The sequence below is a fragment of the Choloepus didactylus genome, chromosome Y, assembly GCF_015220235.1.
Source record: "Choloepus didactylus isolate mChoDid1 chromosome Y, mChoDid1.pri, whole genome shotgun sequence".
Taxonomy (NCBI): domain Eukaryota; kingdom Metazoa; phylum Chordata; class Mammalia; order Pilosa; family Megalonychidae; genus Choloepus; species Choloepus didactylus.
In genome coordinates, this window is record NC_051335.1 from 3,460,972 (window position 1) to 3,605,150 (window position 144,179).

General features: G+C 39.9%; 2 protein-coding genes across 2 annotated transcripts; one reads left to right on the forward strand and one right to left on the reverse strand.

Annotated features, from left to right (window-relative positions):
• Positions 1-15,699: 15,699 nt before the first annotated feature.
• LOC119524172 (26S proteasome regulatory subunit 10B-like) lies at positions 15,700-16,939 on the forward strand. Its single transcript, XM_037822815.1, has one exon. The coding sequence runs from the start codon at positions 15,700-15,702 to the stop codon at positions 16,867-16,869; it is 1,170 nt and encodes a 389-aa protein (XP_037678743.1). The 3' UTR covers positions 16,870-16,939.
• An 8,508-nt stretch (positions 16,940-25,447) lies between these two features.
• On the reverse strand, positions 25,448-74,807 carry SLC25A14 (solute carrier family 25 member 14). Its single transcript, XM_037822801.1, is given in 10 exon segments — positions 25,448-26,028; positions 26,977-27,057; positions 42,482-42,617; positions 43,387-43,511; positions 50,300-50,395; positions 59,984-60,069; positions 61,539-61,633; positions 67,430-67,577; positions 69,313-69,409; positions 74,676-74,807. Coding segments are annotated over 10 exon segments (1,038 nt in total). The 3' UTR covers positions 25,448-25,986.
• Positions 74,808-144,179: the final 69,372 nt, after the last annotated feature.

Genomic DNA, 144,179 nt, shown 5'->3' on the forward strand with positions numbered 1-144,179 from the left:
TCTGCTTACTTACAGTGAGAAATGACTACTGAAAAGATGCTTATAAATCACATCCTATGTTTGAAAACACCAGAGCAACACTGTCCAATAGAAATATAATGCAAGCCACATACAATTTTAAATCTTCTAGTAGCCATGTTAAAAAGGTATTTTTAAAAAATGGGTGAAATTAATTTTAATGCTTTATTTAACCCAGTATGTCCCAAATATCATTTCAACATGCTATAAACTATTTTTTAAAAGACATACTTTTTTCATACTAAGTCTTATAAATTCAGTGTGTATTTTACCCTTACAGAACATCTCAATTGAGACCAGCCACATTTCACATACTCAAAAGCCTCATGTGGCTAGTGGCTACCATACTGGACAGTACAGTACTAGAGAAATGAAGTTCTGCTCTTTTTGACTGTTTACTATAGTGATTGCTTTGGTAAAGTGAAGAATCCCTGTACCTGTCCCCCTCCCCCCGCCCCCACCACCACTTATCTGTGGTGTGAATCAGGGATTTTATATAGTGAGTTTGCATAAAATGTAGGAACCCAAATCAGATTTCAAAGCTTGTCTCTGCCCATACTTCATGATGTTCGAAACAGTGTTTCTTTGGGAAATAGCCTATCTTGCAATGATTTCTGCTGTTACCCCTCCCAATCAACCACTGTTTGAACTTTGTGACTCCCCTTCCCCTCAGTCAGCCTAAGATGGCACTCATAGCCCCTTGCTAATGACAATGATGAACCACAAATCAAGAGACACCGGGAGGGAAGGAAGAGGGTAGAGGAGGGGTCCCAATGCAGATGCTGCCATGCTCTCCACACTGGGCCCACTTTGCTCCTCAGAGCTAGACCTTCCATTTACTCCCAAATTTTCATTTCCCTAAAAAACTCTGTCATACCTGGAGATGCCACCAGAATGGCACAGGAGACCAGCCGAGGAGCAAGTGCCACATCCTGCTTTCTGTGGAATACATAAAATGACTATGTTGGCAGTGGGAAATTATGCTCAGGCAACCTCTGGGCAACCCTGGCAGGAGACACTCAAGAACAGAATGGAGAGGACACCCAGGAACCATGCTCAGCCTTCCTGAGCTTCCCTGGAACCCTTTCCCCAATCCCTTGGTCTCCACAGCAGATTCCTAGAGAGCTTGATTCTCAAGGCCCTGAACTGGATTATCTCTCTAGAAAGCTGCTGAGTTGACAACAAAAGAGGGCAAGAAGAAAAAGAAACAGTATAGATTGATTTGTCTGGAATTTGGTGGCAAAACAACCTTGGTAGGGGAAGGTCAAGCTAAGAGATGTTAACAGGAACCTGGCGATTGACTCCAAGGAAAGCCAGGCCCTAGGGTCTCAGGGCTACTGTGACAGGCCAAGGAAAAGCAGAACACAGGGTTAATCCCTCCAGATCTCTAAAGTGATGGCCTGAAGATACTTTTTAGTCCTATGTGTAATGGCTAATTCCAAGAGGCCCTTGAAAAAATTTCATTCAAATCTCAAAACTCTCCTCAGCAGTCATCCTCCCCTCTAAGGGATGCTTTGCACTTGAGTTTTCTTAATTCCTTTTTAGTCTTAACTGCCAGCTTTCTTTCATCAGTGGCTCAGAGCATAATGATGATCCCTTTCAATTTCTTGAAAATTCCCTTCTCCCTATCCATCACCCTCTCCCTCCAGCCCCAAATGACCTGTTTCACACTGATCTATTCTAATACACATCAACTCTCCTTTGATAGATCTTTTTGCAGCTGCTCTGCTCACCATTACCACTATGGCCCAGAGGAGGAATGTACTTGCTTCACAACAGTATGCTTTGTTCCTACAACAGAAGAACTTCTTGGGTCTCAAGTGGATAATGGAACCCAATATGCCTTGAAGTGCTGAGCATCCAGCAAGTAACAGTTATAGCAGAAATATGGCACATTCTTAGGTTGGATTATGAGTCACTGGGAATTTGGTAAAATACAAACAGTAACTAGGTATTTGGACAGAATTGAAAGCAGGCTCATACCAATGCCCTCCTTAATGGTAGTTCAAAAGTGGCTTCATTTCCTGATCTTGCTGCAAAGGACTGACCCTGCCAAGGAAACATAAGCGGAATGAAAATTACTTAAGTTACAGGAGAAAGGCAGGAGCTGAGGGGAAGCTAGGTGATCAGCGTATTAGGTTCAGTCTGCCTAAGAAACCCTGCTATCCCTGGGAGTCAGTATGTGTAGTAGAAAATCCCAGGCTTTGAAGTCCAGCAGACCAGTGTTCAGAATTATGATTTAGTTAAGTTCTCAAAGCTATAGTTTCCTCATCTGTAAAACCGGAGTATTAACACTTACCTTATAAAGTTATAGTGAAAATTAACCCAGATAATGGATGTAAAAATGCCTGGTAAAAGTACAGCACATTGTAAGTGCTCAAAAAAATGTTAGTTCTTTTTCTTTTCCTTGAAAATCCTGAGGAATAAAACAGCCTGCTGACCAATTTAAGGGAGTCTATCATATTCAGATATTATGACCTCCAAGGCAAGGACAATTAAGCTCAAAACTCTGAGTTCCTCAACTCCTCACTGTTTTAAAAAATGAGGATAACAGGTGACAAATTGAAAAAGACAACAGTAAATCTAATGCCTTAACAATATCAAGCAGAGCAGCTGCAAACAAGTCACCAATATCATTATCATACTCTTGTCTTTAAGAGTAATCTCAAATATGAACACTGTGTTTAATAAACCACGAAGAGCAGAGAAACGGAATGCTAGGCAAAAGTCTAATGGCTTTCTTTGACACAGGCTCCTTCACAGATAAGAGAATGCACTGGAGGGGAAACATTTCACTTTCCTTCACACATTCAATGTTGTCTCTAAATGGACAAAGAAGCCAGATTCTGTCCAGCAATTTGATCAAACTATCCAAAAGATAGTAAGACCTTGTAGGATAGGATATATGTCAATCAGTCTGATTTATAGTTTCCATGAACAGCTTAGAGTGAAGCTTGTTATAAAAGTTGTGACATGATTAAGCTTTGTATTAATTCCTTGAGGAGTTAAAACTATGTATATTTCACCTCCATTTCAGAGGACTAGTTTTAAGAATATAAGAACACACAGCCAGGGGTATTTTGAGTCATTTCACAAGTATTACAGGTAAGTTGCCCTGACCTACCCACACTCTGCTTATTCACATGACCAATAAGCCATATCTCTGACAGTGAGCCAGCCAGACATAGTCTCAGAATATCTTCTTTCTAAATGGATAAGTGTTAAGTGGTTACAATGGAAATTAAAGTCATGACTTCGATTTCATTCTCATGCTCCATCAGTGGCCAAACTAGAGACCAGGGTGAAAACAGCAGGCACAAGAGAAACTTCAAGGATACTCATAGAGCAAGAGGAAACATGGTGTCAGTAGCTGGTAACAAGAGCAGCCAGGGACCCAGGGCCAGACCAAAACTTCCTGGCTACCATTAGCCACTCATTTATTTTGTGACATGCCCCCCCCACCCCACATACACACTCAGTACCTTCCATGCCTCCCTCCAAACTGCTGAGTGGTCTGGAATTTTCTCCTTTTAACTAAGAAATCTCCATTTGTTATCTCTGCAGTCTTATAAATTCAATGGTGGTGCCTACAACTGTTAACTATCATTCATTCATTTATCCACCCATCCATCCATCCATCCATCCATCCGTCCACCCACCCACCCAAAAAACATTCATTGAGAGCTAGGTGCTAAAACTGTCCCAAGTTTTGATGGGATTTTGTTTAGAGATAAACATAGTTGCATATGTACTGTTTATTATTCTTTTCTGATTATAAAAGTAATTTTTGTTCATTGTACAATTTTTTGAAAATATGAAAAATCAATAGCATCCATAGGTGACCACCTTTATTCTCCTTTGTCTAATTTAGTATTATATTGTACACATCTTCCCATGTCATTAAGTCTTCTTCAAAAACATGAATTGTAATGGTTGCATGTTTTTTCAACATATGAGTTTATAAAATTTTAACCATTTCCCTATAGTTGTGCATTGGGGTCATTTTCAATTTTCACTGTTATAACACCACTATAAACACCCTTGTGTATAAATCTTTGACACATCTCTGTTGAATTCCTTAGAATAAATTCTCCAATGCAGTAGTAATAGGTCAAAGAGTATCAACATATATTAGAATTTTTATTATTTTTTTGGCCAGCATTTCTTGAGATGTAATGTTTCCCTAAGATATCTGCTAAGAGAAATCATAAATGTGCCATAAATGAACAGACCACACTGATATAAATATTTCAGAGACATAAAAGTGCTGCCACAGTACACATGCATGGCTTCCTGTAAGCATAAATCACATCGAGGGGGTTTACGGTATTTTTGTTTGTTCGTTTTACAAAAGGAAACTTGATATGTCCTATGGCTAGAGTTCATCTGCCTCCTGCAAATGGAAAAAATCTGGATAAATGGGACCACAGCAGTTTAAGAACACCCCACACTGAGCCACTCCATCATCTGTACAGCACAGTGATAACCAGATAGCAATTCCAGTGTGTTTTTACCCATGAAGTAGTTTCTTTGTTCAATACCCCAAAATGCTAAGGAGGAATGAGAAGATGAAAACATTTTCACATGGAGCTAGGAGGCAGGCCTTGATACACTCGAAGCCTGGAAGCCCTAGTCTTACAGCCTTGCGGAAAGGGAAAGATGGGCTCCACCTGATGGATCAACCATGGCAGGGTAAAGTGGATGAAAGCTTAACATGCTACTACCCAGCCTTATGTTCACTGGATTTACAAGCTGTTGGAACCATAATCGGCCACTGGGCTCAAAGAGCCCTCTCATGAGGAGTCCTAGAAACGAACAACACAGCTGCCAAGGGTCTCAGAGTCTGTTTTAATAGGCAAAGCAGTTCCTGTTTCTTTCCAAATCCCGTTTACCCAATGGAGCAGGCAGGATTCATCTACTCCAGAGCACTGGAAAGACTAATATCCTGCAGGGCTGAGAGCCTGAGCTAGTCTCCCTATCTAACTGTTCTGGGTTATTCTTATGCAGTGTTTGTTGCCCAACAATCCCATGATTTCATCATATTTCCCATTTACTATAATAAGCCCCAAACCGTTTCAGTTCTGTCTCAATTGTGTTGACATTAAGCACTAAAAAGCTGAAAAAACTCACTGATATAACACAGTCACAGGCCCAGGAAAATGCCATGTTGTCTAACAAAACTGTTCAATGTGTTTTTAACCATCTGTAATATTTTTTTGCAGATTTGTCCACTGAGCAAACAAATAGGAAAGCACTTGCTAGGGAAAAGGGAGCTGGTATCATGTCATCTTGCAGGCGCTTAAAAAAAAGTGATTAAAAACTGAGCAGAAATTGGAGCTGAATGGCTATTAGGTTATTCAAATGTGAAAAGCTGACTCATAATTCAAACATTTCTTATTCCAAATTCCAACCATCTCTTTAAGAGTATCAGGTCTCTTAGGAATCTTATTCAATGAATAATTTGTTTTTCTTATTTACTAAGTAAATGGGAGAGATAAGGATGCATGAAGAATGTTTACAGTGGGTAAGGCACAGCTGAAAAAAATATAACTGAATTCTGATGCTGAGACACTGAATAGAAAAAATATCCTTACAGTGAAACTTCATGGATTACAATTAATGTTGCCACTCAGACTGAGATGTTGGTAAAAAAAAATTTAAGCAATATTATTACTTTAACTTATATGCAATATCCTGACTGTGGCCAGGCTAACAACAATACTATCCTTTAAGTGATATGCTTTAGAGACTAGAGAATTATTATTTACAATCAGTTTCTTAGTAGTTTAATCACTCCTATAAATTTGTTTACAAACATAAGAAAATACTCCTTTGCATTGGAGGAAAGAGGATGGGAATAAGTCACCACAAGTCTGGCTCTATGTCCAAACTATTAGAATTTCACACTAAGTGGTAACTGTGCCAGTATTTCAAGTTATTCAATAAATGGTATAATGTACACAGGAATAAGTTCAAGTTGTTCTGGTGAGCCATCTCCTACAGCAAGACTATCTTTCTGAACCCCACCATGCCATATCTAGTCAGCTATGCTCACTTATACTAGAGGAAGAAGGGTGGAGGAATGAGGGAGGAAGTCACAGAGAAGAAAAGGCCAACAAAGGGAAGAAGGGAAGCAGTAGAAAGTGGAGACAAAATGACAGCCTCACAGGAAAATAATCTAAATCCAGTATTACGGGCAAGTGTCAAAGAGTGACCAACCACAAAAACCACTGACCTTCCTTCTCCCAGAGTGCTATAAAGATAGGGGAATTAATGAAATCAATATTCTTTACTGCTCCCCTGCCATAAACTTTAAGTGAGACTGGGCCAGGCTAAGTCATTACACCTCTGGTGTAGCGACTGTAAGCATGGGCTTGTGAGTCAGATTACCTGGGTTAGAATCCTGGTTCTGCCACCCTCTAGTTGCAAGATACTTCACCTCTCTGTGCCTCAGTTTTGCATCTGAATACTCACAGGGTGTTTGCAAGGATGTTAAACAGAGTTTTATAAATACAACACACTTAGAACACTATCTGGCATGTAATAAAAACCATATAATTGTTAGCTATTATTATCTATGTTGTTTCCATCCTCTCAAGAAAAAAATAAAGAAAAGAAAAAGGTTGAAAATATTTTTTTATCTTATGTCCTACAGACTTTGATCATGATATCCCTTCAAACCTGGAACAATACTCAAGTATCTCTTGTTCAGAAATGTCAGTTGTTTGAGCTTCAGGAAGCTGATTACATGATGGATTTGCTCATTCCAAAGGAACGTATCATCTGGAATTAATATGAACCTGACTATATTTTGTTACCAAGCAGCTTCACTGAAATCCCTCACCAGCTGTTCTGGTTTGCTAAAGCTACTTTTTGCAAAACACCAGAAATGGATTGGCTTTTATAAAAGGGGGTTTATTTGGTTACACAGTTACAGTCTTAAAGTGTCCAAGGTAACACATCAGCAATTGGGTACTTTCACTGGAGAATGGCCAATGGTGTCTGGAGAACCTCTGTTAGCTGGGAGGGCATGTGGCTGGTGTCTGCTCCAAAGTTCTGGTTTCAAAATGGCTTTCTCCCAGGATGTTCCTCTCTAGGCCACAGCTCCTCTTCAAAATGTCACTCTCAGTTGCTCTTGGGGCATTTTTTCCTCTCTTAGATTCTCCAGAACAAGGATCTGCTTTCAACAGCCGTCTTCAAACTGTCTCATCTGCAGCTACTCTCTCAGCTTCTGTGCATTCTTCAAAGTGCCCCTCTTGGCTGTAGCAAGCTTGCTCCTTCTATCTGAGCTTATATAGTGCTCTAGTAAACCAATCAAGGCCCATGCTGAATGGGTGGGGCCACACCTCCATGGAAACCATCCAACCAGAGTTATCACCCACAGATGGGTGGGGTGCATCTCCACGGAAACAACCCAACCCAAACGTTCCAACCTAATAAACACCAGTACGTCTGCCCCCACAAGACTGCACCAAAGAACATGGCTTTTTCTGGGGGACACAATACATACAAACCAGCACACCGGCCATACAAATGTAGCAGGTTAATCAAGCCAAACCACATGCTGGGGTTTTTTTAAACAGCTTTATTGAGATATAATTTTCATACCATAAAGTTCACCTGCTTAAAACATATAACTCAATGGTTTTTAATATACTTACAAAGTTGTGCAACCATCACCATAGTCTAATTTTAGAGTATTTTCAGCATCTCAAAAAGGAAGCTTATACCTATTAGCAGTCCCTTCCCACCTTCCCCTAGCTCCTGGCAACCACGAATCTACTTTCTGTCTGTATAGATTTACATATTCTGAATATTTCATAAAAATGCAATCATACAATATGTGGCTGTCTGACTTCTTTAAACCAGCATAATATTTTCAAGGTACATCCATATTGTAGCATCAATCAGTACTTCATCCCTTTTTATGGCTGAATAATATATCATTGTATGGCTATACCACATTTTGTTTATTCATTCATCAGGTGATGGACATTTGGGTTGTTTCTATCTTTTCGCTATTATGAATAATGCTGCCATCATGTACAAGGTTTTGTGTAGACATATAATTTCAATTCTCTTGGGTAAATACCTAGAAGTAGAATGGTAGTTTTATTTGCAGTTTCATAGGGGGACTCCCAGTGTGTTTCCCACAGCGACTGCACCATTTCACATTTCCACCAGCAATGTTTGAGCATTCCAAATTCTCCACATCCTCACCAACATTTGTTATTGTCTGTCTTGTTAATATGCTGGGCATTTTGACTGGGAAAAATTTTATCTTCCAAATCAGCAGTGCCTGCTCATCTTTGTGTTACCTTTCATTCTGAGCAGTTTTCTTTTTAATTAATAGATTTTTGAGAACCGTTTTACGTTTACAGATTGAGCAGATGGTTCAGAAAGTTTGTGTTTTTATTGGGCAAACAAGAGCTCAACCAAGGTCCTTAGTCCCTTTAAATATTATTTCCTTGTACTCACTGATTTTGAAAGATGTCTTCCCAATCTACCTTCAAAAGACAGTGGTGGGGGTGATATCATCAACTTGGTGATGTAAATAGCTACTGAGATTCAATTTAAAAAAAAGACAATTCTGAATCGTCTGAAACTCTGGAGGAGGATATAGATTGGAGAAGGACCCTGCAGATGCCAAACTGACAAAAGAGAAGAAATATCAGGTAGGAATCTTACATTCCAGACCTCCCCCTCACTTGTCTCTGTGTGGGAAAGGCACAAAATCAGCATATGGGAACCCTCCCACCAGGGACACAGATTTTAAAATCTCTCACAGCAGTGAGACATACCCCCACTGTCTGAAGACCCAGGGGACAGGGGAGGACATTTCAAGGGCCAAGTCAGTGAGGGACCAAGAGACTGAGAAAATGTGGACAGAGACTGCATTTCCAGCCCTGGGTCTGAAAATCCTTCCCCCACCCTTGAGGGCAGCAGCAGCCAGCAGCCATTTCCTTGCCTTGGGGACATCTGGAGTACTGGGTCAGATGAGGGAGTACTTTGCCATGGGTGGAGTCCCACATCAAGCCAAATTTTGGCTGGCAAAGTGAGAGCATAGGAATCCCACAGTTTCAGCTCACCTGTGTACATGGAGCCTCTGCTCCAAGGCAAAGCAGCCTGAGGATGATTAAGTTACTGAACAGCACTGCGGTCGCAGTTGATTTATCTGGGGGGGGGGGCGGCCGGTTGCTGAACCCTCGGCTCTCGGCGTTGCTCGGAGGGTACCGGCGGCGGGGACTCTTTCCCGGAGGCGAGGGCGAGGCGGGGGACTGGGCCCGGTCCCCGGCGGAGGCGTGCAAGGTGTGGAGGGAGGCGAGAAGGAACAGGCAGGACACGGTTCTTTGAGGGTTAAGAAGCCAAGAGAGTTTATTAGGGGTGAGCACAGGTTATATAGGCTGGCATAGAGGGCGGGGGTTGTTACAAGTCAATGCTGAGGGGATAAAGGATAGGATTGGTTCTGAGAGGGTGCGGAGGTTAGGATTGGTTCTAAGAGAGCACGGAGGTTGTTTGAAAAGGGGCGGGAGTTGCTCTGGCAACGGTGTCTGGCAACAATGTATGCGCACTGGTGGTGATGGGAGTTGCACTGGCAACTGGGAGTGTCCGGGCAAGATAAGGGGGTGGGGAAAAGGCGGTTCCCTCCGGCAAGCCTCCCCTAACGGTGGTATTTTGGGTGAGGAAATGGGGCCTGCCTCCGGCTCCACTTTCCCAGGCCTGGGGGGCTGTGGAGGGCGCTGTCGCCCGTGCCCACCACCCTCCCCAGGGGCTGATCAGGTCCCCCAGCCCAGGCCCGCCAAGTCGAAGCACGTGATCAGTATCCCGCATTTCCCCCTTTTTTCTAATTAAAGGAAGAAGCTTACCGGAGAGGTCCGCTAAAGGATGAGGGAAGGGGAAGGTTGGGGAGGGGAAAAAGGGTTGACGGTGGTTTAGCAAGGCTGGAGCTCAGCGTTGGTGTGGCGCCCGGGCGCTCGACAAGGGCCTTGCTGCTAGCGGGATGGGCGAAGGTGGGAGGTTTAACTGGAGCTCGAGGTTGGTACGAGGTTCAGGCGATTGAGAAGGGCCTCGCGGTCGGCGGGTTGACCGGTGGCGGTGAGGTTGCGGAGGGTTGGTTGTCATCTTGGAGTAGGGAGCGTCAGAGGAGGCGAGTCGTTGGTACCGGATTTGCACGAACGAGTTAAAAATAGCATCCGTTTGTTTCCTTACAAGCTGGACAATTCTGCGGATAATGCAGGGTCCTAAAGTGAGAGCTAGAATGATCATTAGTAGGGGGCCGAGGAGAGGGAGGAGGTAAGGGAGGAGGGGGGTAAAGATGTGGGACCAATAGCTGGTGGCTTCACGGTCTCTTCTACGTCGTTCTAGTCCCTCTCGGACCTTGTTTAGGCTGTCCTCGGCGAGACCTGTGGAATTGGCATATACACAGCACTCTTCTCCTAGGGCGGCGCAAAGGCCTCCTTCTTTGAGGAGGAGAAGGTCGAGACCTCGGCGGTTTTGGAGCACTACCTCAGAGAGGGAATTGACAGAATTTTTAAGATGGGAAATAGCGTCTTGTAGGTGACGAATGTCCTCGTCAACAGCCGCCCGGAGGTGAGTTAGGGCGGAGCTTTGACTGGCTAATGCAGCGATTCCGGTGCCAGCGCCTGCAAGACCTAGGAGGGAGGCAATCGTGAGGACGGTGATGGGCTCTCGCTTTTGCAGAAGGGCGGGATCTGCAGTTCTTTCCAGGCGGAGGAAGAAGTCTTCCTCGCTGTGGTATAAGACCCTAGGGATAAGGACAATTAGGAGGCAAGTTTCATTAGTGGTATTGAGGGTTTGCACATTAAGGCAGGGGGTAAGTCCTGTAGAGGAGCAGAGCCATTGGGAGGAGTTGTGGGGGATAAGAAACTTGGCAGAGCTGCTGGGAGAGGAGTAGTTGGCACAAGCTGTGAGGCTGGGAGAGTTACTTGAGCGAGGGCGGATGCACTTTCCTGTAAAGGAGACTGAATGAAAGGTTAGGGGGACGGCAGAGGTATTTCAATTGCATTCCGAGGGGCTGTCCTCTGTGTTTTCTGAAAAGGAGAGGTTGGAGGCAATTGGCTCATACAGGGGGGAGGAAGTGGAGAGGCAAAGCCAACAAGAGGAGGTAAGATTGGGGTTGGAGGAATTCACTCAGACTGGGGTCTAGGCCCAGGTGTACTGTTGTCATCTGGTAGACCAGGTTGCGGAGACGACGGCGTTCTCGTCTCGTTAGACACGTGGTTGCTGGTGGCGGGCCGGATTGCTCTTCCTGGGATCCAGATTGGTTGTGCTGCATCATCTGGGAAAACACAAGCAAACCCACGCCCCTGGGCGAGGAGTGGGGAGGGACCCTTCCAGGCATTATTCTCTGGGTCCTTCCAGTAAACCATCGGGGCCTGGGTGGGCCTATACGAGGGCCCCCAATGTTTATGTAGGGGCGAAAGCCCATCCTTATTGAATGTGAGTAGATTAAGGTGAATAAGGGCTGCTATGATAAGGTCCCCTGGAGTTGCCTGGGGGAGCATTGCCCTTTCTTTTTCATTTTGTGTTTTTAAGCGGCGATGGACGGCTTCCACAATGGCTTGACCCTGAGGATTATAGGGGATGCCGAAATGATGGGTGATGTTATATAACTGAAGGAAGGCCGCAAAGGAGGCACTGCGATAGGCAGGCCCATTGTCTGTTTTTAGGTCCCAGGGAACTCCCATGAAGAGAATTCCTTGTCTTAGGGCCTTGATACAGTGTTTTGCCGTTTCCCCGGCAAGGGGGACTGCATAACACATGGCCGAGAAGGTGTCAATTATTACATGCACATATTTGAGGCGTCCAAAGGACGGAACGTGAGTTACATCCATTTGCCATCTAGAATTGGGTTTTAGGCCTCGTGGGTTGACTCCCTGAGGTTGCAGGGGGCCAAGCGGCGCAAAGGGCGCACAAGTTGCACAATTGCGGACAAGATGTTTACAGGTATCTAGGGGGAGGCCACATAGATGATGTAACGACGTAGCCGAAAAGTGAAACCTGGAATGCAATAACTTGGCCTGGTTAACAGCATCCCCCGGAGGGGCTGCTGTGTGGGTCAGCATAGCTTGGATATTTTGAGCTGAGACCGCTTGGTCTACTATACTGTTGCCATTAGCCAAGGGCCCCGGAAGGCCTGAGTGACTACGAATGTGGCTAACGAACCAAGGATCCTGTCTATGCTCTAAGATGCTTCTGAGGTCAGAAAGTGCTTTATCGATGGCCGAGTTCCCGGGGAAAAAGGTGGAAAATGCGAGGACTCGGCAGACCTGATATGTGTAGAGGCTGTCAGTGAAAATGTTTACTGGGTGGCTGCAGTGGGCGTTTAGCGCGTATGACACTGCCAGAATTTCCCCCACTTGGACTGAATGAAGGTTGACATAACTGAATAGGCGGGGTTCCGGGTGGTCCTGAGAATAAGAGAGGAAGGCGAAACGGGTTTTGGAGGCGTCAGTGAAGACGGTAGTGGCACCCGGGATGGGTACAGAGGAAGGGAAAGGATGGAAGGGGCTGCGGAAGGGAAGCTTGGCGAGCCCCTGTAACAGTCGATGGCTAGGATAATGGCAGCTGAATTCCCCCTGAAATCCTTCCAAGAGGATTTGCATGTCCGGGTTGTCACGTATAAGCAGGCAGGTTTGGCCTGTGTCTAGGGGCCAAACAATTTTTTCTGGCGGCTGTCCGAATACATGAACAGCTAAGGTGACTAGATCTGAAGCTAGGCTGATCCAGAGCCGCACTGCAGGGCAAATTTTCCTAAGCCGGCTTTTAGCAGGGTGCACCCAAAGCAGAGGGCCTGGCACGGGAGTGGGGGTAGGGGCAGCGCTGTCCCAAGGGTTGCCCTGAGGTGTAGAAGGCAGCCAGGGGTTGTTAGTCGGCAGGGTGGGAGGAGTAGCGGCAACTGCCGGTAGCGGCTCCGAGGGGGAGCTTGTCGAAGGGGGAGGCGGAAGTGGGAGGCCCCAAGCGTCGCAAGATGGCGGCGTGGTGGGCGTGGCTAAGACACAAGATGGCGGACTAGCTCCGCCCTGTGAAAGGGCGGGGTCTAAGGCACAAGATGGCGGACTAGCTCCGCCCTGTGAAAGGGCGGGGTCTAAGGCACAAGATGGCGGACTAACTCCGCCCTGTGAAAGGGCAGGGCCTAAGGCATAAGATGGCGGACCAGCTCCACCCTGTGAAAGGGCGGGGTAAAGCACATGTGGTTTCCGGCCCGGCTTAGGGCTGACGTCATCACTAGAGCACTTCCTCCCCTCAGTAGAAGAAGGAGGAAGTTCGCCATTTTGGAGCAGTCTGGGGGGGCGGTTGCAAAGAGGCACAGGGTGCCAAACAAAGAGAGAAAGACACAAAGGAGGACAGCAAAGTAATGGAGGGGAAGAGGGAGAGCGTTAGGAAGAATGGGGGTCATAGAAGAAAAGAAGGAGAGGCAGCCGGGATAATTGGGGAAGGGAGGAGCGGCTCCGGAGCGGCGAGGGAGAGGCGGCCCCTAACGCGGAGCGGCGAGGGAGAGGCGGCCCCTAACGCGGAGCGGCGAGGGAGAAGCGGCTCCGGGAGCGGCGAAGGAGAGGCGGCCCTTACCCTGCAGGCGAGGAGAAGGGGAGCTGGAGAGGCGTCCTGGCGAGCGGGTGGTGTACTGGATCGCTGCGTGGAGAGGTCGCGCCCCACGTTGGGCGCCAGTTGCGGTCGCAGTTGATTTATCTGGGGGGGGGCGGCCGGTTGCTGAACCCTCGGCTCTCGGCGTTGCTCGGAGGGTACCGGCGGCGGGGGCTCTTTCCCGGAGGCGAGGGCGAGGCGGGGGACTGGGCCCGGTCCCCGGCGGAGGCGTGCAAGGTGTGGAGGGCGGCGAGAAGGAACAGGCAGGACACGGTTCTTTGAGGGATGAGAAGCCAAGAGAGTTTATTAGGGGTGAGCACAGGTTATATAGGCTGGCATAGAGGGCGGGGGTTGTTACAAGTCAATGCTGAGGGGATAAAGGATAGGATTGGTTCTGAGAGGGTGCGGAGGTTAGGATTGGTTCTAAGAGAACACGGAGGTTGTTTGAAAAGGGGCGGGAGTTGCTCTGGCAACGGTGTCTGGCAACAATGTATGCGCACTGGTGGTGATGGGAGTTGCACTGGCAACTGGGAGTGTCCGGGCAAGATAAGGGGGTGGGGAAAAGGCGGTTCCCTCCGGCAAGCCTCCCCTAACGGTGGTATTTTGGGTGAGGAAATGGGGCCTGCCTCCGGCTCCACTTTCCCAGGCCTGGGGGGCTGTGGAGGGCGCTGTCGCCCGTGCCCACCACCCTCCCCAGGGGCTGATCAGGTCCCCCAGCCCAGGCCCGCCAAGTCGAAGCACGTGATCAGTATCCCGCAAGCACCATCTGCTAGACAATCTGGAAAGTGCAAGGGAATGGAAACCCTCTTAAGAAGATGCTTCAGACCCTTTATTAGGACCACAGTGACTGATCTACATGCCATACACAGAAACCCAGCCCAGTTTTGGCTAAGAAATACAGACAACCCAACTGCCAAAGCAGGGCTTTAAAATAAACCCAGGTCTTGCCGACTGGTGGAAAACAGAGAACCACTGGAAGCCAGCAGATCTCTATTACCACACACACAGTGAACTTGCTGGGGTGCCCAGTGCTTACCTCCCATCTCTGTAGCAGGCCATGGTGGATGCCTGATTTGGAGGGAATACTGGAGGACAGATTCAATCTGACAACTGGCCAGTGAGAGAAACAATGAAATAAAGAGATCAAAGAAAACCCAAGGCAAAAGAGAGAAAACAATCTCCAGAATAAACTAATCAAGAAAATCACATGCCCAGACAGCAAAAAATCATGAGCCACACCAGGAAACATGAAGATATGGCCCAGTCAAAGGAACAAACTAACACCTCAACTGAGATTCAAGAGTGGAAACAACTAATTAAAGGTGTTCAAACAAATCTAAATCAAATCAATGAGTTGAAAGAAAATGTGACAAGAGAGACGAAGGATATAAAGGAGACACTGGGTGACCATAAGGAATTCATAGGCTTCAAAAAACAAATATCAGAACTTATGGGAATGAAAAGCACAATAGAAGAGATGAAAAACACAATGGAGACAGACAACAGCAGACTTGGAGAGGCAGAAGAAAGGATTACCGAACTAGAAGACAGGACATCTGAAATCCTACACACTAAAGAACAGATAGGGAAAAGTATGGAAAAAATATGAGCAGGGACTCAGGGAATTGAACGACAACATAAAGCACATGAATATACATGTTAGAGGTGTCCCAGAAGGAGAAGAGAAGGGAAAAAGGTTAGAAAGTATAATAGAAGAAATAATCAATGAAAGTTTCCCAACTCTTATGAAAGACATCAAATTACAAGTCCAAGAAGCACAGCATATTCCAAACAGAACTGATCCAAATAGATCTACTCCAAGACATTTGCTAATCAGATTTTCAAATGTCAAAGACAAAGAGAGAATTCTGAAAGCAGCAAGAGAAAAGCAATCCATCACATACAAGGGAAGCTTGGTAAGACTAAGTGTGGATCTCTCAGCAGAAACCACGGAGGTGAGAAGGCAGTGGTTTGATATATTCAAGATACTGAAAGAGAAAAACTGCCAATCAAGAATCCTATATCCAGCAAAACCCGTCCTTCAAAAATGAAGAGGATGAGCGACGGCTTCTCATCATGGCGGACCCTAGAGATAAGGCGCTTCAGGACTACCGCAAGAAATTGCTAGAGCACAAGGAGATCGACGGCCGCCTCAAGGAGTTAAGGGAACAATTAAAGGAACTTACCAAGCAGTATGAAAAGCCTGAAAATGATCTGAAGGCCCTACAAAGTGTTGGTCAGATTGTGGGTGAAGTACTTAAGCAATTAACTGAAGAAAAATTTATTGTTAAAGCTACAAACGGACCAAGATATGTTGTGGGTTGTCGTCGACAGCTTGACAAAAGTAAGCTGAAGCCAGGAACAAGAGTTGCTTTGGATATGACTACACTAACTATCATGAGATATTTGCCAAGAGAGGTGGATCCACTGGTTTACAACATGTCTCATGAGGACCCTGGGAATGTTTCCTATTCTGAGATTGGAGGGCTATCAGAACAGATCCGGGAATTAAGAGAGGTAATAGAACTACCTCTTACAAACCCAGAATTATTCCAGCGTGTAGGAATAATACCTCCAAAAGGCTGTTTGTTATATGGACCACCAGGTACAGGAAAAACGCTCTTGGCACGAGCTGTTGCTAGCCAGCTAGACTGCAATTTCTTAAAGGTTGTATCTAGTTCTATTGTAGACAAGTACATTGGTGAAAGCGCTCGTTTGATCAGAGAAATGTTTAATTATGCCAGGGACCATCAGCCATGCATCATTTTTATGGATGAAATAGATGCTATTGGTGGTCGTCGGTTTTCAGAGGGTACTTCAGCTGATAGAGAGATTCAGAGAACTTTAATGGAGTTACTGAATCAAATGGATGGATTTGATACTCTGCATAGAGTTAAAATGATCATGGCTACAAACAGACCAGATACTCTGGATCCTGCTTTACTGCGTCCTGGAAGATTAGATAGAAAAATACATATTGATTTACCAAATGAACAAGCAAGATTAGATATATTGAAAATACATGCAGGTCCCATTACAAAGCATGGTGAAATAGATTATGAAGCAATTGTGAAGCTTTCAGATGGCTTTAATGGAGCAGACCTTAGAAATGTTTGCACTGAAGCAGGTATGTTTGCAATTCGTGCTGATCATGATTTTGTAGTACAGGAAGACTTCATGAAAGCAGTCAGAAAAGTGGCTGATTCTAAGAAGCTAGAGTCTAAATTGGACTACAAACCTGTGTAATTTTACTGTAAGGTTTTTGATGGCTGCATGACAGACATTTGCTTAATGTAAAAATAAAGTTAAGGAAAATAATGTAAAAAAAAAAAAAAATGAAGAGGAGAGGCAGCAAGATGGTGGCATAGAGAGGAGTGGAAGTTAGTTAGTCCCCCGGAACAACTAACAAACAACCAGGAACGACTAGTAAATAATCTGGAATTACTGCTGGGGGACAACCATGACTGTCCACACATCGCACACCAACCTGGATTGGGAGGAATGCCTGAGATCGCAGCATAAAATGTGTAGGTAAAAGCTGCAGAAATACGCTGGGACCCCCCTGCCCCCAGGGCAAGCCGAACAGTGAAACTTTGCTGCGGTAGAAACCAGCACTCTCTGAACAAGCAAATATACCTCGGTCCAGCTCCAACTGGGGTCTTAATTAACAAATGTGGACTACTCAATACAAGCTACAAATCCCCAGCAGACAGAGGCTTTTAGTGATGACTGACCTTAAAGAACCAGAAGATTCATCTCTCCCGGGAGAGGGAACCCAGAAGACCAGGTGTATCTCTGGCCAATGAGTGAAACTGGGGTTCCATAAACTAGTTCTGAAAGGGGGCTTTCTGTCCCTTTTCCTCCCTCTCAACCTGAGCAGCTCAGTGGAGAGAGCCTTAGCCATTTTCAGTTTGCAATACTCTGACCCAGACAAGGGTGGAGATAGCAGAGTCAGAGAGACAAATAACCCATTTAAATGCAGATGATAACTCCCTAGGGGATGTATCTTTCCTAAGAGGAAGGAGGTGGTGCCCAGTTCTACTGCGAGCCTTCCAATCAGAACCAGACCCCAGAGCCAGGGGGAAAACAGCCAAAACACAAACTAAGGGGCCACACCTCCTTACACCAGTCAGGAGTGACAGGCTGACAGGCACCACCTGCTGGGCAGGTTAGGAAAAGCATAAGAGGCCTCACAGGGTGTGTCAGTCTTCTAAACCACACCCTCAGGGAAACCTGATACTGAATAGTGCCCCCTTCTGAGACCTAAGCCCATTCTTGTCTGGGAAAACCTGATCAGGGTAATCAAAGAAACCAGATGCCAAGACAACAGAAAACTACAACCGACACTAAGAAAAATGAAGATATGGCCCAAAGGAATAAACTTACACTTCAAATGAGAAAAAGGAATTGAAACAACTAATACTAAATCAATTTGTGCTGGTTTGGATGTATTATGTCCCCCAAAATGCCATTATCTTTGATGAAGTCTTGTGTGGGCAAGAAATGTATTGGTGTTGATTGGGTTGGAGACTTTTGATTGGATGTTTCTGTGGAGATGTGATCACTCAACTGTGGGCGAGATCTTTCATTGCATAATTTCCATGGAGGTATGGCCCACCCATACCTTGATTAGGTTACTGGAGCACTATATAAGCTCAGATAGAAGGAGCAAGCTTGAAGCAGCAAAGAGGGACAATTTGAAGAATGCACAGGAGCTGAGACAGGAACTGCAGTTTACAGAGTCATTTTGGAGATGGCCTTTGGAAGCAGACTTTTGCTCCAGAGAAGCTAAGGAGGACAAATGCTGCAAGAACAACTGAGAGTGATATTTTGGAAAGAAGCTGAAGCCTAGAGGAACGTCCTGGGAGAAATCCATTTTGAAACCAGAACTTGGAGCAGATGCCAGCCATATGCCTTCCCAGCTAACAGAGGTTTTCTGGATGCCATTGGCTATCCTCCAGTGAAGGTACCCGATTGTTAACACATTACCTTGGACACTTTATGGCCTTAAGACTGTAACTGTGTAACCAAATAAACCCCCTTTATAAAAGCTAATCCATTTCTGGTATTTTGCAAAAAGGCAGCATTAGCAAACCAGAACAGATTTGGGTACCAGAGAAGTGGGGTACTGGTGCTTCTGAGTTTGCAAATACCAAACATGTTGGAGTAGCTTTTTAAATGGATAAGGGTAAGTTTCTGGAAGAATTGTGAGGATCTTGATAAAAAAGGCCTAGACTGCTTTGAAGAGACTGTTGGTAGAAATATGGACTCTAAAGATACTTCTGATAAGGCCTTGAGAAGAAATGATGAATGTGTTGTTGCAAACTGGAAGGAAGGTGATCCTTGTTTTAAAGTGGCAGCAAATTTGGCAAAATTGAGTCCTGGTGTTGGATGGAAGGCAGAATTTGAAAGCAACAACCCAGAATATTTAACTGAGATCTCAAAGCAAAATATAGAAGTAGCCTGTCTTCTACTTGAAGCTTATAGTAAAATGCGAGTGGAAAGAGATAAACTTAGAACTGAACTCTTGGGTTCAAAGAAACCAGAAACTGATGCTTTGGAAAATTCCAGGCTTCCAGGGGGTGGAACCTCAGAAGCTATAGCCCAATGTGAGGATTTAACCAAACGTGGAACCCAGCCACCATTTCAGTACAAGACAGGATTGGAGATGGAATTATCCGGAAAGGATTTGTCCTATTGTCTGACGGCTTTGACCCGGGTGTGCTTCATGCGAAGCCAACAGAATTTTTGTGAAATCTTTATAGACAGAGCTGCTGCCGGTATGGACTAGAGGGAACAGACAAGGGAAAAAATGAAAGAAAAATTTCTTCAAAGACAGAGCCATGGAAGTTGAGGTCTGGAGTCAAGAGGTCTCAGGCTGGGAGAGCAGAGTGGCCCATCGCATGGAAAGGGTGAGTTTGCCCCAGAGGTTGAAGGTGGGCCTTCTGCCTCAATGCGCCAGAAGAGTTTTGCCACCCCAGGCCCCAGAGAGAGTGGAACACATTCCCAGGGAATTGGGGAGAGCCTGGCCACCACTCCACTGTTCAGAGATGGTAGAGCCTTTGCCTCAGAGAGGCAGAGTCCAGGTGGCAACCCAATGTTTGAGGAGGATGGGGCCAAAAAGTTGGTCACCCCAATATGTGGATAAGTTGGAGTACTCACCCAAGTGTTTGGAGAGAAAAGGGCTGCCATGAAAGCCTTTGGAAAGGGTTGGACTCCCACTCTCTCAAGCCCCAAGGATAAATGACTCCCAGACTTTGAAATCTAATGGAGTTTGCCCTGTGGGTTTTAGGAACTGTTTTGTTCCCTTAAACACTGTTTTTCTTTCAGTTTCTCCTTATGGCAATGGGAATGTTATCCTATGACTATCCCTCCTTTGTATACTGGAAGCAGATAACTTGTTCTAAGTTTCAAAGTCCACAGCCAGAGGGGAATTTTGCTTTTGGATAAACCATACCTGTAACTGATTTAATAGGATCTTGTACTTAACTATTGTTACTGAAATAATTTAAGTTTTTGTGATATTGTGATGGGATGAATGTATTTTGTATATGGAAAGATATGACATTTTGGGGTCCAGGGGGTGGACACAATTCAACAAGTTAGGGAAGATATGTCAAAAGAGATGAAGAATATAATGAAAACACTGGGCAAACATAAGGTAGAAATCAAGTGTGAAGAAACAACTGGCAGAATCTACGGAAATGAAAGGCATAACACAAGAGACGAAAGACACAGTGGAGACATGCAACAGCAGATCTCAAGAGGCAGAAGAAAACACTCAGGAACTGGAGAACAAGACACCTGAAATCCTATAGACAAAAGAACAGATAGGGAAAAGAATGGAAAAATATGAGCAACGGCTCAGGGAATTGAATGACAACATGAAATGCATGAATGTACATGTCATGGGTATCCCAGAAGGAGAAGAGAAGGAAAAGGGGGCAGAAGCAATAATAGAGGAAATAATCAATGAAAATTTCCCATCTCTTATGAAAGACATAAAATGACAGATCTGAGAAGTGCAGTGTACCCCAAACAGAATAGATCTGAATAGGCCTACGCCAAGACACTTACTAATCAGATTATCAAACATCAAAGACAAAGAGAGAATCCTGAAAGCAGCAAGAGAAAAGTGATCCTTCACATACAAAGGAAGCTTGATAAGACTATGTGCAGATTTCTTAGTAGAAACCACGGAGGCAAGAAGGAAGTGGTGTGAGATATTTAAGATACTGAAAGAGAAATACCACCAACCAAGAATCCTATATCCAGCAAAACTGTCCTTCAAATATGAAGGACAGTTTAAAATATTGTCAGGCAAACAGATAATGACAGAATTTGTGAACAAGATACCTGCTCTACAGGAAATACTAAAGGTAGCACTACAGACAGATAGGAAAAGACCGGAGTGAGAGGTTTCGAACACAATTTTGGGAGATAGTAGCACAGAAATATAAGTATACTGAACAAAGATGACTGTGAGTATGGTTGAAAGAGGAAGGTTAGGAGCATGTGGCACACCAGAAGGAAAGAGGAAAGATAAAAACTGGGACTGTGTAACTCAGTGAAACCTAGAGTGCTCAACAATTGTGATAAAACATACAAATATGTTTTTACAAGAGGGAGAAGAAATGAATATCAACCCTGCAAGGTGTTAAAAATAGGGTGGTATTCGGGGGAAAATACAATCAATGCAAACTAGAGACTGTAGTTAACAGAAACATTGTATTATGCTTCCTTTAATGCAACAAAGGCAATATACCAAATCTAAATGCATATGGGGAGAGGGGACATAGGGGAAGGGTATGGGACTTCTTGCACTGGTGATGTTGTCTGACTCTGTATTCTACTTTAGTTTAATGCTATCTTTCCTTTTGTTGCTTTCTAAATTGTTTTTTTTTTCTTTTGTCCCTCTACCTTCTTTGACTCTTCCTCCTTCTTTGTGGAATAAATGGAGATGTCCTTATACAGATACTGGTGTTGGTGGTGAAGACATAAATACGTGACTATACAGGGAACGTATGGCGTGTGAACAAACCATCTTAAAAACTGAGTTGATGAAGAAAACCTGAGGGCACTATACTGAGTGAAATAAAACACATAAGGACAAATATTGCAGGTTCTCACTGATATGAACTAATTATAATATGTAAACTCATAGACAAGAAATATAAGTTATCAGGATATAGAACAAGTCTAAAGAACGGGGAGTGGTTGCTTATTATGAGCAGAATGTTCAACTAGGTTGAACTTAAGTATTTGGAAATGGACAGAAGTGATGGTAGCACATTGTGAGAATAACAGTGCTGAATGGTGTGTGAATGTGGTGGAAAGGGGAAGCTCAGAGTCACGTACATCACCAGAAGGAAAGCTGGAGGTTAAAAGATAGGAATGTATAAAACAACGAATCTTGTGGTGGGCAATGTCCATGATTAACTGTACAAATATTAGAAATCTCTTTCATGAACTAGAACAAATGTATGACACTATAACTAGAAGTCAATAATAGAGGGGCATATAGGAAAAAATACATACCTGTTACAAACTATATACTACAGTTACTAGTATTTTAACATTCTTTCATCAACAGTAACAAATGTACTATATCAATACTATGAGTCAATAATGGAGGGGGGTGGTTAGGGGTATGGGAAGATTTGAGTTTCTTTTTTTGTCTTTATTTCTTTTCTGGAGTAATGAAAATGCTCTAAAAATTGAAAAAAGTTGTGGTGTTGGATGCACAGCTGTATGACGGTACTGCAGGCAATTGATTGTACACTTTGGATCTTTGTATAATCGTATGGTGTGTGAACAATCTCAATAAAATTAAATTTAAAAAAAATGAGGAAGAGTTTAAAATATTTACAGATAAACAGGCACTGAAAGAGCCTGTGAACAGGAGACCTCCTCCACAAGAAATACTAAAAGGAGTGCTACAGACAGATAGGAAAAGATAGGAGAGAGAGGTTTGGAGAAGAGTGTAGAAATGAAGATACCAGGAGATTCAAAGAGGGTAAAGATCAGGAATTTGAGCTGAAGGAGTACAGAATATTCAACAGGATTGACAGTATAGATCCAGAAATGGATAGCACAATATTGTAAGTACACTGAACAAAGATGACTGTGAGTCTGGTTGAAAGAGGAAGGTTAGGGGCATGTAGGTCACCAGAAGGAAAGACAGAAGATGAAGACTGGGCCTGAATAACTTAGTGAAATCTAGAATGGTCATGATTGTGATTAAATGTACAAATATAAGAAAGTTTTTACATAAAGGAGAAAAAATGAATGTCAACTTTGCAAGGTGTTAAAAATGGGATGGTATTGGGGAAGAAATACAATCAATGCAAACTAGAGTCTATAGTTAACAGTAACATTGTAATATGTTTCCATTAATTGTAATAAAGGCAATATACCAAAGCTAAATGTCTATAAGAGGAGGATATAAGGGAGCGGTATGGGATTATTGGTGTTGGTGGTGGTGTCTGACTTTCTTTTGTATTTTATTTCTTTTGCTGCTCTTTAGTTGCCTTATTTTTTTCTTTTTCTTTCTTCGCCTCTTCCTGTTCGTGGAAGAAATGGAAATGTCCTCATATAGATAGTGGATAGTGAATGCATAACTATGTGATTATACAGGGAACCACTGATTGTTTACTTAAGATGGAATGTATGGTTGTGAATACAACCATCTAAAAATAAACAGAGGGATACAAATGCTGGAGAAAATGTGGAGAAAGGGATGTACCTAATCACTGTTGATAAGGAAGTTGAATGGTGCAGCCCATCTGGAGGGGAGTGTAGTCTTTCCAAAAGAAGCTAAGCATGCGGTTGCCATATGGTCTTGCAACCTTATTATTGTGTATATAATTGGAAAAACTGACAGCAGGGGCACAAATAGACATTTTCACCGTGGGGTTTATGGTGGCAGTATTCATGATTTGTAGAGGATGGACATGGCCTAAGGGTACATCGACTGATTAACTGAATGGTGAACTGTGGTGTATACATACAATGGAATATTGAGCTGCTACAAGGGGTGAAGCTGTGAGGTGAATGGACATTGAGGATAGTATATTGAGTGAAATAAACCAGAAATGAAAAGCATTATAATGCCTCACTAATATGGACTAACTATACTATGGAAACTGAGAATTCAATCTCAGAGCACAGGTTATCAGGGGAAGGCTTATTGTAAAGGTTCCTAGACTGTAAGCTCTGACAGCAGTTACATCTATTCCTGAGTTGTAATGGCTATTTCTAAATTCTGAGATGCTGAACTCTTTGTGTATAACCTGGTCATTCCCTGGAACTTTGGGTATCTGTGTGACATCTGAGACTCAGAGCCAGAGTCTGGCAGCTATGAATGTCAGTATTACCCCATACAGCAAATGTTAAAGAGTCTGAAAAAGAGATCAGACTTCAATTAGAGATATGAACAAAATGGACTTGGTTACGACTAAGGTAAATCTGACTAAAGTATAACGGACAGTATTGACAGTGTTTTAAAAGTTCAACTTCTTTGTGAGACCAAAGGAAAAGATGTTTATTAGGTGCCAAATCTATATTTTTTGTAACACACTATATAATTTAATTTGTATTGTCGGTTTATTCCGTATTTCCTTTCATCCTAGCCCAACTTCCTTACCAGTACTTCTCAAAGTACGGTTTAAGGACCACCTGCATCAGAAGCTTGTGACAAAAGCAAATGCCTTTGCCCCAAATAGGGTCAGAATCTCAAGGAATGGGTTCCAAGAATCTACATTTTCACAAGATCCCCAGGTGATTCTGATGCACTTAGTGTTTGAAAACCACTGCCCTGCATTTCAGCCACAATGAACTCCCCACCCCCACCTCCCAACATGCCTTGCCCTCTTACACCTCTGAGACTTTGCATGTGCAGTTCCCTGGCCTGGAATGTCTTTCCCTGCTATGAAGCCTTTCCCAAATACCCTAGGTAACTGGCTGCCCTCTCCTCTGGGCTTGTACAGCACTTTGTTCGTCTCTCATGCAGTACTTGGTATCTATCATAATTACTTATTTACATATCTGTTTCTCCCACTTATAAGGTGAGATTAAAAACAGATTATGCCGTACTCATTTCTATAGTCCCAGCATCCAGGACACAATAGACACACAATAAATGTTTGTTGAACAAATGAATGAATGGATAAAGATGAAGAACCAAACTATTAATTCCACAAATACTTGAGTGCCTAAGCCGTGCCAGGCACTGCTCTAGTACAAGAAAATAGCCAGAACTTTTTAATTATAAGATACTTAGAAGCCTAGGCATGAGATTCTATTGTAAGCCTCTTTTAGAATTTCATTTGCAGAAACTTCCAAATAAACTTCCCTGTTTATTCACGTTTAGGAAAGAGCCACATGCCTGATGTTTAGAAGTGAATGGCATTATGACAATGAATGGCCATGGTAAAGCACAATGCACTTATTCTGTTCTCATAAATGCATGTTTTAAGAGTCTAGGTACATGAGTGTATAACTGTATAGCTTTTATGGTGTGATGGTGTGACTGGAGAAAACCTTGTGGCTCACACTCCCTTTATCCAGTGTATGGACAGATGAGTAGAAAAATGGGGACAATAAAGTAAATGAATAATAGAGGAGGATGGGGGGATTGGTTGTTTTGGGTGTTCTTTTTACTTTTATTTTTTTTTTATTTTTTGGAGTAATGAAAATGTTCAAAAATTGTGGTGATGAATGTACAACTATATGATGATACTGTGAACAACCGATTGTACATTTTGGATGACTGTATGGTATGTGACTATATCTCAATAAAATTGAAGGGGGAAAAATTCTAGGTATGAAGCCCCTAACTCTGCCTTGTGCCTGTTTCTCAATTTCACAGCCACCTTCTCTTTATCACTTTCTGGAGAATGTAACTTACACAGTTGGCAAAGGAGCAGAGAATAAATGAAGACAAAGCCAAAGTGGTTCTGCCAATAAATACTTTAATAAGAACTGACGTCTGTAACATATATAGCTGTAACTGCCCTGGCCTATGCCTTCTGCTCTAGCCCAAGGTTGGGGCTAACCAACTATATTTTAACCCACATTTGGAAAGAAGGCCGTTCGAAAAATCATTCATCTGTGTCCATCTTCACAGAAGATACCAATCTGGGGCCAGAGTCTCAATCTTAACACTTCCTTTCAGGGAAAAGTTAACATGGTAACACAAACACAGATAAACATTTCTGAACCATCCTATTGTTCTTGGGGACCACTGGTTCAGCAAATACTTAAAACAATGTCAAAATACATTAGAGCACAGAGGAAAAAAAAGAAAAGAAAAAGAGAAAAGTAGAAAGGTTAGCAGGGCTGGGCTCACACTTAACTCAGTCCTTAGATTTGAAGCCTCTTGAGCTGCTCATATGTAATAAAAAACTGAGGAGTAAGTCATGGAAGATCACTGGATTGATAGCAAAAGCCAAACCCCTATCTAAAATTGTACTTTCTATTCTCTTAAATTGGGGTACTCAGTCTGTGCTTTCCTAAGCTGCTCTTGCTTAAAAGTTTTTTTCAAAACTTCATCTGTCAAATCAATCCTGCATTGAATACCCATCATGGCCCACTATGATTGTTGGCATTTAGCAATATAAACAGATTAGAACAGTAATATATTTAGAGTCTTCAGGGGCAAACAGGACACATACACACAAAAATAAGCAAGAACACCAACAACAAACAATATGTGATTAAAGCAGTTTTAAGGAGGGAGGGAGAGAGAGAGAGAAAGAGAGACTCTCTCTCAGCCTATAAAGACTACACAAGGGCAAGGAATGTGTCTCATTACTTTTCAACTCTGCAATGCTCACACCACAGTATGCAGTACCCAATGCAAGCCTCTACACATAGGAGGCGCTCAAATACAGCTAAAGGGAGGAGATTCTCCGATGAGTAAGAGCCCTATTCTGCTCTGGATTCCTTTGCCCTATGGTGTTTCCTTTCCTGTTATTATTTCCCAGCTCTTCTGGTCCTATAGCTAGAAGTAGGAAATAAAGATCACCTCAGCACAGACTTTCCTGTGGGCATGTACCACAATGCCTTCCAAACACTTCATAGCCCCTTCCAGATTGGCTGTTTGTTGTTGCTCTGTTTTGTTTTAAAGAGGATAGAAGGAAAGTCTGGTACATCTTTTCTACTCCCTTTAGTTTAGATCAGCCTACAACTGAAAGCTGTTTCTCTACTTAATTCCATCCTCAACGGTCACCATTAGGATACTAAGTTTCTCACTCGCCTGAAGGTCTCAATAATCAAATTTTCCTTCCTATGGCCTAGAATCACCTGGAAGCTTAAAGCATTTGCTTTCATTCTCATGTTCAAAAAGGATACAATGATGTTCCAAGGTCCGAGTCGAAGCCAGTTTGGCCAAAATCCTTTATAGAGTGCAAAGAAGCCCTCATGATTCCACATCTGGGGGAAAGATATTAAAGAAAAACATGGTGAGCTCCCCTTTCTCTTTACAACTGTCACATATATTTCTGTAGTCATCTTCTACCCCCTCCTCAACCCACCATCATCACTCCTACACCCACCCCAGCCATTTATGGCTCCATAAATGGCCTTTTTTCTAAAGACACAAATTCTGAATGTATGTAGTCTAAATCCATCCACCCATTCATTCCACAAATACTTACTGAGCATCTGCCAAACACAAGGCATTCTTTTTCTTTAAACATGAAATGCTTTATTGTTATGATTTAAAATCATAGACTTAAGTCTATGATTTAAAATCAAAGACTTAAAGCATTCCTCTTGATGCTGAGAATGAACTAATGAATAAGGCAGAGAAAGTGTCTATGATAACCAGCCTCCAAGACTGTCCCAATGAGCCCTGCTTCCAGTTATTCATTCCCTTGGGTAGCCTCTCCCACAGTGTTTCAGCACTGGTCTGCGTGGCCAATAGAAAAATCCTGTGTGGCCAACAGAATACGACAGTATTACATGCATATCATCTCCAGTGATAGGTTATAAAGGACACTTTATACATAATATGGCTTCTGCCTTGTTCTCTTTCGGATCGTCCGCTCTGAGGAAGCCAGATGTCATGTCATGAGGAGAGGCTCATGTGGTAAGAAACTGATGCACATGGCCCTGCCTTCATGGAACCCAGAGTCTACTGGGGGAGACAGACATTAAAAGCAATTACAATAAAATGAAACAAATGCAAATAAAATATAGTCTATCCATATAATGGAGTAGTATTCAGCAATAAAAAGGAATGAAGTACTGATAAACGTTTATTTATCACATGAATGAACCTTGAAAACATGAGGCTAAGTCAAAGAAGCCAGTCATGAAAGGCCACATATTGAATGATTCCATTTATAGGAAATGTACAGAACAGGAAGATCCATAGAGACAGAAAGTAAACTAGTGGTTGTCTACGGCTGTGGGGTGGGGATGGAGTCACTGTTAATGGATACAGGTTTCTTTTTGGGGGTGATAAAAATGTTCTAAACTTGGTGGTGATGACTGTACATCTCTATGAATATACTAAAACCACTGAACTGTGCACTCTGAGTGAATTTATGATACATGAATTACTCCTCAATAAAGATGTCTGCTATGACAGAGTAAGTACAAGGAACTATGCACATATAATCTAGTCCAGTGGTCAGGGAAGGAAGGCCTCTGTGAAAAAATCATGTTCAATCTGAGATCTGGAGTTAACCAAGTGAAAGGTACACTAGGGACAGTAAGGGAATAAGGCTGGCAGAGATAAGACTGTAGAAATACATCGGGCTCAAATCATACAGAGCCTTGGGGCAAGGAGAAGTGGTAAAAGGTTTTAAGATGGGAATGACAGGATGAGATTTACACTTAAATTTTTGTCTATGTCAGAGATGAATGCATGATCCCCATTCACCAAAGAATTTGGGGACTCTTAAAGATGAAATGCAAATAAAAAAGATGCTATTATATGACAATATAGGGCAAACTTTTTTTAAAGAACATTACCAGTCAGTAACCGAATGAGTAAATCAGGGCTGCAGAAGACGTTGTATTTAGTGTGATAAGAATAGGCATCTGATTATTTATTTGAAAATTTCATAAATGAAGAGAATATAAATGACTCATACACATCCTGAATGTTTTATTTTAACTTAAAACATCTAAGTCACATTAATTTGAAAATCTCTTGATAAAGGGCTAAAGACTTCTGGGTAAATAGGTCTGCTGATTTTTCCTGTATAAACCACATACCTATATGTAACCTCTATAATCTTCAGTTTATTGTAAAGATGAGAGAGAACCTAAAGACACATGCAAAATAATGCAAGTACAGAATGTTTCTAGATTTCTATTCTACCCCAATCTTTTACAGTTGTCTCACCCATACCTAATTTCAAGACATTTCTTTAGCAACTCACCTTTACCACAACTTTACCCAGTAATCTCTTGGAAATATTTTTAGAATCTTGGGCATGTCATATATCTCTAAGCCTTATTCTTATTCTCTTTAAAACATCCACATCAATTTAGTTTTCATAGAAACAAATCTTTTTACACATATATTTCATTGTTTTACTTTAATATTTGAGTAAATAATTTTAATAATAAAACTGACATAAGTATGTTGAGAGCAAACACAAATGACTCTTGGATAAAAACTAAAGTATACAAGAACTAGTGAGGCAGACATGCATGGAAGAGTGGCCTGTTAGTTGTGAGAATTAAGTAAGGATGCTTTACAAGGAGAATGTTGGTTAATCTGAGCAGTTGGTTAAGTGAAGGACGGTAAAAAGAGCTTCTACTACAATTAATGGTAAATGATTTTATAGCAACAATAGCTGTTACTGGAAGGCTCAACAAGAATTCCACCATAAAGAGATGGTGCCAAGAAAGGTCATCTTGAGCTATCCAGCAGGCAAGGAAGGTATTCAAGAGCCATTTGAGTAAACAGAGAACATCTATTAAGGCTATAATCAGAAACTCCTGCTAGACATCACCACTCCTGAAAGTTCCTGTGACTGGAATAAAGGTAGCACTCTGAATCACTGAGATTGGCCGCTGAGAGCTACTATCTCTGGAAATTGTTAAAAAACCTCTGGAAGCTACTGTTGCTGCTACTGGACACCACTGTTGAATGAACCAACTACCAAAAATGGTGCCAAAAGGCCATAATTATCCAAGAGGACTGCTACCAAAGAGAGTAGCCACGGGGTAGCAGAATGGTCAGATCTTGGAAAGCTGACCATCTTGGATTTGAATCCTGGCTCCATCACATACCAACTAAGGATTCTAAGGAGATTTATTTAACCTCTCTGAGCTGCAGTTTCTTATCTATAAAATGGGAATAAGAAAATTACCCACAGGGTGGCTCTGAGGAAAAGAAATAAAGTGAACAGTCAATAAATGGTGGTGTTTCTTAATGCAAGTAATAAAAAGTTGCTACCAAAGAAAAGTTACTTCAAACATGACAGTGTTTCTGCAAATACAACACAGCATAGCAGTTATAAGAACAAACTTTGGAAATCAGACAGACGCTGGTTTGAATTCCGGATGTGCCACTTACTAGCTGTGTAATCTTAGGTAAGTTACTTAGCTGCTCTGAACCTACGTTTTCTTGTTTATAAAATAATATTCACTCCACAGGGTTGCTGAGAGAGTTAAAGAATATGTATAGCACCTGGGAAATAATAAACATTCAATAAATGCTACATATTTTTATATAATTAGTACCTTCTATTTCCTATTAGCCAATCTTCTTGAAGGAGTTCATACTTGTCTCCTTATCCTCACAACCTATGTGTTTGCCTATCTCTTCCTATTAGAATTTAGGTGCCATCAACCTAGAACTGTGCCTAGCACATAAGACACAATTTTTTTTTTATTGAATGAATTAATGAATGAACACACTCCGCAATCCACAGCGATCTGGCTTTTGCAAACACCAATCCATCACACCTCCTCTAAAGATATTAACTCCAACCGACACTTCAGTTCTTAGCTTCCTGGACCGCTCTATTGTATTTGACATTAAAGAACCACTCATTTCTCTGTGACACTCATTACTCCCTTGGCTGCCATGATACTGATACTACTCTTTTCTAAGTTTCCTTAGAAACTTAGAAAACTTGCATTTAATTTATGATGAATTTCCATTTAATTTATGATGAATTTATTCCCAAGCCATAAGTTTTTGTTTCCTCAGTTTTCTTCTGTGCCTCCTCTTCTGGTTTAGGAACAATTTGTTCTTTCTCAGTAAGGATCATCTCAGTGTGGCAGGGGGAACTCATGTATGGGATAATCTGACCATAACCTCTGTAAGTACAGTGGCGCATCTTAGGGGCTTTGTTCACCTGGATGTGCTCAATGACCAGAGAATCTACATCTAAACCCTTAAGTTCAGCATTACTTTCTGCATTTTTAAGCATGTGCAACAAAAATTCAGCACTCTTTTTGGGCCATCGACCCTGCGTCCAGTCCCACTGTTTGGCCTGGGCACACCTACCAACACCACTGTTGTAATGACGGAATGGCACACACTGCTTCTGTAGAGTGACATCTTTCATTACTTGGTGGCTTTTCAAATATGCATACCGTTGATGGCCTGAGCAGTTTCTCAGGTGTTCTTAAATTGAACCGGAAGATTTGAACCTCTTGATTTGCATGATTTTGTGGGGTTTTCAGGGTCAAGTGAATAGCAAAACATTTTCAGAGATCACCTCAGGCCACTTACGGGAAGAGGAAGCTGAAAAAAATTTCCTTTTGATGTCTTTCCCGGGATCCTCACCTGCCCAGCCCTTAAAAAATTACTGTTCCCCAATATTCTTTCCATGGCCCTGAAGAGGCAAATACAAATTTAAAATAAGAGGCTTACTTCTCCCTGTTGAAAATAAGAGAAGAGACTTCCTCCTCCCTTCCTTTTATTTCAACATTTACTTTATGTAACTCACAATTGTAAAACTTTCTCTGTTCCTTTGGAACATATGTAAGTCTTTTTTAAAGGTTAAATAAGCCTCTTCCAAAATTTATCACTCAAGAACATTTCCTCAAGGACTTGAGCCATTGCTGTGAAATGTAATCATTAAGGAACACAGCACCCCAATCTCCCAGTTTCCTGGGGAGAGATGAGTATAATTTCTTGTGGTGGGTGGTTCCAAATTGCAAATCTTCCTCCAGTCATAATGATGTAAGAACTGTCCTGAGAGGATGTATTCAATGGATAGTATCTGCCTAGCCACATAAAACACGTGAGTCCCTTTCTGTCTTTGCAATCTTTTTAGTGGATTGCCTGTGATGCATCACATTCTGGATTAATACTTATTCACTAATAAAATTGTTTTCTTTCTCATCTAGAAGGAAACGTGGAGAGGTTTCCTGGGTTGGGAGAAGAACTTTGTTTTTAATTATATTTCCCCAACAGCCCACTGCTCTTCTCCCCACTCCAGTGATTTTCAAATGGAAGGGTGTACTACCTAAGAAAAATGAGGAGAACTTTTGCCAAACTATACTCTCCAGGGTCTGAGAATAACAGAGCCTCAGTGACTCACTATTTTTTTAACTTTTTATTGTAGTAGCATATATACAACTCAAAATTTCCCATTTTAACCACTTTCAAGTATACAGTACAGTGGTGTTAATTACATTCACAATATTGTGTTACCATCACCAGCATCCATTATCAAAACTTTCATCATCTCAAAGAGAAACTCTGTACCCTTTAAGCAATTATAACTCCATGTTCTCCCCACCCCCATAATCTGTAATCTACTTTGCCTCTATGAATTTGCTTATTCTAGGTATTTCATATAAGTGAGATCATACAATATTTGTCCTTTTGTGTCTGGCTTACTTCACTCAATATTATGCCTTCAAGGTTCATCCATGTTGAAGCAAGTATCAAAACTTCATTCCTTTTAATGGGTGAATAATATTTCATCTCAGTGATTCATTATTACTAAAAAGAGTTTTATGCTACTTTGGTGTGCTGGGAAGGGAAAAAGGTTGTGAACTCCTCTACCTGCTCTCCTTGGTCAAGTCTCTCCACAGTTATATACCATCTATACATCAATGATTTCCCAGGCTCTTATCTATATCTCTGAACCCTCCCCTGGGTTAAGACTAGTATATCCAACTATATCCAGTGGATGTTCCACATGCACCTCAAGCTAAATCTCCAAAACCATGATGTCTCCCACAAGATCTGCTCCTCTTCCTGTGATGCCTCCATCAATGACTGTCACTCACCACCTAGTCACCAAATGAACAACCTGGAAGTTATCTTTGACCCTCCTATCTCCTACACCTCTCCACATCCCATCAACCAAATCCTATGGACTTTATCAACTAAATTACTCTCAACTCTGTCCAATCCTCTACATCCCCACTACCATGCTTAAATTCAGACCCTCATCCCCTCTTGCTTAGATTACAGGAAGAGCTTTCTAATCAGCATCCTTCTCTCTAGGTCAGTGGTTCTCAAAGTGCAGTTCCTAGATTAGCAATAAAAGTATTGCCTGGGAACTTAGAAATGCAAGTTCTCAGGTACCACCCAGACCTACTGACAGAATGTCTAGAGATGGAGCCCAGTCATCTGAATTTTAAGAAGCCCTTCAGGTGACTGAGCCACCTTAAAGTTTTTATGAGCCAGTGCTCCAGGCTTATCCCCTTAGAACCGTGGGTGAACAATGCAATCACCTGGGGAACCTTAAAAATACTAATGCCTAGCAATACTGTAAAAGGGTTATTTTCGTCTTCAGACTTGAACACTGATTAATCAACTGAGTTTTAAGTTTGTTTATTGTTGTTTCTTTTTTTAAATACTGATGCCGGGGTCCTACCCCCAAAGTTCTAAGACAATTGATCTAAGGTAAACAAGGGAGATGTAAAAGTTCCTCAGATGATTCTAATGTGCACCCAAGGTTGAAAACTCTTTCTTAGATCCATTCTCCATGAAGCCAGAATGATCTATTTAAAATGCAAATCTGACCTGATTATAATCTTTCAACAGCTCCCTATCAATTAAAAAAAGTGCAGAGGCAGGGTCAGATGGTGGATTGGTGAGGTGTATGTTTTAGTTACTCCTCCAGGGAAGTAGGTAGAAAGCCAGGAATGGCGTGGACTAGACACCACAGAGCAATCTGACTTTGGGCATACTTCATACAACAGTCATGAAAACGTGGAACTGCTAAGATCAGCAAAACCTCTAAGTTTTTGCAGCCAGGGGACCCGCGCCCCTGGCCCTGCCAGGCACAGTCCTGCGGGAGGAGGGGCTGTCAGCACCAGGAAGGAGAAGGGAGAACTGCAGTGGCAGCTCTTATCAGAAACTCATTCTACTGATCCAAACTCCAACCACAGACAGATCGAGACCAGACACCAGAGAATCTGAGAGTAGCCAGCCCAGCAGAGAGGAGACACGCATAGCAAAAAGCAGCAAGACAAACTCAAAGATAAAAGCGGATGCTTTTTGGAGTTCTGGTGAACATAGAAAGGGGAAGGGCAGAGCTCAGGACCACAGGCTCATTTGCAAAACCTGAAGAAAAACTGATCTCTCTGCCCCCTGGATCTTTCCTTAATAGCCCTAATTGCTTTGTCTCTTAGCATTTCAATAACGCATTAGACCTGCCAGGAGGGCCCTTTTTTTTCCTTTTTTTAAATCTTTTTTTCATTTTCTAAAACAATTACTCTAAGAAGCCCAATACAGAAAGCCTCAAAGACTTGCAATTTGGACAGGTCAAGACAAGAGCAGAACTGAGAGCTCTGAGACAAAAGGCAATAACCCACTGGCTGAGCAAATTCACTAAACACCACAACTTCCCAAGAAAAGGGGGTCATCCTCTCACAACCATCATTCTAGTGGACAGGAAACACTATTGCCCATCACCGGACCCATAGCCCAGAGCTGCCCCAGACAACCCAGTGTGACAGAAGGGCTTCAAGTAACACGCATACACCACAAAATTGGGCGTGGACATTAGCCTTTCCTGCACCCTCAGCTGGTTGTCCCAGACTTGGGAAGGTGGAGCAGTGGGAATTAACAAGCCCCATTCAGACATCATTTCAGCAGACTGGGAGCCTCTCTGCACAGACTGGCAGCCCAGAACCATCCTGGGGGGACAGCACTCACCTGTGACATAGCACAGTCATCCCTCAACAGAGGACCAGGGGGTGCAAGGCCTGGAAGAGGGGCCCATACACAACTCTCAGGGGCCACATGCCAATACCAAGGACTTGTGGGTCAGTGGCAGAGACAAACTCTGGCAGGACTGAACTGAAGATTAGACTATTGCAGCAGCTTTAAAACTCCAGGAACACCAGGAAGATTTGGTTGTCAGAGCTGCCCCCCTCCCTGACCGCCCTCATACATGCCCCTTATACAGGGCGGGTAACACCAACTACACATGCAAGCTTCCTACACCAACTGGACCCCACAAGACTTACTCCCCCACTCACCACAGAGGCAAAGTGGGGGAGAACTGGCTTGAGGGGAACAGATGGCTCGAGGACGCCACCTGCTGGTTAGTCACAGAAAGTGTACTCCACGAAGCTGTAGACCTGACAAATCAGAGATAAGGATTTCAATTGGTCTACAAATCCTAAAAGAACCCTACCAAGTTAAGCAAATGCCAAGAGGCCAAAAACAACAGAAAATTTTAAAGCATATGAAAAAAAACAGAAGATATGGATAACCCAAGCCCAAGAACCCAAATCAAAAGATCAGAAGAAATACAGTACTTAGAGCAACTAATTAAAGAACTAAAGATGAACGATGAGACCATGGCACGGGATATAACGGACATCAAGAAGAGCATGGAACAGGATATAAAGGACATCAAGAAGACCCTAGAAGAGCATAAAGAAGACATTGCAACACTAAATAAAAAAATAGATGATCTTATGGAAATTAAAGAAACTGCTGACCAAAGTAAAAAGATTCTGGATACTCATAGTACAAGACTAGAGGAAGTTGAACAATGAATCAGTGACCTGGAAGATGACAGAATGGAAAATGAAAGCACAAAAGAAAGAATGGGGAAAAAATGAAAAAATTTAAATAGACCTCAGGGATTTGACAGATAATATAAAATGTCCAAATATAACACTCATTGGTGTTCCAGAAGGAGAAGAAGAGGGTAAAGGTCTAGGAAGAGTATTCAAAGAAATTGTTGGGGAAAACTTCCCAAATCTTCTAAACACCATAAATACACAAATCATAAATGCCCAGCAAACTCCAAATACAATAAATCCAAATAAACCCACTCTGAGACATATTCTGATCAAACTGTCAAATACAGAAGAGAAGGAGCAAGTTCTGAAAGCAGCAAGAGAAAAGCAATTCACCATATACAAAGGAAACAGCATAAGACTAAGTAGTGACCACTCAGCAGCCACCATGGAGGCGAGAAGGCAGTGGCAAGACATATTCAAAATTTTGAGTGAGAAAAATTTCCAACCAAGAATACTTTATCCAGCAAAGCTCTCCTTCAAATTTGAGGGAGAGCTTAAATTTTTCACAGACAAACAAATGCTGAGAGAATTTGCTAACAAGAGACCTGCTCTGCTGGAGATACTAAAGGGAGCCCTACAGACAGAGAAACAAAGAAAGGAGAGAGAGACATGGAGAAAGGTCCAGTACTAAAGAGATTCGGTATGGGTACATTAAAGGATATTAATAGACAGAGGGAAAAATATATACGACAAACATAAACCAAAAGATAAGATGGCTGATTCAAGAAATGCCTTCACGGTTATAACGCTGAATGTAAATGGAATAAACTCACCAATTAAAAGGTATAGATTTGCAGAATGGATCAAAAAAAATGAACCATCAATGTGCTGCATACAAGAGACTCATCTTAGACACAGGGACACAAAGAAATTGAAAGCGAAAGGATGGAAAAAAATGTTTCATGCCAGCTACAGCCAAAAGAAAGCAGGTGTAGCAATATTAATCTCAGATAAAATAGACTTTAAATGCAGGGATGTTTTGAGAGACAAAGAATGTCACTACATACTAATAAAAGGGGCAATTCAACAAGAAGAAATAACAATCATAAATGTTTATGCACCCAATCAAGGTGCCAAAAAACACATGAGAGAAACACTGGCAAAACTAAAGGAAGCAATTGATCTTTGCACAATAATTGTGGGAGACTTCAACAAATCACTCTCTCCTATAGATAGATCTACCAGATAGAAGACCAATAAGGAAACTGAAAATCTAAACAATCTGATAAATGAATTGGATTTAACAGACATATATAGAATATTACATCCCAAATCACCAGGATACACATACTTCTCTAGTGCTCACGGGATTTCTCCAGAATAGATCATATGCTGGGACATAAAACAAGGCTCGATAAATTTAAAAAGACTGAAATTATCCAAAGCACATTCTCTGACCACAATGGAATACAATTAGAAGTCAATAACCATCAGAGACTTAGAAAATTCACAAATACCTGGAGGTTAAACAACACACTCCTAAACAATCAGTGGGTTAAAGAAGAAATAGCAAGAGAAATTGCTAAATATATAGAGACGAATGAAAATGAGAACACAACATACCAAAACCTACAGGATGCAGCAAAAGCGGTACTGAGGGGGAAATTTATAGCACTAAAAGCATGTATTAAAAAGGAAGAAAGAGTCAAAATCAAAGAACTAATGGATCAACTGAAAAAGCTAGAAAACGAACAGCAAACCAATCCTAAACCAAGTAGAAGAAAAGAAATAACAAGTATTAAAGCAGAAATAAATGACATAGAGAACAAAAAAACAATAGAGAGGATAAATAACACCAAAAGTTGGTTCCTTGAGAAGATCAATAAGATTGACAGGCCCCTAGCTAGACTGACAAAAGCAAAAAGAGAGAAGACCCATATAAACAAAATAATGAATGAGAAAGGTGACATTACTGCAGATTCCGAGGAAATTAAAAAAATTATAAGAGGGTACTATGAACAACTGCATGGCAAGCAACTGGATAATGTAGAGGAAATGGACAATTTCCTGGAAACATATGAACAACCTAGACCGACCAGAGAAGAAACAGAAGACCTCAACCAACCAATCACAAGCAAAGAGATCCAATCAGTCATCAAAAAGCTTCCCACAAATAAATGCCCAGGGCAAGAAGGCTTCACAGGGGAATTCTACCACTTTCCAGAAAGAACTGATAACAATATTACTCAAACTCTTTCAAAACATTGAAGAAAATGGAACACTACCTAACTCATTTTATGAAGCTAACATCAATCTAATACCAAAACCAGGCAAAGATGCTACAAAAAAGGAAAACTACCGGCCAATCTCCCTAATGAATATAGATGCAAAAATCCTCAACAAAATACTTGCAAATCGAATCCAAAGACACATTAAAAAAATCATACACCATGACCAACTGGGGTTCATTCCAGTCATGCAAGGATGGTTCAACATAAGAAAATCAATCAATGTATTACAACAAATTAACAAATCAAAAGGGAAAAATCAAATGATCATCTCAATAGATGCTGAAAAAGCATTCGACAAAATCCAACATCCGTTTTTGATAAAAACACTTCAAAAGGTAGGAATTGAAGGAAACTTCCTCAATATGATAAAGAGCATATATGAAAAACCCACAGCCAGCATAGTACTCAATGGTGAGAGACTGAAAGCCTTCCCTCTAAGATCAGGAATAAGACAAGGATGCCCGCTATCACCACTGTTATTCAGCATTGTGCTAGAAGTGCTAGCCAGGGCAATCCGGCAAGACAAAGAAATAAAAGGCATCCAAATTGGAAAGGAAGAAGTAAAACTGTCATTGTTTGCAGATGATATGATCTTATATCTGGAAAACCCCAAGAAATCGACGATACAGCTACTAGAGCTAATAAACAAATTCAGCAAAGTAGCAGGATACAAGATTAATTCACATAAGTCAGTAATGTTCCTATATGCTAGAAATGAACAAACTGAAGAGACACTCAAGAAAAAGATACCATTTTCAATAGCAACTAAAAAAATCAAGTACCTAGGAATAAACTTAACCAAAGATGTGAAAGACCTATACAAAGAAAACTACATAACTCTACTAAAAGAAATAGAAGGGGACCTTAAAAGATGGAAAAATATTCCATGTTCATGGATAGGAAGGCTAAATGTCATTAAGATGTCAATTCTACCCAAACTCATCTACAGATTCAATGCAATCCCAATCAAAATTCCAACAACCTACTTTGCAGACTTGGAAAAGCTAGTTATCAAATTTATTTGGAAAGGGATGATGCCTCGAATTGCTAAAGACACTCTAAAACTGAAAAACCAAGTGGGAGGGCTTACACTCCCTGACTTTGAAGCTTATTATAATGCCACAGTTGTCAAAACAGCATGGTACTGGCACAAAGATAGACATATAGATAAATGGAATCAAATTGAGAATTTGGAGATAGACCCCCAGATCTATGGCCGACTGATCTTTGATAAGGTCCCCAAAGTCACTGAACTGGGTCATAAAGGTCTTTTCAACAAATGGGGCTGGGAGAGTTGGATATCCATATCCAAAAGAATGAAAGAGGGCCCCTACCTCACACCCTACACAAAAATTAACTCAAAATGGACCAAAGATCTCAATATAAAAGAAAGTACCATAAAACTCCTAGAAGATAATGTAGGAAAACATCTTCAAGACCTTGTATTAGGTGGTCTCTTCCTAGACTTCACTCCCAAAGCACAAGCAACAAAAGAAAAAATACATAAATGGGAACTCCTCAAGCTTAGATGTTTCTGTACCTAAAAGGAATTTCTCAAAAAGGTAAAGAGGCAGCCAACTCAATAGGAAAAAATTTTTGGAAACCAAGTATCTGACAAAAGACTGATATCTTGCATATATAAAGAAATCCTACAACTCAATGACAATAGTACAGACAGGCCAATTACAAAATGGGCAAAAGATATGAAAAGACAGTTCTCTGAAGAGGAAATACAAATGGCCAAGAAACACATGCAAAAATGTTCAGCTTCACTAGCTATTAGAGAGATGCAAATTAAGACCACAATAAGATACCATCTCACACCAATTAGAATGGCTGCCATTAAACAAACAGGAAACTACAAATGCTGGAGGGGATGTGGAGAAATTGGAACTCTTATTCATTGTTGGTGGGACTGTATAATGGTTCAGCCACTCTGGAAGCCAGTCTGGTAGTTCCTTAGAAAACTAGATATAGAGATACCCTTCGATCCAGCAATTGCACTTCTCGGTACATACCCGGAAGATCGGAGAGCAGTGACACAAACAGATATCTGCACACCAATGTTCATAGCAGCATTATTCACAATTGCCAAGAGATGGAAACAACCCAAATGTCCTTCAACAGATGAGTGGATAAATAAAATGTGGTATATACACACGATGGAATACTACACGGCAGTAAGAAGGAACGATGTTGTGAAACATATGACAACATGGATGAACCTTGAAGACATAATGCTGAGTGAAATAAGCCAGGCACAAAAAGAGAAATATTATATGCTACCACTAATGTGAACTTCGAAAAATGTAAAACAAATGGTTTATAATGTAGAATGTAAGGGAACTAGTGATAGAGAGCAATTAAGGAAGGGGGAACAATAATTCAGGAAGAACAGATAAGCTATCATGGGTAAATTTAACATTCTGGGAATGCCCAGGAATGACTACAGTCTGTTAATTTCTGATGGGTATAGTAGGACCAAGTTCACAGAAATGTTGCTATATTAGGTTACTTTCTTGGGGTACAGTAAGAAAACGATGGAAGTAAAGTAGTTATCTTTGGTTAGTTGTCTTTTTCTTACTCCCTTGTTATGGTTTTTTGAAATGTTATTTAATTGTATGTTTTTTTTAATTTTTTTTAATTTTTTTATTTTTCATAGTTGATTTAGAAAAAAAAAGTTTAAAAAAAAAAAAAACCAGGAAAAAAATATGCAGAGCCCCCTTGAGGAGCTGGTGGAGAATGCAGGGGTATTGGCCTGACCTACCTCGATGTTCCTAACATGCCCACAGACATAGGAGATTGGTGGTTTGATGGATTGAGCCCTCTACCATGGAATTTACCCTTGGGAAGACGGTTGCTGCAAAGGAGAGGCTAGGTCTCCCTATAATTGTGCCTAAGAGCCTCCTCCCGAATGCCTCTTTGTTGCTCAGATGTGGCCCTGTCTCTCTAGCTAAGCCAACTTGAATGGTGAAATCACTGCCCTCCCCCCTACGTGGGATCAGACACCCAGGGGAGTGAATCTCCCTGGCAACGTGGAATATGACTCCAGGGGAGGAATGTAGACCCGGCATCGTGGGATGGAGAACATCTTCTTGACCAAAAGGGGGATGTGAATGGAAATGAAATAAGCTTCAGTGGCAGAGAGATTCCAAAAGGAGCCAAGAGGTCACTCTGGTGGGCACTCTTATGCACAATATAGACAACCCATTTTAGGTTCTAATGAATTGGGGTAGCTGGTGGTGGATACGTGAAACTTTCAAACTACAACCCAGAACCCATGAATCTTGAAGACAATTGTATAAAAATGTGGCTTATGAGGGGGGCAGTGGGATTGGGGGGGGCATAGGGATCACACTCCCGTTTGTCTAGTTTGTGGATGGATGAGTGGAAAGGTAGGGGAAGGAAACAAACAAACAAAGAGACAGACAAGGGCGCCCAGTGTTCTTTTTTACTTTAGTTGCTCCTTCTCACTTTAATTTTTATTCTGGTTATTTTTGTGTGTGTGGTAATGAGGGTGTCGGGGATTGATTTTGGTAATGAATGTACAACGATGTAATGGTACTATGAACTATCAAATGTACAATTTGTTTGGTATGACTGCGTGGTATGTGAATATATCTCAATAAAATGAATTTAAAAAAAAAGTCCAGGTACCTCAGCATAGCATATACTACCCTTTATAACCTAACTAACCTTTATTTACCAGCATGAGGAAGGCACCATAATGCAAAGGTTAAGAATGTCGGTTTGCATACAGAGGGTCTGAATTAAATCCCAGCTCTGCCACTTACCAGCTGTGAAGCTTTGGGTAGGTAACAATCTCTCAGTGCTTCAGTATCCACCTTTTAGGGAAATGGTGAGGATGAAATGTACTAATACATGTAAGTCTCTATAGGACAGTTCTTGACACACAGTAAAGTACTCACTAATATAAGCTGTTATTATTTAAAATGCAACCATCTGCAGAAGCCTACCCCACACTCCCAAATTGGGCTAAAATTTCCTCCCATAGCACCCTGAGTTTATCACTTACCAGACTGTATTTATTATCTGTCTATACACCTACAGTATGCTATAATTTCTCTGTATCTACTGGAATGGTGCCTGGCACATAATAAATGGTTGTTAAACTAAACTAGTAACAGCAGATAAACCATATGGAGATATCGTATCTTAGTCCCAAATTTGTTTTTTTTTGTAGTAGTAATATCAACAGGGATTACACAGTACATTTATGACATTCAGATTCCTACAAACATAACATAGCAGAAACTTTCAAAGGTCAAAACGTGGACAATAGCACAACCCTGAGCTGAAACCAAATATCAGGCTTTCCACTGCAGGGTCTCTGTCTTGATTGAAGTGGAAAAATGTGGGATGTGTTGAGTCTTTTCTAATTCTACATGGTATTATTAATAAAGGTATCCTACATTCTAAAACATTCAAATAGAGATAATAGTATTAAGGACACTGTGCATGAGCAGATTTCCAAGGATACCAGGTTTCCTGCCTGAAAGAAGTCTGAAAGGCTGCTAATGATTCTTCCATCTTCAGAATGATATGTAGCATTGAAGAATAAGAAGTGAAAGAAGGTCTGGGATGTCAAAGAAAACTAAAAATCCAACCCAAGTCCACCGTGTGCATACCTTTAAAATACCATCCAAAGTGCCCTTGTAGAGGTCTACATGTCCCACAATTGCCCTCTGGTTCATCATGCAAGTTCGCACCACATCAACTGGATTCGAGGCCAGAGCACCAGCCAAGCCGCACGTAAAACTGGAACTAAAGATGGAAATTTAAAAAGACAGACTGTCTCCACTTCCACTCCCTGCCTACTTAAATAAAAGTTAGACAAAACATAAATGCATAATAACTCGGACCCATCACATAAAATCTGGCACTTGCTTTCATTACAATCTAAAAAGAGTCTTTTCTAATGAGACATCATTCATAAGTTGCCCCCTTCACTTTTCGATCTGAAACTCAGATTTGTTTTAAAGGGTATTCACTCTTTATAAGCCTAACAAGATACCTAAGCAGGATGTGTCACACATCATCTATTAGTTACATGTTTTCCAAACTACAACATCATATGCCAAATGCATCTGAGCAGCAAACTAACAGAAAGGTTGCAAGACAAAGAAAATGTAGGCCGCTAGCAATGCAGTCTTCAGCCAAATAGTTTAGTTTCACAGGCCCCATAAAATTTCACCTTTTTTTTCCTGATTTCTTTTGAGAAAAGTTTACTTTCTGATACAAAATTAGGTCAAGGAAAATAAGAGAGGTGCTTATTAGATATAGAGGCTATGCTATGTATGACTGGTAGGCTACTATATTAGAAGTTGCCCCCAAGTATCCAAGTGCCCAAACTATCTGGGATCTCTGTGAAATGCACATTTATCAGAATGCATGAAGTTCTGGTAATGGGAGAGACAAGGGTATTCAGGCCATCCATTTCCAGTTATCATTTTCACATGAGGACTTTAACAAAAGAGGCACTTTGTGCTCAAAATGCTGGAAATGCAGAATGGGTACCACCTAGCATACTTACATGAAGTGGGTTAAAATTGTGTCTCCCATCAGCCCTGACAACATTAAGTGCTTTTTGGTAATATCATAGACTGGCAGTTCTACTCCTACAAAGATGGCAGCACGCTGAGCAGTTGGAACAACATCCTACAAAACACAAGTGACATTAGACACCGATGAAATACACAGGTACTGACAAAATCTGAAAGTGCAAAACATAGGTTGGGAGTTGAAAAGTGCCAGAAAAATCCAAGTCTGAAGTACAGAGGTCATGCTTTCAAATCAACTGCTAATACTGGAACACTTATATATTCCCAATTAACATTATTATACTAAAAATAAAATCATGGTTATGACACTCAAAGCACAAGTGACAAAAAAATAGATAAAACGGACCATCAGAATTAAAAACTTTTGTGCTTCAAAGGACACAATCAAGAAAGTGAAGACAACTCATGGAATGGGAGAAAATACTTGCAAATCATATTTCTGATAATGGGCCAGTATCCAGAATACATAAAGAAGTCTTACAATACAAGAATCAAAAGACATCCCAATTAAAAAATGGACAAAAGAGTCCAACAGACATCTCACCAAAGAAGATATACAAATGATCAAAGAGATGTAAAGATGCTCAATATCATTAGCCACCAGGGAAATGCAAATCAAAACCACAATGAAATACTACTTCACACCCACTATAATGGCTATAATCCATAAAATGAACAACAATAAGAGTTGGAAAAGGATGTGAAGAAACTGGAACCCTCATACACTGCTAGTGGGAAAACAATCTGGCAGTTGCTTAAATAGTTACTGTATGACCCAGAAATTCCACTCCTCAGTATATACCCAAGAGAAATGAAAACATATGTTCAAACAAAAACTTGTACATATTCATAGCAACATTATTCTATAGCATGATATTCTAATTACACCTCTCATTACAACACAGGGTTGCTAAATCATTATAAGTCATGTTTTTGAGGAATATTAATGACTCAAGAAAATACTTAAGATATAATTAAATAAGGCAAGACATTATTCTAACTTTAGGGGAAAAGGTACACATACATTGTGCTGTTTTGAAGCTGTTATGAACCCCAGAAAAGGCCATTTGGTACCAAGAAGTGGGGTGCTGAGATACAAATACCAATAATGCTGGAACAGCTTTATAAATGGGTAAGGGGAAGATTCTGAAGAACTGTGAGATGCGTGACAGAAAAGGCCTAGATTATTCCTGATACTCCTGCAAGCATTAGGGAATCCCAATTTAATAAATCAAGCCCTTGATCTTGGGGCTTGCCCTTATGAAATTTATTATTTCAAAGGAGAAGCTAAGCCTACGTATAATTATTCCTAAGAGTCACCACCAAAGAACCTCTTTCGTTGCTCAGATGTGGCCTCTTTCTCTCAGCGGACTCTGCAAATAAACTCACTACCCTCCCCTCTATGTGGGACATGACTCCCAGAGGCATACGTCTCCTTGGCAATGAGGGACAGGACTCCCAGGGTTGAGCCTGGCCCTGGCATTGTGGGATTGAGAATGCCATCTTGACCAAAAAGGGGGGAAAGAAATGAAACAAAGAGAGATCTCAAATAGAGTTGAGAGGTTAATCTGGAGGTTATTCTTATGCATTATATAGATATTCCTTTTTAGTTTCTAGTGTATTAGAATAGCTGGAAGGAAATACCAGAATCTGTTGAACGGTAATCCAGTAGACTTGATTCTTGATGATAATTGTATAACTATATAGCTTTTATCAGGTGACCATGCAATAGTGAAAACCTGGTGACTAACATTCCCTTTAACCAGTGTATGGGCAGATGACTAATGAACTAATGACAAAAATATATATAAATAATAAGAGGTATAAGGGATATGGGATGATTTGGGTATTCTTTTTTATTTGTTTTTAATTTTTTAATAATTTTTATATATTTTCTTTTATTTGGGAGTAATGAAAATGCTTGAAAACTGTGGCAAGAATGCACAACTATATGATGATACTGTGAGCTACTGATTTTTATACCTTGGATGGATTATATGGTGTGTGAGCATATCTCAATAAAATTTCATTTAAAAAAAGAACAAAAAGGAAAGGCCCAGATTGCTTTGAAGGGACTGTTAGTAGAAACATGGACACGAAAGGTACTTTCAATGAGGCCTCAGACAGAAATGATGAATGTGTCACTGCAAACTGGAAGAAAGGAAATCCTTGTTTTAGAGTGGCAGAGAATTTGGCAAAATTGAGTCCTGATGTAGGATGGAAGGACAATTTGAAAGTGAAAAGCTTTGATACTTGGCTGAAGAGATTTCCAAATTAAATGTGGAAAGTGCATCTAGGTTTCTCCTTACAGCTTATAGTAAAATGCAAGAGGAAAGGGGTAAGCTTAAAAATGAACTCTTGGGTACAAAGAAACCAAAAACTGATAGTTTGGAAAATTCTGAGCTTTTGGAAAATGAGTCCCCAGAGAACAGTGCCCCATATGAGGATTTAACCAAACATGGAACCAGCCAGCCATTTCAGGACAAGTCAGGCCTGGAAATGCAGCTATCCAGAAAGGATCTGTTGAAAGTCCTATTGTCTGACGGTTGGGACACATACGCTGCATGCAAAACCGTAGAGTTTTTTGTGAGATCTGTATGAACGGAACCACTGCCAGACTGGACTAAAAGGGACAGAAAAGGGACAGACTGAAGGAAAAAGGTTCTCCATAGGCAGAACCATGGAAGCCAAGGTCTGAATCCAAGAAACCTAGGGCCAGGAGAGCAGACCCACCCATGCACATGGAAAGGGTGAGTTTGCCCAGGAGTTTGCAGAGGGTGGGCCTTCTGCCCCAATGTTCATAAAGAAAGTTACCACCCTAGGACTCTTAACGGCCTAAGAACTGAGGAGAGCTTGGCCGCCCCAATGTTTAGGAAGAGTGCTACTGCCTCAGGTCTCAGAGAGGATGGAGCACATTCCCTGGGGAATAGTGAAAATCTGGCTGCCACCCCACCATTCTACAGGGAAGGAGGAGCCTGTGCCCTGGAGATTGCAGAGTCTAGCTGTCACTCAGATGCTTGAAGAGAGTGGAGCCAAGAGCACTGATGTCTCCCCAATGTTTGGAAATATTGGAGCTTTCACCTCAGTGTTTGGAGAGAGCAAGGCTGCTGAGCAAACCCTTGGAAAGGGTGGGGCTGCCACTCCCTCAGCCCTGAAAATAAAACATCATTCTATAGATGACTCTCAGACCTTTAAATCTAACGAAGTATGCCCCGCAGGTTTTCGGAACTGTTTGGGTCTGGTGACAGCTGTTTTCCTTCCAATTTCTCCCTATGGAAATGGGAACATTTCCTCTATGACTGACCCTCCTTTGTATATTGGAAGCAGATCACTTGTTCTAAGTCTCACAGGTTCACAGCCAGAGAACAATTCTGCCTTAGGACAGACCATGCCTGAAACTGATTTTGATGAGACTTTGTACTTAATGTTGTTACTGAAATGATTCAAGGCTTTTGCGATATTGTGATGGAGTGAATGTATTCTGCATATAGAAAAAACATGTCTTTTTGGGATCCAGAGGGTGGAGTGTGCTAGTTTGAAGGTGTTATGTACCTCAGAAAAGGCCATGTTCTTTTAATCCATTCCTGTGGGTGCAGACCTGTTGTGGGTGGGACCTTTTGGTTAGGTCATATTAGTTGAGATGTGACCCAGCCCATTCAAGGTGGGTCTTAACCCTTTTACTGGAGTCCTTTATAAGAGGATAAAGGACAGAAATATGTGAAACAGCTTAGAAAGAAAAGCCCCAGAAAAGCTAAGAAAGGACCCACAGAAGGTCAGAGAGGAAGCCACTGGAACCAGAAGCTGGAAACAATGAGACCCGGGAATGAAGAAACCAGCAGATGCTGGCCATGTGCCTTCCCACGTGACAGAGGTGTCCCAGATGCCAGCAGCCTTTCTTCAGAGTCCAGGTATCATCCTGTTGATGCCTTAATCTGGATATTTTCATGGCCTAAGAACTATAAATTGTAAGTTAGTAAGTCCCCATTGTAAAAACCAACCCATTTCTAGTATATTGCATTTCAGCAGCTACAGCAAACCAAAACATGTATGTATACATACACACACATATACACACACACAATTTGTTTTAATTAGAGGGAAATACATCAAAATATTTGTTCTTAATCTGAGGATAGGATAACGGAGAAGTTAATTTTCATTTTTATACCTTACTGTATTTTTAAAAAATTTTTTACAATGAGCATTTTATTTTTATAAATATGTTTAAATGTTATTTAAAATTGAAAATAAAATATCATGGGGACAATTCAGTCAACTCGAAATTCACAAACTTAATTTTTCAAAGTGGAAGTGATGTTGCAAAGTTCTCTTCCTTATTTAAATGTCTATTAAAGGATTTCTCATTCCACTCTCATATTCTCCTGGTAGTCTTAGTTAACATTACATTTCATTAATTAAACAAGATAAAAAGTTATAGGACAAAGGCAATATGCCAATGCTAAATGTATATGAGAGGGAGATATAGGGGAAGAATATGGGATTCTTGGTAGTGGTGTTATCTGCTGTCCTTACTAGTATATTGTATTGTATGACATGTTATTTTTCTTTTTATCATTTTTTTCTTATTGTTTAAAAAAACAATTTTTCTTGTAGTAATCAGTATGTTCAAGTGCTGATTGTGGTGATAAATGTACAACTTTATGATGATACCATGAACAACTGATTGTACACTGTGGATAAATGTATGGTATGAGAATATAACTCTATAAAATTGTAGGAAAATATATATATAGGAGTAAAACGGTTGGAGAAAACATGGTGAGAGGGATGATGCCTCACCACTATGGACTAACTACAACGTGTAAACTCAGAATTGAATCTTAGAACATAGCCTAACATGGACACAATAACTGTAATAGTCCCTAGATTGTAAGCTCTTACAGCAGTTAACTCTATCCCTGAATTGTAAGGCCTATCTCTAAACTTTGAGATGCTGATCCCCTAGCGTATAACCTGATTGGTCTCTGGAACAATGCATATCTCTGAGACACCTGAAACTTAGAGCTAGAGCTTGGCAGATATGAATGTCAGTATTAGTGCATACAGCCACTGTCAAAAAAAAAAAAAAAAAAAAAAAGCTGAAAAACAGCCCAGACTTCAATTAGTGATATGAATGAAGCAGGTCTGGTTAAGACCAGGGCAAGCCAGGCCAAAGGGTAAAGGCTGAAACTGATTGTATTTTTAAACTTCAACTTCCATATGAGACCAAGGGAATAGATACCTATTTGGTACAGGATCTAAATTTTCTAAACGGTACAACTCTACAGTCGATTTGTTGAAACACCACAATTGCATGGAACTTTGAATAGGAAGTGAGATACAGTAGGTTAGTATAGGCTGGAGTGAAATAGTGACACATCCCAGAGTAATTTGGGCAGATAATAAAAAATATATTTACAGCCTCCCCCTCCCCAGCCCCAAGGATCTGGGGGAAGGTGCGGATGTGTTGGACATCCTCACCTGAACTACTGTTGATGTTGTCACAAACACTGGGACTGGTGGTTTGATGTGCTGAGCCCTCGAGCATGGGACTTGCCCTTATGAAGCTCATTACCACAAAGGAGAGTCTAAACTTGCATGTAATGGTGCCTAAGAGTCTCCCCCTGAGTATCTCTTTGTTGCTCAGATGTGGCCCTCTCTCTCTCTCTAACTGAGCCATCTTGACAGGTGAACTCGCTGCCTTCCCCTCTACGTGGGACCCGACTCCCAGGGGTGTAAATCTCCCTGGCAATGCAAAGTATGACTACTGGGGATGAATGTGGACCCAGCATCGTGGGACTGAGAGTATCTTCTTGACCAAAAGGGGGGTGCAAAATGAGACAAAATAGTTTCAGTGGCTGAGAGATTCCAAATGGAGTCGAGAGGTCACTCTGGTGGACATTCTTATGCACTATATAGATAACACCTCTTAGATTTTAATGTATTGGAATAGCTAGAAGTAAATACCTGAAACTACCAAACTCTAACCCAGCAGTCTGGACTCCTGAAGACAATTATATAATAATGTAGATTACAAGGCGTGACAGTGTGATTGTGAAGACCTTGTGGATCACAACCCCTTTATCTAGCGTATGGATGAGTGGAGGAATGGGGATAAAAACTAAAGGACAAATGGGGTGGGATGGGGGGATGATATGGGTGTTCTTTTCTCACTTTTATTTTTTATTCTTGTTCTGGTTCTTTCTGATGTAAGGAAAATGTTCAGAGATAGATTGTGGTGATGAAAACATAACTATGTTATCATACTGTGGACAGTGGATTGTATAACATGGATGATTGTATGGTGTGTGAATGTATTTCAATAAAACTGAATTTAATTTTAAAAAAAAAGTTATAGGAACAACTACAACAAAAAAGCAAAATATAGATAGAAGACTGGAAGATGGTATGAAAAAATATTAACAGTGATTATCTCTAGGTGGTGAAACTAGTGGATTTTTTTTCTTTTTACTTTTCTGTATTTTCTCAATATTTTATACTATACCTTTTTTTCTTTTTATGAGGGGAAAAAGTTTTTTCAGATAACTTTTGAACATAAACACACAAGACTCTTGCAGTCACACATTGTTGTGTTAGTTCAAAATCGGCAAAAAATATATTGGTGAACTAAATCCCCTGTGAATTTGAACAAACCAAAATGGCTACCTTGAATAATATAATAACTTCTTCCACAAGTACAACTTCCAAACATGAGCAGAAATAAAGACCATTGATAACTTCTGGTCCTTTCATAGGTGATGAAGAGCTTGTTCCCTTATTTTTGGGTTACCCAAGAATCTCAAACAGTTTAAGAAGAGAGTTCACAATTTTATGGCTTTATATAAAAACTACTCTTTGTGAATTCTAAGAATTACAAGTACTCACTCTCCACAGGCCCCTGGTGCCTTCTTGTTGGTATATATCGATGAAGCTGCCAACCATGCTCCCCTGGAACAAACTTCCTTGGGCCTGCATTCGAATCTAAAATAAGAAAAAGTGAGCAAGAATTTTTTTGCATTAATTTTGATTTCTCAAAATATTGCATTAAAGCATTATTTATCTTGATTACTGAGTTTTTTGGTGCTCCCTCACATTTTGTGCCTGAGGGGAGTGCCTCACTTGTCTCACCCTAGTCCAGACCCTCTTCCTGAGCATAGTCTTGAAGGATGAATTCACCAGGAAAAGAGGAAGAGGCAATGCAGGCAGAAAGAGAGCTACATGCAAAAAGGCAAAGAAGCAACAAATAATAGGTCAGATATGGATTTAGATATACCACAGAGGTTCAGACTGAAGATGGTTTGAGGAAATACACACTAGAGTCAAGAGAACAGTTAGGAGGCTGCTGAGATGAGGAGGACCTGAAAGAGGAATCAGGGGGAAGGGGAAGATTTGAGAAATACTTATGAAGTAAAATCTGTAGAACTTGGTACCTGATCCAATACTAGAAGCAAATGGGTTGTTGAAGGAGAATCAAGAAGTGGACGAATCAATAATAGGAAGATCTAGGTTTCTAGCTTGGATGATCTGGTAGAGCTGGGCTGTAGATATAGATATTATATGGGTGGTTGTGGCAGATTCCTATTTGTTCCCATAAATCTATTCTTCCCATCTTCAATAACAGTAATAAACAGAGTTTTAGCTGGGCACATGCTCCCCAGTTAGATGCTATATTTCTCAGCCTTCATTGCAGCTAGGTTTAGCACATGGAACTAAGTCCTTGCCAATGGAATGTGAGCAGAAATAATGGTTGACATTTCCATCTCTTGCTTAAAAGAAAATTGGCTGTATTTCAGAATAACCAAAGAGGCCTACTTAATGAGAAAAAAGTTATTCCTTGCAAAAGAATTCTAGCTAAGAAACGTGGAAGGAATGATAGAATTAGAAAATCACCACTGTCAACCTTAAATGAAATAGCTGATTCAGATAATGTTCACCAAAGGATGGAACCATTAGATGAAGGCTGATAGGAAACTTGACAATGGAGGAATCAGGCTGTCACACCTGAATCCCCTGATCAATATACCATCTCTAAGATTGGGACACCCAAACATCATATACCACTTTACATGATTCAGTATGACTTTCACAGATGTCTGCCATTTATAGAAATATAGGGTTTAGAGGAACAAGTTAAGTTACTCGACCCCACCAGGAAGCAAACAGACAAATCCAGAACTTGGGAATTCTACAGGACAGCTGATCCAGTTTCTTTAACAAGTTAATGGCACAAAGGAAAAATAAGGGGTGTGTGTGGAGTGGAGGGGTGCTCTAAAGTAAAAGGGACTTGTAAAATGTAACTACCAAGGGGTGAATCCAAGATGGCGGGTTAGGAAGAGAGAGAGCAAAATTCTCCTCTGTGAAAAACACTAGATAAAAGACAGAAAGTGCTCCAGAATAGCGGTTCCAGAATTCCATCAGCTGGGCAGGGACTTCTATATCCATAGTGACTGTGTACCTGGAGAAACCAAGAGACTGTGTTTGGAGTCGTGCGAGTCTTCTGTCCGGAAAGCTGCCGGTAAACAGCCAGAATCACGGCTGAGTGGTGGGGGAGAAACTGTGAGACTGTGTATGGAGGCGGGTTGGTGTCCTACCCAGGGGAGCCGGCAGCGGGAGCCACAGCTGAGCGAGGTGGGGAGTGCTTTCCATGCCCCAGGCACCTGCCTCAGCATCTGGAATGGGTGACAGCCCTTCACACACCCACAGCTAAGAGCCCCCGGGCCAGGTACAGGCCACTGCAGCAAGCGGAGGATCGCACAAGTGATCGTTTTCACATCCCATGCAGCCATCTTTGCAGTGGGCTGGGAGATGCTCCTTTGCAGCACCGCGGCCAAGAGCCTCATTAAGTGAATTGGGGATTCAGCTGGCTTGAGATGGCACATACTCCTCCTATGCGGACACCCACGGTGTGCACAGCCTGGAGTCAGGAGTGCCGCACCGAAGTCCCAGGAGCCCTACAACAATCCCAAGGACTTGTGGGCCCATGGAAGAGAGGGACTGTGGGGAATCTGAGCTGAAAGGTTAGACACATTCTGCAGCCCCATGGTATTCTGGCAGCAGCCCTGGGAATGGCTGGGAGTACTGGGTCTTATAGCCGTCTTCTCTGCCAACCTGCACAGGGCACACCCCCCACCCACAGGGCTGGCGGTCCCCACAGCACACGGAAAATTGGTGCACTGATTGATTGGCCATCCACATGGTTTGGGCCCCTACTTGCTGCACAGATGAAGTTGGGAAGAACTGGCTAGACGGTAAGAGGTGGCTCAGGAGCGCAATCTGCTGGTATGCCAGGGAAAGTGCACTCCACCAAGCTGTAGCTCTGTCAAATTATAGATAATTATTTAAATAAGACTATATATCCTAAAAGAACACTATCAAGATAAGCAAATGCCAACAGGCCAAAAACAACAGAAAATTATAAAGCATATGAAGAAACCAGAAGATATGGATGACCCAAATGCCCAAATTAAAAAACCAGGGGAGACACAGAACTTGGAGCAATTAATCAAGGAAGTAATCTCAAACACCAATATCATGGCTCAGGATATAAAGGACATCAAGAAGACCCTAGAAGAGCATAAAGAAGAATTTGCAAGAGTAAATTTAAAAATAGCAGATTTTATGGAAATAAAAGAATCTATTGATCAAATTAAAAAGACTTCTGAGTCACATAACACCAGATTAGAAGAAATAGAGGAAAGAATAAGTAAACTCAAAGATAATGTGTCGGAAAGTGAAAGCACAAAAGAATAAATGGTGAAAAAAACCGAAAAATTTGAAATGGATCTCAGGGAAATGATGGACAACATGAAGCAAAAAACATATTAAGAATCACTGGTGTTCCAGAAGGGGAAGAGAAGGGTAAAGGACTAGGAAGAGTATTGAAAGAAATTGTTGGGGAAAATTTCCCAAACCTTCTACACAATACAAATACACAAAGCATAAATGCCCAGCAAACTCCAAATAGAATAAACCCAAATAAACCCACTTCAAGACATATTCTGATCAGACTCTCAAATACTGAAGAGAAGGAGCAAGTTCTGAAAGCAGCAAGAGAAAAGCAATTTATCACATACAAAGGAAACAACGTAAGACTAAGTAGTGACTACTCAGTGGCCACCATGGAGGCAAGAAGGCAATGGCATGACATATTTAAAATTCTGAGAGAGAAAAATCTCCAACCAAGAATACCTTATCTAGCAAAGCTCTCCTTCAAATTTGAGGGAGAGCTTAAAATTTTCACAGACAAACAAATGCTGAGAGAATTTGCTAACACAAGACCTGCCCTACAAGAAATGCTAAAGGCAGGCCTACCGGCTGAGGAAAAAAGAAAGGAGAGAGAAGTCTGGAGAAGGCCACAGAACTGAAGAGTTTTAGTAAGGGTATGTTAAAGGAAATAATGAGAGAGAGGAAATACATCTGACAAAAACCAAAGGATATGATGGCTGATTCAAGAACTGCCTTCACAGTAACAGCCTTGAATGTGAATGATTTAAACTTCCCAATTAAAAGATATAGATGGGCAGAATGGATTAAAACTTATGAACCATCAATATGTTGCTTACACGAGATTCATCTTAGACCCAGAGACACAAAGAAATTAAAAGTGAAAGGGTGGAAAAAAATATTCCATGCAAGCTACAGCCAAAAGAAAGCAGGGGTAGCAATATTAATCTCAGATAAAATAGACTATAAATGCAAGGATGTCATAAGAGACAAAGAAGGACACAATATACCTAATAAAAGGAACAATTCAACAAGAAGAAATAACATCCCAAATTACCAGGATTTACATTCTTCTCTAGTGCTCATGGAACTTTCTCCAGGATAGATCATATGCTGGGGCATGAAACAAACCTCAATAAATTTAAAAAGATTGAAATTATTCAAAGCACATTCTCTGACCATAATGGAATACAACTAGAAGTCAATCACCATCAAAGATCTAGAACCTTCACAAATGTCTGGAGGTTAAACAACACACTCCTAAACAATCAGTGGGTTAAAGAAGAAATTGCAAGAGAAATTACTAAATATCTAGAGATGAACAAAAACAAGAACACAAAATATCAAAACTTATGGGATGCAGCAAAAGCAGTATTGAGGGGGAAATTTATACTTCTAAACGCATACATTAAAAAGGAAGAAAGAGCTAAAATCAAAGAACTAATGGAACAACTGAAGAAGCTAGAAAATGATCAGCAAACTAATCCTAAAGCAAGTAGAAGAAAAGAAATAACAAGAATTAAAGCAGAAATAAATGATATGGAGAACAAGAAAACAATAGGGAGAATAAATAAAATCAAAATTTGGTTTCTTGAGAAGATTAACAAGATTGACAACCCCTTAGCCAGATTGACAACATCAAAAACAGAGAAGACCCAAATAAATAAAATAATAAATGAGAGGGGGAACACTACTGCAGATCCCAAAGAAATATTAAAAACTCATAAGAGGATACTATGAACAACTGTACGCCAACAAACTAGATAATTTAGAGGTAATGGCTAATTTCCTGGAAACACATGAAAAACTTAGACTGACCACAGAAGAAATAGAAGACCTCAACAAACCAATCAAAAGCAAAGAGAGCCAATCAGTCATCAAAAAGTTTCCTGCAAATAAAAGCCTAGGGCCAGATGGCTTCACAGGGGAATAATGTTCCTATACACTAGGAACGACCTAACTGAAGAGACACTCAAAAAAAAGATTCCATTTTCAACAGCAACTAAAAAAATCAAGTACCTAGGAAGAAACTTAACTAAGAATGTAAAAGACCTCTACACAGAAAACGACATAACTTTACTAAAATAAATTAAAAAGGACTGAAAGAGATGGAAAGATATTCCATGTTCACGAATAAGATGGTTAAACATTGTCAAGATGTCAATCCTACCCAAACTGATCTGCAGATTCAATGTAATTCCAATTAAAATTCCAACAACTACTTTGCAGATTTGGAAAAGCTAGTTATCAAATTAATTTGGAAGGGAAAGATGCCTTGAATTGCTAAAAACACTCTTAAAAAAAGAAAAGAATGAAGTGTGAGGCCTTACACTTTCTGACCTTGAAACTGACTATAAAGCCACAGTAGTCAAAACAGCATGGTATTGGCATAAAGTTAGACATACTGATCAATGGAATCAAATTGAGAATTTGAAACTAGACCCCCACCCAGATCTATGGTTGACTGATTTTTGATAAGGCCCCCAAATCCATTGAACTGGGACAGAACAGTCTCTCTTCAACAAATGGGGCTGGGAGAACTAGATAACCATAACAAAAAGAATGAAACAGGACCCTTACCTCACACCCTATATAAAAATTAACTCAAAGTGGATCAAAGAGCTCAACATAAAAGACAGTACCATAAAACTCCTAGAAGATAATGTAGGGAAACATCTTCAAGACCTAGTATTAGGAGGTTACTTCTTAGACCTTACACCCAAAGCACAAGCAACGAAAGAAAAAATAGATAAATGGGAACTCCCCAAAATCAAAAGCTTCTGAACCTTAAAGGAATTTGTCAAAAAGGTGAAGAGGCAGCCAACGCAATGGAAGAAAATACTTGGAAACCATGTATCTGATAAGAGACTGAAATCTTGCATATATAAAGAAATCCTACAACTCAACGACACTAATACAAACAGCCCAATTGTAAAATGGGCAAAAGATATGAAAAGACATTTCTCCAAAGAGGAACTACAAATGGGTAAAAAACACATGAAAAAATGTTCATCTTCACTAGCTATTAGGGAGATACAAATCAAGACCACAATGAGATTTCATCTCGCACCAATAAGAATGGCTGCCATTAAGCAAAAAGGAAACTGCAAATGCTGGAGAGGATGTGGAGAAATTGGAACTCTTATTCACTGCTGGTGGGATTGTATAATGGTATAGCCATTATAGAAGACAATTTGGTGGTTCCTCAGAAAACTAGATATCGAGTTACCCTATGATCCAACAATTTCACTTCTTGGTATATACCAGGAATATCTGAAAGCAGTGACATGAACAGATATTTGCACACCAATGTTCATAGAAGCATTGTTCACAATTGCCAAGAGATAGAAACAATCCTAATGTCCTTCAACAGATGAGTGGATAAACATGATGTGGTATATATACACGATGGAATACTATGCAGCAGTAAGAAGGAACAAGGTCGTGAAACACATGACAACATGGATGAACCCAGGCATAATGATGAGTTTAATAAGCCAGACACAAATGGAGAGATATTGTATATTACCACTAATGTGAACTCTGCGGAAAATGTAAAATAAGTGTCTTATAATGTAGAATAAAGGGGACCTAGAGACAGTCAGAAGCTAGTGAAGGGTAATGATAATCTAATATTTACAGATATGATAAGGAGGGTGATCGTAATGGAATGGAAATGGTCGGGGTGACTATGCTTAATGGGATTATAAGTATCAGCTATGTATTGAACACGAATATGTTTGTAAATAGTTGTTTAAGGGCATGTAACCCAAAGAGTAGCACCACAAACCTATATAAGTGTTAGCATGATATGCTCAGAAGGTATGACACTGGTGCAGAGGGTTAACAACGGAGGGGTATGGAAAAACTACCCATTACGTATTAAAGACTGTATTTAACAGGAATATCTTACCAACTATACACTAATATTAGGGATGAATAATTAGCAGCTGATAAGAGCTCTGGGATGTATTATGTTATGATAATTATTAAAGTTGAGAATGATGATGATTGTACAAGTAAGTGAAGATAATGTAAGAAACTGACCATTTATCTTGGGATAGAATATATATTAAGTGAAGTTAGGAACTTTAATAAATCAAGTCCTCAACTTGCGTCTTGCTCTTGTGAAACTTAAGGTTGTAAATAGGAGGCTGAGCCCTCCTATAATTACGCCTAAAAGGCACCTCAGGGAACCTCTTTTGTTGTACAGAGTGGCCTTTCTCTAAGCCCAACTCAGGAAATAAGTTCATTACCACCACCACCACCACCACCCCCACCGAAGGACATGATCCAGGGGAATGAATCTCCCTGACGATGTGGGACATGATTCCCAGGAATGAGCCTGGCTCTGGCAGTGAGGAATTGAAAATGCCTTCTTAACAAAAAGGGGGGAGAAAGAAAGGTAACCAGCTGAGGTCACAGTGGCTGAGAGATCCCAAATAGAGTCAAGGGGCTTTTCTGGAGGTTTCTCTTACGCAAGCTCTAGCTAGACATCCCAAATGGCCACAGTAAGCCATGCCCTTACCAAAAGTAGTCACCAAATACCTAGGTCCCTACCTGAGATTCTATCAAAGATCCACTCAATAAGTTTTATCTTTCAGAAACTTAAATCCACCAGAATGTTCCTATACCAGAAAAGTCCTAAAACCCAAAGGCCACAGCCTTTTTAAAATCAACAATCAGATGCAGCCCCCTTCCCCATACTGTCTACACCCCCTTTCAATATGAACATGTTAGGGTGGTCACTGCCTAGACACCCCTGAAGATGAAGAAAGAGACTAAGTGAGCAACAAACAAGATGAGATTTAACAAAGGTCTATGAATACTGAAACTTTATAGAATTATATATATTTTTGGATGCTGGGGTGTTGGAATGGCTAGAAGGAGATAAATGATGTGGTGGAACTGTAGCCTATAGCATCCTTTGGGATTTGCTCTATAATTACTAGTTGAGTTGTGCCTCGAAGGTCTTCACCTTTCTGTATGTATCTTCTATTGCATAATAGGGAAGGTCCAGGGAATCTCTCTTTGGGAAGAGTACAGACAAGGTAAGGATGGGTATAGATGTATATAAGTTTATATGTAAGGGGTGGAAAGGACAAGAAGTTGAGAGGTAGAAGGTGAGGCCATAGGAGGTAGGCTTGTCTGCTGAAAGTGAGCAGGATGAAGACTTAAAAGAAGGTTTGAAGGTTTAAAATATTACTGAGGATAGAAGGAGCCATCCAAAGATCAATGAAAAGACTAAAAAGCCCAACTGAGATTATAAACCATTTATCTGTACCATCACAGTCTAAGATTATGATTTGCCCCCTCCCCCTAGCACCACTCATTCCTGCCTAGGCATAAGAAAGGAAAAGGTGAATGGTAGCATTGGTCAATGGTTGTAATTTTGCCAGACATGTTAGAGGGACAGGAAATTGAAGTGAATGGTGAAAAGGATATTTCAGGTAAGCCCAGAATCCAGGTGAATAAGAAAAGAAGTTTTAGGGAGTTAAGTATTATTATTCTTGAAAAGCACACTCTAACAAGTATAATTATACTGAAAATATTCCAGAGTTTTAGGATATAGTCAATTCAGTTCATAAACACTTGTTCTGTAACTCTAAAGTGATACAGAATTCTGTAGCCAAATTACTCTCATTTTAGTCCAAAAAGATCATTCCATATCTTTTCTACATCAACCACCAAAGGTTTCTTTCATACGTGCTGTTTTTCAAGTCACACAGTTCTCAACACTTGCTGATTTGAAATAGATCTCTCCTCACTAACCTAGCCACCTGTGATTTCTACAGTGTTCAAATAAATAAAGCATTTGTTCTCTTACTTCTTTCTCACATTCCCTCAAGTAATTAAAACTTGGTATCTTGTCACACACTTTAATCACATATTTCATGCCTTTAATTCACCATGTTTAAATAAGTTACTAAGTAGAAAATATTTATTTACATTATGAGATAAAATAAGATGAAGAATATTACTAAAATAAATGTTTCATTATATGAATTAACAGAAATCTGAACGTAATCATGTAATTTTTTCCCATGAGTTTTTATTCATTGCAACTTGAAAAAATCTACTAGCCCCAGAAAACATTCCAGTTAAATATTTTAAAAATCAGCACCACTAACCTATACTGTTCTGGCTATTCTGAATTTAGAACATCCCAACACAGGCCAAAATATACTATTTCTAAAGCTAAATCTCACCCTGAACAGAAATACTGATAACAGAGGGAAAGACAGAGGCACTACAGAGTTAAGGCACTTGGTTAAGTATTAAAGGCAGCTTCCCCCAAAACTATACTTTGAATTATCCTTCATTCAGTACCCCAGGTTTTTATACCACAAAGCAACATACCATAGTAAGACGTGGAATGGGTGGGAGATATATCTTTCTTTTGTAAACTGGGAAAAGGGCTATTGTAAACACTGGTTCATACCCAAATTAGTTTCAGGAAAGAGAACAAATGGAAAGAAGAGATCTGGAAATTTATTCCCTTAAAACTACATCCTCCTTGGGAAGTCTTTGAGAACCTATAGGGGTTTGCATAATTCAGTTTGAAGACCACTGGATTAATGCATAGCATAATAAATTGACTATTATTTATTAACCTACTAAATACAATGAGAGGCAGTTTTTATATATTATCTCTAATCCTTAAGAGCACTATGCCATAAATACTGAATTCACTTCATTTCATTAACTGAGGCTTAAGCGGTTCAGTGATTTGCCCAAGTCCCTACGGCTGAAAAGTGGCAAGAGATTTGAACCCAAGTCTGACTCAAAGGTCATGCTCTTTTCACATCACACTGTGTACACCCAATGCCACCAGATCTCTCTTACCTTTAGCACATCAGTGGGATTGGCTGTAGTAGAAGATATCACTCCTGACACAACCCCACAGATCATATTAATTAGGAGAGGCTCATCTGTAAAAACAAAAAAAAAAAAAAAAAGAAAAGTCTGTTTGTGTTAGGCGCCAGCTTCTGGGAACAGAATACTGAGAAGAGAAAGAGAACCCAGGTTAGACAGTTGACTTGAGAAATGAACTACAAAGCTTATGAAATTAAAGAAACTCAAACATTTCCAGATCCCAAATCAGTACTGAAACATACAAAAATCATAGAATATAAATCATTATTTCTAAAAATATACCATTATTTCTAAAGAACACTGGAACACATCCTATTCTCCTACTTAACTGCCAATATCCCATGTAAATTCAGGTTTTGGTATTTTCCCTTCAACCATCTCAAAGGTCTAAAGAAGAATGCATTTTTTATGTCTTTTTCTGGGGAATCAACAACTCTGAAGACTCAAGAACTGAATGTCAAAGATGAAGTCTTATGTCTAACAGAAAAAAAATTTAACAAAATAATAATTTTGACTAGACTTAGATATCTGCTACCCTCTATTTATTCACAAAGGCTTCTGTAGCCACATGTGCAAAAGCAGTCATTTGGAACTAAATCCTTTCAGCTAGAAAAAAGAACAAAGAAACTGCAGAGCATATCGTTTTAAAGTGAAAATTTAATCTTCACCATTCCTCCCCACCTTGAAGAGCCTATAAACAGAAATCCAAGTGAAGATTCTGTGAAAGTAAATTATTTTAGAAACAGGTAGAGGGGAACCTTTCAAGCTCCCCAGAGAAGAGGCTCCAGAAAAAGTTGACTCAGGACAAGAAAGTGATGCAAAGGGCATTACTAACCGAAAGGCTGTCCAGCTGTCCCCAAACATCCAACAGCCCCAGGCCTGTGGTAAAATAATCATTTAACAAAGTATCAGGCTAGAAATGCTGCAGTGACAAATAGAGACGTGATAAAGCTGAATGTGGGTAAGGTGGCTGTAAGTACATCAGAATCCAGATTATAATAGTCTAAAATGATTCAACCTTAGAAAAGTTTATCAAAATCAGAAGCTAGAGAAATTCTTATAGCTGAAGTCCCCTTAATGATGAGAACAGCATTAACTGTCTGGACAAAATTGTTTCATATGTCCCTGTAATGACCAGAAGCCTTTTATTTAATGATAGGAAAAGGGACAAACTTGAAGAACAGGTCCCTCTAATCCACACATCACCTCTGCAAGAATTTCTCCCAAGTCAGTACGAGTTCATTTTGTCCTTGCAATGACTGTCAGCCATTCTCAGGAACCCTGTAATGAAACACTTTCACTAAGCATGATTTCAAAAATCCCTTTGAAATGAGAATGTTCTCATATTGATTGTGGCAGTACATGTATAACTAACTATGTAATTATACCAAGAGCCACTGGTTCTAAACTTTGGATGGATGGTATGGTGTGTGATCAAACTGTTAAAAAATAAATTAAATTAGTAAAATTTTTAAAAAAATTCCTTGAGTATCATCTGGAAAGAGAGAGAGAGGTCTATACTGACCTTCCAAAGGTTCTACAAATAATCGCTTCAAGCTTTGGTAAATGCCGATTTTAATGGTGCCATATGATGCCTGTCTTAGTAAAGCTGGAGCAATTCTGTGAAAGGAAGAGAGGGAGGGAGGGAGGGAGGAAGGAAGGAAAGAAGGAAGGAAGGAGAGAGAAGGAGGCAGGAAGGGAGGGAGGGAGGAGGGGGGAAGGGAGGAAGGAAAAAGAAGAAAGGGAAGAAAGGAAAGAAGGAAAGAAAGGAAAGAAAGAAAAAGGTCGATTATACTCAAGATACATTAGCAGATGTTACATATCTAACCTACTCATTTCCATTACACACCTCACTCTACCCAACAACAGCAGAATATACACTTCAAGCACTCTTGGAACATTCCCCAAGATAGACTATATCCTAGGTCATAAAACAAAGCTCAAAAAATTTAAAAGAAGTGAAATTATATAGCGTATCTTCACCAACCATAATGGAATCAAAATAGAAATCAGTAAGAAAAACAACAAGAAAATCCTCAAACATATGGAAATCAAACAATAAACTTCTAAATAATCCAGGGTTCAAAGAGTGAGTCTCAAAGGAAATTATAAAGATAACAGAAACGAATGAAAATGAAATGTCACCATATTAAAATATGTGGGGCAGAATTTCTCGGGAAGATGGCAGAGTAGGGAACTTGAGGACTCACTCCTCCTCCAAAACAGCTAAGGGACAGGCAGGAACTGTCTGAAAAAAAGCTGTTCTGGGGCTCTAGAGGCCAAGGGACCACTGTACAGCATTCAAGGAAGAGTGGGAGGAAGAAGCTGAGAAAATGTGGTAAAGAACTGTGAGTAGCTCACTATGCAGTGGCTGCCGGTGCTCATCTCCTACCCCATACTTGAGGGGGGCCACCTTGGGGTCCAGTCCCTGGCTGGCTGCTGTGGACTGCAGGGAAAGGGATGTGGAAGTTTCCCAGTGGAAGTCTTCTTCCCCAAGAATGGGGGGGCATGGGACACAGCCAAGCACAGATCATGACTTTTGACTAGCAAATTCAGATTGCTGGGTCCTGGCTCTGAGCTGCTGTTTTAACCCCCAAGACAGGGACTACCATGGCTACTGTTTCAACACTGCCCCCAACAGGATGCAGGTGGTGATGGTTTAAAGACACAGTGCCTCCTCTGGGTTGCGGGGAATAGTTTGCACATGGGTACCCTCTGCTGGGCAGGTCGGGAAAGTGAAGCTTCAAGGACTTGTCAAAAAGGCTTTTGGTGTCTTTAGAGCTGGTCTGCACCCCCTTCCTGGGTCCCAGGATCTATTTTGGCTGGGAAATACCGACTTGGGAAAATCCTCCCTGGGGTGACCCTCCTCCCAGAAGTTGCACTCCAGGGAAAAGCAGCTAGATGCAATGAAAGGAATGTAAAAACAAAACAAAACAAAAATATAGAGGCTAAACAAAAACACATAGAACAGATTAAGATTCCCAGAGAAGGAACTGAGGAAAGGAAGCTTTCTCCTGGGAGGTGAAACAATTGCACAAATATTGCAGTATTAAAAATGGTACCATATATCCAAAGCAAGAATAAGATGAAGAAGAGCTGAAAAAATCTGATCAGTTAAACATGGGCAATTCTAAAGGTCTACAATAAGTTGAACCAGGTATCAAAGAGAGCCTTAACACAAAGATAAACAACAGTAAAACCCTAAACCAGAGAGACAAATAGACCTTCAAGGTAAATGTGTCAAGATAATCAGATGCCTAGAAATCAACAAAAAGTTACAACCCATACTAAGAAACAGGAAGATATGGTTCACCCAAAGGAACAAATTAAAATTTCAGAGGAGACACAGAAGTTGGAATAGCTAAGCAAAGATATTCAGACAAATCTAAATCAATTCAAGGAGATGAAGGAAAATATGGCTAAAGAGATAAAGGATATTAAGAAGACACTGGGTGAGCATAGAGAAGAATTTGAAGGGATAAAAAGAAATGTAACATAAATTATGGGAATGAAAGGCACAATAGAAGAGAGTAAAAATACACTAGAGGCATACAACAGCAGATTTGAATAGGCAGAAGAATAAAATACCTAGGAATAAATTTAACCAAGGATGTAAAGGACTTGTACACAGAGAACTACAAAACATTGCTAAAAGAAATCAAAGAAGACCTAAATAAATGGAAGGACATTCCATGTTCATGGATTGGAAGAGTAAATATTGTTAAGATGTCAATTCTACCCAAATTGATTTACAGATTGAATGGAATCTCAATCAAAATTCTAACAGTTTACAGAAGTAGAAAAGCCAATTATCAAATTTATTTGGAAAAGTAAGGGGCTCCAAATAGGTAAAATATCTTGAAAAAGAAGAACAAAGTTGGAGGACTCACATATCTTGACTTTAAAGCATATTACAAACCTACAGTGGTCAAAACAGCATGGTACTGGCATAGGATAGATATATTGACCAAGGGAATCAATTTGAGAGTTCAGAAATAGATCCTCACATTTACAGCCAATTGATTTTTGACAAGACTGCCAAGTCCACTCAACTGGGACAGAATAACCTCTTCAACAAATGGTGTTGAGAGAACTGGATATCCATATGCAAAAGAATGAAAGTGCACCCCTATCACACACCTTATACAAAAATTAACTCAAAATGAATCAAAGACCTAAATATAGGAACCAGGACTATAAAACTCCTAGAAGAAAATGTAGAGAAGCATCTTCAAGATCTTGTGGTAGGCAATGGTTTCTTAGAGTTTATACCCAAAGTACAAGCAGCAAAAGAAAAAAACAGATAAATGGGACCTCCTCAAAATTCAAAACTTTTGTGCTTCAAAGGACTCTCAAGAAAATGAAAAGGCAGCCTATTCAATAGGAGAAAATATTTGGAAACTACATATCCAATAAGGGTTTACTATCCAGAATAGATAAAGAAATCCTACAACTCAACAATAGAAAGACAAACAACCAGATCTAAAAATGGGCAAGAGACTTGAACAGACATTTTCCCAAAGAGAAAATACAAAAGATGCTGAACACCACTAGAGATTAGGGAAATGCAAATCAAAACCACAATGGCATATCATTTCACACCTACTTTAATGACCACTATAAAATAAAAAATCTACCAGTGTTGGAGAGGATGTGGAGAGATAGGAACATTTACTCACTGCTCGTGGGACTGTAAAATGGTACAGCCACTGTGGAAGACAGTTTGGCGGTTCCTCAGGAAGCTAAGTATAGAACTGCCATATGATCCGGCAATTCCACTACTAGGTATACACACACACAGAACTGAAATCAGGCTTGAACAGTCATTTTTATAATGATGTTCATAGCAGCATTATTCACAATTGCCAAAAGATGGAATTAGCTCAAGTGTCCATCAACCAATGAATGCATAAACAAAATGTAGTAGTATACACATACAATAGAATATTATTCAGCTGCAAGAAGGAATGAAGTCCTGATGCATGTGACAACATGAATGAACCTGGAGGATATTATGCTGAGTGAAATAAGCAAGCACAAAAGGTCAAATATGCTATGATCTCGCTCATAGGAACTAACTATGACAAGCAAACTCACAGGTTACTAGAGGATAGAATGGGGTTAGAGAATGAGGAGCTTATTCTTAATTTCTGCAGAATTTCTATTTAGGTTGATTGTAAATGTTTGGAAATAGACGAGTGGTGATAGTAGTACTTTACTGTGACTGTAATTAACAGCACGGAACTGTGTTTGTGAATGTAGCTGGAAGGGGAAATTTTGGGTCATGTATGTTACCAGCAGGAAAGTTAGAAGATAAAACATGGGCCTATATAACACACTAAACCCTGTTGTGGATGATGGACTGTGGTTAATAGTACCAATATAAGTATGTTCTTTCATTAATTACAACAAATATATGACACTATTACAAGGTGTTAATAATAGGATGGTATATGGGAAAAATACACCTAATGTAAACTATGGACTACAGTTAACAGTAATATTTTAATATTTTTTCATCAATTGTAGCAAAGGTACCACACTAATGCAAAGTGTCATCAATGGGAAGGGGGGTGTTGGAATTTTTATATGAATGTTCTGTAAACCTACAACTTCTCTAATTAAAATACACACACACACACACACACACACACACACACACAAACACACATATGGGGTATAGCCAAAGCAGTGCTGAGAGGGAAATTTATAGCATGAAATGTTTATATTAGAAAAGAAGTCTCAAATCAATCATCTAAGCTCCTACCTCAAGAAACTTCAAAAAGAAGAGCAAAATAAACACAAAGCAGAAGGAAGAAAATAATAAGGATAAGAACATAAATCAATGAAATTGAAAACAGGAGAAAAGAGACAAATCAATGAAACAAAAAGCTGGCTCTTCAAAAAATAACATGAGTAAAATTAATAAACCATTAGTAAGGCTCAAAAAAAGAAGACACAAAGCACCAGTATCAGGAATGAAACAGGAGATATCACCACAAATCCTTCAGTCATTAAAAGGGTAATAGCAACTTGATGCTCAAAAATTCAACAACTTAGAAGAAACGGACTCAAAAACCCACAAACTACAAAAACTCAACTAAGATGAAAAAGATAAGCTAAACAGTCTCATAACCAGTAAAGAAATTGAATTCATCACTTAAAAAGTACCCCCAAAATAAACCTCCTAGCCCAGATCACTTCACTGGGTAGTTCTACCAACATTTAAAGAAGAATTAACACCAATCTTACACAATCTCTTACAGAGAACAGAAGAGGAGGGAACACTTTACAATTCATTTTATGAGGCTAGTACTGTCCTAAAACCAAAACCAGATAAAGACAATAAAAGAAACCTACAGACCAACATCACTCGAGAACATTTAGATACAAAAATCCTCAACAAAATATTAGCAAATCGAATCCAGTAATCTTTAAAAATAATTATATATGCCATTACCCATCTCTTAGAAATTTTTTTAAAAATCAACCTCTACTTCTTAACAGTTTCAGATGCATCTTTAAGCCTATAAACAAGGCGGTTCTGGAGCCAAGATCTCCAGATAAAAAGATCAGATAAATTCTTTTTATAAACTGAAGGCATTCTCACCCATACCTCCCTGGAGATTCTTCCAAATTGCAGAACTATACTTTAGGAGTTATCAACAGGCAGACAGCAGCAATTTATACTGTTAGCATTAAAAAATGACTATGCATATTTCCAACTTTATTGCTTACTATGAGAAAAAATTTCTTATGATTATCCACCATGATAAAAGAACAAGGTGAAGCAGACCATGATTACTTAGAATTAGCTCCAGGATATGCTGCATGATTTTTTTCCCAAAAAAATTATCATTTAAATTAAGTTTAGAATAGGTTAATTATAAAATCAATGTCCATCCTCTGAGCACATAAACTGATAGCCTAGGCAATTGGCAGTGGATAAACTGCAAACTGGATAAGCCACAAACTTATATCTAATCAAAAATTGACAAAAAAAGATCTCTCTCCCTCTCTTTCATTTACATTTTCTGTTCAAACTGCCAGAATAATATTTCTTTAAAGAGGAAAATTTTAAAGAAAGACAGTATTTGCCAACTCAGGGAGAATATCAGAGAAAAAGATACATTTAATTAGTGTTGCATTAACTTGTGGCTATCAGTGATCCTCAGGAAAACAGGAGAAAGCCAATGCTGCAATGATATACCTATTTTTAAATGTATCACTTATAGCCAGATGAATGCAAAATCCAAAGCTCAAGACTTGCAAGCAGGTGAAATATAAACTGATGTCAATACTGAATTACAAGTCGAAATGGTGACTATAAAGGGCACGAAGTATCAGACCGCTGAATCTCATGGTTTCTTTAAAAAGCATTTCTATTCATGATGTAAGGAAAGAATCCAATCTTACCCTGAATACAAAGCCAATATACCTTCTTCTCTATAAATTTGAAATAAAGCATGAAACATCCCTCTGTACTTTATCTCTTTGAAGTGGACATCAATGCTTTGGCCTTGAACTTGAAGTCGTGTTTTGGTTAGGTCCACGGGAAAAGTTCCTATAAAAGAACATACTCATTTAGAGGTATTTCCAAACAGCAACAGTTAAATTTTGGCTGAATGTAAGCTAAAAATACAGAGGACCCCTACAAGAATACCACTGTCAGAAGACAAGAGTAGTATATGATGAAGTGAAATGTCCTATACTATATCTAGGTTGAACGATTTTATCACAGTATAACTGAAACTGTGATAAAATAAAGTGCTTTAAGTTGCTTCTAATACACTGTAAATTCAAAATAACTTAAAACCTGTTTTAATATCACCTGTAATGTACAATCTGGCACTTACCTGTCTCTTCCCCCTGTCCCCATAACCTCAGTTCTCTCCACCTCTCCCTCACAAAATCTCCCTAAACTTTTACAAGGATAGGAAAGCACGGGATTGCTGTTCCTGTTGCTCTTACATACTATTACAAAGTTGTTATTTTTTCCTCTTTTATCCACTAACAAGACACAGTTTCCCCGATATGATGGAAGATAACGGCAAATCCTATTTTGCTCTACTCTTCCTGGTTCCTTAGGCAATTCAGGAAGAATACCCATAGAACACTAGAGGAAAAAAACTGTATTTCTTTAACCAACCTTCTTTCTCTCATTATGTCAAAACGTAGAAGTGGTCATTACATTGACAAAATATATTTCAAGGAGTATTTCAAGGTCCCAAACTAACAAGGTGATTATGTAGCTCTGGTCACTGACAATCTTGATATTACAACACCAGAACATATGCAAAGGAAGTCAACAAAGATTGGTGGATTGTAGTCACTTACCAGTAGTCAAGGAAAGACAATATGGAAAAACACAATCTAAAAATATTTCAAAATTAAAATCAAATAGATAACAACTAAAGGCAATACATGATATTGGACTAGGTCTAATAATAATGAAGGAGAAAAGTCCCCAAAGCACAGTATTGGATCCTATGGAAAAAAATGGAGTATAGTCTATAAGTTTAATATTAATGTTAAATTTCTTGAACTTGATAACTGTACTTAAAGTGGTTACATAAATGAGTATCCTTGTTCTTACGAAATGTACATGGCAATATTAAAGTGTTCTAGGAGCATGGTGCACACAAGCTACTCTTGTATGTTTAGGAAATAGATAGATAAAAAGATACATAGACAGATGGATAGATAGAATGATACGGCAAATGTGGCAAAACATTAAGTTGGTGGATCTGGGAATCTGGGTGGGGGGTTATGTGGGAGTTCTCCATAGGGGGTTTGTATTATTTTGTATCTGTCTTGTAAGTGTGAAATTATCTCAAACTAAAAAGTTTAAAAATCAAATAGAGAAGAGTCTTATTCATAATTCAATTTTCTTTTAAGAAGGGTCACAGGTTTACTAAAAAAAGAAGTTTGGTTTATAAGAAATAAAATTATAAACAATTTAACTTCAAGGAGAGAGCCTTAGTATAGGAACATAGCAGAAACCCTGATTTTATCCAACTCCCTCTGTATTTTTACATATATTACTTAAGCCTAGCGAATTAATGAATCATCAAAATATTTAAAAAGCTTCCTAAGTTTAGCTTCTCTTAACTTCATTTGCAATACTATTAGTAGTACTTTCTCAGAAGTTATTACTTGATGGCTTTGAGTCAATATCTTTTTAAACAAATAAGGTGAACTTTTTTTTACTTTTTCTCTAGCTTTCACCAAAAATAGCTGCTACCACAAGCTATCATCTATACTATAAGGAGTAGATTTGTCCATCTTCACATTCTTACCAAATTCAGCAACAATAGAGGCAAGGCCGCCATACTACACAAAGGGTTTCCAATTCAGACCAGACATTTCATGGCTTACAGTCACACTTTTCTGGTGCTAAAAATAAACACAAATCAGAACAAGGCACAAAAGTGAGGAGCATTTGTTAATGCTTAATCATATAATTTATATCAACAAAATTGGCAAAGAAAACAGATGTAGAGGAAACATCCTACCAAGTGGGATGATGCAAAATGGGGCATCCTGTTCTGTATGCTGGATGATCCAGAATTTGTTCTTACTGCCATTCTGTAGGAATATTTCACTCAAACCTTGTTCTCTACTTTCTTTAGTGTTATTCCTGTCCCCACCTAACAAAGAAGAAACTTCAGTCCATCCAGCACTCCCAACTTAAGACATTCAACTAGACAATTAAAAGTGAAGGAACCTGGAACTCAACTTACATAGGTTGAGGCATCTCATAAAAGCAGTTCATGGTATTCAGTTAGCTTGATTCAGGAGCAAAGCACTCACTCACACGTACCCTCTCATATTCTTAGCCCTCTCATCTCTCCACTGAAATTTAAGGTTTTAGTTCTTCTAGACAGTTCTGGCTATACTCAACGTCCCCCTACTAGGGCCAGGCTGAGCTAAGTACCTTCCCACCTTCCTTCTTGCCCTGCCCAAGAAATGACAGCAATACACCATGTCTCTCTTTTCTCTAACATTTAACATGCATCCATTAAGTGGACCTCCTTTTCCTTCTGCCTGGCCTTTTAAAACACACATGTATCTACAACAATATATTTTGTCCCTCATCTTTCCCTTCCTCCTCACCCCCTTTAGACTTGACATCTTCAATCTTTTCAGCTTTTTCCTCTTTCTCTGCCACTCTCACTCTTTATCTCGTGGATTTTATATTTTCCCACCGCTTTGGCCTCTAGGCTAGAGATTTTCAAATTTTAGCGTGCATCAGAATCATGTAGAATAGCTTATTAAAGCATAGATTGCTGAGCCCTACCCCCAGGGTTTCTGATTGGTGGTCTGAGGTGGTCTAGGTCTCACCCTAAGAATTTTCAAGTTCCAAAATAATGCTCATGCTTCCATACTTTAAGAACCACTGCTACAGGCATCACCTACTGGCCCAGGTGAAAGGAGTCTCTTTTCTTAGGATGGACTCTCATGTTTCTTTCAAATATTCCTTTTTCAGCACTTCACAGTATCTATATTTCTAAATTTCAAGAGCAACTTCAAGTGGCTTTTACAGTCAGGGATGAAGACTATGAAATCAGACTGCTTGGATTCAAATCCCAACTTCACTTACTACCTCGGTCACTTTAGGCCAAGTTACTTAACCTCCTTGTATTCACATTTTCTCAACTGCAAAACAGGAATATCAATAAAAACTGTGTCACAGGGTTGTTGTGAGAAGTAAATAATATATGTAAAACACCTAGAAAAGTGCCTGGCACCTAGCTCCATAACTGTTAGCTATTATTACTACATTTTTTGAAAATTTAAGTGCCCAAATTTATGCTTTCATATATACCACTTGCCCACTCCCTGCTGTCCAATCTGGGGTTAGCACAATCGAATCACAGTCTCTTTTTAGGAGTGACAAGGTTTTGCTTTGTTTCCACATAAGGAATTCTCTGTAACTATAAACATAGAAGAACAGTTTTCCAGAGAGGATGGCAAACATGCAGACTAACATTTCAGTTACAGGGCATACAAATAATTATGGAAACTTCCATTCAAGCACAGCATGATCAGTCGTCCCATATAAGACATATAGAGTCTGGGTAGCCAGCCCTTTTGGAGAAAAGTTGTTGAAAGGAATTCTAAAGAGCAAAGTAGTAATAGGCACTTCAAATATCAGCTGCAGCACAAAATAAGTGTCCTGATTACATCTTCAGCCATGCCACATATTAAGATTAGATTAGAACTGAAGATTTAGATTAGAATTGAAAGTAAAACATGACACCTATGGTGTGAGAGCAGGCATGGAAAAGCAAGGGTCATGGCATATCTGAATTTGTGAAGAAAAAATGCACTGTTCATTCACCAGTTTAGAGATTCCCCATAGCATTCTTAAATATTTCAGACAGTTATGTTTCTCTCCAGAGCTTCCTCTTTACAACTTCTTTTAATGCTTCTCATTACAGAGAAAGCCTCTGTAAGAACTTTTAATACCTGCTGTCCTGTCTTTGAATAGGAAAGATGTACTCAGGGTTCAAAGAGCAGTAATGAACCAGTGAAAGGCAGAGGGCAGAACCATAGCAGGGAGCGACAAGATCAGTCACTGCACCTCAGGTCAGTTAGCCCAGTGTTAACCCTAATGAAAAGTTCACAATTCTCAGGCAAAAGAATTTTTAAAAGGGCATCTACTACCATTTGTTCAGCTAAATGTATTCATTTTAAAGGACTGCCTATTGTTAAGAGATTATGTTCTTCCTTCTCCTGGAACATTAAAAAAAAAAAACACCTTTCTTGTAAGAAATGGTGGTAACAGTAGTTGGTAGTTGACTTTGCTTAGTGCCCTTACTTGACAAAATAAGACTGACTATCCCATATTTGTGCCCCTTCTCAACATTTTCATTTAAGTTTTATTGGTCAATGAAATCCAGGTCTGGGGACCACTGGCCAAATGCAACACTGCTACCACAACCACTGCCACCACCACCAGCTCCCCACACCTATCTGATAATAAATGGTAGGAAAGAATCATCTTATGAAAAAGCTCTGCATCTACTTTGATTAAATCTCATTTTAGACAGTCCTTTCTCACACTGAGCCAAAAATCTGCCTTCCTCTAGTTGTCATCCATTCTTTGGAAGCAATACGAACAAATTTATTTTATTTCCCTAGGGCAGTCCTTCATATATTTAAAAACAGCTCTCATGTTCTCCTATATCTTATCTTTCTCAGGCTAAATATCCACAATTATTTTCCTTAGTTTATATATTATACTTCAATTACTACAGAGGAAAATTGCAGTCCCTTTTTGCAGGCCATACTGCACTACTGAATCATTAAGCTGTCACCTAAAATCTCCAAGTATTTTACATAAGGCTTACCTGTAATGTCTCACCTATTCTACAGTTGTACAGTGGTTTTTTAGAAGCCTCATTTACCTCTTCTATATCTTAATCTCAGACATAAAAGTAATGACTAAAATAATATTTATCTTTTATTTTTACTGTGTTATTTCCTCTCTTAACATCACAGGATCCATGTCTCAAGGCACTTTTTATAACCCTCACAACAGCTTGCACAGAACTGGGAACACTTTCATTAAATACTTGGTTGGTTTTCCAGTGTGACATCCTTTATCACGTATACAGCCTATGGGTAAAAAATCATGGGAGGAACCAAAATGGTAACTCACTAGACCTGACTCACTAGACCTACACATCCTGTAATAAATACATGGCACTCTCCTGATCCCAAGATTCTTTGCCTACTAATCCCCTTCCTTTCTTTCGTTGCAGAGAATTACTTGTGTAAAACACCCAAACCTCTCTAAAAATGACTGACTTGTGGGGGCTTTCTCCAGATATGGGTAAAAAAAGAAAGAAGTCATATCTAAGTTAAAATAGAAATATAGTACCATAATATTTCTATTATATGAAAACGCCAATGAAAATTGTCTTTAAAATGCAGACTGTATTCTGAACATCTGAATAAGGAAAACAATAGCCTAAGAATTGAGGGTAAATATATCCTAGAATACAAGCTACATCGCCCTAAACTACCCCCCCAAAGATCTGATCAGGAAACCTGGGTGCTTTTCTTGCTTTCTCCTTAAGAAAGGGTAGGCATTAGAGATTCTCAGATTCAGGAAGTAATAGTGGAGAACCAAACAAATATTTATCAAAGGCATACTAAATGCCTAAACCTTCAATGTGCTATGGATATAATCATCTTGTTAAACACACACACACACACACACACACACACACACACACAGAGACAGAAACAGAGAGAATGTATATTCTAACACCATGACAATATTTACCATTCAACCCATCTTTCCTGGATAATCAAGGAGGTGGGATAAAAGTTGTATGAAATATAGTACTTGCCTTTCAAGGGCTTAGAATCTGGTGGAAGAAATCAAAGCAGTTCATTAGAGAAAATGAAGAGCTAAACTGCACACAAACTATAAGAGCAAGAGAAGCATGGAAAAGGAGACAGTCAGTACAGACTTGAATAATCTGAAAAGGCTTGTGGAGGTAAGAAAATTTAAATGAGGCCTTTAGACAGGGCAGGAAGAATCTGGTTAGGTGTAGATAAGGGAGAGGAGTGAGGGAGGGAGAACAGGATGAACAAAGACACAAATGTGGGAACACGTACAGCGTGTGGAGGCAAGTTTCAGTATGGTTTGTGCTGAGGAGAAGGAAGAGTGTCACCTAACTGGAACAGAGAATTACCTTGTCTGCCTGAAACAGTATCAGACAAGAAGTATGATAAGGTGCAAGTTATGGTAAAGGGCTGGAAACCAGAGGTGTGAGTGTGGGGAGGGGGACACCGTAGGCTGTTAAACAGAGAAGTGACTTGAGGAAATCCACCACATTATAGCTGGCCTAGCAGGACTGTGGCAAGCACAGTGTATTACAAATGCGAGAGACAGGCAATTTAGGATGGTGGGAAATAGAGCACACAAAGATGTTTCTTGTCAGTGAGATTAAACCTCTCAGATGAGATACAAAGAAATTTGTTGATGTAGGCAATGAATGGAGGGAAGAGTTCACCATGACTCTAGACAACCCTAGCCTGGAGAACCACAAGGAATCACCGACAGAAAACGATAAAATGCCCCTGTTGTTACCATGTCTGAGCAACTAATTCATGTTGACAATGGCTGTCATCTCAATTAAGTAACTGAAATACATTTTAATAGATGCCTTCAATCCCTTAACCTCAAAAAGGGGCAGGAGGTAGAAACTGAAGGGAAGCATCTTTTAATAGCATCCTTCACATTAATACAATGGAGGTGTTTGCTTACTCCGTTTGCAATCACGGCCGCGGCTGCAAACTTCACCCTTAGAAAAACTGGGATTATTCCGGGAAAGATATCCATTCACCCCCTGGGTAGCCGAATCTTGTCAGTTCCTCAGCTGTCAGAACGAGCTCCTGGAGAGAAGGGAGGCGCCTGAAGAAGGCAGCCTCCCAGGGGGTCGAGGAAGCAGGGTTCAATTGAAGAGGTAAAACCACCGACTCCAGGAGATTGAAAGACAGGGAAGGGACTCGACTGAGGGGAAGAGAGACCAGAGAACAGTTAAGCCCCTCCCAGGCCGGGAACCAAGCCAGCCCGGCCCCGCGCGGCCTGGAGCGGCCCAGCCCCGCTCCCCAGCCTGTAAGTCCACGAGCTCCCCCTCACCTGCTCAGGCTCATCGGACGACTGGGAAACCGAGGCTTCCCCAGACAGAAACACCACCGCAAAGCCAACCCGGAAGCATTGAGGCCACCGGAAGTACCCATTGCGTCGCCCTGGCAACACTGGCGCAGTCATTCCAACTCCGCCTCTTCCATGCCTAAAAACGGGGCGTGACATCAGAACGCCCGACACACGGTATAAAGAGGGGGAGTAGAGCAGGCGCCAAGGCCCAGAGCGGGCAACCTCCCTTTCCAGAAGTGTGTGTGGAGGGAGCTAAAGCAGGAGGGTTGGCGGCTTCTGCAGTTAACGTGCTCGCCAGTGGGGGGCAGAAGGGTGTTCTGGTGACAGTGTTTCCTATCTGCCTCCAGCTTATTAGGACTAGGAAAGGAGTGACGGAGGCAGAGGAGAGGGGCGGAGGAAGAGGAGAGAAGACAGCGCAACAGAGGGGTTCAGTGAGCCCTCATGTAAACTAAGAACTATGGTTAATAGTAATTATAATATTGTTCAAACAATTTTAACAAAGGTACAACACTAATGCGAAGATAACAATAGGAAAAACGAGGGGGCGGCTAAGGAAACTCGGTATTTTCTGCACAACTTTTCTGTAAACTGACAACTTCTCTAACAAAAAATAAATTTTAATTTAAAAAAAGGGAAGAGAGGGGATAACGGGGATAAACGGACTGACGAGGCGGGCGAGACAGGCGGGTCGGGGAGCCCGGAGTACTAAAAGGGAGGAGGGCGGTGCAACAGGCCTAAAACGAAAGTGGGAAAATGAGGGAAAGGGGGAGGGGGGAAAAAGAGATCAATGAAGAAATAAAGCTCAGCGCCTACTGAGTATCACACCCGTCAATCACTGATTAGACTCAGATCCTGTACTGGAAGCTCACGGTTTAGTAAAAAGTTTCAGTTGTGAAAGAGCAAGTTGGAAACGGAAAATGGGCAAGACAAAGTAAAAAGAGAAAGAAACTGAAGAAAAGAAATGCCACACAGAGGTGTCCGAGCTGATTAGAATATCACGATCAGCCAGAAAACCAGTGAGAGAGCTTGTGACCTGCTTCTGGCTCTATCCCCCAGCCACACCAGGCAGCCAGAAGGAATCACCGCAAAGCCCCCTGGGTGATTCCTTGAGCCTCTCGGTTACATCCCCTGGTTCAGGCCTCCTGTGAAGCTCTGTAATCACCTGGGAGTAGCAATAATAGTTAGGGTTTATATGTCGAGTATAAATGGAAAGTCAGAAATTACTGTGGGGCTAAAACAGTGCAAAGCACATTTGCTGAATGAATAAATGTTTGGAATACCTTTGTTGCAAACAAATCTTTCTCATTTTACTTCATATCTTGGTTTCTTTTACTCCCATTGAGAAATTTTATATCAAGAAGCATGCAAAATAGTGCTATTATTTTCCCCTTTTTGACAGATGAGAAAACTGAGGCCATAGTTGCTTAAGAGAATACTTGGGAAGTGGGAGAGCTAGGATCCAAAATCAGGTCTGTGAGAAACAAGCACTATTCCTAAAAAGGAATAAACACTCACTCAATTGTGGAGAAGAAAAGAATTTATTCACAATCTTGCAAGAACAGGAACCCAACCAAAATGTGGGGGGTTGGCACACAGAACAATAAACCCAGCAGTATTTATTTCCTGTGCCTAACTGGCAAATCCCTCCCGTTTCTCCAGTAGCTGGATACTTCAGAAGTTACATTCTATTCAACAAGCCCAGCTAGCCCACTCAAATTTGAAACATGCAGCAGGCCCAAATTGGAAACATCTGAAACAAGTCTCCACCCCTCTTTCCTTTGTTCTTTAACTGCAGAGCCTGTCTGAGCTAGTTTGGTAACAACTTATGAAGCTATTTTAGGAACCTGTAACCACCTGCCTCCTCCAGTCTCCACCTTACAAGGACAGTGGGTGGATAAACAGGAGGACCAGCCACCGATTATATCTTGGCTTCTTGACCGTCTGCCATTCCTGAGCTGCCCCCACCCTCTGTGAAAGCAACTTAATCTAATTCTCACAGGTCTGACTTCAGAACCCATGCTCTTCAACACTGTTATACTGCCTCTCAACTTGTAATAATACCCGTTAACTTCAGAAACTTCCTTACTAAAAATAGACATAAGGCACATTTTCATGCATTCCAAAATGTGAATTCCCTCCAATTCACATCTCAGCAAAACACCTTCTTCTAGCCAGGAAAGGAGAGTTATAGCACATATCCCTTCTTATTTGGAAGGACTATACTCTCTCCAGTGACATGGATTCTATGACCAGCAGTGGTCTGGGGATGACCCCTACATCCAGGTGGCTAACCCTGGTAGAATTATGGCCTCCCCCCTGAGCAAATCACTTATCTTAGGTTTTATACAAGACTGCGCTTTTGCCTCCTCAGCCACAGCCACCACCAGCTAATCCCATTAACTACCTACGTAAAATTTGCCAAAAGCTTTGTTTTCAAAAGATTTATTTTAAAAGTTCTATAGTAGATGAATAAAAAGTAACATTTGAAGAAGCAAAATTATAAGCACACTTTTAACATTTGCAGTTCACTTATTTACAGTTTGTTTTCAACACTCTCTAAAACTACATGAAAAACATGTAATCCTCTTAATCAAAGTAGGTCATTTCCCTTTTATTCCCTTTTATTTGTAGTCTACTATATAGACGAGTATTTGAAGACACTTTTTTTTTTCAGAGAAGTTACAGGGTTTACAGAATAATCATGCATAAAATACAGGGTCACCATATACCACCCCATTATTAACACCTTGCATAGGTGTAGTACATTTGTTTCAACTGATGAAAGCACATTTTTTATAACTGTACTATTAACTAAAGTCCATGATGTAACTTAGGGTCCACTCTTTGTGTAGTGTAACTCCATGGATTTTTTTAAACTTTTATGCTATTACCATATATACAATTTAGCATTTCCCCTTTTAATCATATTTAGATATGTATTTCAGTGCTGTTAATTACATTTAAAATGTGCTACCATCATCACCATTCATTACCAAAATTTTTCCATCACCCCAAATAGAAATTCTGTACATATTAAGGCTTAATACCCTATTCTTTATTCCTAACCTGTTCCCTGGTAACCTATTTTCTAGATTCTGATGCTATGAGTTTGATTATTCTAATTATTTCATAATTAGATCATACAATATTTGTTCTTTTGTGTCTGGCTTATTTCACTCAACATGATGTCTTCAAGTTTTATCCATGTTTTCACATGTCTCAGAACTGCTTTTTGTGACCAAATAATTGTGTATATATACCACATTTTGTTTACCATTCATCAGTTGATGAATACTTGGATTGCTTCCATCTTTTGGCAATTTTGAATCATGCTGCTATGAATATTGGTGTGCAAATATCTGTTGTGACTGCCTGTTTTCAATTCTTCTAGTTTATACCTAGTAGTGGCGTTGCTGGGTCATATGGTAATTTTATACGTAACTTTCTGAGGAACCGCCAAACTGTCTTCCACAGCAGCTGCACCATTTTACATTCCCAGCAGCAATGAATGAGTATTCCTATTTGTACGCATCCTCTCCAACACTTGTAATTTTCCATAATAGTACCCATTCCAGTGGGTGTGAAATGTTATCTTATTGTGGTTTTGATTCGCATTTCCCAATAGCTAATGATGTTGAGCATCTTTTACGTGCTTTTTGGCCATTTGTATATCTTCCAGCAGAAATGTCTATTCAACTCTTTTGCCTGTTTTTAATTTTTAAATTGGGTTGTCTTTTTGTTGTTGAGTTTACATGTTCTGGATATTAAACACTTATCAGACAAGTGGTTTCCAAATATTTTCTCCCATTGTGTAGGTTGTCATTTTACTTTCATGATAAAGTTCTTTTAGGCACAAAAGTTTTTAATCTCAATGAGGTTCCAGTTATCTATTTTTTCTTTTGTTGCTTGTGATTTTGGCATAAAAGCTAAGAAACCATCACCTAACACAAGATTCTGAAGGTGATTCCCTATGTTTTCTTCTGAGTTTGATAGTTACGGCTCTAATATATAGATTGTTCATCTATTTTGCGTTGATTTTTGTATATGGAGTAAGGTTGGAGGTCCATCTTCATTTTTTTGCAGCTGTATATCCAGTTTTCCCAGCACTACATTTTAGATGAGACTATTCTTTCCCAATTAGAGTGGTCTTTACCCCTTGTCAAAAATCAGCTGGCCATACAGCGAGGATTGAATTCTCAAATCAATTCCACTGGTCTACATGTCTGTCCTTGTGTTAGTACCATGCTATTTCGATTACTGTGACTTTGTATAGAGTTTTAACATCAGGAAGTGTGAGTCCTCCAATTTCATTCTTCTTTTTCAAGATGGCTTTTGCTATTCAGGGCCCCTTACCCTTCCATATAAATTTGATGATTGGCTTTTCCATTTCTGCAAAGAAGATTGGGATTGTGTTAAATCCATAAATCATTTTGCATAGAATTAATATCTTATCAATATTTAGTCTTCCAATCCATGAACATGAAATGTCCTTCCATTTATTTAGGTCTTCTTTTATTTCTCTAAGCTATGCTTTGTAGTTTTCTGTGTACAAGTCCTTTACATCCTTGATTAGATTTATTCCAAGATATGTGATTAGTTGCTATTGTGAATGGAATTTTTTTTCTTGATTTCTTCTTCCAATTGTTCATTGCTAATGTATAGAAACACCACTCTCAGCTTTGTTTACCTGGGAATGTCTTAATCTCTCGCTCATTTTTGAAAGAAAGTCTCATCAGATATAAAATTCTTGGTTGGCAGTTGTTTTCTTTCAGTACTTTAAGTATTTCAACCCACTGCCTTCTGATCTCCATGATTTCTGATGAGAAATTGACAGTTATCTCATCGGGACTCCTTGTACATAACATGTTGCCTTTCTCTTGCAGCTTTCAGAACTCTCTCCTTGTCCTTTGCATTGGAGAGTTTGATCAGTATACGATGGGGCATATTTTTCAATTTTAACCTTCATGATGTTCTCTGGACTTCTTGGATATGAATATTCACTTCTTTTGCTAAGTTTGGGAGGTCTGTAATTATTTCTTTAAATATTCCTTCTGCCCCTTTCTCTTTATCCTCCTTCTGGGACCCCCCATAATGTATATATTGGTATGCTACTTTCATTTTTTATAATTCTTTTTTCTTTCTGCTCTCAGCCTGACTCATTTCAATTGTCTTGTCTTCAAGTTCAGATTCTTTCTTCTGCCAGCTCCAATCTGCTTTTGAAACCCTCCTGGGAATTTTTCATTTTAACTATTGTGGTCTTCAACTCCAGTAGCTCTGTTTGGTTCCTTTTTGAAATTTTTATCTCTTAATTGAGATTCTCATATTGTTCATTCATTGTTTCCCTGATATCCCTTAGTTCTTTCCCTGCATTTTCCTTCATCTCCTTGAGCATATTAAAGATCAACTTTTAAAACTCTTTGCTCAGCATGTCCACAGTTTGGTCTTCTTTATTGACGTTTTCTCAATTTTTAACCTCTTCCTTTGGATGGGCCATGATCTCCTGTTTCTTTATCTTGTACTCTTGTTGCACACTGTACAGTTTAATATCTTAAAATGTTAACTCTGGTATTTATTCCCTGAGATGTCTATTTCTTAAGCTTTTAACCAGCTGGTGATATGACTGAGATCTTCTGGATCATCAGTCCTCCTATAAGAAAGTTCTGCCCAAGGCAAATGCAAAATACAGAGTTCTCCCTGTCTTTTCTGGGCCTGTGTCTTGTCCTGGACTTGTGCTAGCTAGTGGTCTCAGGAGTATCCCGGTTTAAGGGAGTTTGAATGGCCCCTCAACTTCCCAGCAGACAGACCTTCTCCCTCTCCCAGGTGTTCCACTGCAGGGCTTAAAGCAGGTAAGCCTTTGCCCCAGGCCATCCACCTCAACTGTTTCTTACACTGCTTTCCCTGTGTCAAGCTGCTTTTGCCTGGAGGGCAAATTTGGGGAGCGGGACACACTGGAGAGGATTTTCCCAAATCAGTGTTTCCCAGCTATAAAAAGGCTAGGGACCTACAAAATTGTCATTACCCTAAAGGAAATCCCATACCCATTAACCAGCTGCTCACTATTCCACCACAACCACCACCACCCCAGCCCCTGGTAAGCACCAATCTGCATTCTGTCTCTATGGATTTATCTATTCTAAGTATTTCATATAAATGGAATCATACAACACATGGCATTTCGTGATTGCCACTTCTTTCAATGAACATAAAGCTATTTTTTTCCCTACAAGTTCAGCTGTCACAAAACTACCCTGGAGAACAGATGAGGGAAGAGCCAGGAAGGGTACCAGGCACTTCTTCCATGTCTCCCCAAAGCTGTATTGTCTTGATTAGGCACCTGCCCAGCAAATGCAGCCCTTCTACTCTACTCCACAACTCTGAGAAAGCATACCATCTCTAAGTCTCCACTGCCACCTTTGTACAGGGTGGGATGGAACAATAGCCCCTCTCAGAGCTGGGTCTCCAGCTTATCCAAACCTGTGATCCGTGATTGCTCTGTGCCCATCCTGGATCTTGGGGAAGTGGATTTTTATACCCTTTCTGGCACCAGCAAGCTATGCCAGGGCCAGACCCCACTGCTGCCGCCACAACAGTGAGGACTGCTTGACAGTAACCACCAAAGAGAGAATTATTTACTGGTATCTACCATAATTTACCACCCTCTTCCTCCTGTTCTTCCCTGGATGCTGTTCTACTGGACTCCGGAGTTTTAAAACAGTTGATTCAGACATTTTCTGCCTGTTTAATAGTTGTCGTGGCAGAGGAACTGATTTCTGGAGCTTCCTACTCCACCGTCTTCCCACAGTCCTCCTCCTGATAATACTGTGACTTGTGTTATGCTTGAATCCTGTTCTCTCCAAAAGTTATTCAAGTGGATAGACTCATGGAATCTTCTAGTTGGAAGACTTCGAAAGCTAGTCCAATGAAAAAAACCCTTCTATAATATTCATGTTAGACAACTGTCCAGTCTCTGCTTGAGTATTTCCAGCCTAAGTATATATCACAAGTCAGTTCATATTCTATTGGCTAACTGTGTTAGACAGTTCTCATTTGTAATAAACCAAAATCTGCCTTCCAATTTCCAATCTCCCCAGAGAAATGCTGGTCATAAGGAATGAAAAGAACACTGGACTTAGAGTCTTTAAAAAAATTGAGGTGGAACTTACATTATATAAAATTAACCATTTTAAAGTGAACAAATTCAGTGGCATTCAGTGCATTCGCAATTTTTGCACCCAACCCCTCTATCTAGTTCCAAAACATTTTCATTACCCCAAAGGAAGCCCCATACCCATTAAGCAGTTGCTCACTATTCCACCACCACCACCACCCAGCTCCTGGCAACCACCAATCTGCTATGTTTTTATCTCAAGACTTGACTGGGGAAGAATCCACTTCCAAGCTCACTCAGGTTTTGCAGAATTCATTTCCTTGCAGCTGTAGCATGAGGGCTTTAGTTTCTTAATTGCTGTTGGCTAGAGGCTGACCACTTGCATGAATTCAAGCAGGCCAGCAGAACAAGAGCCTAAAATGTGATTTTATCAATACAGAGTACAGTGGGACTATTATTTCCTGTGCTGAAGATATAGATCTATTTTTCAAAATTGTAACAGCTTTATTCTTTGTTCTGATTATTAAAAAATACATATTCATTACAAAACATTTATACACAAAAGCATAAAGAAGAAAGTAAAAATCACCTGAAACCCAAACATCCAAAGACTACTACTCCAAACAGCCTGGAGAGCCCCCTTCAAGTCCTCTCTCTGGGCACACACACATGCTCATACTCTAAGTCTTGCTATGTGCATGTCACCATCACATGCTCCCGGCTGGGGCCTCATGCTCTAGAATCAGTGCCCCCACATACCTCTAACTCACAATCCTCCTGGTCAGGAAACAGATTTTCTGATTTTGTTTTCATGATACGTAACAATTTCCCTGATTAAAAAAAATTATTCATCTTTATGGAGGGAAAAGGAAAATAAAAAAGAAATAAATAAGATACCATAAGATAAAACACAATATAAATTAAAAATAAAATGTTACCATCATCCCCATTACATAGATTCCACTCCTTAGTCTGTTTTTGTATTATACAATGGAATATATGCTAATAAACATTATCTTAACCTCCTGCCTATGCATAGACCTCACTCAGTTCCTTTGGCTGCTCCTGTAAAGCCAACTTCTCTTTTTCTCCATTTATCCTTCCTGTCAGCTTCATGTCCTACCCAGGTTACCCAAAAAATTCCTCTTCTAACCCTAAGTCACCCTCTAGATACTGTTCAGTATCCTTCCATCCACAGTCACTTTTTAAAAATAGCATAGCAATCATTGTGGCTATTTTTCTGAACAGAAAATAAAAAGCATGCTCTTTCTAAAAACTGGAATATAAAGACAGAAAAAGATTAAAAAAAAAAAAAAAAAAAACCAAACATGCAATCCCCATTACCCAATGACATTCTTCACAGGTGGGTGTATGTCCAGAATTTATTTTTATGACAACTGTGTCTCAATATAAAGGTTACCTTTGTTCCCAAGGAATTTTAAAGGCTTCTAATATCTGTGAAGGATTAACATTTTAGATATATGCTTAACTTAAAAGGATAACATCTTTTCAAATAATGTGCAGCCAACAGAAACTATGTTTATGAGAACTCTGCAATAATAATGAAAATAATAAACCTTACCATCTATTGACTGCCTACTATATTCCAGAAACTTTACCTACAGCAACTCTAATCCTCACAACAACCTTGTATAAGCGTTACTGTAGGATGGACCAGGTTTCACCAGCTGTGTGGTCTTCCATAAGTATCCAACCTCCCTGTCCCTAAGTCTCCTCACCTGAGAAAACAAGAATCCTAAGGGCACTTGCCTTATAGAGATTTGGAGTATTCAAGTGAGATGATCCACATAAGCTGCTTACAACAGAGATGACACACCATAAGCACTCAATAAATATTTATTATCACCAAATCAATTCCAGGTGCCCTAAAAATTTAAATATGATTAAATAATATCAAACTAGAAGAAAATACGGGTGAATATTTTTACAATCTTTGGGTGGGGAAGACCTTTCTAAGCACATCAAAAGCAGAAACAATAAAGGCAAAGATTTGATAGAACTGACCATGCAATAAAAATAACTTCTGAATGCCAGAAGACACCATGAAGTTAGGAAACGAGCAATAATCTGGCCGTAAAAAATGTAACAAAATTCAAAGACAAAGACTGCTTTTTTAATATGCAAAGAACTTTGCAAAAACAAAATACACTCAGAGTATTCTCCTAGTAAAGTAGGCAATAGACATAAAGAGCACAGCAAGACAGTTTGGCCAATTTATCCATGGGGACGTTTTGACCAGCCCTGTTGTCACAGCTGCTATGACACGGCCCATGTGTTACAGCTGTCCTGGTCAGAATGCGTTTCTCTGCCCCTGCCTTTCTCCTAAACCTCCAGTCCACAGGACTTTCTTTCTACTTTATTCCTTTCCGCATTGTCTAAATTTTCTTTCACAAGTATAAGTTTCTTGTATTTAGAAACTAAAAAGGGAAAAATAATCAGAAAAAAAATGAAGATATAAAAAACCTCTCAGTAAGGGGGATGTGAAATGAAATGAAATGAGTTTCGGTGGCTGAGAGATTCCAAAAGGAGCCAAGAGGTCACTGTAGTGGGCACTCTTATGCACAATATAGATAACCCTTTTTAGGTTCTAATGAATTGGAATAGCTAGCAGTAAATACTTGAAACTATCAAACTACAATCCAGAACCCATGAATCTTGAAGACGACTGTACAAAAATGTAGCTTATGAGGGGTGACAACGTGATTGGGAAAGCCATATGGACCACACTCCCCTTTGTCTAGTTTATGGATGGATGAATACGAAAAGAAGCAAGAAAAAAAAAGGCACCCAGCGTTCTTTTTTACTTTAATTGTTCTTTTACACTTTAATTTTTACTCTTATTACTTTTGTGTGTATGGTAATGAAAATGTTCAAAAATTAATTTTGGTGATGGTGCATAATTACATGGCGGTACAATGAATAACTGATTGTACGTTTTGTATGACTGCATGGTTTGTGAATATATCTCAATAAAATTGAATTATTAAAAAAAAAACCTGTTAGATTCTTTCTGATGTAAGGACAATGTCCAGAGATAGATTGTGATGATGAACGCATAACTATGTTATCATACTGTGGACAGTGGATTGTATACCATGGATGATTGTATGGTATGTGAATGTATTTCAATAAAACTGAATTTAATTTAAAAAAAGGTTAATTATAGGGAAAACTGCATGTGTATAGGCAGTATATGGAAACTCTGTATTTTCTACATGAGTTTTTTATAAGCCCACAACTTCTCTAATAAAAAAAATGAAATAAAAAAAAAACCTGTTAGAGACAAGTGGATAAACAAAATGTGGTATATACACACGATGGAATACTACACAGCAGTAAGAAGGAACCAGGTCCTGAAACATATGGTAACATGAATGAACCTTGAAGATACAATGCTGAGTGAAATAAGTCAGACACAAAAGGAGAGATATTGTATGTTACCACTTCTATGAACTCCCTGAACGATGTAAAATCAATGTCATATAATGTAGAATATTGGGGACCTAGTGATCGACAGAAGCTAGTGGAGGGGGAATGATAATCTAATATGTTCAAATATGTTAATGAGAGTGAATTCAAAGGTATGAGAACAGATAAGGGTGATGATTGTTAATGGGATTATAGGTATCAGCTGTACTGAAGGTGAATATGATTGAAAGGGGTTGTTTAAAGTCATGTGTCTCATAGATAAGCACTAAAATAAAAGTATGTTCTTGCACTAAGGTATGACACTTGTACAAAGAGTCAACAATAGATTGATGTATGGGAAACTATGCATACTATGCATACCATGGACTATATTTAATAGGAATACCTTACTAGTTCTACAATAATACTAGGGATAAATAATTGGAGGGGAGACAAGAGTTATGGGGTTTTTTGGGTCATGAGAATTGTTTAAAATGGAGAAAAATGAAGATTGTACCACTAATTGAAGATAATGAGACACTGATTGTTTATCTTAGATATATGTTATGTGAAATTAGGAACTGCCTACTTAATAAGTCAAGCCCAAGATCTTGAGTCTTGCTCTTGTGAAACATATGGCTGTAAGGGGAAGCTAACCCCACCTATAGTTATGCCTAGGAGTCACCTCCAGAGAACCTCTTTTGTTGCTCAAATGTGGACTTTCTCTCTCTAAACACAACTTGGCAAATAAACTCATCATCCAACCCCTGATACAGGACAGGACCCCCCCCCCCCATCGCCCCCTGTGAATGAGTCTATCTAGTGATGTAGGACATGGATTCTGGGAATAAGCCTGACCCTGGCATCAAGGGGTTGAGAATGCCTTTTTGAGCAAAAAGGGGGAAAGAAAGGCAACAAAGTAAGGTTTCAGTGGCTAAAAGAACTCAAATAGAGTCAAGAGGCTGTCATGGAGGTTATTCCTATGCAAGCTTCAGCTAGATATGCCAAATGACCACAGTATGATAAGCCCAAGTCAACAGTAGTCATGAAAACCCTAAAGAATACCCAGATCCCTTTCTCAGATCTATAGAAGTTTCACCCACTAAGTTTATTCTTCAGAAACTTAAATCCTCCAGAGAATTCCTATGCTAGCTAAATCCCAAAACCCAGAGGCAACAGCTTCTTCAAGAACATCAACCAGATATAACCCTTTTCCCCATAATGTTGACACCCATTTTCAACATAAGCCACTTGAAGACTGGGAAAAATGATTAAACTAGAGGAAGACTGGGAAAGTGATTAAACTAGAAGTGATTAAACCAGACAGGATAGAATTTAACAAAGGATTATGAATACTGAATCTCTGTATAATTTTCTTTCTCTTAGTTGCTAGGGTACTAGAATAGCTAGAAGGAAAGACTTGAAATGCTGGAACTGTAACCCATAGCATTCCTTGAAATTTGCTCTATAGCTACTTGTTAAATTCTAATTTGGAAGTTATCACCTTTTTGTATATATATTTCACAGTAAGGAAGTAACAGAAACTATGGTGCTGTAACGTAATATTTTTGGAAATTTCCCATATAACTACTTGTTAAATCGTACTTTGAAAGTTACTACCATTTAGTATATATGTTATATTTCATAGTAAGGAAATAACTGAAACTGTAGAACTGTAACCTGTAACATTCTTTGAAATTTGTTAACTATTTGTTAAATTGTACTTGGAAAGTTATCACTTGTACGTATACATGTTATATTTAAAAAAAAAAAACAAAAAACCTGTTAGGGTAGCCTGTAAGGGGGAGCTGAAATTATCCTCACAAAAGAAATTTCACGACATTAAATAAAACTTTCACATACTTGAATCCTGAGAGAAAAGTTAAGAATTTAGTTAAGTATTTCCTCTATAGTCTGGAGCAGAGAATAAAGAATCTTACTGTATTACAAATTTCTTCCTTCTCCCCTCCAACCACTATCTCTCTCTGTCTCTCTCTCTATATATATATACATCATTCATTCATTCATTCATTCATTCATTCATTGCATAAACACTTACTGAGCACCTCCTGCGGGTCAAGCATTGTGCTAAGTAAGGGGAAGTAGCAGTGCAGCAGAAACAGTTTGTGCCCTCATGGAGCAGACACTCTAGTGGGTGTGGGACAGATAAAATAAACAAACATTCAGGTTAATCTTATAATGTCAAGTGTGAAGCAAAATGAGTCAGGGAAAGGGCATAGAGAATGGCAGGGGCTGCTGGTTTAGAGAAAAGCCAGGAAAGGCGTCTCTAATGGGGCTATATTGGAGGAGAGGCCCAAAGAAGGTGAGGGAGTGAGCTACGGGGCTATGGAGAATATTCCAGGCAAAGAGAACAGCAACGGCAAAGGTCCTGAAGCGGGAAGGGGCCTGGTGTGTTTGAGGAACATCAGGGACACCAGGGGGGCTGGAGAAGATGGATAACCAGAGCAGAAAAGAGGGGGTCACAGAGGTAGCAGGGGTGCGGGCAGATCATGTAGGGCTGCATACACCATGAAAAAGACTGCATTTTATTCTAAGAGTCTGGGAAGGTTGACATAATCAGGAGGAAGCATGCCTACGAAAAGCAGAGGTGTCTATTCTTTACATTTTTATATTTTTTTAATGGAGAAGGGAATAATTTCCATTAAAACAAATGACTCCTTGGAAAACGTGATTTGTAGGCCAAAGGGGCCCAATCCCTAACCATCCTTCCTTGAGGCCTGTACCTCAACTCCAATTTGCACCCCAGTTATGGAGGGTAGCAACAGGGAAACTTCATGTTTGGGTGATGTGAGGAAAGAGTTAACACAGAAGGTCTAGTGACTTACTTCTTGCATGTCTCCAAGGAAACCAGAACTGACCCTTAGCCAACCCCTGGGATTTAGCCCTCAGGGTATTCTTTTTGTCACTAATGGATTGATGGTTTTGTTGTGTACACCTGGATCAGTGAACCATGCTGTATCAGCTTTTCAGGGCTGTTTTACACACACACATCAAAACTGATGACGTGAAACTGGTTTCATTATTGGATCCTGAGTTTCAGTTGCCATTGCCAGTTGTTAGCGCAATGTGCACATGTCACCAGTGTCCCCCCCATCTGAGCCTCAGATCCTGAGACGCAAAATGGGTTTCCCTAGGCAGAGAAATTCCACATATATCCCTGTAGTTCACAGCTAGAAGAAATCAAAAGGGAAATTAGAAAGTATTTTGAACTAAATAAAAATGAAAACACAACTTAAAAGCTGTGGGATGCACTCAAGCAATACTTAGAAGGAAATGTATAACAGGAAAGAGAAAACACCCAAATCAATGACTTCAGATTTGATCATACGGAACTAAAAAAATAACAAATTAAACCAAAAGTAAGCAGAAAAAAGAAAATAAAGGGCAGAAATCAATGAAAGAGAAAACAGGAAAATTATAAAGAAAATAAATGAAACCAAAAGCTGGTTCTTTGAGAGGATCAATGAAATTTATAAATCTGTAGCCAGATTGATCAGGAAAAAAAAGAGAAAAGCACATATTAGCAATATCAAAAATGAGAGAGTGGATATCACACAGATCCCCAAGACATCAAAAGGATAATAAGAGACTATTATGAACAACTTTATGCCAAAAAATCTGAAAACTTACATGAAACAGATGTATTGTGTTAATGACCCAAGCTATCAAAACTCACTCAAGCAGAAAGAGATAACCTAAAGGGCTGAAAAAGAGACTGAATTTGAATGCTCTCCCCGAGACCAGGAACAAAGGTGAGGATGTTCACTCTCACCACTCCTATTTAACGTAGTACTGTTAAGTTCCAGCCAGTGAAATAAGGCAAGAAAAGGAAATTAAAGGAATACAGATTGGAAAGGAAGAAATAAAGCTGTCCCTACTTGCAGATGACATGATGATCTGCATAGAAAATCCTAAAGAATCTACCAAAATCAAAACAAAACAACAACAACAAAAAAACATTTCATAGAACAAATAACTGAGTTCAGCAAAGTTTCAGGATACAAGACTAGCATACAAAAATCAACTGTACTTCTACATACTAGCAATGAACATGTGGAAACCAAAATTTTACATGCAATACAATTTATAATTGCTCCAAAGAAAATGGAATACTTACGTATAAATCTAACAAAACATGTGCAGGACTTGTATGCTAAAATCTACAAAATACTGATGAATGAAATCAAAGAAGACCTACATAAATGGGTAAACACTGCGTTCACTAATTGGAAGACTCAACATAATAAAAATGTCTATTCTTCACAAATTGGTCTATGGGTTTAAATGCAGTTCCTAGCAAGATCCCAGCAAGATTTTTTGTAGATATGGACAAGCCCCTTATTGCTAGTAAAATCAAAGGAATTCAATTTTAAATACAACACCTTCCCATTTTTATGTCACATTTATAACTAAAGACCGATACTCATTGTTTGTTTGTCAGCCTTCTTTCTATTAACCATTACTAACTGAAGCTACTTCCTTCTCCTCTACCAGTTTGCCCAACTAGGAGGGCCTCTAAGTAACTCCAACACATTGTTGAGAAGCCCCTGGGGGTTACTCATTCCTCAGTTTGAGAAACAAATATTAAATTTGAGCACAAATTTCTTAGAAGAAACCTGTAATTTTTTAAAAATCACTATAATGGCAAAGTCTTCCAAAAGTAATGCTGTTATGGCTATTTGTGTGTCCTGGTACATATATATAATATTTCAGTTATGTCATAGCATATATCATATTTACCTAACTAAATTATGCAAATTTATAAAAAAAGAAAACAGGAAAAGAAAAAGAAACAATCATTAATATAACTAATATAATTCCAACCGCCACCATCTACTCAGAAAGTATATAGGTTGGTATGAGCATTAGATAGGGAGGTAAATCTACTGTTCCCTCAGTTAGTACAGGTTTTTGAATGCTTCTCACTGAAAGCATCTCACTCCAATAAGCATGATTTTTGTGTTTAAAAACAGTGTTCTTCTTATAAAATGGTATTCAAATGTGAGCCAGCAACTTTACAAAGAATAACTATCTGATCCAATATCAGATGAAAATCCCACTCTGTTGAATTTAATGTGGGGATTTTCAGGAATAACTATTTGAGATCTTCACTTTCCAACTGACTTTAGATGAGTATGCAAACCCAAACCCCATTAATTTAGACTGCTTACTTATATGTATAAAAATTCTGAGCCATTAAGCAACTTAACAGAAAAAAAAAAGATTTCAAGGAGAATATAATAAAAAGTCTTTGACTTTTTTGTGAGTACTCACTTATTAATAGGAGAGTTCTTTAGACTTAGTATATTCACTTCTACTTTAGACATAAATCTTAGGAGCTTTGGCTAATTTGCAAAAGGGGTGATGGGGTTTCTCAACCCACATAAGATTTAGAAGCAACATATTAAAAATGGAAATAGTGTTTTCAAATAATAATGCTGGGACAACTGGATATTTACATGTAAAAGAATAAATTTGGACCTCTACCCAATATCCTATGCAAAAATTAACTAAAAAGGGATCAAAGTCCTAGAAAGTCTTAAAATTATAAAATTCTTAGAAGAAACCTGTAAATTTTCATGAACTTGCATTAGGCAATGATTTCTTAAATCACAAGTAACAAAATAAAAAATCAATTAATTAACATTCGGGACAAGATGGCGGCATAAAGAGGAGTGGAAGCTAAGTAGTCCCCCTGGAACAACTACAAAAAACCAGAAACAACTAGTAAATAACCCAGAATAACTGTGGGGGGCAAACAAGACTGTCCATTCATCATACACCAACCTAAATTGGGAGGAATGCCCGAGAACACAGCATAAAATCTGTAAGTAAAACCTGCGGAACCAGGTCGGGAGACCCCCTCCCCCATAGCCAGAGCTGCAAAGCCTCGTGGTGCCAGAGAGAAGCTCTCTCCCAGCAACAGAATACAGCTCAGCTGAGCTCCAGCTGGGGTTTTAAGTAGCGAGTGTGAACTGCTCACTACAGGTACGCAGCCCCAAAAAACAGACAGAGGCTTTGGGTGACAACTGACCTGGGAGAGCCAGAGGCTCGCCTTGGGCTCCATCTGAAGGTAACTATCTGTTTCTTTTTCGGCTCAGTGGAGAAAGCCCCAGTCATTTTCAGTTTCCAGGGTTGTGACTCTGGGAAGGGTGGAGACACCACAAGCAGAGACTGAGACCATTGAAAAGCCAATGACCCCCACCTGAGGGGTCTTTCTTCTCTAGGAGGAAAGGGGTGGGGCCCTTTCCATTCAGAACCAGAACCCAGGGCCTGGGGGAACACGGCCATACCTCCTCACACCAGTCAAGGATTATAGGCTAACAGGCGTCACCTGCTGGGCAGAAAAGCACAGTGACCCAAGGCATCAAAGGGTGGAGCAATTTTCTAAGACACAGCCGCAGGGAAACCAGATACTGAATATTTCTTCCCTCTGGGACCTGAGCCTGTTCTGGTCTGGGAAAACCTGATTTGGATAACCAAGGAGACCATGCCTAGACAACACAAAATTACAACCTACACTAAGAAAAACAAAGTTATGGCCCAGTCAAAGGAACAAACGTACACTTCAACTGAGATACAGGAATTTAAACAACTAATGCTAAATCAATTCAAAAAGTTTAGAGAAGATATTGCAAAAGAGATAGAGGCTGTAAAGGAAGCACTGGACATGTATACGGCAGAAATCAAAAGTTCAAAAAACCTACTAGTAGAATCTATGGAAATGAAAGGCACAACACAAGACATGAAAGACACAATGGAAACATACAACAGCAGATCTCAAGAGGCAGAAGAAAACACTCAGGAACTGGAGAACAAAACACCTGAAAGCCTACATGCAAAGGAGCAGATGGAGAAAAGAATGAAAAAATATGAGCAACGTCTCCGGGAACTCAAGGATGAAACAAAGTACAATAATGTACATATTATTGGTGTCCCAGAAGAAGAGAAGGGAAAGGGGGCAGAAGCAATAATAGAGGAAATAATTAATGAAAATTTGGCATCTCTTATGAAAGACATAAAATTACAGATCCAAGAAGCACAGCGTACTCCAAACAGAAGAGATGTGAATAGGCCTACGCCAAGACACTTAATAATCAGATTATCAAATGTCAAAGACAAAGAGAGAATCCTGAAAGCAGCAAGAGAAAAGCAATCCATTACATACAAAGGAAGCTTAATAAGACTATGTGCGGATCTCTCAGCAGAAACCATGGAGGCAAGAAGGAAGTGGTGTGATATATTTAAGATACTGAAAGAGAAAAACCACCAACCAAGAATCCTGTATCCAGCAAAGCTGTCCTTCAAATATGAGGGAGAGCTCAAAATATTCTCTGACAAACAGACAATGAGAGACTATGTGAACAAGACACCTGCCCTACAGGAAATACTAAAGGGAGCACTACAGGGTGATAGAAGACAGGAGTGTGTGGTTTGGAACACAATTTTGGGAGATGGTAGCACAACAATGTAAGTACACTGAACAAAGGTAACTATGAATACGGTTGAGAGAGGAAGGTGGGGAGCATGTGAGACACCACAAGAAAGGAGGAAAGATAACGACTGGGACTGTGTAACTTGGTGAAATGTAGAGTATTCAACAATTGTGATAAAATGTACAAATATGTTCTTTTACAAGGGAGAACAAGCAAATGTCAACCTTGCAAGGTGTTAAAAATGGGGAGGCATTGGGGGAGGGATGCAATCGGCATAAACTAGAGACTGTAACTAATAGAATCATTGTATTATGCTTCCTTTAATGTAACAAAGGTGATATACCAAGGTGAATGCAGATAAGAGGGGGAATAGGGGAGGCATGTTAGACACTTGACATTGGTGGTATTGTCTGATTCTTTATTCTACTTTGATTTAAGGTTATTTTTCCTTTTGCTGCTTCCTAGCTGCATTTTTTTGCTTCCTCTTTCTTTTGCCTCTCTACCTTCTTTGACTCTCCCTCCTGCCTTGTGGAAGAAATGTAGATGCTCTTGCTTAGTGTGAGCAGAATGTTCAATTAGGATGAACTTAAATGTTTGGAAATGAACAGGGGTGTTGGTAGCAAGATGTGAGAATAACTAACAGCGCCGAATGGTGTGTGAATGAGGTGGAAAGGGGAAGCTCAGAGTCATATATATCACCAGAAGGAAAGCTGGAGGTCAAAAGATGGAAATGTATAAAACTGAATCCTAGGGTGGGCAATGTCCATGATCAACTGTACAAATACTAGAAATCACTTCATGAACCAGAACAAACGTATGACAATACAATTAGAAGTTAGTAATAGAGGGGCATATAGGGAAGAACTATATACCTATTACAAACTATATACTACAGTTAGTAGTATTTCAACATTTTTTCATAAACAGTAACAAGCGTACTATATCAATACTAGGAGTCAACAATTCAGGGGGGTTGGTTAGGGATAGGGGAGGTTTAGAGTTTCCTTTTCTTTTTTTCTTTTTTCATCTTTCACTTTATTTCTTGTCTGGAGTAATGAAAAGTTTCTAAAAATTGAACAAAAATTAAGTGTGATGAATGCACAGCTGTATGAGGGTACCCAGGGGAAAGTGATTGTACACTTTGGATCTCTGGATAATTGTATGGTATCTGAACAATCTCAATAAAAATGAAAAAAAATAAACAAATATAGCACTTACTATATGTTAAGCACTGTGTTTATGATATCATTTCATCTTCACAGCCCTACAAGACAGATACCTCATTTTCCCCATTTTACAGATGAGGAAACTGAGGCATCATTCCCTTTTCAGGGTCCCTTGAGATTCTGTGTTTTCAACCATTATGGCTTATTGCCAAGGGTGCTTTCAGAATACTCCTAACCTGGGACCCTAGGGAAGCTTTTGATAAATAATGACTGGGTCTTAAATGGTGAGTGATTTGCCAAGCAAATAAAGATAGTTTTTTTTGTTTGTTTTTTTTTTAAAAAAAATCAATTAATTGGACATCATAAAAAAAAATATTGTGCCTCAAAGGACACTATCAACAAAGTTAAAAGACAAACCACAAAACTGAGAAAATATTTGCCAATCATATCTCTGATAAGGGACTTGTAGCTAGAATATACAAAGAAGTCCCACAACTCAACAAGAACAAGATAAACAACCCAGTTTTAAAAAACAGGCAAAGGACTTAAAACAGATGTTGCTCCAAAAGGAGATATACAGATCCTTTCAGCGGACTGGGAGCATCCCTATACAGCCCTGCAGCCCAGAACCCACCCTGGGGGGACAGCGCCCACCCATGACATAACATATTCATCCCTCAACAGACGACCTGGGGGTGCAAGGCCTGGAAGAGGGACCCATTTGCCAAGTTTCAGGGGCCATACGCCAATACCAAGGACTTGTGGGTCAGTGGTAGAGACAAACTGTGGCAGGACTGAACTGAAGGATTAGACTATTGCAGCAGCTTTAAAACTCTAGGATCACCAGGGAGATTTGATTGTTAGAGCCGCCCCCCTTCCCTGACCGCCCAGACACATGCCCCATACACAGGGCGGGCAACACCACTACACACGCAAGCTTGGCAAACCAACTGAACCCCACAAGACTCACACTCACACTCACCACAAAGACAAAGCAGGGGAGAACTGGCCCAAGGGGAACAGGTGGCTCACAGATGCCATCTGCTGGTTAGTTAGAGAAAGTGTACTCCATTAAGCTGTAGATCTGACAAATTAAACACAAGGGTTTTAATTGGTCTACAAATACTAAAAGAACCCAATCAAGTTAGGCAAATGCCAAGAGGCCAAAAACAACAGAAAATCTTAAAGCATATGATAAAACCAGACGATATGGAGAACCCAAGCCCAAACACCCAAATCAAAAGATCAGAAGAAACACAGTACTTGGCGCAATTAATCAAAGAACTACAGACAGGCTATGACAGCATGGCACAGGACATAAAGGACATGAAGAAGAACATGGCACAGGATATAAATGACATAAAAAAGACCCTAGAAGAGCACAAAGAAGAAATTGCAAGAGTAAATAAAAAAATAGATCTTATGGATATTAAAGAAACTGTAGGCCAAATTAAAAAGACTCTGGGGGGCAAGATGGCAGACTTGTGAGCTGTAAGTTTTAGTTACTCCTCCAGGAAAGTAGGTAAAAAGCCAGGAACTGCGTGGACTGGACACCACAGAACAATCTGTCTTTGGGCATACTTCATACAACACTCATGAAAACGTGGAACTGCTGAGATCAGCGAAATCTAAGTTTTTGCGGCCAGGGGACCCGCGCCCCTCCCTGCCAGGCTCAGTCCCGGGGGAGGAGGGGCTCTCAGCTCTGGGAAGGAGAAGGGAGAACTGCAGTGGCTGCTCTTATCGAAAACTCATTCTACTGATTCAAACTCCAACCATAGATAGACTGAGACCAGACACCAGAGAATCTGAGAGCTGCCAGCCCAGCAGAGAGGAGACAGGCATAGAAAAAAAACAACACGAAAAACTCCAAAATAAAAGCAGAGGATTTTTGGAGTTCTGGTGAACACAGAAAGGGGAAGGGCGGACCTCAGGCCTTGAGGCGCATATGCAAATCCCGAAGCAAAGCTGATCTCTCTGCCCTGTGCACCTTTCCTTAATGGCCCTGGTTGCTTTGTCTATTAGCATTTCAATAACCCATTAGATCTCTGAGGAGGGCCGTTTTTTTTGTTTTTTTTTTTTAATCCTTTTTGCTTTTTATAAAACAATCACTCTAAGAAGCTCAATACACAAAGCTTCAAAGAATTGCAATTTGGGCACGTCAAGTAAAGAGCAGAACTAAGAGAGCTCTGAGACAAAAGGCAATAATCCAGTGGCTGAGAAAATTCACTAAACAACACAACTTCCCAAGAAAAGGGGGGTGACCACTCACAGCCACCATCCTGGTGGACAGGAAACACTCCTGCCCATCGCCAGCCCCATAGCCCAGAGCTGCCCCAGACAACCCAGTGTGACGGAAGTGCTTCAAATAACAGGCACACATCACAAAACTGGGCGTGGACATTAGCCTTCCCTGCAACCTCAGCTGAATGTCCCAGAGCTGGGAAAGTGGAGCAGTGTGAATTAACAAAGCCCCATTCAGCCATCATTTGAGCAGACTGGGAGCCTCCCTACACAGCCCAGCAGCCCAGAACTGCCCTGGGGGGACGGCACTCACCTGTGACATAGCACAGTCATCCCTCAACAGAGGACCCGGGGTGCACAGCCTGGAAGAGGGGCCCACTTGCAAGTCTCAGGAGCCATACGCCAATACCAAAGACTTGTGGGTCAGTGGCAGAGACAAACTGTGGCAGGACTGAACTGAAGGATTAGACTATTGCAGCAGCTTTAAAACTCTAGGATCATCAGGGAGATTTGATTGTTAGGGCCACCCCCCCTCCCCGACTGCCCAGAAACATGCCCCACATACAGGGCAGGCAACACCAACTACACACGCAAGCTTGGTACACCAATTGGGCCCCACAAGACTCACTCCCCCACTCACCAAAAAGGCTAAGCAGGGGAGATCTGGCTTGTGGAGAACAGGTGGCTCGTGGACGTCACCTGCTGGTTAGTTAGAGAAAGTGTACTCCACAAACCTGTAGATCTGATAAATTAGAGATAAGGACTTCAATTGGTCTACAAATCCTAAAAGAACCCTATCAAGTTCAGCAAATGCCACGAGGCCAAAAACAACAGAAAATTATAAAGCATATAAAAAACCAGACGATATGGATAACCCAAGGCCAAGCACACAAATCAAAAGACCAGAAGAGACACAGCACCTAGAGCAGCTACTCAAAGAACTAAAGATGAACAATGAGACCATAGTACGGGATATGAAGGAAATCAAGAAGACCCTAGAAGAGCATAAAGAAGACATTGCAAGACTAAATAAAAAAATGGATGATCTTATGGAAATTAAAGAAACTGTTGACCAAATTAAAAAGATTCTGGACACTCATAGTACAAGACTAGAGGAAGTTGAACAACGAATCAGTGACCTGGAAGATGACAGAATGGAAAATGAAAGCATAAAAGAAAGAATGGGGAAAAAAATTGAAAAACTCGAAATGGACCTCAGGGATATGATAGATAATATGAAACGTCCAAATATAAGACTCATTGGTGTCCCAGAAGGGGAAGAAAAGGGTAAAGCTCTAGGAAGAGTATTCAAAGAAATTGTTGGGGAAAACTTCCCAAATCTTCAAAACAACATAAATACACAAATCATAAATGCTCACCGAACTCCAAATAGAATAAATCCAATAAACCCACTCCGAGACATATACTGATCACACTGTCAAACACAGAAGAGAAGGAGCAAGTTCTGAAAGCAGCAAGAGAAAAGCAATTCACCACATACAAAGGAAACAGCATAAGACTACGTAGTGACTACTCAGCAGCCACCTTGGAGGCAAGAAGGCAGTGGCACGATATAGTTAAAATTCTGAGTGAGAGGAATTTCCAGCCAAGAATACTTTATCCAGCAAAGCTCTCCTTTAAATTTGAGGGAGAGCTTAAATTTTTCACAGACAAAGAAATGCTGAGAGAATTTGCTAACAAGAGACCTGCCCTACTGGAGATACTAAAGGGAGCCCTACAGACAGAGAAACAAACACAGGACAGAGAGACTTGGAGAAAGGTTCAGTACTAAAGAGATTCAGAATGGGTACAATAAAGGATATTAATAGAGAGAGGGAAAAATATGGCAAACATAATCCAAAGGATAAGATGGCTGATTCAAGAAATGCCTTCACGGTTTTAACGTTGAATGTAAATGGATTAAACTCCCCAATTAAAAGATATAGATTCGCAGAATGGATCAAAAAAAAATGAACCATCAATATGTTGCATACAAGAGACTCATCTTAGACACAGGGACACAAAGAAACTGAAAGTGAAAGGATGGAAAAAAATATTTCATGCAAGCTACAGCCAAAAGAAAGCAGGTGTAGCAATATTAATCTCAGATAAAATAGACTTCAAATGCAGGGATGTTTTGAGAGACAAAGAAGGCCACTACGTACTAATAAAAGGGGCAATTCAGCAAGAAGAAATAACAATCGTAAATGTCTATGCACCCAATCAAGGTGCAACAAAATACATGAGAGAAACACTGGCAAAACTAAAGGAAGCAATTGATGTTTCCACAATAATTGTGGGAGACTTCAACACATCACTCTCTCCTATAGATAGATCAACCAGACACAAGACCAATAAGGAAACTGAAAACCTAAACCATCTGATAAATGAATTAGATTTAACAGACATATACAGGACATTACATCCCAAATCACCAAGATACACATACTTTTCTAGTGCCCACGGAACTTTCTCCACAATAGATCATATGCTGGGACATAAAACAAGCCTCAATAAATTTAAAAAGATGGAAATTATTCAAAGCACATTCTCTGACCACAATGGAATACAATTAGAAGTCAATAACCATCAGAGACTTAGAAAATTCACAAATACCTGGAGGTTAAACAACACACTCCTAAACAATCAGTGGGTTAAAGAAGAAATAGCAAGAGAAATTGCTAAATATATAGAGACGAATGAAAATGAGAACACAACATACCAAAACCTATGGGATGCAGCAAAAGCAGTGCTAAGGGGGAAATTTATAGCACTAAACACATATATTAAAAAGGAAGAAAGAGCCAAAATCAAAGAACTAATGGATCAACTGAAGAAGCTATAAAATGAACAGCAAACCAATCCTAAACCAAGTAGAAGAAAAGAAATAACAAGGATTAAAGCAGAAATAAATGACATAGAGAACAAAAAAACAATAGAGAGGATAAATATCACCAAAAGTTGGTTCTTTGAGAAGATCAACAAGATTGACAAGCCCCTAGCTAGACTGACAAAATAAAAAAGAGAGAAGACCCATATAAACAAAATAATGAATGAAAATGATGACATAACTGCAGATCCTGAAGAAATTAAAAAAATTATAAGAGGATATTATGAACAACTGTATGGCAACAAACTGGATAATGTAGAAGAAATGGACAATTTCCAGGAAACATATGAACAACCTAGACTGACCAGAGAAGAAACAGAAGACCTCAACCAACCCATCACAAGCAAAGAGATCCAATCAGTCATCAAAAATCTTCCCACAAATAAATGCCCAGGGCCAGATGGTTTCACAGGGGAATTCTACCAAACTTTCCAGAAAGAACTGACACCAATCTTACTCAAACTCTTTCAAAGCATTGAAGAAAATGGAACACTACCTAACTCATTTTATGAAGCTAACATCAATCTAATACCAAAACCAGGCAAAGATGCTACAAAAAAGGAAAACTACCAGCCAATCTCCCTAATGAATATAGATGCAAAAATCCTCAACAAAATACTTGCAAATCGAATCCAAAGACACATTAAAAAAATCATACACCATGACCAAGTGGGGTTCATTCCAGGCATGCAAGGATGGTTCAACATAAGAAAAACAATCAATGTATTACAACACATTAAAAACTCGAAAGGGAAAAATCAATTGATCATCTCAATAGATGCTGAAAAAGCATTTGACAAAATCCAACATCCCTTTTTGATAAAAACACTTAAAAGGTAGGAATTGAAGGAAACTTCCTCAACATGATAAAGAGCATATATGAAAAACCCACAGCCAGCATAGTACTCAATGGTGAGAGACTGAAAGCCTTCCCTCGAAGATCAGGAACAAGACAAGGATGCCCGCTGTCACCACTGTTATTCAACATTGTGCTGGAAGTGCTAGCCAGGGCAATCCGGCAAGACAAAGAAATAAAAGGCATCCAAATTGGAAAAGAAGAAGTAAAACTGTCATTGTTTGCAGATGATATGATCTTATATCTAGAAAACCCTGAGAAATCAACGATACAGCTACTAGAGCTAATAAACAAATTTAGCAAAGTAGCGGGATACAAGATTAATGCACATAAGTCAGTAATGTTTCTATATGCTAGAAATGAACAAACTGAAGAGACACTCAAGAAAAAGATACCATTTTCAATAGCAACTAAAAAAATCAAGTACCTAGGAATCAACTTAACCAAAGATGTAAAAGACCTATACAAAGAAAACTACGTAACTCTACTAAAAGAAATAGAAGGGGACCTTAAAAGATGGAAAAATATTCCATGTTCATGGATAGGAAGGCTAAATGTCATTAAGATGTCAATTCTACCCAAACTCATCTACAGATTCAATGCAATCCCAATCAAAATTCCAACAACCTACTTTGCAGACTTGGAAAATCTAGTTATCAAATTTATTTGGAAAGGGAAGATGCCTCGAATTGCTAAAGACACTCTAAAAAAGAAAAACGAAGTGGGAGGACTTACACTCCCTGACTTTGAAGCTTATTATAAAGCCACAGGGGAAGTAGCAATAGAGAGCAATTAAGGAAGGGGGAACAATAATCCAAGAAGAACAGATAAGCTATTTAACGTTCTGGGGATGCCCAGAAATGATTATGGTCTGTTAATTTCTGATGGATGTAGTAGGAACAAGTTCACTGAAATGTTGCTATATTATGTAACTTTCTTGGGGTAAAGTAGGAACATGTTGGAAGTTAAGCAGTTATCTTAGGTTAGTTGTCTTTTTCTTACTCCCTTGTTATGGTCTCTTTGAAATGTTCTTTTATTGTATGTTTGTTTTCTTTTTAACTTTTTTTTTCATACAGTTGATTTAAAAAAGAAGGGAAAGTTAAAAAAAAAAAAAGAAAAAAGACAAACAAGGAAAAAAAAAAAAGATGTAGTGCCCCCTTGAGGAGCCTGTGGAGAATGCAGGGGTATTCGCCTACCCCACCTCCATGGTTGCTAACATGACCACAGACATAGGGGACTGGTGGTTTGATGGGTTGAGCCCTCTACCATAAGTTTTACCCTTGGGAAGATGGTTGCTGCAAAGGAGAGGCTAGGCCTCCCTGTATTTGTGCCTAAGAGTCTCCTCCTGAATGCCTCTTTGTTGCTCAGATGTGGCCCTGTCTCTCTAGCTAAGCCAACTTGAAAGGTGAAATCACTGCCCTCCCCCCTACGTGGGATCAGACACCCAGGGGAGTGAATCTCCCTGGCAACGTGGAATATGACTCCCGGGGAGGAACGTGGACCCGGCATCGTGGGATGGAGAACATCTTCTTGACCAAAAGGGGGATGTGAAAGGAAATGAAATAAGCTTCAGTGGCAGAGAGATTCCAAAACGAGCCGAGAGATCACTCTGGTGGGCACTCTTACGCACACTTTAGACAACCTTTTTTAGGTTCTAAAGAATTGGGGTAGCTGGTGGTGGATACCTGAAACTATTAAACTACAACCCAGAACCCATGAATCTCGAAGACAGTTGTATAAAAATGTAGCTTATGAGGGGTGACAGTGGGATTGGGAATGTCATAAGGACCAAACTCCACTTTGTCTAGTTTATGGATGGATGTGTAGAAAAGTAGGGGAAGGAAACAAACAGACAAAGGTACCCAGTGTTCTTTTTTCTTCAATTGCTCTTTTTCACTCTAATTATTATTCTTGTTATTTTTGTGTGTGTGCTAATGAAGGTGTCAGGGATTGATTTATGTGATGAATGTACAACTATGTAATGGTACTCTAAACAATCAAAAGTACAATTTGTTTTGTATGACTGCGTGGTATGTGAATATATCTCAATAAAATGATGATTAAAAAAAAAAGACTCTGGATACTCATAATACTAGATTAGAGGAACTTGAACAACAACTCAGCCTCCTTGACGACCACAGAACAGAAAATGAAAGAACAAAAGAAAGAATGGGGAAAAAAATCGAAAAAATTGAAATGGATCTCAGGGATATGACATATAAAATAAAATGTCCAAATTTAAGACTCATTAGTGTCCCAGAAAGGGAAGAGAAGGGTAAAGGACTAGAAAGAGTATTCAAAGAAACTGTTGGGGAAAACTTCCCAAACCTTCTACACAATATAAATACACAAAGCAGAAATGCCCAGTTTACTCCAAATAGAATAAGTACAAATAAACCCACTCCAAAACATATTCTGATCAGACTATCATATACTGAAGACAAGGAGAAAGTTCTGAATGCAGCAAGAGAAAAGCAATTCACCACATACAAAGGAAACAACATAACACTAAGTAGTGACTACTCAGCGGCCACCATGGAGGCGAGAAGGCAGTGGCATGACATATTTAAAATTCTGAGAGAGAAAAATTTCCAACCAAGAACACTTTATCCAGCAAAACTTTCCTTCAAATTTGAGGGAAAGATTAAATTTTTCACAGACAATACAAATGCTGAGAGATTTTGCTAATAAAAAACCTGCCCTATCTCTGATACTAAAGGGAGCCCTAGTGGCAGAGAAACAAAGAAAGGAGAGAGAGATATGGAGAATTTTAACAGACATATATAGAATATTACATCCCAGGTCACCGGGACACAAATTTTTCTTTAGTGATAACGGATCTTTCTCCAGAATGGACCATATGCTGGGCCATAAAAACAAGCCTTAATAAAATAAAAGAAAATGAACTGGTTCAGAGCACATTCTCTGACCACAATGGAATATAAATAGAAGTCAATAACCATCAGAGACTTGGAGAATTCACAAACACCTAGAGGATAAAAATGAGGCGGGGATGAAAACATTCACGGATCATCAAAGGCTGAGGGACCTCATCACCAGTAATCAGTACTATAAGAAATGCTAAAGTGAGTTGAGCAGGCTGAAAGGAAGAGACACTAAACAACTGACTGAAACCACATGAAGAAATAAAGATTTCCAGTAAAGATCACATGGTAAAAATAAATACCAATACTACTTTATTTTTGACTTATAACTCCACTATTTACTTCCTACATGATCTAAAATACATAAACTATAATGATTAATCAGTGGTTTTGGATTCAATGTAAAATATATAATCTTTGACAAGAACTACACAATGGTAGGGGAATGCAGGAGTAAAGGAACATAGTTTACGTGTCACATTGAAGTCAAGTTGATATCAAAGAAAACCAAGACTGTTATAGATTTAAGATGTTAAATTTAAGCCCCACGGTAAACACAAAGAAAGTATCAGAGAATATGACCATAGAGATGAAAAGTAGAGTAGGGGTTCTGAGAAGTGGGAGAAGGGGCAATGGGGAGTTAAGAAATGAGAGAAGGGTTTCTGTTTGGGGTGAAGGGAAACTTCTAGAAATGAATGGTGGGAAGGTGATAGCATTGCAACATTCTAAATGTTATTAATCCTACTAATGGAATGCTAGGAAGGGGGTGGAATGGGAAGATTTAGGCTATATATATGTTTCCACAATTGAAACAAACAAAAAAAAAGACAGTCTATATAGATGACAATTAAATGCCAAGGATGATCCTGGATGGGAACTGAGGATGGAGGAGAGGAGGCTCAAAGAGACACAGTTGGGACACAAGATAAAAAAAAAGGAAATACAGAATGTAAGCTTTGTATCAATGCTGAATTTCTTGAGCTTCTTAGCTGCGCTAAATGAGATTCCATAAAAGAATGTTGTTGTCCATGGGAAAGGTATATGTGAATTATATTGTTTGTTCAAAGATATGTGCAGCTTGCTCTCATATGTTCAGAGGACAGAGCAATAGATGATGGATGATAGATAGGGAGGAAGAGAGGGAGGGAAACAAAGAAACGGTGGTGTGACAGAATGTTAAATGTGGTGGATCGGGGTATCAGGGGAGGGGGGTTGGGGTGACAGAGTTCTATGTATGGGGTTTGTATTCTTTTTTTGCAACTGTTCCTGTAAGATTGAATTTATTTAAAAATAAAATTTATTAAATTAAAAATAAATAAATAAATGCAAAGATGTTATGAGACACAAAGAAGGCCACTACATAATAGCAAAAGGGGCAATTCAACAAGAAGAAATAACAATCATAAATGTTTATACACCCAATCAAGGTGCCACAAAACACATGAGAGAAACACTGACAAAACTAAAGGAAGCAACTGATGTTTCCACAATAATTTGGGAGACTTCAACACATCACTATCTCCTATAGAAAGATCAACCAGACAAAAGATCAATCAGTAAGTTGAAAACCTAAAAAATCTGATAAATGAATTGGATTTAACAGACATATATAGAACATTACATCCCAAATCACCAGGATACACATTCTTCTCTAGTGCACATGGAACATTCTCCAGAATAGATCATATGCTGGGACATAAAACAAGCCTCAATAAATTTAAAAAAATCGAAATTTTGCAAAGCACATTCTCTGACCACAATGGAATACAATTAGAAGTCAATAACCATCAGAGACTTAGAAAATTCACAAATACTTGGAGGTTAAACAACATGCTCCTAAACAATCAGTGGGTTAAAGAAGAAATAGCAAGAGAAATTGCTAAATATATAGAGACGAATGAAAATGAGAACACAACATACCAAAACCTATGAGATGCAGCAAAAGCGGTACTGAGGGGGAAATTTATAGCACTAAATGAATATATTAAAAAGGAAGAAAGAGCCAAAATGAAAGAACTAATGGATCAACCGAAGAAGCTAGAAAATGAACAGCAAACCAATCCTAAACCAAGTACAAGAAAAGAAATAACAAGGATTAAAGCAGAAATAAATGACATAGAGAACAAAAAAACAATACAGAGGGTAAATAACACCAAAAGTTGGTTCTTTGAGAAGATCAACAAGATTGACAAGCCCCTAGCTAGACTGACAAAATCAAAAAGAGAGAAGACCCATATAAACAAAATAATGAATGAGAAAGGTGACATTACTGTGGATCCCGAAGAAATTAAAAAAATAATAAGAGGATACTATGAACAACTGTATGCCAATAAACTGGATAATGGAGAGGAAATGGACAATTTCCTGAAAACATATGAACAACTTCGACTGACTAGAGAAGAAACAGAAGACCTCAACCAACCCATCACAAGCAAAGAGATCCAATCAGTCATCAAAAAGCTTCCCACAAATAAATGCCCAGGGCCAGGTGGCTTCACAGGGGAATTCTACCAAACTTTCCAGAAAGAACTGACACCAATCTTACTTAAACTCTTTCAAAACATCGAAGAAAATGCAACACTACCTAACTCATTTTATGAAGCTAACATCAAACTAACACCAAAACCAGGCAAAGATGCTACAAAAGAGGAAAACTACAGGCCTATCTCCCTAATGAATATACAAGCAAAAATTCTCAACAAAATATTGCAAATCAAATCCAAAGACACATTAAAAAAATCATACACCATGACCAAGTGGGGTTCATTCCATGCAAGGATGGGTCAACATAAGAAAATCAATGTATTACAACACATTACAAATCAAAAGGGAAAAATCAAATGATCATCTCAAAAGATGCTGAAAAAGCATTTGACAAAATCCAACATTCCTTTTTGATAAAAACACTTCAAAAGGTAGGAATTGAAGGAAACTTCCTTAATATGATAAAGAGCATGTATGAAAAACCCATAGCCAGCATAGTAGTCAACGGTGAGAGACTTAAAGCCTTCCCTCTAAGATCACGAACACGACAAGGATGCCCGCTGTCACCACTGTTATTCAACATTGTGCTGGAATCTGACAAGACAAAGAAATAAAAAGCATCCAAATCGGAAAGGAAGAAGTAAAACTGTCATTGTTTGCAGATGATGTGATCTTTTTTTTTTTTTTTACATTTTAAAATTTATAACTTGTTTTATTTATTTATTTATTTTTTTAATCATCATTTTATTGAGATACATTCACATACCATGCAATCATACAAAACAAATTGTACTTTCGATTGTTTACAGTACCATTACATACTTGCACATTCATCACCTAAATCAATCCCTGACACCTTCATTAGCACACACACAAAAATAACAAGAATAATAATTAGAGTGAAAAAGAGCAATTGAAGTAAAAAAGAACACTGGGTACCTTTGTCTGTTTGTTTCCTTCCCCTACTTTTCTACACATCCATCCATAAACTAGACAAAGTGGATTTTGGTCCTTATGGCTTTCCCAATCCCATTGTCACCCCTCATAAGCTACATTTTTATACAACTGTCTTCAAGATTCATGGGTTCTGGGTTGTAGTTTGATAGTTTCAGGTATCCACCACCAGCTACCCCAATTCTTTAGAACCTAAAAAGGGTTGTTTAAAGTTTGCGTAAGAGTGCCCACCAGCGTGACCTCTTGGCTCCTTTTGGAATCTCTCTGCCACTGAAGCTTATTTCATTTCCTTTCACATCCCCCTTTTGGTCAAGAAGATGTTCTCCGTCCCACGATGCCGGGTCTACATTCCTCTCCGTGAGTCATATTCCACGTTGCCAGGGAGATTCACTCCCCTGGGTGTCTGATCCCACGTAGGGGGGGGGGGGACAGTGATTTCACCTTTCAAGTTGGCTTAGCCAGAGAGAGAGGGCCACATCTGAGCAACAAAGAGGCATTCAGGAGGAGACTCTTAGGCACAAATATAGGGAGGCCTAGCCTCTCCTTTGCAGCAACCGTCTTCCCAAGGGTAAAACTTATGGTAGAGGGCTCAACCCATCAAACCACCAGTCCCCTATGTCTGTGGTCATGTTAGCAACCATGGAGGTGGGGTAGGCGAATACCCCTGCATTCTCCACAGGCTCCTCAAGGGGGCACTAAATCTTTTTTTTTTTCCTTGTTTCTCTTTTTTTTTTTTTAACTTTCCCTTCTTTTTTAAATCAACTGTATGAAAAAAAAAGTTAAAAAGAAAACAAACATACAATAAAAGAACATTTCAAAGAGACCATAACAAGGGGGTAAGAAAAAGACAACTAACCTAAGATAACGGCTTAACTTCCAACATGTTCCTACTTTACCCCAAGAAAGTTACATAATATAGCAACATTTCTGTAAACTTGTTCCTACTATATCCATCAGAAATTAACAGACCATAGTCATTTCTGGGCATCCCCAGAACGTTAAATGGCTTATCTGTTCTTCTTGGATTATTCTTCCCCCTTCCTTAATTGCTCTCTACTACTAGTTCCCCTACATTCTACATTACAAACCGTTTGTTTTACATTTTTCAAAGTTCACATTAGTGGTAGCATATAATATTTCTCCTTTTGTGCCTGGCTTATTTCGCTCAGCATTATGTCTTCAAGGTTCATCCATGTTGTCATATGTTTCACCAGATCGTTCCTTCTTACTGCCGCGTAGTATTCCATCGTGTGTATATACCACATTTTATTTATCCACTCATCTGTTGAAGGACATTTGGGTTGTTTCCATCTCTTGGCAATTGTGAATAATGCTGCTATGAACATTGGCGTGCAGATATCTGTTCGTGTCACTGCTTTCCGATCTTCCGGGTATATACCGAGAAGTGCAATCGCTGGATCGAATGGTAACTCTATATCTAGTTTTCTAAGGAACTGCCAGACTGACTTCCAGAGTGGCTGAACCATTATACAGTCCCACCAACAATGAATAAGAGTTCCAATTTCTCCACATCCCCTCCAGCATTTGTAGTTTCCTGTTTGTTTAATGGCAGCCATTCTAACCGGTGTTAGATGGTATCTCATTGTGGTCTTAATTTGCATCTCTCCAATAGCTAGTGAAGCTGAACATTTTTTCATGTGTTTCTTGGCCATTTGTAATTCCTCTTCAGAGAACTGTCTTTTCATATCTTTTGCCCATTTTATAATTGGGCTGTCTGTACTATTGTCATTGAGTTGTAGGATTTCTTTGTATATGCAAGATATCAGTCTTTTGTCAGATACATGGTTTCCCAAAATTTTTTCCCATTGAGTTGGCTGCCTCTTTACCTTTTTGAGAAATTCCTTTGAGGTGCAGAAACTTCTAACCTTGAGGAGTTCCCATTTATCTATTTTCTCTTTTGTTGCTTGTGCTTTGGGTGTAAAGTCTAGGAAGTGGCCTCCTAATACAAGGTCTTGAAGATGTTTTCCTACATTATCTTCTAGGAGTTTTATGGTACTTTCTTTTATATTGAGATCTTTGGTCCATTTTGAGTTAATTTTTGTGTAGGGGGTGAGGTAGGGGTCCTCTTTCATTCTTTTGGATATGGATATCCAACTCTCCCAGCCCCATTTGTTGAAAAGACCATTATGGCTCAGTTCGGTGACTTTGGGGGCCTTATCAAAGATCAGTCGGCCATAGATCTGAGGGTCTATCTCTGAATTCTCAATTCGATTCCATTGATCTATATGTCTATCTTTGTGCCAGTACCATGCTGTTTTGGCAACTGTGGCTTTATAATAAGCTTCAAAGTCAGGGAGTGTAAGTCCTCCCACTTCGTTTTTCTTTTTTAGAGTGTCTTTAGCAATTCGAGGCATCTTCCCTTTCCAAATAAATTTGATAACTAGCTTTTCCAAGTCTGCAAAGTAGGTTGTTGGAATTTTGATTGGGATTGCATTGAATCTGTAGATGAGTTTGGGTAGAATTGACATCTTAATGACATTTAGCCTTCCTATCCATGAACATGGAATATTTTTCCATCTTTTAAGGTCCCCTTCTATTTCTTTTAGTAGAGTTATGTAGTTTTCTTTGTATAGGTCTTTTACATCTTTGGTTAAGTTGATTCCTAGGTACTTGATTTTTTTAGTTGCTATTGAAAATGGTATCTTTTTCTTGAGTGTCTCTTCAGTTTGTTCATTTCTAGCATATAGAAACATTACTGACTTATGTGCATTAATCTTGTATCCCGCTACTTTGCTAAATTTGTTTATTAGCTCTAGTAGCTGTATCGTTGATTTCTCAGGGTTTTCTAGATATAAGATCATATCATCTGCAAACAATGACAGTTTTACTTCTTCTTTTCCAATTTGGATGCCTTTTATTTCTTTGTCTTGCCGGATTGCCCTGGCTAGCACTTCCAGCACAATGTTGAATAACAGTGGTGACAGCGGGCATCCTTGTCTTGTTCCTGATCTTAGAGGGAAGGCTTTCAGTCTCTCACCATTGAGTACTATGCTGGCTTTGGGTTTTTCATATATGCTGTTTATCATGTTGAGGAAGTTTCCTTCAATTCCTACCTTTTAAGTGTTTTTATCAAAAAGGGATGTTGGATTTTGTCAAATGCTTTTTCAGCATCTATTGAGATGATCAATTGATTTTTCCCTTTCGAGTTTTTAATGTGTTGTAATACACTGATTGTTTTTCTTATGTTGAACCATCCTTGCATGCCTGGAATGAACCCCACTTGGTCATGGTGTATGATTTTTTTAATGTGTCTTTGGATTCGATTTGCAAGTATTTTGTTGAGGATTTTTGCATCTATATTCATTAGGGAGATTGGCCGGTAGTTTTCCTTTTTTGTAGCATCTTTGCCTGGTTTTGGTATTAGATTGATGTTAGCTTCATAAAATGAGTTAGGTATTCTTCCGTTTTCTTCAATGTTTTGAAAGAGTTTGAGTAAGATTGGTGTCAGTTCTTTCTGGAAAGTTTGGTAGAATTCCCCTGTGAAGCCATCTGGCCCTGGGCATTTATTTGTGGGAAGATTTTTGATGACTGATTGGATCTCTTTGCTTGTGATGGGTTGGTTGAGGTCTTCTATTTCTTCTCTGGTCAGTCTAGGTTGTTCATATGTTTCCTGGAAATTATCCATTTCTTCTACATTATCCAGTTTGTTGCCATACAGTTGTTCATAATATCCTCTTATAATTTTTTTAATTTCTTCAGGATCTGCAGTTATGTCATCATTTTCATTCATTATTTTGTTTATATGGGTCTTCTTTCTTTTTGATTTTGTCAGTCTAGCTAGGGGCTTGTCAATCTTGTTGATCTTCTCAAAGAACCAACTTTTGGTGATATTTATCCTCTCTATTGTTTTTTTGTTCTCTATGTCATTTATTTCTGCTTTAATCCTTTTTATTTCTTTTCTTCTACTTGGTTTAGGATTGGTTTGCTGTTCATTTTCTAGCTTCTTCAGTTGATCCATTAGTTCTTTGATTTTGGCTCTTTCTTCCTTTTTAATATATGTGTTTAGTGCTATAAATTTCCCCCTTAGCACTGCTTTTGCTGCATCCCATAGGTTTTGGTATGTTGTGTTCTCATTTTCATTCGTCTCTATATATTTAGCAATTTCTCTTGCTATTTCTTCTTTAACCCACTGATTGTTTAGGAGTGTGTTGTTTAACCTCCAGGTATTTGTGAATTTTCTAAGTCTCTGATGGTTATTGACTTCTAATTGTATTCCATTGTGGTCAGAGAATGTGCTTTGAATAATTTCAATCTTTTTAAGTTTATTGAGGCTTGTTTTATGTCCCAGCATATGATCTATTCTGGAGAAAGTTCCATGAGCACTAGAAAAATATGTGTATCCTGGTGATTTGGGATGTAATGTCCTGTATATGTCTGTTAAATCTAATTCATTTATCAGATTGTTTAGGTTTTCAATTTCCTTATTGGTCTTGTGTCTGGTTGATCTATCTATAGGAGAGAGTGATGTGTTGAAGTCTCCCACAATTATTGTGGAAACATCAATTGCTTGCTTTAGTTTTGCCAGTGTTTCTCTCATGTATTTTGTGGCACCTTGACTGGGTGCATAGACATTTACGATTGTTATTTCTTCTTGCTGAATTGCCCCTTTTATTAGTATGTAGTGGCCTTCTTTGTCTCTCAAAACATCCCTACATTTGAAGTCTATTTTATCTGAGATTAATATTGCTACACCTGCTTTCTTTTGGCTGTAGCTTGGATGAAATATTTTGTTCCATCCTTTCACTTTCAGTTTCTTTGTGTCCCTGTGTCTAAGATGAGTCTCTTGTATGCAACATATTGATGGTTCATTTTTTTTATCCATTCTGCGAATCTATATCTTTTAATTGGGGAGTTTAATCCATTTACATTCAACGTTAAAACCGTGAAGGAATTTCTTGAATCGGCCATCTTATCCTTTGGTTTATGTTTGCCATATTTTTCCCTCTCTATTAACATCCTTTATTGTACCCATACCGAATCTCCTTAGTACTGAACCTTTCTCCAAGTCTCTCTGTTCTGTCTTTGTTTCTCTGTCTGTAGGGCTCCCTTGAGTATCTCCAGTAGGGCAGGTCTCTTGTTAGCAAATTCTCTCAGCATTTGTTTGTCTGTGAAAAATTTAAGCTCTCCCTCAAATTTGAAGGAGAGCTTTGCTGGATAAAGTATTCTTGGCTGGAAATTTTTCTCACTCAGAATTTTAAATATATCGTGCCACTGCTTTCTTGCCTCCATGGAGGCTGCTGAGTAGTCACTACTTAGTCTTATGCTGTTTCCTTTGTATGTCGTGAATTGCTTTTCTCTTGCTGCTTTCAGAACTTGCTCCTTTTCTTCTGTGTTTGACAGTGTGATCAGTATATGTCTCAGAGTGGGTTTATTTGGATTTATTCTATTTGGAGTTCGGTGAGCATTTATGATTTGTGTATTTATGTTGTTTTGAAGATTTGGGAAGTTTTCCCCAACAATTTCTTTGAATACTCTTCCTAGACCTTTACCCTTTTCTTCCCCTTCTGGGACACCAATGAGTCTTATATTTGGACATTTCATATTATCTATCATATCCCTGAGGTCCATTTCGATTTTTTCAATTTTTTTCCCCATTCTTTCTTTTATGCTTTCATTTTCCATTCTGTCGTCTTCCAGGTCACTGATTCGTTGTTCAACTTCCTCTAGTCTTGTACTATGAGTGTCCAGAATCTTTTTAATTTGGTCAACAGTTTCTTTAATTTCCATAAGATCATCCATTTTTTTATTTAGTCTTGCAATGTCTTCTTTATGCTCTTCTAGAGTCTTCTTGATTTCCTTCATATCCCGTACTATGGTCTCATTGTTCATCTTTAGTTCTTTGAGTAGCTGCTCTAGGTGCTGTGTCTCTTCTGGTCTTTTGATTTGGATGCTTGGGCTTGGGTTATCCATATCATCTGGGTTTTTCATATGCTTTATAATTTTCTGTTGTTTTTGGCCTCTTGCCATTTGCTGAACTTGATAGGGTTCTTTTAGGGTTGTAGACCTATTGAAGTCCTTATCTCTAATTTATCAGATCTACAGCTTCGTGGAGTACACTTTCTCTAACTAACCAGCAGGTGGCGTCCATGAGCCACCTGTTCTCCACAAGCCAGTTCTCCCCTGCTTAGCCTTTTTGGTGAGTGGGGGAGTGAGTCTTGTGGGGCCCAATTGGTGTACCAAGCTTGCGTGTGTATTTGGTGTTGCCTGCCCTGTATGTGGGGCGTGTTTCTGGGCAGTCGGGGAGGGGGGGTGGCCCTAACAATCACATCTCCCTGATGATCCTAGAGTTTTAAAGCTGCTGCAATAGTCTAATCCTTCAGTTCAGTCCTGCCACAGTTTGTCTCTGCCACTGACCCACAAGTCTTTGGTATTGGCGTATGGCTCCTGAGACTTGCAAGTGGGCCCGTCTACCAGGCTGTGCACCCCGGGTCCTCTGTTGAGGGATGACTGTGCTATGTCACAGGTGAGTGCCGTCCCCCCAGGGCAGTTCTGGGCTGCTGGGCTGTGTAGGGAGGCTCCCAGTCTGCTCAAATGATGGCTGAATGGGGCTTTGTTAATTCACACTGCTCCACCTTCCCAGCTCTGGGACAATCAGCTGAGGTTGCAGGGAAGGCTAATGTCCACGCCCAGTTTTGTGGTGTGTGCCTGTTATTTGAAGCACTTCCGTCACACTGGGTTGTCTGGGGCAGCTCTGGGCTATGGGGCTGGTGATGGGCAGGAGTGTTTCCTGTCCACCAGGATGGTGGCTGTGAGCGGACACCCCCCTTTTCTTGGGAATTTGTGGTGTTTAGTGAATTTTCTCAGCCACTGGATTATTGCCTTTTGTCTCAGAGCTCTCTTAGTTCTGCTCTTGACTTGACGTGCCCAAATTGCAATTCTTTGAATCTTTCTGTATTGGGCTTCTTAGAGTAATTGTTTTGGAAAAGAAAAAAGGATTAAAAAAAAAAAAAAAAGGGCCCTCCTCAGAGATCTAATGGGTTATTGAAATGCTAATAGACAAAGCAACCAGGGCCATTAAGGAAAGGTCCACAAGGCAGAGAGATAAGGTTTTCTTCAGGATTTGCATATGCGCCTGAAGGCCTGAGCTCCGCCCTTCCCCTTTCTGTGTTCACCAGAACTCCAAAAATCCTCTGCTTTTATTTTGGAGTTTTTCGTGTTATTTTTTTTTTTTTTCTATGCCTGTCTCCTCTCTGCTGGGCTGGCAGCTCTCAGATTCTCTGGTGTCTGGTCTCAATCTATCTATGGTTGGTGTATGGATCAGTAGAATGAGTTTCCGAGAAGGGCTACCACTGCAGTTCTCCCTTCTCCTTCCTGGAGCTGACAGCCCCTCCTCCCACGGGACTGAGCCTGGCAGGGAGGGGCGCGGGTCCCCTGGCCGCAAAAACCTACAGATTTCGCTGATCTCAGCAGTTCGACATTTTCATGAGTGTTGTATGAAGTATGCCCAAAGACAGATTGCTCTGTGGTGTCCAGTCCACGCAGTTCCTGGCTTTTTACCTACTTTCCTGGAGGAGTAACTAAAACATACAGCTCACCAGTCTGCCATCTTGCCCCGCCTCAGGTGATGTGATCTTATATCTGGAAAACCCTGAGAAATCAACGATACAGCTACTAGAGCTAATAAACAAATTTAGCAAAGTAGCGGGATACAAGATTAATGCAGATAAGTCAGTAAAGTTTCTATATGCTAGAAATGAACAAACTGAAGAGACACTCAAGAAAAAGATACCATTTTCAATAGCAACTAAAATAATCAAAGTACCTAGGAATAAACTTAACCAAAGATGTAAAAGACCTATACAAAGAAAACTACATAACTCTACTAAAAGAAATAGAAGGGGACCTTAAAAGATGGAAAAATATTCCATGTTCATGGATAGGAAGGTTAAATGTCAATAAGATGTCAATTCTACCAAAACTCATTTATAGATTCAATGTAATTCCAATCAAAATTCCAACAACCTAGTTTGCAGACTTGGAAAAGCTAGTTATCAAATTTATTTGGAAAGGAAAGATGCCTCGAATTGCTAAAGACACTCTATAAAAGAAAAACAAAGTGGGAGACTTACACTCCCTGACTTTGAAGCTTATTATAATGCCACAGTTGTCAAAACAGCATGGTACTGGCACAAAGATAGACATATTGATCAATGGAATCGAATTGAGAACTAGGAGATAGACCCCCAGATCTATGGCCGACTGATCTTTGATAAGGCCCCCAAAGTTACTGAACTGGGACGTAACAGTCTTTTCAACAAATGGGGCTGGGAGAGTTGGACATCCATATCCAAAAGAATGAAAGAGGACCCCTACCTCACATCCTAAACAAAAATTAACTCAAAGTGGATCAAAGATCTCAATATAAAAGAAAGTACCATAAAATTCCTAGAAGATAATGTAGGGAAACATCTTCAAGACCTTGTATTAGGCGGCCACTACCTAGACTTTACACCCAAAGCACAAGCAACAAAAGAAAAAATAGATAAATGGGAACTCCTCAAGCTTAGAAGTTTCTGTACCTAAAAGGAATTTCTCAAAAAGGTAAAGAGGTAGCCAACTCAATGGGAAAAAAAATTTTGGAAACCATATATCTGACAAAAGACTGATACTTGCATACATAAAGAAATCCTACAACTCAATGACAATAGTACAGACAGCCCAATCATAAAATGGGCAAAAGATATGAAAAGACATTTTTCTGAAGAGGAAATACAAATGGCCAAGAAACACATGAAAAAAATGTTCAGCTTCACTAGCTATTAGAGAGATGCAAATTAAGACCACAATGAGATACCATCTCACACCAATTAGAATGGCTGCCATTAAACAAACAGGAAACTACAAATGCTGGAGGGGATGTGGAAAAATTGGAACTCTTATTCATTGTTGGTGGGACTGTATAATGGTTCAGCCACTCTGGAAGTCAGTCTGGCAGTTCTTTAGAAAACTAGTTACAGAGTTACCCTTCAATTCAGCGATTGCACTTCTCAGCATATACCCAGAAGATCTGAAAGCAGTGACACGAACAGATATCTGCATGCCAATGTTCATAGCAGCATTATTCACAATTGCCAAGAGATGGAAACAACCCAAATGTCCTTCAACAGATGAATGGATGAATAAAATGTGGTATATACACATGATGGAATACTACACGGCAGTAAGAAGTAATGAGGTCGTGAAACATATGACAACATGGATGAACCTTGAAGACATAATGCTGAGCGAAATAAGCCAGGCACAAAAAGAGAAACAGTATATGCTACCACTAACGTGAACATTGAAAAATGTAAAACAAATGGTTTATAATGTATAATGTAGGGGAACTAGTGATAGAGAACAATTAAGGAAGGGGGAGTGATAATCCAATAAGAACAGATAAGCTATCATGGGTAAATTTAACGCTCTGGGAATGCCCAGAAATGACTATGGTTTGTTAATTTCTGATGGGTATAGTAGGAACAAGTTCACAGAAATGTTGCTATATTAGGTTACTTTCTTGGGGTAGAGTAGGAACATGTTGGAGGTAAAGTAATTATCTTACGTTAGTTGTCTTTTTCGTACTCCCTTGTTATGGTCTGTTTGAAATGTGTTTTTATTGTATGTGTTTTTTTAATTTTTTAATTTTTTTATTTTTTATATAGTTGATTTAAAAAAAAAGGTAATTTAAAAAACAATGAAAAATATGCAGAGCCCCCTTGAGGAGCTGGGGGAGACTGCAGGGGTATTGGGCTTCCCCACCTCGATGGCTGCTAATGTGCTCGCAGACATAGGGGACTGGTGGTTTGATAGGTTGAGCCCTCTACCACAGGACTTGCCCTTGGGAAGACTGTTGCTGCAAAGGAAAGGCTAGGCCTCCCTATAATTGTGCCTAAGAGCCTCCTCCTGAATACCTCTTTGTTGCTCAGATGTGGCCCTCTCTCTCTAGCTAAGCCAACTTGGCAGGTGAAATCACTGCCCTTCTCCTATGTGGTATCAGACACCCAGGGGAGTAAATCTCCCTGGCAATGCGGAATATGACTCCTGGAGAGGAATGTACACCTGACATTGTGGGATGGAGAACATATTGTTGACCAAAAGGGGGATGTGAAAGGAAATGAAATAAGCTACAGTGGCAGAGAGATTCCAAAAGGAGCCAAGAGGTCACTCTGGTGGGCACTCTTATGCACAATATAGACAACCCTTTTTAGGTTCTAGTGAATTTGAGGAGCTAGCAGTGAATATCTGAAACTATCAAACTACAACCCAGAGCCCATGAATCTTGAAGACAATTGTATAAAAATGTAGCTTATAAGGGGTGACAATGTGATTGGGAAAGCCATAGGGACCACACTCCCCTTTGTCTAGTTTATGGACTGATGAGTAGAAAAATGCAGAAGCAAAACAAACAAACAAAGGCACCCAGAGTTCTTTTTTACCTTAATTGCTCTTTTTCATTTTAACTATTATTCTTGTTATTTTTGTGTGTGTGTGGTAATGAAGGTCTCAGGGATTGATTTTGGTGATGGATGCACAACTATGTAATGGTACTGTGAAGAATCGAATGTACGATTTGTGTTGCATGACTGTATGGTATGTGACTATATCTCAATAAAATGAATTTTAAAAAAAAGTAAAAAAGAACATCCAAACCATCCCCCCATCCCACCCTATAAAAAAAAGGAGATATACAAATGGCCAATAAGAACATGAAAGGATGCTCAACATCATTAGTCATTGGGGAAGAGCAAATCAAAGCCACAATAAGATGCCGCTTCATACCCACCAGGATGGCTATAATTTTTTTTAATAGAAAATAAGTGTTGGCAAGGATTTGGAGAAACTGGAACCCTCAGACATTGCTGTGTGGGGAGACCTAAAATGGTGCTGTCTCTGTGGAAAACACTTTGGCAGTTCCTCAAAAAGTTAAACAAAGACCCATAAACCATATGATACAGCAATTCCACTCCTTGGTATATATCCAAGCAAAGTAAAAACATATATTCCCCCCCAAAAAACTGTACGCAAATGTTCACAGCACCATTATTCATAATAGCCAAAAAGTGGAAACAACCCAAATGTCCATCAACTGAAAAAGAGATAAATAAAATGTGGTATAACTGTACAGAATATTATACAGCCATACAAAGGAAGGAAGTACTGATATGTGTTTACTACATGGATGAACCTTAGAAACATTAAGCTAAGTGAAAGAAGCTAAACATCAAAAGCCACATATTAAATAATTTCATTGATATGAAATGTCCAGAATAGGCAAATACATGGAGACGGAGATGAGGACATTGGGCGTTAATAGCTAAATTGTATTGGTTTTTTTTTTGAGGTGATGAAAATGTTTTAAAAAAATGGATGATGGTGATGGTTACACATCTGTGAATATATCAAAATCCAGTGAATTGGTTATTTCTAGTGGATGAATTGTATGGTATGTGAAATATACATCCATAAAGCTGTTACTCAGACCAGTTGTATTTCTGAGACAAGGGAGGGAGGCAGAGGAAGAGAAAAGGAGGGTTAATGGGAAGTTAAGAATATTGACACAGTAAGGACTCCAAAAAGTAGACCTAATGAGATGTGGTGTATCACCAATGCAGAGAAGATATTTGGTTCAGAACAGCTGGTATGTTATTGCATAATCACTAATTACCTATACTAAACACCAAGAATACACTCTGTTTCATGCAAAAAAAAAAAAACTAGCACATTATGACATAATAATTACATTAACATAATTATTTCAATTTGATAGCACTGAAGATATAGGTTTAAATATCAGTTCAATATACTGAGGAAAATCATTTCAAATTTGTTATTCTCAAAATTAAAATGTTAGAATATATGAAAAAATATATATACCACAAAAGGAACTAACATTTATCGATTATGCTAACCCCTTAACATACATAAGCTCATTCAGGTGTCATAACTACCCTGTGAGGTAGCTATCCCCTGCCCCTTTTAAACAAATTTGAAAAACTGAAGCATCCTCTCTTCTGAGAATCTGCATTCTGTCATAAGGATCTGGGTTGCCTCATTTCCTTTTCCTAATAATCTCCAAACCCCAAGATTTTTAAGGCAGTGAACTTTTCCAATGACTCCAAATTTATAAAGAGAATTTGATTTTCCTGACTTTCAGAACTTCTTGTTGAGCATTTAAAAACCATAACAGGTTCATCCTCTTCTTCAGGAATTCAAAACAGCTGCCTCTCCCAAGCAGCATCCAAGACTAATAAGATTTCCTAACATGGCTTCCTATCACAATGGCATTGTAACTTTCCATAGGACAAGAAGTAAAAACAGGAATTAACACTCAGAGTGCTTAATAAAGTCCAAATATTGTGCTAAACACTTTATAAAGCTTCCTCTACTTCATTCTCACACTCATTCCTTATGAGATAATTGGGCCTTCCTTCTGGAATGTTATTTAAAAATATGAGTTTAATAATGTTATAAAAGCAAAAATATAAAGATGGGAAAATGTTAATGATGGAGCAGATTAGTCATAAATATAAAGAAAGTAAATTCACAGAAAAGCACTACAGTAGGAATAGTAATCTAATTTAGATAATTCAGAATGCTCTCCTAATGTAATCTGAATGTAAGACAGAGTTCAGTCATCTAACAGGTAGTGTTTGAAGATAAATCTAAATTTCCATTCATTTGTAAAATCTATTCCATTAATATCTTAACAAATTGTCAACAAATATAAGGCAAGTAAATTGAGTGACATTATTTTCAAAGATTAACTGGAAATGTTGCTTATGTACTATTCTGAAAAACCAGTCCCTTACATAGAGAGATTCTAAGATTAGTAATTTAAACTATAAATTTTTGCCCATGATCGTCACTTTGGAACCAAGTGAATCTCATTACATAAACACACACTCAGTCAAAATCATGTTCAATGAAACTACTACATAAAGATTCATTATAACACAGTTCTATAGAGCAGCTGTTGGTACTGCCCCCTAAAGCAGTTAATAATGAAATTCAACCCATTAAAAGTAAAGGCAATTTGAAGGAAAAAAAAAAGGCAGTGGGTCCTTTGACTTCAGCCGATATTTTTAAGTCATTAAATTACTGCCTATGTAAAAAAAAAATCCAAAGCAGTCTTAAAATAAAAGTGTCCAGTTCATAGGGCTATAAAATTTTACCCCTGGACTGGCTTTTTTGTATTTGACATCTTTCAGGTATCATAAACTACATCAATCAGATCTTGGAGAGGGAGATGGCACGGTATGTTGAAGAAAAAATAATTTTCTTTATAAAATTTAAATCCAAAATTCCTAAATCCCTAGTTAAACATCAGCATCAGAGAGTGACTCATGATTACACTGTTAAATCAAATGACCCCTCTGGCATTAAAGCTTCAAATCTGCAAGTCTAGACATTTCATCAAAGTTCAGCTGTCCAACTCAGGGGAATTGGACTCCAGCCCCAAGAACTACTGTTCAAAGTAGATGGGATTTCAAGCTACCTAATGTCCAGGTCGCCCTTTTCTTTTCTTTCCTTTCTTTTCTTTTTTTGTAAATTTCAGCAGAACCCCAAGATGCCGCGGAAAGCTCTCATACCTCACTAATGTTCAGAGGGTCGCTCAGCTCCTCGTCGGTCCCTTCAGCGGCCACGCGCTGCTGTTGGGGATTTGTCCTCGCCAATTCTAGCGGGTCCGAAGGCAGAGGAAACCTGCTCAGGCCCAAAGTGTGTGTTGTGGGGTGGCGGGGGGCGGGATGGAGGAGGACGTTGGGGAAGAGGAAAAAGACTGAGGGTGCTAGGTTGACTTTCAATACCCCCACTCCTTCCCAAAGCGCTGTGGGCAGGGCCGGGGTCAGTCGAGGGTCAGGAAGAGCTTCCAGGGAGCGATGAGACGGCCTCAGCAAACGCTGGCTCTCTCGCAAATTTCCTAGCCGCGCCTCCTCCCTCTGCCCAGGTCCCCTATCCCGCGTCGCTGCAGGACCAGGGCTGGGTGAGGGGGCAATTCGGCGACGCGCAAGACAGAATGGACACGTCCCCAGCAGGACCCGGGGGGTTGGAAAGTGCCCCTCAGCATGTCCAAGGCGTTTGTTTAAAAGAAAATATATACACCTACAACTAATCTCGCTCTCGCCTGCCGTCCTCCTCGCCGCCTCGGCCTCCTCCTGCCTTTGCTGCCCTGCCCGCTTCCGGCCGGCCCTGGACCAGCCGAGACGAGGCCAGCTCGACGGCCCAAGACCCCCACCCGCTCTCCTGCGCACCCAGGAGCCTACAGCCGAGCCAAGCACAGAGGAGCGCGCAGACCAAAAGCGCCGCCCGCAGGCTAGTCACCCCAGACTCGTGCCTGCGTCCCCACTTCGCTCCCCAACTTGAAGGGGTCGTTCGAAAAGGCGTGGGAATTGGGGCACAAGGCCAGGGGTGTCTCACTCTGTAGGGCTGGGTCGGCGCCCTGCTGTCCCTCAGGCCCGCCCCCTTCCCCCTCGTCAGCCGCCTTCTGCATGCTCACTCTCCGCGATTAAAGTTCACTCTGGCTGGAGAGCGGCCACAGGCTTCCCCCTCCACCGCCCAGCTCCTCGGTTCACTTTGCCTCTCACAGGCTCTCAGATCTGAGAAGTGGCCACAGCACCACCCTCGGCCCTGGCTCCAGCACAGTGCTTGGTCCCGAATCCCGAGGCTGCGCCTGCGCCCTTCATATGGCAAGAGCCCCAAGTTAACTCGGGTCTCAGGTCCACTCCTGCCACTTAAGCCGAGGAGGTGGGGCCAGCGGAGGGGACACGGAGGAGCAGGCGGGAATGGCAAGGGGCCCTTGGGAAGCCAGTGGACAAAGCCTGCACTAGGCTGAGGAGCACTGGGGTAGGAGCCGGAGGGAGGAGATGTGCAGGCACCCCACAAAGCTGGACCCACCCTTCCGCCGAGGCCGTGGCCCCTAGGGAGCGCGGCGCGGTGGGCACAGTGGCATTTCCTCCCGCTCTCTGAAGTCCTGCCTCTGGCTCTGAAGCAGAGCCAGCGGGAGATACACATGCCAACACATCGCATCTGCATCCGCGACCCAGGACACCCAGACCATGTCCTTCCAGAGCCCGCGGCCTCAGGGTGCTGAGGGCTGCTGTCCCGGAGCCAGCCATGTTGGATGGACATTGGAGGCTCCAGTGCCGAGAGGCTGCGCAGCGCTCGGAGCCAAAGATGTGCCATGGGGAAGGGAAGTCGGGCCACTTCGGTCAGCTCTTGGAGTAGGGTGCATATGGAACCGAATGCAGGAGAAAAGGCAAGACCTCCCTCAAACTCCACAAAGCAGTACTCTGGGCTTCAGGTTTCCAAACTGTCCCAGCCCGCAGGACGATCAACGGAGGCTCTGACTCCTGCAAGGGAAGAATGGTATTGGTATGGGACAAGAGACATGAACAATGACAGCAACACAAGTTTCTGATCAAGCTGCAAAATTTTATTGAAGAGGCAGGGTATATATACTCTAAGGGTGGAGGGAGTGGCTAGTAAGGACGGGTGGCGATCTAGGATTGGCTGCTGCTGTTGCTGGGGTGGAAGGCAGATGTAGGGGGATTGGCGGTTGCTGTTGCTGGGGGTCTGGGATTGGTGGTAACTGTTGCTGGGGTGGATGGCCAATGGGCGGCTACTGTTTAGGCCCCAACTAGCTACTGCTTAGGCGGGAACTACTGTTACTTCCTTGAAGAAGGCTAATTATAGCTTAGGCTGTTCTTGCATCAGCCCTGGCGGCCATGTTGCATGTTACCGCTATCGCTGAAGGTGGATATTATATATGCTACCTTAATTGTCCCCAACATCTCCTCCCTTTGTTTTTCAAAAAGATGGAGGAAGAATGCTGATTGAGCATTCCTTTGGCATTAACCTGCTGGGGGAAATAGAGGCCTCATTCCCCAAGTTGTTTGTGGCTCCGTTTTTCTGGGGAGGGGATGTTTTGCAGAGCAAACCCCTATGCTAATGAGGCATACTTCTCAAGGAGCTCAAAACAGCCTTTGATTGTTTTGGTCCTCCTTTGCAGTGCTTTGCCTCGCACCCAGCGGTACCAATCATAGCATAAGCTAGAAGCATACTTTTGAGTTATATGCTGCTCCCATAGGAGGGGGATTCTTACCCGTCAGGGTTGGTAGCATTCAAGCAGTCTGGATTTACGCCTTGGTCAGCGAGGTGGAGCCGGTGATAATGCACTTGAATAGGTTTGCCTAGGGCAGAATCAATTTGGTCCTTTACTAGCTGTATTATTCTTCTTATGGCCCAAGGAGCAAAAGATATTATAAGGATTAGGGTTATCAAGGGGCCTAATATAGGGAGGAGGTAAGGGAGGACTCCATTGAATCCCCAGGAGGGGCCTCCTTGGGCTTCCTGCTCACGTTTGCGGTTTGCAATTCCTTCTCTAAGCTTGGTCATGGAATCTTTAACTATTCCAGAATAATCAGTGTAAAAGCAACATTCCTCGCCTAATGCTGCACAAAGCCCTCCTTGTTTAAGGAAAAGTAGGTCTAAGCCTCTTCTATTTTGGAGAACTACTTCTGATAGAGATGTAAGGGATTTTTCAAGATGGGTGATGGAGGTTTCAATACGGGCTAAGTCTTCGTCTATTGCAGCTCTCAGGCTGGAGAAGCCTTGGTTGTGGAGGATAATAGAGGTGGTTCTGGTGCTTAGGCCAGCAATACCTAAAAGAGAAGCAATAGTGACAGCCGTGATAATTTCTCTTTTGTTTCTTAGCATGGTTGGAGATTGCTCATCCCAGTGTTGATAAAGGTCTTTTTCTTCATGGAAGAGGACACGGAGTAGCACAGCCACCAAGAGGCACATTTCCTTAGTTTCAGTGAGGGCTTTTGCTGATACGCAAGGAGTAAGCCCCATGGAAGAGCACAGCCATTTTGCCCCTGTAGGGCGAATATAGAATTTACCTTGCGATGGAAAGGATGACTGTGCACAGACCTTTTTTAAGGAGGGGGAAACGTTACCAATACAATGCCCAGAATGGATAACAGATTGCATGGTGAGGCCGATTTTTGTTGTATTTGAAGGACATTGGGGAGGATTGTCTTCGTCAGAAATATTAAATGAGGTATTAAGGGCTATAGCGTCATAAAAAGGGGAATTAACAGAGAAACATAGCCAGCAACTGCGAGTAAGGTTAGGCTGGGAGGAGTTTAGAGAAAGAAAGGTGGCTTGGAGTATTGACCAAAGTGAGTTACAGATTGGGTTAAGCTCTACGGCAGAGCTTGAGGGTGACAATGTTGGGTTGGTAGTAGGGGAAGAATTAGCGGGTTTGCGAGAAGGGGTAGTTGGGCGCAGGGGAGCGAGCACCACATTTGGCCCTATGGCGGATGGTTTTTGCTGTACTGCTTCTTTGTTTATTAGAATAAGAAATCCCGAGTTGGATCCTGCTAAATAGATTCGGAAGCCCCAAGTTCAACCCATGAGCCAAGAGGTATCAGTAGGGTCTAGTACAGTGAGCATAAGTTTTTTTGGACAGAGGTACCTATCGTACCAGTGGTTGCCTGGGTTTTGGCAAGTATATGGGACCTCTGTAAGACTTAGAAATTTGTCAGGGGCATAGGGTTTCCAGCTAGTGGCCAGTGTTTCACACCCCCAGTATGCACAGTAGTACTCATAGGGGGAATTGCAGTAGGTTTTCCAGGATTGGAGGATGGGCACATGTAATAATTCTGTATATCAAGGCTGCCAGGATAACCAACAGGTTTTGGATTAGGAGGGGGAAACAGATCAGTGGCATTAAAAACAAAAGAGGGGCGTCCTGCAGTGGTATTGCAAAGAATTATTTTGGAATCTTCCCATCGCGCAAGGGTCCATTTCCAAGGCTGGTGGGGGTTGGAATTGCGATCAGGATTGCCATGCAATATACTAGGTAAGAGAAGGCATAAAGCGGCAATTTTGAGTGGTAGTAGGCTTAACATGGTTGTATTGGTAAGGCTTATTAGGCCTTTTAGTTAAGGGAAGGAGGCCAGCAGGGTAATGCACCCCACAATGCAAGGCTTATTAGGCCTTTTAGTTAAGGGAAGGAGGCCAGCAGGGTAATGCACCCCACAATGCACGGGTATGTTATAGCAAGTAAGGCTCTTTCAAATGGATTCCAATCCTTTGGGGCAACAGTAGCTAATCTGGCCGCAAACAGCAAGGCCAGAGAGCCAATTAGTAAGAGCCAATAGTTCATATGGCCTCAGTGATGGGGCAAACCTGCAAGTTGGGCTTCTCTTGGTTGCCGGCTGCACGTAGGTTGGGCGTGTTCTGGGCAGGCTACAGCAAAGTTGGCGACGTGCTGGAAGAGAGAAAGAAAAATTTTTTCTCAGGGAGGGGTTTGTTCCCTGGAAAGGTTATTGTCAAAGGAAAGGGGGGATTTTGGGGCTTGTTCTGACAGTGGAGGATTAACATGTCTTATTAGTCTTTCTGGAAGCCAGCGAGGACCCTTCTTTTCTTGGTCATATATGCAAGCAGAGCCTCGTCCCCAGATGATAACGGGGTCAGGCCCGTTCCATTTGAATGTTGAGGGGTCGCGCCACATAACGGTGGCGTGCTGCGTTCATGTTTTGGGATGCCAGTGTCTATCAGCTACAGAGTGTCCTTCACCATCCAGAGTTAGGAAGTTAAGAACAAAAAGAGCATGATGTAAAAGATCTCGGGGGTGTTGTTTTGTGAGGTTGAGAGTGCTATCAGCTAGATGGCACAGGGCGTTTTTTAGGGTGCGATGCGCTCGCTCTACCATTCCCTGGCCCTGGGGATTATAAGGTATTCCCATGATGTGCTTGAGTTGCAATTGCTGACAAAATGCTTGAAAGTTTTTTCCAGTATACCCAGGTCCATTATCTGTTTTAATGGTTTTAGGCTGCCCTAAAATGGTGAAGCAATGTAGCAGGTGAGAGATAACATGCTTTGAAGCTTCCCCTGATTGTAAACTAGCTAGTATGAATCCACTGTATGTATCAACACAAACATGAATATATTTGAGTTGCCCAAAACTGGCAAAGTGGGTGACATCCATTTGCCAGATTTCATTTGGGATGAGTCCTTTTGGATTGACCCCCAAGTGAGGGACTGGCAATAGGGTTACACAATTTTTGCAGGTTTTAACAATTTCCCTTGCTTGTTCTCTTGTAATATTGAATTTTAGGCAGAGAGTGTTTGCATTTAGGTGGTGTTGAGCATGGGCTGGGGAAGCTAAGGTTAGAGAATCGCAGAGATTGGGGCATATTAACTGAGTGGCAGCGTCTGCTAGCGCAATGCCTTCTGCAAGAGGACCTGGTAGATTTTGGTGGGCACAGAGATGCCCCACGAAGAAGGGGTGCTGTCGTTTGAGAATTAGTTTTTGTAGCTGTGAGAATAAGGGGACTGCATTGGAGGAAGGTTTGATAAATGGAGTTGTTTCTAATAGCGGTATGGACTGAGCTATATATGCGGTATCAGTGTATAAATTAACAGGTTGGTTTTGAAGGTGGGAGAAAACCTGCAGGACTGCATAGAGCTTGACAAGTTGAGCTGAAGTATAGGGAGAGCGCATGGAAAACGCTTGACCCTGGATGACATATGCTGTGGTCCCATTTGCTGAACCATCAGTAAAGACTAAGGTAGCAGAGTCTACGGGTTTTGCTTTAGTGACCTTTGGGAAGGTGAATTGATGGATTTTGGCGAACTGAATTAATGGATCGCCGGGGTAATGGTTATCAGTATTGCCTGGGAACGAAGAGCATGCAATAGCCCACTCGTCGTCGGTTTGGGAGAGCCAATGGATTTGATCTTGAGTGTACGGGACGATAAGGGAATAGGGGTCTTTTCCAAACAATTGGCGACTAGTTTGTCGGCCTTTAATTATGAGGGCAGCTATAAGAGAAATGTATGGCGAGAGCACTTTTGATGGAGTAGCGGGGAGGTGAACCCAGAGCAATGGGTGGCCTCGCCCATTTGGCTGTTTTAAATTGGATTGCCAGAAAACTCCTGTAGGTGTGTGAGTTGTAGCAAGAATTATAAAGATTAAAGGTTGGTGGTAATTTATTTGATAGCAAGTTTGACTTTGGATAGCTTGATTTATGATGGTAAGCGCTTGCATTGCCTCTGGAGTTATGCTTCGGGGAGAGGAGGGACTTGCGTCTCCCTTTAAGATATTATTGAGCGGCAAAAGAGTTTCAGTGGGCAGTTTTAGGTAGGGGCGAAGCCATTGAATGTCCCCTAAAAGTTTTTGGAAGTCATTTAGCGTTAATAGATGGGAGGTTCGCAGTTGAATGCGGGGTGTTAAAACTTGCTGGTGCCAAAGTTCGAACCTTAGATAAGAAAAAGGGTCTGAGGTTTGTTCCTTGTTGGGGGCTATTTGAAGACCTTTCACTGTTAAATTTTTATGAAGGTCTTGAAAGCAAGAATATAATTTATCTATGTCCTCACCTGCTAATAGGACATCATCCATGTAATGAAGAATGTAGATTTGTGGCCATAGCTGTCTGATAGGGTTAACGGCCTCAGCGACAAATTTTTGGCATAAGGTGGGACTATTGGCCATGCCTTGTGGTAAGACTTTCCATTGAAATCGGGGCATAGGGCCCTGAAAATTGATTTGAGGGACGCTAAAGGCAAAATATTGCCTGTCTTCTGGGTGAAGGGGTATGGAGAAAAAACAATCCTTTAAATCTATAACTATTTTGTAAAAGTTGATAGGGATAGCAACTGGCGAGGGGAGACTGGGTTGCAGTGCCCCCATGGGTACCATGGCTTTGTTTACAGCGCGTAAGTCTTGTAGTAGTCTCCATTTACCCGATTTTTTTCTTATAACAAAAATAGGAGTGTTCCAAGGGGACTGAGTAGGCTCAATATGTCCGGCGTTAAGTTGTTCCTGTACTAACTTTATAGTCACTAGGGTTTTTTCCTGAGTTAGGGGCCATTGATCAACCCATACTGGTTCTACGGATTTCCAAGAGATTTTTTCAGCATGGGGTACAGGGATGTCAATGGCCACTAGGCTAAATTTTGGGAGTGCCCGAGTCCTGTTCTAGCTGTATTAGGTGTTATAGAGATGGGCTGTCTTATTCCTTGATTAGCTTTTCCAAGGCCTTTGCCAGGGAGAAAGTTCATTTTGAGCATTTGAGCAGTAACTGTATCACTAGGGCTGCACATAAAAACTTTCATTTGAGTTAGGATATCTCTACCCCAGAGATTAACGGGGAGATGGGGGATAATATATGGTATAACTGTACCAGCGTTTCCTTCCTCATCCTCCCATTTTAGGGCTTGTGAACTTTGTAGAGGATTTGTGGCTTCACCTATTCCTTGTAAGTGGGTGGCAGCGGCTGTGAGGGGCCAGGATTTTGGCCAGTGGTTTGAGGATATAACTGTGGAATCGGCTCCTGTGTCTAAGATTCCTTCAAATAGCTTGCCATTAAGTTTTAGTTTTAAGGTGGGCCGATTATGGGATATTGGTTGTGCCCAAAAAAATGTCAGAGGATCCAGGGCCCTCTGTGGGGCGCTGGAGTTTTTTGAAGTTTGAGTTGACATGCTGAATGGGGAGTATTATAAGTTGTGCTATTCGAGTGCCAGAGGGAATAGGGATAAGATTGTTTGAGGTGGCTGCGATTATTTGCACCTCACCTTTAAAGTCATTATCTAGTACACCTGGGATGACTTGGACTCCGCGCAGGGTGACACTAGCTCTCCCTAGAATGAGACCAAAGATAATTGGAGGTAAAGGTCCATAGACTCCTGTAGGTATGAGGAGAGGACTGTTTTCTGGGGTTAGTATTGATTCGTAGGTGGTACAGAGGTCCATCCCTGCGCTTCCTGCTGTTGCTCTCCATAAGTCTGCGACATGGCAGCATGGTTTATGGTGGGGAGAGCTGGTATTGTGACTGAGGATGGTCGAACGAACCGTACTGCCCCTGGGTTCATTCTGGTTGGGGCCTGGGGCCGGCCCCATTGGGAGTTTCCCTGGGGCTTAGGCGTAAGGGGTTGGCCATTAATGTCTGCACGAGAGTGGCACTCAGATGCCCAATGGAACCCTTTTCTACAGCGGGGACAAATAGAGGGTGGCAATGGGGGTTTTTTAGAGATGGGTGAGGAGGAACTGGTTCTTGGCACGGGGCAATTTTTTTTAAAATGGCCAGGTTGCTTACAGTTATAGCATGTTGGAGGCTTAGTTTGTGCTGCAAAGTTTTGGAGAGCGGCGCCAATGGCTATTCCAAGAGTTTGAGTGGGCCTGATGCCAGAACAGAGTTTTATGTAATTATTAAGATTGGTATTGCGAAAGGGGCGGATTGCTGCTTGGCAGGCAGCGTTGGCATTTTCATAGGCCAGGTGTTTAATGAAATCACTCTCGCTTTCACTGGCCCCAAATAGATGCTCAGCCATGTTTTGTAGACGGCTGAGGAAATCGGTATATGGTTCATCGGGTCCCTGTCTTAATTTAGCGAGAGAGGCAGTGGCAGCACCCTTTTGTGAAAGTTTTTTCCATGCTCTAAGCACGGCCGTTTGTATTTGTGCTAGGAGGCCTGGGGGGAATTGAGCTTGCTTGTCATTTTGATGGTAGGGGCTTTGACCTAAAAATTTGTTTAATGTCCATTTTTTAGAGGTGGCTTTACAGGCATTACGGGTGGCATACCTTTTACAGTGCTCTTCATAATCGGATTTCCATAACAGGAAATTGCCGCCGGACAAGGCAGCTCTGGCTAATTGGGACCAATCATTAGGAGTGAGTTCCTTTTCACTGAGGCTTTCTAATAAGGTGAGTGTGAAGGGGGCGGTATAATCATTCACTGCCTTTTTTAATTTTTCTAAATATTTTAAACTGAGTTTTTTATATTTAGCTGTTGAGGTAGTACTAGCTTCCTCTTGCTCCTCTCCGCTAGAGTTACGGGCCTCCGACCCATCATCTTCCCCGCTTTCGCTACTAGAAGCGCCATTTTGGAAGCTAGCGGCACCATTTTGGGAGCTCTGACTGCGTGTGACCGGGAAGGCATAAGTGTGATGAGTACAATGAGGACGTGACGAGTGAGTATTTTCTGGGAGAGTAAGGGCCGCAACGCTTGGAGTTGTCGACCAGAGGCCGGCGAGCAAATTGGCGGCTCGCAGCCGCTCTTGATTAAAGGTTTCTTTAAAGTTATCGGCGTGTAGCCGGAGATTTTCTGCGGCCTCTTCTAACACATGGAACTGAGGCAGGGACGTAACTGGGTAAAAATGAGGTTTTGGAAGACTGTGTGCGGTTGGAAAATCTGGTGCATAAGGGGGGGGCTGAAATGCAGGAAGGACAGTCTCCTCAGAAGAAGGAGGGGTTTTTACTTCTGTTTCGATTAGGTGGGGCGATAATCAGGCTTGATTAACCGGGGTGCCTGGTCTATTTTCATCTTGGAGCTGTTCAGGCATATCAACAGTTATTGAGCCGCAGACTGAGGTGGGGCGAGAGTGCTCTCTCAAAGCTACCTCTCCCTTTTTGCAGAGGACTTGAATGTCTGGGGCTGAAGAATGGACTTTTAAAATTTCATGGATTAGATTCCAATAAGTGAAAGCAGTGACCGGGACCCTCTCAGGACCGAAGGTTTGGTAGTAGTCTTTTAAGCAATCACCGACCCTTTGCCAGCATCGCTGGTCTATGGTACCTTCCTGGGGGAACCAAGGACAGGTTTTTAGTAGAAAATTAAAGAAGTGTGTGAGATCCTTTTTCTTAACTCTAGTTCCTCGTGCCTTGAGTGATTCTTTGACCTGACTAACATATATTTCGTGTTGGGAAGTTACTTGTCCCATGATGGGGGTGGGGGGCTTACCTTTCATTATCTTCTTTCTTTTTCTCTTCTTTTTTCCTTCTTTCGCCGACACTGATGAACTGCTGAACGGATCTGTCTCGCGAGCGAGTTACTTCGCGGGGATCCCGGGTGCGGTGAGTGTGAGAGCCCTCTCTCCTTGAGTGCGGTGTTCTGTCCCTCGCAAAGCTCGAGCCCCACATTGGGCGCCAGTTGTCCCGGCCCACAGGACAATCAACTGAGGCTCTGACTCCTGCAAGGGAAGAATGGTATGGGACAAGAGACACGAAGAATGACAGCAACACAGGTTTCTGATCAAGCTGCAAAATTTTATTGAAGAGGCAGAGTATATATACTCTAAGGGTGGAGGGAGTGGCTAGTATGGACGGGTGGTGATCTAGGATTGGCTGCTGCTGTTGCTAGGGTGGAAGGCAGATGTAGGGGATTGGCGGTTGCTGTTGCTGGGGGTCTGGGATTGGTGGTAACTGTTGCTGGGGTGGATGGCCAATGGGCGGCTACTGTTTAGGTGCAAACTAGCTACTGCTTAGGCGGGAACTACTGTTACTTCCTTGAAGAAGGCTAATTATAGCTTAGGCTGTTCTTGCATCAGCCCTGGCGGCCATGTTGCATGTTACCGGTATCACTGAAGGTGAATATTATATATGCTACCTTAATTGTCCCCAACACAAACACTCCACTCACTCTATCCTGTAAGTCTACAATCACTTCCTTCCACCTGAATCCTTCTCAGGACCACAGAATTGCACAGCAGGATGAGTCCCTGGAAATGGATCAAGCAAGTCCTTTCGTTTTACAGAGCAGTGTTAGAGAATTCTGTCATGCAGCCCCTACCTGGTGCAAGGTCATAATACCCAAAAAACGGAAACAACCCAAATGTCTAGAAAGTGATGAATGAATAAAGAAAATGTGGTATACACATATGATGGAATATTATACAACCATATAAAAAGTACTGACACAAGCTAACACATAGATGAACCTGGGAAGCATTATGCTAAGTGAAAGAATCAGGTCAAACAAAAAGGCCACAAAATGTATAAATCCATTTATATGAAATGGCCAGAATAGACAAATCAATAGATATAAGAAATAGACTAGTGGTTGCTTAGGAGAGTGGTGAATGGGAGCATGGAGGGTTGATAGCTAAAGTATACAGAGCTTCCTTCTGAGGAGATGAAAATGTTCTCAAGTTGACTGAGGTGATGCTTAGGGGATGGTTTCTTAAATATGTTACTATTTTAGTTTCCTGGTTGCCAAAACATATATGCAACAGGTTGGCTTAAGCAACAGGAATTTATTGGCTCACAGTTTTGAGGCTAAGAGAAGTTCAAAATCAAGGTGTCATTGAGGTGATGCTTTCTCCCAGAAGACTGGGGCATTCTGGGGCTGGCTGCTGGTGATCCTTGGTTGTTAGCTTTTCTGTCACATGGCAATGCACGCGATGGCCTCTCCTGGCTTCTCCCTTCTCTTCTGGGTTCTACTGACATTCTGCTCCCTCTGGCTTTCTCTCTCTGTGTGGCGTTCCCTATAAGGTCTTCAATAATAAGATTAACAGCCATCCTGATTAAGCTGGGCCACACCTCAACTAAGGTAATGTCATCAAAAGGTTCTATTTACAAGGGTTCACACACAGGAATGGATTAAGTTTACAAACACATTTTTGGGGGGTACATAGCTCCAAAACACCACAGTAATCAAAAGCAAAAGAAAAAAAAAGAAAGATTCCATGATCAAGGAAGTCAGAAGAAAACTCACAGAATGGGAGAAAATATTTGCAAGTCATATATCAGATAAGGGAATAGTACCCACAATAAAAAAGGGTTCTTGCAACTCAACAACAAAGTGATAAACAACCTAGTTAAAAAGTAGACTAAGGACTTACACAGACATTTCTCCAAAGAAGATATACGAAATGCCAATAAGCACACACACTCAAAATGCTCAACATCCTTACTCATTAAAGAAGTGTAAATCAAAACCAGAATGAAGTACCACATTAGTAAAGCTATAATAACTTTTAAAAACATAAAATAACATATAAAAAATGTGGGCAAATACATGGAGAAATCTAAACCTTCATTCATTGTGGGTGGGAATGTGAAATCTGTAAAAAATTCTTTCTCAATTCCTTACAAAGTTAAACAATTCCTAAGAATATACCCACAATAAGTGAAAAAAACACAGTCAAGCAAAAACTTGTACACGATTGTAAATACCAACATTTTTCATTATAGTCAAAAAGCAGAAACAACTTAATTGTCCATCAAGAGATGAATGGAAAACAAAATGTGGTAATCCATAGGATAAAATATTATACAGTCATGAAAAAGAACAAAGTACTGATACATGCTACCACACGGATGAATCTTGAAAATATTATGCTAAGTGAAAGAAGCCACACAGAGAAGTCCACATATTTTATGACTACATCATATGAAATGTCAAGATAGGCAAATCTTGAAACACGAAGTACATTACTGACTATGGTTGAGAACATGGGGATATAGGGGTTAACAGCTAAATTGAATGTAACTTCTTTTATGGTAATGAAAATTTTCTAAAATTGACTGGGACAATGGTTGCACATATCTGAACATACTTAAAAACACTGAAATGTACACTTCTAATGGTTGAACTCTATGGTATGAGAACTATACCTTAATAAAATTGTTAAATAAACTAATTATATTTTTATATAATAGATTTAAACAAACCAAAATTAAAATGAAGAAAATGGATCAATTTTAAAAAGCATACAAAGGGATAAATTTAACCAAGGAAGTACAAGTCTTCACACCCACAAAGATGCCTGGTATTTAAAAAAAAAAAAAAAACAGAAAATAACAGACCTTGGAGAAGATGCAGAGAAACTGGTACTCTAGTGCATTGCTGATAGGAATGTAGAATGGTGTAGTCACTGTATAAAGCAATATGGTGGGTCCTCAAAAAGTTTAGCAGAGAATTATCATATGAACCAGCAAATTCATTTCTAGGTATATACCCAAAGAAAGTAAAAACAGGGTCTCAAACAGATTCTTGTACACCAATGTTTATAGCAGCATTACTCACAATAGCCAGAAGGGGAAAACAATCCAAGTGTTCATCAACAAATGAATGAATCAACAAAATGTGGTACATACACACAGTGGAATATTATTCTGCCATAAGAATGAAGTTATGAGACATGCCACAACATGGAAGTACCTTGAAAACATAACACTCAATGAAATAAGCATGGCATATAAGGACAAATATTATATGATATTATTTAAAAGAAATGACTCACACCTATAGTTATGCCTAGGAATCACCTCCAGAGAACCTCTTTTGTTGCTCAAATGTGGACTTTCTCTCTCTAAGCCCAACTCTGCAAATAAATTCATTACCCTTCCCCCAACGTGGGACAGGACCCCCAGATGAATGAGTCTTCCTGACAATGTGGGACATGAATTCCATGAATGAACCTGACCCTGGCATCGAGGGACTAAGAATGCCTTTTTGACCAAAAGGGGGAAAGGAAAGGCAACAAAATGTTTCAGTGACTAAGAGAATTCAGACAGAGTCATGAGGCTGTCCTGGAGGTTACTCCTATGCAAGCTTCACCTAGATATGCCAAATGACCACAGTATAATAAGCCCAAGACAAAAGCAGTCCCAAAAACCCTAAAGAACACCCAGTTCCCTATCTGAGACTCTATAAAAGTTTCACTCACTAAGTTTATTCATCAGAAACTTAAATCCTTCAGAGTGCTCCTATACCAGCTAAGTCCCAAAACTCAGAGGCAGCAGCCTCTTCAAGAACATCTACTAGATGTGTCCCCATTTCCCATAAAGTTGATACCCCTTTTTAACATGAACAACTTGGAGTGATCACTGCCTAGACACCCCTGAAGATCAGGAAAGTGATTAAACTAGAGGAAAGGGTAGCAACAAACAAGATAGAATTTAACAAAGGATTATGAATACTGAATCTTTATATAATTTTCTTTTTCTTAGTTGCTGGGGTATTAGAATAGCTAGAAGGAAAGAATTGAAATGGTGGAACTGTAACACAGCATCCTTTGAAATTTGTTTTATAGTTATCAACTTTTTTATATATGTTATATTTCACAATAAGGAAATAACTGAAACTATGGTACTATAACTCATAACAACTTTGGAAATTTCCTATATAACTAATTGTTAAGACATACTTTGAAAGATATTACCTTTTTTGTATATATGTTATTTCACAATAAGGAAATAACTGAAACTGTGGAACTGTAACCTGTAATATTCTTTGAAATTTTTTCTCTAACTACTTGTTAAATTTCACTTGGAAAGTTATCACTTCTATGTATATATGTTATATTCTACAATTAAAAACATTATAAAAAAGAAAGTGTTTAGAAATAAAATTTTGCATATTGTTAAAAAAAAAGAAAAGAAATATTCCCCCCATTGTGGGACCTGACTCCCAGGGGTGTAAATCTCCCTGGCAACGTAGGATGTGACTCCTGGGGATGAACCCTGACCCGACATCATGGGATTGAGAACATCTTCTTGACCAAAAGAGGGAAGAGAAATGAAACAAAATAAAGTTTCAGTGGCTGAGAGATTCCAAATGGAGTTGAGAGGTCACTCTGGTGGGTGTTCTTAGCCACTATATAGATATCCCTTTTTAGGTTTTAGTATATTGGTGTAGCTAGATGTAAATACCTGAAACTACAAACTGCAACCCAGTAGCAGTGATTCTTGAAGACAACTACATAATTATGTAGCTTAACAAGGCATGACAGTGTGATTGTGAAAGCCTTGTGGATCACACTCCCTTTATTCAGTATATGGATAGATGAGTAGAAAAATGGGGACAAAAACTAAATGAAAAATAGGGTGGGATGAGGGGGGTGATTTTGGTGTTTGTTTTTATTTTTATTTTTTATTCTTATTTTTATTCTCTCTGGTGTAAGGAAAATGTTCAAAAATGGATTGGGGTGATGAATGCACAACCATATGATGGTACAGTGGACAGCTGATTGTACACTCTTCCAGTTTGCTAATGCTGCTGGATTGCAAAATACCAGAAATGGATTGGTTTTTATAAAGAGGGTTTATTTGGTTACAAAGTTACAGTCTTAAGGCCATAAAGTGTCCAAGGTAAGCATTAACAATAGGGTACCTTCACTGAAGGATGGTCATTGGCATCCAGAAAACCTCTGTTAGCTCAGAAGGCATGTGGCTGGTGTCCGCTTGCTCCCAGACTGCCTTTCAAAATGGTGTTAAAATGTTGCTCTTGGGACATTTTGTCCTCTCTTAGCTGCAGCTCCTCTTCAAAACGTCACTCTCAGTTGCTCTGAGGTCCCTCTGTTTGTGAGCTCTTTTTATAGGACTCCAGTGAACTTATCAAGACCTACTCTGAATGGGCAGGGCCATATTTCCACAGAAACATTCAATCAAGAAGTCACACCCTAATCAAAGGTGTCACTCAAAGTTGGGTGGGTTACATCTCCATGGAAACACTCAATCAGAAGGTTCCAACCTAATCAACACTAATATGTCTGTCCCCACAAGACTGCATTAAAGAATATGGCTTTTTCTGAGGGACATAATAAATACAAACCAGCACATACATCATGGATGATATTATGGTATGTGACTATATCTCAATAAAACTGAATTTAAAAAAAAGAAAAATAACTATAAATACCAAATTAGCAGATTAGAAATTAGATTTTAAGTTTCCAGGCAAAGGAAGGAAGGGGATGAGGGTGGAAAATTAAAAACAGAGAGAAGTAAAAGCCTTGGACACTGAAAACTACAATGTACTGAAGAAAAAAATTAAGGAAGAACTCCGTAGCACAGCAAAAAGATAACAAACCCAATTAAAATGGTCAAAGAACTTAAAAAGACATTTCTCCAAAGAAGATATACAAATGGCCAATAAGAACATGAAAAAATCCTCAGCATCATTACTCATTAGGAAAACACAAATCAAAAGTTCCATGAGATACCACTTCACATCCAGTAGGAGCACTATATTTTTTAAAAGAAAGAAAAAAAAAGGAAAATAATAAGTATTGGCAAGGATGTGGAGAAAATGTTCGCTAATACATTGCTGGTAGGGATGTGAAATGGTGCAGCCATTGTGGAAAACACTTTATCAGTTCCTAACAAAGTCAAAGGTACAGTTAACTTATTCTCTGAAATATACATCAAAAAACTGAAAACATATGTTTATGAAAAATTAGTACACAAGTATTCAAAGCAGCATTATACGTAATATTCAAAGAGTGGAAAACACTCAAATGCCCATCAACTGATCTCTGGATAAACAAAATGTGGTACCCATAAGATGGAATATTATACAACCATAAAAAGGAACGAAGTACTGATGCATGCTGCCACATGCATGAACCATGAAAACGTTATGCCACGTGAAAAAAGCCAGATACAAAATCCAAAATATTGCGTGACTCCACTTACATGAAAAGTCCAGAATAAGGCAAATAAAAGAGATAGCAAGTAGATTACTGGATGCTTAGGACTGCAGGAATGGGAGTTTGGTAGCTGTATGTGGTTTCTTACAAGGTGAGGATAGTGTTTTAAAATTGACAGTGGTGATGGTTGAACAAATCTGTGAATGTACTAAAAACAATTTAACTGTATACTTTCAATGAATAAAATTGATGGCATGCAATTTATTTGTCAATAAAGTTAATAAAAACAGTTGTATTTCTATATACTAGAACTGAACAAACTGAAACCAAAATGAAGAAAATAATTCCATTTAATATAGCTTAAAAAATCAAATTCCTAGGAAAATATTTAACCAGAGTGGTACAAGGTTTCTACACTAACTACAAATACTGGTGAAAGAAAATTTTAAAGACCTAAATAAATTGAAATCAATTCAATAAATTGAAAGACATCCAAGTTAAATGGATTAGAACACTTAATATTAAAATGGTAATACTTCACAAATCAAACTACAGATTCAGGCAAGACCTACCAAAATACTACCTGCCTTTTCCACAAAATGGATGAGCTGGACCTCAACTTCATATGGAATTCCTCAATTACCAAAAAAAAATCTGGAAAAAAAGAACAAAGTCGGAGGACACACACTTCCCATTTCAAAACTTACTAACAGACTGACAATAATAAAAACAGTCAGGAATAACCATAAAAATAGAAATATAGTTCAGTTGAACAGAATTTATTCCATAAATAAACCCACAAATCTATGGTCAATTGATTTTCAGCAAGGTTGCAAGGCCAATAAGTGGGGGAAAAAACAGTCTTTGCAATAAATGGTGCTGGGACAACAGAATATTCATATGCAAAATAATGGATTTGGACACCCAGCCATATCACATACAAAAACTGATTTAAAATATATCAAAGACATAAATGTAATAACTAAAAAACTATAAAACTCGTAGATGAAAATCTTCATGACAATATCAGGCAATGCTGTTTTTAAAATGATACCAAATTATCAGCACAAAAGAAAAAATACAAATACTGGATTTCAGAAAAAAAATCATTTGTGCCTAAAACAACAACATCATTAAAGTGAAAAGAAAATCAATGGAATGAAAGATAGTTTTTACAACTGATATAACTGGTGAGGCTAGTGTCTAGAATATATAAAGAACTTTCCCAAGACAACAACAAAAAAAAAGGTCAACAAAACATAGTTAACAGTGGCAGAGAGATTCCAAGAGGAGCCGAGAGGTCACTCTGGTGGGACCTCTTACGCACAATTTAGACAATGCTTTTCAGGTTCTAAAGAATTGGGGTAGCTGGTGGTGGATACCTGAAACTATCAAACTACAACCCAGAACCCATGAATCTCAAAGACAACTGTATAAAAATGTAGCTTATGAGGGGTGACAATGGGATTGGGAAAGCCATAAGGACCACACTCCACTTTGTCTAGTTTATGGATGGATGAGTAGAAAAATAGGGGAAGGAAACAAACAAACAAACAAAGGTACCCAGTGTTCTTTTTTACTTCAATCGCTCTTTTTCACTTTAATTATTATTCTTGTTATTTTTGGGTGTGTGCTAACAAAGGTGTCAGGGATTGATTTAGGTGATGAATGTACAACTATGTAATGGTACTGTAAACAATCGAAAGTACAATTTGTTTTGTATGACTGCGTGGTATGTGAATATATCTCAATAAAATGAAGATTAAAAAAAAAAAACCTAGTTAAAAAATGGGTAAACGATTTGAACAGATACTTCTCTAAAGTGTACCAAAGACCAACAAGCACAAGAAAAGGTGCTCAACATCATTGCTTAGCAAATAAATGCCAAACAAAACCACAATGAGATACCACTTACACCACTAGGATGGCTATAATTTAAAAATGAAAAAAAGGTAGGTTGATGAGAATGTGGATAAAATAAAACCCTTATACATTACTGGTGAAAATGTGAAATGGTACAGCTGTGGTGAAAAGCACTTTATCAGTTCCTCACAAAGTTAAGCTTAGAGTTAATTTATGACCTGACAATTCCATTCTAGGTATATATCCAAGAGATTTTAAAATACATGTTCAAGCAAAAACTAGTACAGAAATGTTCATAGCAAAATTTTATATAATGGTCAATAAGTGGAATCAATCCAAATGTTTATTAAATGATGACTGGATAAACAAAATGTGGTATACCTGTACAATGCAATATTAAACAGCCATAAGAAGGAATGAAGTACAGATACATGCTGGCACATGGATGAACTTTGAAATCATTATGCTAAATGAAAGGAAGCAAACACAAAAGGTCACATATTGTATGATTTCATTGATGTGAAAAGTCAAGTAGAATATTGGTTGCTTAAGGCAGTGGAGAATGAGAGCATAGGAAGTTCATAGCTAAAATGTAAGGGGTTTCTCTGTTAAGTGATGACAATGTTTTAAAACTGAAGTGGCACTGGTTGCATACATCTATGAATATGCTAAAAATGTTGAATGAAAAGTCCAGAATAAAGAAATTTATAGAGACAGCAAGTAGATTATTGATTGCTTAGGGCCATGGGGTATTGGAGTAGAGGGGATTTGATAGCAAAAGTGTACCTGGTTTCTTTTTTTAAAAAACTTTTTTATTTTGAAATACTTTCAAACTTGCAGGATAGTTGAAAAATAATACAAAATCTATACAGATAACTCCAACATACCCCACACACAGATATCCAAATCCACCAACTTTCAATATTTTGTCACATTTGCCATATCATTCTATCTATCTATCTATCTATCTATCTATCTATCTATCTATCTATCTATCTATCTACCTACCTACCTATCTTATAAACATTTGAGAATAAATTGTATATATTATGCTGTTTAAACACCTAATACTTCCATGTATACTTCTTAGGAACAGGGATATTCACTTATGTAATCACCTTAAATACAGTTATAAAGTTCAAGAATTTTAACACCAATATATTTTCTAGTCCATATTCTAATTTGTTCATATGTCCCCAAAATGCCCTTTTGGGCATTTTCTCATCCATTCTTAGATCCAGTCCAGGATCATATATTGAATTTAACTGTCATTAGCTCTTAAGTCTCTGTTCTTTTCAACTGTGAAAACATACATACAACATAAACGTTCCCATCTCAACCACTCCTAAGCATACAACTCGGTGGGATTAATCACATTCACAATGTTGAGCTACCCTCACCATCATTCATTACCAGAACTTTCTTTCCGATCACTCCAAACAGAAACCCAACACTCATGATGCATTAATTCCAATTCCCCCTACTCCCGGTCCTGGTAATGTATTCTACTTTCTGTCTCTATTACAACTCATACTCTAGATTTTTGTAAAAAATGGAATCACATAAAATTTGTCCCTTTGTTTCCGACATTTCATTCAACATGATGCTTTCAAGGTTCATCTATGTATCAGAACTTCATTCCTTTTTAAGGAATGTATATATCACATTGTATGTATACACCATATTTTGTTTCCTATTTTACCTCATCTTTGCCAGTACTCGCTATTTTCCATTTTAAAAATAATAGCCATTCTAGTGAGTGTAAAGTGGAAATCTCATGGTATTGATTACCATTTCCCTAATGGCATCTTTTCATGTGCTCATTGGCCATTTGTATATCTTTAGAGAAATGTCTATTCAAGTCCTTTGCCTATTTTTTTAATTGAGGGTTTGCTGTTGAGCTGTAGGATTTCTTTATATTTCCTGGATATTAAAGCCTTATCAGATATATGGTTTCTAAATATTTTATCCCATTCTCTTTGTTGTCTTTTCACTTTCTTAATAATGTCTTTTGATACACAAGTATTTCATTTTGATGAAGTTCAATTTATATTTTTCTTTTGTTGCTTATACTTTTGGTGTAAAATCTAAATATCCATTGCCTAATACAAGGTTCTGAAAGTATAGCCCTATATTTTCTTCTGAGAGTCTCATAGCTTTAGTTCTTATATTTAGGTCATTGATAAATTTTGTATATGGTATGAGGTAGGGGCCCACTTTCATTCTTTGGCATGCAGAGACCCAGTTTTCCCAGCACCATTTGTTGAAGAGGCTATTCTTTCCCCATTGAGTTGAACTGTCACCCCTGTCAAAAATCATTTGGACATATATGTGTGGGTTTATTCCTGCCTTCTCAATTCTATTTCTTTGGAGTGTATCCCTCTCCTTGTACCAGATACCACTTCATACATACCATGATCACTACAAAAGAGAAAACAAACAGAAAGTAATTAATTAGGGTGTAGAGAAATTGGAACTCTCGTAAGTTGCTGAAGGAAATGCGAAATGGTGAAGTCCTTGTGAAAAATGTTTTATCTGTTCCTCACAAAGTTAAGCATAGAGTTACCTAATGACACAATTCTGTACCTAGATATATACTCAAGAAAACTGAAAATTTATGTTCATAAAAAACTAGTAAAAAATGTTTCCAGCAGCATTTTCAGAATAGTCAAAAAGTAGAAACAATGCAGATGTCCATCAACTGGTGAATGGATCAACAAAATGTTATATATCCATATGATGGATATTTTACAGCTGTAAAAAAAAAATAATGGAGTAACTGTGAGAAACAAGCACTATACCTAAAAAGGAATAAATGCTCATCCAATTGTGGAGAAGAAATTTATTCATGATCTTGCAAGAACGGATGGGCAACCAAATTGTGGTGGCTGACACACAGAACAATAGTATATAGTACTATTTATGCCCTAAGCCTAACATGCAAGTCCCTCCCCTGTTTCTCCATTGGCTGGATGCTCCAGAGGTTACAACCTATTTGACAGGCCTAACAAACCCGTGCAAATTTGAAACATTTGAAACAAGTCTCCACCCCTGACTGTAACTGTTATGCCCATATAAGGCACTGACACCACTCCTATGCTTCTTTCCTTTGCTCCTTAACTGCAGAGCCAGCTGGTAACAAATTATGAGGATATTTTAGGAGTCTCCACTCCTGAGTCTCCACCTTGTAAGGACAGTGGGCGGATAAACAGGTAGACTAGACGCCAAATATGGCTTGACTTCTTGACCCTCTACCACCCCCCCCAAGCTGCCCCCACCCTGTATGAAGGCTAAACTTAATCTCATTCTCACCGTAATGATGCATACTACCACATGGATGAACCTTGAAGACATTATGCTGAGTGAAAGAAACCAGATATAAACTGACACATACTGTATGATTCCATTTTTTGAAATGTCTAGAATAGGGAAATCTGTAGAGAGAGCAAGTAGATTCTGCATTTGTTAGGTTATCAGTGAACAGGGATATAAAGGCTGATTGGTAAAGCACACAGGGTTTCTCTTTGAGATGATGACAATATTCTAAAATTGATGGTGGTCGTGGTTACACATATCTTTGAATATATTAAAAAAACTTAAATGTATGGTATGTGAATTATGTCTTAATATAGCTGCTAAACAAATCACTTGCATTTCCACATATCAGCACTGAGCAAATGGAAACCAAAATGAGGAAAACAATTCCATTTAAACCAGCATCAGAAAGATAAAATACTTAGGAATAGTTTTTTTCTTCCAGAAAAGTTGTGGGTTTACAGAACAATCATGCATAAAATACAGGATTCCATATACCACCCTATTATTAACACCTTGAATTGGTGTGGAACATTTGTTACAATTGAAAACAAATTTTTATAATTGTACTATTAAATACAGTAGATAGTTTAACTTAGGGTTCACTGTGTGGTGTAGTTCCATGGATTTTTTTTTAATTTTTATTATTTTATAATTTAATATTTCCCCTTTTAATCACATTCAGATCTATATTTCACAGTGTTGTGCTACCATCACCACCATCGCTTACCAAAACATTTAGGAATAATTTTAACTAAGGAAGCATATAACTTGTACACTGAAAACTACAAAATAGTGTTGAAAAAGTTAAAGAAGACCTAAATATAAGGGAAGAAGTTTAAATGGATTAGAAGAGTTAATATTGTTAAGATAGCCATATCTTTCAAATAGAATTACAGATTCAAACAGAGGCCTATCAAAGTACCAGTGCTATTTTTGCAGAAATGGACAAGCTAATCCCCAAATTCATATAGAAATGTAAAGGATCCCAAATAGCCAACACAATCTTGAAAAAGAAGAACAAAGTTGGAGAATGCTCCCTTCCCAATTTGAAAACATACTACAAAGATACAGTAATCAAAACCATCTGGTACAGTCAGAAGATTAGAAATATACTTCAGTGGAACAGAAGTAGAGTACAGAAATAAACCCAGACAGCTATGATCAAATGATTTACAACAGTGCCAATACCATTCAATGGGGAAAGAAATCTTCACAATAAATTGTGCTGGGACTATTGAATATCCACATGCAAAAGAATTAATCTGGACACTTACCCCATATCTATACAGAGCTCATTCAAAATGGATCAAATACCTAAATATAAGTTCAAATCTATAAACTCTTACAAGGAAACAAAGATGTAAATCTTCACGACTTTGGATTAGGCAACAATTTGGTAAATATGATAACAAAAGCACATGCAAAAAAAGAAAAAGTAGATAAACTGGACTTCAGAAAGAATAGTAAAAACATTTGTGCCTGCAAAGAAACTATCAATAGAGAGAAAAACATCTTACATAAAGGTAGAAGATATTTGCAAACAAAAATCTGAAAAAGTACTAGTGTTACCAGATTTTGGCTTTCAGGTTCTTGGCAATGCTGTGAGAAAGAATTCAAGGGCACTGCACAGCACAGAGTAAGCAGGCAGAAAATTTATTAGGTGTTCATGTGAGAGGACATGTGGGCACTCTCGCAAAGACAGAGGTGAGAAAGGCAAGAGGCCCTGCCAATGTGGGACCATTTGCTTTTATAGATTAGCTTTACTGACTTCCCCTCCCCCTTCCTTGTCTGGGGCTTTCTCTTTCCCTCCCTTTTCTCCAGGGTGGTGATCGGTGGTAGATAGTGCATTTGGGCAGGTCAGCTGCCACGGGTGTTTTACCTAGGTGGGTAGCCCCAGGCAGATTGTCTGTCCAGGACAGGCCTTCCTGACCTTGATTAACTGTCCTTGCTCAAGGACTCCCTCATGGTGTCTTCTCTCCCCTCTCTCTTTAGCCATACTAAGAAATGGGAAGAAATGGCCCAGTGAAGGGGACAAATTAAAACATCAGAGGAGACATAGAATTTGGAGCAACTAATCAAAGATGCTCAAACCAATCTCCTAAATCAATTCAAAGAGATGAAGGAAAGTGTGGCTAAAGAGATAAATGATATTAAGAAGGCAATATGTGAGCATAAAGAAGAATTTGAAAGTACAAAAGAAAGATAACAGAATTTATGGGGATGAAAGGCATGATAAAAGAGATTAAAATACATTAGAGGCATACAACAGCAGATTTGAACAGGCAGGAGGAAGAATCAATGAACTGGAAGACAGGACACTTGAAAGGTTACAGACAAAATAACAGAAAGAGGAAAGAATGGAAAAAATTGGACACTGTCTGAGGGATTTGAATGACATCATGAAGCACACCAACATACGTGCCATAGGTATCCCAGAAGGAGAAGAGAAGGGAAAGGGGGCAAAAAGAATATTTGAGATATAAAGAGAGAATTCTGAAAGGTGCAAGAGAAAAGCAATTCATCACATAAAAAGAGATCTGCAATAAAACCATGTGCCAATTTCCATTAGAAACCATGGAAGCAAGAAGGTAGTAATATATTTAAGTTACCGAAAGAGAAAAACTGCCAACAAAAGATTCTTTATCTGGCAAAACTGTCCTTCAAAAACGAGGG

What these genes read in the sequence shown, in the direction of transcription:
- LOC119524172 (XM_037822815.1), top strand. Translation starts at nt 15,700, where the DNA reads ATGGCGGACCCTAGAGATAAGGCGCTTCAGGACTACCGCAAGAAATTG.